We start from the raw sequence: 111,852 nt of genomic DNA, 5'->3' as shown, positions 1-111,852 counted from the left end.
TGTTTCATTAAGAAATATTGCTTTCACATGCATCTGATATAACTCAAGATCATAAAGAGTTATTAATATCATAACGATCCTCAATGAATCCTTTTTCAAAAGAAAATGTCTCGTTATAGGTGATGTTTTCTTTCTGAAAAAAAAACTTTTAATCATAAATTTGACTTTATATCGTTCGATATTACCCTTTGAGTTATGTTTTGTCTTAAAGATCAATTTATAAATGATTCTTTTATAGTTATTAGATAATTTAATGAGTTCACATATATCATTTTAGTTTATTAATTTTAACTTTTTTTTTATTGCATCAAACCATCTATTTGGTGTTTTCTATGACTTATGACATGATAAGAGATCCTTTTTTATTATTATGTCACAATCTAATTCTTTTAGATATATCATATAATCATGAAAAATCTCTTTTACCATTAAGATCATATAAAAAATATTGATTATAGTTATTCTACAATATCAGCGGTGACATCAATATCATGTGATAATTTATCAATATTATTTTATTATTCACCCTTATTAATTCATTCAGTGATTTAAGGAATAATAACCTCTTGAATGAAAATTGATAAAGGAGTATCAACCTTATGTTCTCTATATCAAAATTAATCTTTTGAGATTTTTTCACTCTCATTAATTTTGTCATTTTTTACAAACCATGCATTACCATATTTTACCATTCTCGTACTATAATTATGATAATAAAATATACATCCCTTGAATTTTTTTGTACAACTAATAAAATATCTAGAAATAAATCTTGGATCTAATTATTTCATATGGATTGAAACTTTTATCTTTGTAGGATAACCTCAAATATGTGAATTTCTCAAACTAGATTTTCTATTAATCTATAACCAAAATTGAGTTGATGGAACCAAATTACTAGGAATTCAATTTAAGATATATATAACTGTTCTATGAGCTTCACTTTACATCAACTTAAAGTACAAAGGAATAACTCATCATGCTTCTAATAATGCTTAAAAGAGTACGATCTCATATTTCAACAAGATAATTCTGTTATGATATACTTGATAAGGTATACTGAGCACATATATCATATTTTTCTAAGAATATAGTAAAATGATTATGATTCTAACCTAACTCATCATATTTACAATAAAACTATCATTATTAGATCTGATAATTTTAATTTTTTTATCTAATTATCTTTCGACCTCATTTGTGTATACCTTAAGGGTGTCAATAGCTTAAGATTTTTCATATATTAGATACACATAATCATATATTGATAGGTCATCCATAAATATGATGAAATATTTCTCTCCATTAAGATAAGAAATATTAAGTTGTTTATAGATTTTAGCATAAATAATCTCAAGAAATTCTTTACCTCTTGTGATAACTTTTTTTACTTCCTTAATTTACTTTTTCTTAATGCAATCTATGCAAACATCAAAATTAGGTCTAAACCTTTCAAAATAGCGAACTTTACTAATCTTTCAATTCTCTATTTGAAGATATGATCTAAAAGTCTGTGTCATAATATAAAAGATTTCTTATCATTGAAATTATGTTTCACACAAATATTTAATTGTAAGCCAACTAATGTCTTTATAAATTAATTTTATATAAACTATTATATAAAATTTCAGAAGTAACTTTTATTAAATCATAAAATATAATGAGTTTATCATTACTAAAAGAAAGATAATATCCTAACTAATCAATTCTAGATAAAAAAAAATAAATTTTTAGAAATAGTAAATAATATAATATGTGTCTGCAAGATTTATCAGATAACCCGTCTCTAGGTATAAATGATAAGTTGTCACTACTATCACTTTCACTTTGAAACAATTCCCTATAACGATAAATCTTTTATGTTATTTTAGTTTTCAGTTTTAAGAAAACCTTAAATATTATTAGTAACTGAGTTGAAGAACTAAAATCAATCCACCTTGGAAAGAACCTCTATAATGTTTAATTTAAAATATACGAGCTTATATCTTTCTTATTGAACTAAGTCTTGCATTGAACATAATTAATTTTCATATATTATTTCTTATCACAAATAAACACTTTATCATGAAGGCTCATTTTTGCATTAGTCTACTTAATATTTCTAGACTTCACAATTTATTTTGTGGATGCTATAACTTTTTTTTTATTACCAACTCCTTAAGTCATAGTGAGAAAATTATAAAATCTTTTATGTCTTAACCTTAGTTCTTTTTTACTATACATACATACTAGTCATCTCATTCAAGTCTTATTTATTTATATTTATATTACAGTTAATTTTGGATAAGTCAAACTAAGGAGAAAGAGAATTAAAAATAAATTTCACAAGAAAAGACACGTCCATATTTATGTCTAATATTTTAAGTTTTTAGCTTTATCAGTCATATTGAGGATGTGATCCTTAATCCTTGAAGTGTCATTATATTGAGTTACAGTTGATTCCTTTATAAATATATTAACCAATGACTTATCAACGGATTTAAATATATCTTTAATAGCCTCAAATATTCTTGTACACTAGTTGCAAGTGATAATGAAGTTTTTATGTTACTTGCAATTGTTATTCCTATAACATTAGACAAAGTCTATTAGATATTTTCTAAATATTTATTTTATTAATTTATTTTATAATACTTTTATTACTTAAGTCTACATGTCTTTCAACAAGTAATGCTAGGTCAAAATCTAATACACACAGTATTAACTACACATGTTCTAACCATTCTACATAAATGATAAAATATTTATTATAATTTATATCTCATAAGCCTATCATCCTAGGTCATCTTGGTAGCTACAAGTCAAATAAAACATAGAGATATAAGTTATAAATAATATTCACTAAATATTTTTTTTTATCTAATTTACACATAAATAATTTAATAATAATAATAATAAATTATTGAATATTATTCAACATAAAAGAAAACTCATATTATGATTGTAATCATGATAAAACATAAATTATGTTTTTTTATAAAAAAAAATTATTTTATAATTTTAAATGTATACATATCAATAAAGAAATAAATACCTAAATTAATAATTAGAATTTAAATATCACAAATAATAAAATTTTGCTAATATTTCATATGAAAAATATAAAAGAAAATCATAATTTATATTTTTTTCATTATAGAACTCTAAACTAGACCAGCCAAGCCTATTTAATTAGATAGGCTAAGAATTGGGCTAAACATTAGCCCAATTATGACAATCAAAATTAAAGTTGAACAAAGTAAAATATTAGTAAAAAATTAACTTTTTCTAAATTCGATCAATGAGATTAATCAATTCTAAATCTAGTCATGTAGTTAAAATACTGTCATAATGAAGTTTGATCAAAATATTTGATTAAAGTATGTCAAATTAGTCAATTTTATATTTGATGACATAAGTTGGATATAATTTTATTTTTGAATGATAAAATCATAATTTTGTCGAGACATATATTGAAAATATCAGATTTCTAAATGATAGAATTGTAAGAGGATACTGATTGAAATTAAAAATAATTTAGAAGGGCAAAATAGTCTTTTAATAGTTGAAAACTCGAATTCTTTTTCTTCTCTATTGTCACTACCTACGCAAGGCAAGCGACCGTCACAGTGCATGGTTGTTCTTAGCAATCGATCGATGATATGTCATCGCCACTTGCATTGCCTTTGCTATACACAACCTTCCGTCATCTGTACACCCAATCCTGAACTACCTCTACAACCTACCAGTGACCCATCGATGTCGGTTGCAGCCAATAACACTGTCACAACCTCTTGGAACTATAACGCATCTATTGTGCGACAATTGGTCAAAGGCAATAACGTCGCTACTTGTGACAAGGTCAGTAGTCACTATAGGCTGCCACCCTCCCATTCAGCGTCCACCTTCCTATGCGACCAATAGCAACGACATCAACCCGACTGCAACCCACATCAACACTGCCCGTTGTCATTGATCGCTATCCACCAAATGCCTTTGCTAAGTTCCATTGTCATGGCCATTCTTTCTTGTTGCAATACCCTATCATGACAACTCTTTCCTACTATGACCCCTCGACTCACAAGTGGCCATAACCAACACCACACCGATGCCTATTATCGATCATAGCATATTATCGCCCTATGTAATGTCATAGTCGACAGCAAGCTACTGACTATAACCCATCGATCAAAACCGAGCAATACGATTTCACCCATGTGGGCAAGAAACCTTAGTCACCGATAAGCAAGCGACTAAGGCAGGTAGGTTAAACTAAATAGATCATATCACCGTTTGTAGGCAAAGGGAGATAACATAAAATAGATCTAACACAAAAACAATCTAATGCTTTTATAATGTAGGAAATTTGATTTCAAAATAGGCTTTGATACTAATTGTGAGCATAAAAAATATAATTATATTATTGTTATACGAAAAAATTAAATAACGATATATCAAGATCAAAATTATGTACCTTTCAAAATCAATTAAAAAAATTTTATCAAAAAAATTTTATCTGATTTGTAAATATACTATTATCGAATCTGAAAATTATAACGATATGAATATGCAAGGAGAAGAAGACTCATTTTCTTCTTTTTTTTATCTTTTTCATAAGACCTTTATAAGTGATGAAATAGAGATTTAGGTATATCATGTTTATTTATGGATGAGAACAGGAGATCTAGGATAAGAAAGTATGAGAGTCTCTCATAAGTAATTTCCTAAGAAATTCTAACAAAATAAATTTTCTTTCTAATAATCGATAACTATAATCAAATTTATAATATATTTTATCTAATTAAATAGAAATGTAATTAAAATCAATTATAAAATTTATTTTCGAGCATGTAACAACAAAGAATGTAGAGGACAAGCTTATGCCACGAGTATATTATAGCACCATCCACATAGGTGCTCATTTCAACCTACAACGTAGTTTGTAAAAATCTTACTAACTACGACGTAGTTAGTAATTTTTGTTTAATTACCAAAGGATTAAATTTCCATCAATATTTAATTTAAGAAAAACATATGTTTCTCTCTCTCTCTCTACCCTATGTACTGACCCTAATAGGTGCACAATCTTCCATCAACAAAACTTCAAACGCTTACACTACAGGAAAATATTTTATTAGTCACAAAAAAAATTATCATAAATATTTAAAATTATCACTAAAAAGATAGTTTAGTGATAAGATTATCATCAAAGAGATTTTTTATGATAAAATCATAATTTATCACTAAAAATTAATACTAAATCTAAAAAATTTAAATGTTAGTGATAATATTATTATCATCATTGACAACATAAATTTAATTTGTGATAAAATGGTCATATTATGACACATAACATCTTAGTTGATAATAATTTTGATCATTGTCACTAAATCTTATATTTGTGACAATGTATGTTTTGTCATTAATTTATATATTTATTTTTAAATTATTTTTATAGAAAGTATTTATATTTTCACCATTTCTCAAAAGGTACCATTCTTTTTTTCACTAATTTAAAAATATCTAAAATACCCCTCAAATTTTTTTTACCAGTTTTCAACTGTTACAATATTTTTATTTAGTTTGTTTATGACATTTTTCAATAACATTTATAGTATTTTATTTATGTATTGAAAACATTATAAGAAATATCATATTATGTCTCTTTGATCATCATTTCTTATAAATCATTATCATACCATATTTTTAGATTTATAATTAGTATAGTTGACTTCAAAAATCTATTTAAATAATTTATGATATTTTTATTATGGTGATCAAAACACTGAAATAAGTCAAAAATATTGTAAAGGTAAAAAAAATTTAGAGATAATTTGGGTATATAAAAAATTAAGAGGTACTGTTTAAATAATAATAATAAAATAGCTTATCGATTGGAAAATGCCCCAAAAAAAGGGGTATTTTCTAAGAAATCACCCTTTATATATTAAATTATATAGATTACAATCTACACCGTAGATTATAAAGGATATGCAACTTTTTAAATCCTACGATTAATATTAAATATCTTTAGATCTAAAGCTTAAGGAAGGAATGAAATGGCACTATAAAACATCCCTCCTCCAGCGACGAGCGACTCCCTCCTAAGAAAGGTGATCGGTAGTGGTTGGTGATCGACGATTGGTAATCGACGACCAATGACAAGCAACATCTCCCGACGGTACCCCTCTCTCTATCTCTTCCCTCGTTGTTTGGTTGCTTCTGTATCACTCGTGTCCACATTACTGGTTCCCTCCCTGACTCTTAACCTTTTATCCTCCGTATCGCCACCTCCCTGACTTCTACTTCTTTCGAATCAGCATTTATTTTGTAGCCCCAAGTCCGCACATCCGAGGAAGGAGGGAAACTGAGCAGAGATCGTAGTAAGTGATGATACTTGCTCTATATACATGAATTTATTGCTCCGGGCAGATGATGGAGGCCGAGTTTTCCGAGGGAGGAGTTGATTTGGGTGTACTTGCCTTGTTTACTTTGGTTGGGGGATATTACTGGGTAACTACATATAACCTCTATAGTTAATTATGATTAACATATTGGTCCCTATACTTTAAAAAATAGTATTAGGGTCCTACACTTACGAAAGAGAAATATTTAACCTAAATTCTTCTCACGTCATTAATTTTCTCGACGAAAAAAATTACACATATTGTCACATGCAAAAACGACACAAATGGGGAGGATAAAAATATAATTTTATTTTAAAATTATTAAATATATATTTTTAAAAATATTCTAAATATGTTTTCTCCTCTCCTCTTTCCTACGCTCGACCTGCACTCTCGACCACCGTCGATCCCACACCGCTCGACTACTACCTCTCTTGCACCATTCACCATCATCGCATTGGACCCGCTCGATCATCGTTGCACCTGCATCGCTCACCATCGCCTCTCCTGCACCACTCGTTGTCGTCACTCCTACACCACTCGACCAACACCTCTCCTGCACCGCACCGGACCCACTCGACCACCGTCGCTCTTGCATTCCAATTGTCATAAACCTCTAGGCTGGTACCTTCAAAGTTCAAATTTAGCTTCAACTTTTTCAGTGTCCATGCTGAGCTTCAGGTGGCTTGCAGAACCATCATCCATATAATCTTCTTCTTCAACAATAGCATATCCCTTTTCTTGTTTCACCCTAGCTGCAACTACTTTGAGCATCTCTCTCACAGCTGCTTTAGCATTTTTATGTACAAAGGACATGTATGCTTGGACAGTCACTAAATCATACTGATCAACGAGTTCCTTGATGAGAGCTATGCCTCTCTAGTTTGCTGCTACTTGGGCTCAAAGATTAGAAAGATTATCTTGAAGTGTCCGAGTTCGGGAAATCATTAAAATTTTCATCCCAACCAGGTTTTTGAAGCAGGTTAACAATTCTCTCTTCTTGGAAGATACCTTCTTCCACAAGTTTAAATGCCTTAATTGCGATGGCAACGAACGATACAGGAGAGGTGGCGGTCGAGCGGTGTAAGAGCAATGATGACAAGCAGTGCAGGAGAGGCAGCGGCAAGCGATGCAGGAGCAACATCGGTCAAGCGGGTTCCGCGCGACGATAGTGAGTGGCGCAGGACAGGCGACGGTCGAGAGCATAGGTCAAGCAAAGGCGGTCAAGAGCGAGCATGGAAAAGAATAGAGGAGAAAAACGATTAGCATATTTAATATATTTATATATATAATTATATATATAATTAAAAAATAAAAAATATATTTTTATTTTCTTCGTTCGCCTCTTTTTAATTTTTTTTAATTGAGAAAATTAATGATGAAAGAATAATTGACGTTAAATGTTTCGCCTTCACAAGTGTAAAGATCACAATACTATTTTTTAAAGTATAAAAATCGGGATAGTAATCATAGTTAACTATAAGGGTTATCTGTAATTACTATTTACTTTGTTTTTTGTTATAGATTCCTTGCACAATAATGCTCCGGAGAAAGAAAGGGCTTCCAACTAATGCAGTATCAAATTGGATAGGACACTAAGAGGTTGTTTTCTTTGATTCTTGAATCATAGTCGATTGGTGAGCCTGCTGTTCTTGAACGGTGGATGAGCACCGAAGCACACATTTCTTCATCCATTCGACATCATCTAGTGTGAAACTTCAAAAGTTTGGAACTCAAGTCCAAGACAGTCCCTCGTTGACACCCAAATCATGATTTTGTGCGACTGATGTTTCTTTTTCTTCCTAAAACCTTTCATTTAGGGTTTCAAAAGGTGGTTTTTCCGCCTCTAATCCTTCGTCCTTTTGAGGCTTCGATGGATGCAGGCTGATGCGGCAACAGACGAGGTCCTACCCCCAGCTTTCTCTTCTTGCTGAAGGCGAGTTTAGGCTTCTCGATTTGCCATTTTATAGATATGTAAGACCTTTCTTATCTCTTCTGAACGTGTGAGCTTGATCATGTGTAGTTGATCTCCAATCAAATCATTTTTCTGTTGTCAATTATATTTGCATGCATACTCCTCTTGGTTTTCTTCTTTGAAATTAAAAATGTTGAGCACACACATACTGTGCCTAATATGCTCTTCTTCCTACGACTTGCAAGTATTGAGTGAAAAAAAAGTATAGAAACGCTGGTGCAATCTTGTATAAGCTCATCTCAAAGTTCTAAAGAGTTAGAATAGTTTGAAAGAGGAGTGAATGAGGGTCTAAGGGTTATCTCCTAAACCCGGTAAAAGGAGAATTGAGTTGTAAAAAGTTATTGGCCTTCGCCTATTGAAGGAATGCCTCTAGTGGACACGCCGGTGACCTCGTCGGAGGAGGAAGCCGAAAGTGGATGTAGGTCACGTTGACCGAACCACTCTAAAAATTTGGTTTCATTATTTTGAGCAATTTATCTTTACTGCAAAACTCTTTAATTACAAACTGCCTTCCTTCCTTTATATCAACTATACTTCTGTATGCTTTCAATATAAAGATATTTTCGAAATCGATTTTTTCTCGGAAACGATTTTTAATAATAACAAAGTTTTGAAACCGATATTTTTATCCGCTGCACTAATTCACCCCTACTTTTAGTGCCGACCCTTATCCTAACAATACTATGTGTTATTTATTCTTGTTTTAATTATTTATATTATACTATTATATTGTACTAATATATTAAGTTATCTCAGAGAAAAAATTATTCTAGTTAAATATATTAATTAGTTGATCTAAAAATTTTAAGAATTATATTGAAAATTGAAGAGTCTGAGCTCCTTTTGTATTAAATTCATTCATTTACTATTTAGATATCTTACGAGTCATATTATAGATTTTTAAAAAATATACTAATTCTTTAGAAAATTACTTTTGAGAAATATTAATTATCTTTATTAATTGTACGAAGGCTCCTAAAGCCTATAATAGTGGTTTTTATTAATAAATTAAATATTTCAAATTTGAATGAAAAGAATTATACCTTTTTTTCTCTTACTTTCCTACTTATTCTACATCACCAATACATGCATTTTTAACATGAGAGTTATTGCAGAAGATATTCTTTTGTTTGTATATTCCTTATAGCCAAACTCCATCTCCATCTGTGTTGACTACGTGAATGTGACAATTATATAAAAATTATGATGCCAATGTAATAATTAGAGGAATTTCATGATATCTAAGACTATAATTTTTGTTCAGGAGATTTGCAAGTGTTTTTAGCTTTGCTCACATTTCTGCAAATCCATTTTTTCCTTCTTTTTCTTCTGTGTTGGCAGGTGCTCCATTACTCATCACACAGTTTGTAGTCTGTAGGAACACAATCTTAAGTTCCCTCACCATAAATGTAAAGAGAGAAATCCAAGCAACATAATATTATTATGTGTTGTTCTTGTCTTTTGGAATTCTTATGTGTTGTTACAACTGCAATTTACATAAACATGACATGCTGCTTATCTTCAAACTATGCTAAGATGGAAATACTAGATTTCCATAGTGATAGTTGTTGGGAACTCTTTTTCTGTCCATAGTCTATGCTGCAGCAAATAACTTACAGCCTGTCATCCTGTCACATTACATTATATAAATTTTTATATAATATTTTTTATATTTATGTTATTCACGTAAATTTAAACAAAAAATTTCTCCATAAAAGAGCTCTTAACTTCATATATAATCCATTATTTAGGAGTTAATCAGCAATTCATAAACGCAAGCCATCACATCATTCTCCAATCATGCATGCAGTGGATAACATAACATATACGATCACGTCAGATCAGTGTTTCGATCTGTAACATTATATATGCCGGTGTTGCCTTGACTTTATGTCCACTGTCTACATTCCTAGACATCATGCAATACCTACTCTCGTCTGTTCATATAAGTCAAAGTCTTCATGTCTAAGCTTCCTCATCTCCTTCGTTCTCTCCCAAGAAACCCGCACCGTAGGAGCTGATGGACATCAACTGAATTATCCTCATGATAACGCCGGCGGCGGCGGTGCGGTCGCGCTGGTGAAGCGTGCTGACATGGTCTTCCTCACCGACGCGCGGATCTCCGGGGAAGCCGCCGCTTCCTTCTCCGAGATCTCCGGAATCGAAGCGAGTCGACCGGACTTCCGGTGCGGTGCTCGATCCTTGTGTTCGTGCGACCGAACTTGAACCTTGAGCATGGATGGAACGTGGAGCACCGACCGGAGAAGCCTGTGAACTGATCTGAAGAGCTTGGAGGACTTCTTCCGGGCCTGCGCGGGAGGCGGATGAGAGGTCCCGGACAAGTGCGGCATCGACATGGTCCGGGAGGTGATCGCGGAGTCCAGCTGCTGCATGAAGGACTTGAGCTCGAAAGAGTCGTAGAGAGAGCTGCCACAATCCCACACAAGGCTTTTGTCCTTCTCCATCTTACTGTGTTGAAGAGGAGAAGAAGAAGAAAAAGAGTAAGGACTTATAGAGGAAGAGATGGGGGAAGGTGCTTCACGACAGGGGGATGGACGCAGCCCCAACGCGTCTGTGACGCAAAGGAAGTGTCACATCCCGTGGATCGGTACAGTGCCACCATTTCTACTGGTTGGTCGTTAATGAGATGGCACATCTTAACTACACCAATGGAAGAAAGGTGCAAAATGAAAGCAGCATTTTTCTAACCGGTGATGGAAGCTGAGCTCACATGGAGTTGGAACATCTTGATGAGGGGGGATTGAATGCTTTGGAGACCTCCATGTTGGTCTCGTTCTGACTTGTTTAAAGGGGTCGCCTCTATCCCCCACCGCCCCCGCCCCCCCCCCCCCCCCCCCCCCCCCCCTCTATCCCCCAACAACCAGTCCATATTCTGAGAGTACCAAAAGTCTAATGGAATTGGTTGGACAAACCCAACATGATCATCTGTTTAATGTGGATAAGGACTTATTGCATGAGTATTTGTGGCAGTGAAGTGAAGTTTACTATTCCTGATAAGGCATATTTTGGATTCCAGCTATGTCATCACCCGTACCTCTGCCACATCAGAGGCCATGCCAAGGCACCCCTCGGTACGTCTCGTCCTGGAAAGCTCGGGACAGTGTCACCTGGCGTCATTCCACGCATTCCGGGACGACGACCGCACGAAGGTACCATCTCGCAACTTAGGGATCGACCGTCACGCTAAACCCGCGTACAACTAATTCTCGCATGGTAGTATAAAAGCCCTTGACCGGCATCTGGTTGGGGGGAGGCAAAAAAAAAAGAAAAAAAAGAAAGTCAATCACTAACTTAATCGTTAAGAGGCCAAAGTCGGAAACCCCTGAAGAGGGCCTTCTGTACCGGAGCGTGGCCACACCTGGGAGTGCGATCGCCCCAACCGATAGACGCCCTCCCCGAAGACGACGCCAGAATTCCGACCGAGAGTTGCTTTCACTCAGACGGCTTCGGCATCCCGACGTGTCGTACATCGACGCCTCGCCCCCACCGATCGTGACTCCCGACATTGACCCGTGAATCAGACCGTGTTGACCCACCAGCCACGATGCATCAGTTCCTCAACAATTCCCTTCTTCTTCTGTTTTTTTCTTTGGAGATGGAGAAAATTATAAGGTTGGCTAAATTAATATACCATAAGAAATCATATGCAACTATTTTTGGATTGTTAACATATGATTCAAATTACTTGGTGAAGACAAAATATTCAAGTATGAAAAAAGAAAATCTTTTGTGAATTAGGGTTCTTTGTAATTTTAAGAATGAGAAGAAATAAAATAGTCTTCATCATCACTTTAACTTATTAAGTCTTTAATTAATTAAAATTTTCTGGTCGATTTTTAGAATAACGGGCGAACTGCTGCGAGGTGGAAAGCTTTAATCTTGCAACGCTGCAGGCTTCGCCGGTGATAGTCGACGGTTCATTGTGGGCGGTACGTGTCCTCTTCATCTGATGGAAAATCCCTTCAATGTGAAGGGTAAAAATCACAGGGTAAACTAGAGATAATCCACTATGAGAATAATAAATATACAAATCTCAATCTCTTGCCCTAAAATATAGCAACAATCACAAGAGAATAACAGGAATATAAGGATCACGTCACTGTCCACAATATCTAAAACCTCCCCACGTAATTACAGCAAGAGTCTACTGTAGATTTGATCTCACCTTAGATGAGAACACTGCTAGATGATTGAGAACAGTCTCTCTGCGTTGTCCTTGTTTTCTTCCATTCCTTTCTCTTGTTTTTTTATCTTTTTCTTCTCCTCTTTGCTGCTGCCCTTTTATAATCTTTTTCTGCCTCTAAAACACAGCCACCCATACACTTTAATAAGAATTAGGGTTAGATTAAGTGGGGTTGGGCTATGGGTTGATAAAGCCCAATCTGTGGGCTTCCACCAGCCCAACACCTATTTGGTTGATCCCAAGGTAGGTACTTCCCTCGGTTCCAGGTTTTCTCCAGCCGCTTGTAAGGGTCGAAGGGCGCTAGATACTGCATCACGGTATCTAAAATTACTCGACCGCAATTAGCTGAAGGAGTGTTCATCATTCTTGTTCATTGTAATTGTGAATTGATATATATGGTGTAGTTCTTGCTCGTTCAAACATATTTTCTGTAAGACATGCTAGAGATTGATTATTACAAGAAACGCAAGTCAGCTGGCGGAGATATCAACAAGCCTTGTGTTCATGGATTCATGACCAACAAATACAGTATGGGACATCAAGCATGCATGTGAAGATGTTCTATTTGCTCTTCATGCGACATGTTGAACCAACATTAGATTCATGCTTCGAATGTTCCAAGCCTCTTGGCGCATTCAACACTACCTTCTAATATTTGCTCCACAGAATACTTGTACTTGAACCCCATCTCTTCCAGCTTAGTAGAACTGCATGGAATCCTTGTCCCCTCCCCTTCCACCCTGAAACCAGCCACCAGTAAAACCAATTAACTCGATGCCTATGAAGAAGGAGGAGGAGGAAGAGGAGGAGGAGAAGCAGAAGCTCACTCTCGGATCGGTATGGGAAGTTGAGGATACTTCTCTGCGTAGTGATCGACGATGTCTTGCATTGTTGGGTAGGCGACGGCACACAGAAATCTGCCGGACATTGACTCCCTCTCCATGCAGAACACATGAGCTTCGCAGACATCCTCGATGTGTACGAGTGGTACTGATCCCAGCACTGCTTGCAGATACCTCAGACCCTCGTGGGGCAACTTCTTGCCGGTCACCGGCGACACCATTGCTTCCACGGTCTGTGGTGTGTATGGCAGAATCGCATCGCCTCCTACCAAGGCGCACGTTAGGCTCACCACCTCGAGTCCTCGCTCTGCTTTCTCGTTCTCCATCAGTAATTCTTTCTCGGACAGCGTCTTCGACGTAAGATAAGCCTATGGCCCCGCATCGAAGGCTTAGTGACGATAGGTGTGATATGAGAGAGAGAGAGAGAGAGAGACCTTCAGAAAATCGCCGAAGCGATCGTAGGAGAGGTTGAGAGGAGTCCAACAAGACTCGTCGATGGAATCCTTGAAGCCGGTGTCGTCTTCCTTCAAAGGCGACGCAGCTGTGACAGAACCAGTGTAGATGACGCGCCTCACCGTTCCGGAGAGCTCACACAACCGCAAGATGGTGCGGATCGCTGACACCGCCGCTTCGCTGGTGTCTTTGAACTGTGTCATTTTTACAAAACACACATGGGTGTTGGAATTGGATGCATGCGTCTCTCTCTCTCTCTCTCTCTCTCTCTCTCTCTCTCTCTCTAGAAAGAGATCAAAGTTCCCTAACCTGGGAGTTGGGGCTGTGATGCATGGGGGTAGCGACCAGGAACACGTACTCGCACCCTCGGATCGCAGGCTGGAACGTCTCTGCACTGTAGAGATCGGATTCGAAAAGAGAAAGCCTTGCATCAGCTCCGGGGAGGCTCCTGAGATGCCCAACCTTGGAGTCATCTCCTGCCGTGGATACACATGCTCTGATCAAGTATGAGGAGATGAAGCCAACGTATACTATACTGTAGAGATACCTGAGTTCCTGACTGTAGCATGGACGTGATAGCCTCTCTGCAAGAGCTTCTTGACAAGCCAAGAACCGATGTAGCCTGAACCACCTGTCACACAAACTGTGCTCGTCTTCTCCATTTCAATCAGATATCTCACCCCAACGAAACGCAGGCTACTCCCTTTGTTTATGACATCCAAAGAAGTTGTTTATCTGGAGACCTACACAAGATAAGAAAGTGACGCTTACGCTGCAAACGAGGAACGGAATTTCCAAGCCATGTGTGGCTACGATGAGGTGGTAATCTCAAACTTTATCATTTAAACTTTAAAAAGATAATTATGTTATTATTATATTTAAAAACTTTAATTCTAAAATTTAGAATTAAGTTATATTAAATCAAGATCATCATTGCTTATCTTCGATGTCATTTAGAAAATATTTATATGATTTATAAATATAATATCATATATAAAGAGAACTAGATTTACTTTCTACTCTCTTCTTATTTTTTCATATTATTACTACAATCTATAGAATATGTATTTGGAGAGTTCGAGAATAGATCGTGTGTCGTGTATAGTCTTTTTGAGTTTTTGTCTATTTATAGTGTGTCGTGTATAGTCTTTTTGAGTTTTTGTCTATTTATGGATGACAACGAATCTAAAATGGACTTATTTTTTATTGATTGATAATCATAATTAGAATCTAATTAGATATATAAGATATCTTCTCTAATTAAATAGGGTCATATAATCTTAAATTCTGTCACTTGACCCATTAATTAGTAAGATATAAAAGAAATTTAAAATTAAAATAAATAAAATAAAATTTTATTTATAATAATTTTATCTAATTAGATAATAATTTTATTATATTCAACTATAATATACATAAACATAAATATAAATAGGATCACAAAATAAATAATTTTAATTAAATATATAAAGAAAAATATTTATAATAATATTCACTTAAATATGCATTACTATATCTTTATGAGTTGCTTACAAGTTTTATTTTATGGTTCTTGAATACTTTAGCCAATAAAGCTTTAGTAAATGGATCAACAATAATCAAAATAGTAATTAGATTCTTAATTAACACTTATCATTTTTTTTACTCTTTCTCTAACTATTAAGTGTTTTATCTCGATATGTTTTGAACCATTATAATACTTATCATTCTTAGAGGAGAAAATTACTATGATCATATCACAAGATATCTTCGGTGGCCTAACAACTAAGTCGACCATACTGATATTTTCATACATTTTCATACTGTCCATAGTCTATACTGCAGCAAATAACTTACAGCCTGTCATCCTGTCACATTACATTATATAAATTATTTATATAATATTTTATATTTATGTTATTAACGTAAATTTAAACAAAAAATTTCTCCATAAAAGAGCTCTTAACTTCATATATAATCCATTATTTAGGAGTTAATCAGCAATTCATAAACGCAAGCCATCACATCATTCTCCAATCATGCATGCAGTGGATAACGTAACATATACGATCACGTGAGATCAGTGTTTCGATCTGTAACATTATATATGCCGGTGTTGCCTTGACTTTATGTCCACTGTCTACATTCCTAGACATCATGCAATACCTACTCTCGTCTGTTCATACAAGTCAAAGTCTTCATGTCGAAGCTTCCTCATCTCCATTGTTCTCTCCCAAGAAACCCACACCGTAGGAGCTTCGTGCGGTCGCGCTGGTGAAGCGTGCTGACATGGTCTTCCTCACCGACGCGCGGATCTCCGGGGAAGCCGCCGCTTCCTTCTCCGAGATCTTCGGAATCGGAGCGAGTCGACCGGACTTCTGGTGCGGTGCTCGATCCTTGTGTTCGTGTTGGGTCCAGCCCATATGTGGACTTGGACAATTGGACCTATTAAGCCCAAATCAATAATTAAGAGAGAAAGGGTAAAATTGGGCAGATTGCAGCGTGTGTGTCCGCGCAGTGAGAGAAAGAATAGGTTTCTAAGATTTCTGCTTGACGATCTGTGGCCAAATATTGTCAGTTTTGGCCCAAATTTTATGTGGAGAATCCTTGCAGGAAACTCTACAATCCTAACGGTGTTGATCTGTAGTTTACCCTCTCTAAGGTACTTTCCTATGATATCCACTCTGTGGGACCTAGAATTCTCTTTTGAGGAGATCCATCATACGTGATGAAGATATGCTATCCTTGAGCCAAGATCTATGATCTTGATGTTATTCTGATCCTCTAGTTATTCTAGAGAAGACCTACTGTAAACCTGTTATCATTATTATTGATAGTGGAAGTTTGAGGTGGACTACGGTCCCGTGGTTTTTCCCACATTGGGTTTTTCACGTTAAAAGATTTGGTCTCACTGTGTGATTAATTTTTTGCTCTATTGTTTATGTTGTGTTGGTTGATATTTTCATTTGGATATCAAGTTGGTATTTTGATGAGGAACCTATTTTGATACACAAAGAGGGAAAGAATTATTCCGCTTTAACAGGTTTCTTCCCAACAAGTGGTATCAGAGCATCAGGTTGTTTGGTGTTAGTTTTTCTTGTGTGATTGAAATGGAGCAGTCAGATGGTATGATTAAATTGAACTCATCAAATTATTCCACTTGGAGGCATTTGATGGAAGATTTGCTCTATTGCAAAGATTTGTATAAGCCTATCAAGGTTAAAGATAAACCTTCTACTATGGACGATGAAGAATGGAAAGTTCAATATAGAAAAGCTATTGCCTATATTAGAAGATGGATGGATATAAACTTGCATTAGCATATTTCAGATGAAACCAGAGCTGATTTTGTTTGGCAAAGGTTAGAAAACCTCTTTGCGAAAAAGACAGTGGGAAATAGAATTTCTCTCCTCAGAAGGCTTGTAAATTTGAAATATAAAGATGGTGGTAACATTGTTGAGCATAAGCCTATTTCAGAGTCTTGCAAACAAGTTGGTTGCTATGAAAATGAATATAGATGATGAGATGCAGGGATTATTACTTCTCAGCTCTTTACCAGAAAGTTTGGAAACGTATGTGGTGACTATTTGTAACTCCACGCCAGAGGGGACTCTAACCATAGATATGGTTAAAGACAGTTTGCTAAATGAAGATGCCAGAAGGAAAGAACAGAATGAATCTTCTTCTGGTGCATTTGTTACTGAAAAACAAGAAAGACGTGGAAGAAGTCATAGCAGAAATCCACATGGATATAGAGGGAGATCCAAGTCTAGAAGATATATCAAATGTTTTCACTGTAACAAGTCAGGTCACATGAAGAAAGAGTGTAGGTTTTGGAAGCGAGAACAGAATGAAATGAAGAAAAATGAGAAAGAGACCAATACAATTACTACTGAAGGTAATATCACTATTGTCTGTGATGAAGGTTGTGTTAGCCTTATAGCTCAGGACAGTAATTGGGTAATTGACTCTGGTGCTTCATTTCATGTTACTTCTCATGGAGATTTTCTTTAGATCTTACACTGCTGGTGATTTTGATAATGTCAGAATGGGAAATAGCGGTACATCTAAGATTGTGGGTATTGGAGATATTTGCTTGGAGACCAGTATTGGGAGCAAATTAATACTCAAAGATGTAAGGCATGTTCCAGATATTCGTCTTAACTTGATATCTGCAGGCAGACTTGATGATGAGGGCTTTGCACACTATTTTGGTGAAAGTAAATGGAAACTCACTAAAGGTTCTCTGATTGTGGCAAAAGGAAAGAAGATTAACTCTTTTTATGTCATGGAAGCTAAGCTACATAAAGGAGAGATTAATGCAATTCGAAAAGGTGAAAGTATAGATCTTTGGCATAAGAGGCTTGGACATATCAGCGAGAAGGGACTTCAAACTCTTGCTAGAAAGCAGTTCTTACCAGAGTTGCAAGGTGATAATATTGAGAAGCCAGAAACCTCTGTTTATATTCCTTGGAGTTTGGGTCCAGTTCCTTCACCTATAGTTCATGATGATCATGGGGGAGATGAACAAGAAGATTGTGGTGAGAATACTAGTGATGATGCACCTACAATTGATGATGCTGAACCAACTGAACAGGCACCTCCACCACCAGTTGAGATTCCATTGAGAAGATCCACTAGAGAGCGACAACCCTCTACCAGATATCCTCCACATGAGTATGTTATGCTTACTGACGGGGGAGAGCCAGAAACTTACCAAGAAGCTATTCTACATGAGAATAAGAATGAGTGGGTTAAAGCCATGCAAGAAGAGATGAGATCCTTACTTGAGAACCACACCTATGACTTGGTAAAGTTACCTAAAGAGAAGAAAGCTCTCAAGAATAAATGGGTTTACAAATTAAAGACTGAAAGCAATAGCTCACAACAGAGATACAAGGCACGACTAGTTGTGAAAGGATTCAGTCAGAAGAAAGGTGTTGACTTTGAAGAAATATTTTCTCCGGTTGTGAAAATGTCCTCTATCCGAGTTGTTCTTGGTTTGGCTGCCCGCTTGAATTTAGAAGTTGAGCAACTTGATGTAAAAACAGCATTTCTTCATGGTGACTTAGAAGAAGAAATTTACATGGAGCAACTAGAAGGTTTCAAAGTCAAGGGAAAAGAAAATCTGGTATGTAAGCTTAGGAAAAGCTTATATGGACTCAAACAGGCACCTAGACAGTGGTACAAGAAGTTTGATTCCGTTATGATGAGCCAAGGGTATGATAGAACCACATCTGATCATTGTGTGTTTCTGAAGAAATTTTCAGATGATAATTTTATTATTTTACTGCTATATGTTGATGATATGTTGATTGTTGGCCATGATGTTGAAAAAATTGGAAAGCTTAAAAGAGAGCTAAGTAAGTCTTTTGCCATGAAAGACTTGGGATCGGTGAAACAAATACTTGGCATGAAGATGTTAGGATCGAGAGCACTAAGAGGGGGGGTGAATTAGGGCAGCGGAAATTTTACAGCGATTAAAACCGAAAGCTGCGTTCGTTCGATAGAAACTATTATGATGCAAAAGCTGATTCACAGTTTGAATCTAAGTGCAGTTTGCGTCTAAGCGCAGATTGCGTCTAAGCGCAGTTTGCGTCTAAACACAGTTTGCGTCTAAACACAGTTTGCGTCTAAGCGTAGTTTGCGTCTAAACACAGTTTGCGTCTAAGCGCAGTTTACGTCTAAACGCAGTTTGCGTCTAAACGCAGTTTGCGTCTAAACGCAGTTTGCGTCTAAACGCAGTTTGTGTCTAAGCGCAGTTTACGTCTAAACGCAGTTTGCGTCTAAACGCAGATGACAGTTTGCAGTTCTAAATGAAATCAAGACGTAAACGTAAACTGCACAGAACCTTGTTCGTAAAAGCGCAGAAGACAGTTTGCAGTTGTAAATGAAATCAAGACGTAAACGTAAACTGCACAGAACCTTGTCCGTAAAAAAAAGCACAGAGAGACAGTTTGCAGTTTGTAGATGGAATCAAGACGTAAACGTAAACTGCACAGAATTCATTCGTAAAAGCGCAGAGAGCAGTTTGCAGTTTGTAAATGGAATTAAGACGTGAACGTAAACTGCACAGAACTCGTTCGTAAAAGCGCAGAGAGCAGTAGCTATGTAGGAAGTTTGCAGTAATGATAAAGTGCTCAAAATAAACGCAAACCAGAGATTTAGAGTGGTTCGGTCAGTCTTGACCTACTCCACTTTTGGCTTCCTCCATCGATGAGGTTACCGACGTCAACTAGAGGCCTTCCTTCAATAGGCGAAGGCTAACTACCCTCTTACAGATTCACTCCTTTTGACGGGCTTAGGAGACAACCCTTACAGATGTTTTCTCTCCTCTCTTTACAACTCAAACTTGAAGAACAGAAGGAGGAGGAAAACTAGCAGTTTTGAGCTCTAAGAACCACTGAAAATATCAAGATTTCGGGTAAGTTCTTGCTCTCTCAGTGCTGAATGGGTGGGGTATTTATAGGCCCCAACCCAATTCAAATTTGGAGCTCAAAACGATCAAATCCCGGAATTCCGGGATCAGGTGGTTGCACCTCCTGACTAGAGAGGTTGCACCGCCTGGCAGAGCTCGAAGACTGAGCCCAGGCGGTGCCACCTCTTGACTGAGGCGGTTGCACCTCTCTGCCAGAGCTCGAAGACCGAGCTCAGGCGGTGCCACCTCTCTGTCAGGGAGGTTGCACCGCCCAGTCTTGCTCGAAGACTGAGCTCAGGCGGTGCCACCTCCTGGCTGGGGAGGTTGCACCGCCCAGTCTCGCTGGGAGGCTTAGCCCAGGCGGTGCCAACTCCTGGCCTAGGCGGTTGCACCTCCTGGTGCAATCAGGGTCCGAATGGTTAGCTCTATTCGGCCCAATTTCAGTCTTTCAGGGGCCCAATTGCCCCAAGATTAAGCTAATGGGATCACCTCCCATTTTCCAACTTAATCAACGTGCTAACTACGATTAAATCTAAGACAATTTCTGCAGCTTTGCTTCGGTGCGTCAATCGCTCCTTCCGGCGAACTTCCGTCGATCATCCGATGAACCCTCGGTGATGCTCCTGCGGACTTTCGGCAAACTCCTGGACTTTGCGACGATCCACTTGGCAAGTTCCGACGAGCTTCACTTGGCAAGCTTCTGGACTTCTCGGATCTGTTCTCGCAGAACCTCCGACGACCGTCCGAACTTCCGTCGAACTCTCGAACTCCCAACGTGATCATGAACTTGACTCCGGCGCAACTCCTGCTGCTTGTCTAACTTTCATCGTAGTTAATCCTGCACACTTAAAACAAAACTTCGATCGAGACAATTAATCCTAAGCAATTAACCAAGTTGTCCGGCATGTCATTGGTCCCTCGACGCTTCGTCCGATTCTTCGGCGCATCGTCCTTTCCTGCAGCCTATTGCCCAATCGGCCAGTTGACTCCGCAACTCCGATATCCTTGGCACAATACCCGCTCTTCTTGGCCCGATGCCCGAGTCCACGACCCGAAGCCTTCTGTCGATACGTCGACCGATCCACCGGCCCGACGTCCAATCTTCTGACATGTTCCTCCGGCACAACATGATGTTCCTGCTTTAATCGTCTCATCCTGATCGAAGCACCCTGCGTCACTCAAAACACAGATTAAATCATAAACATATATCAAGGAGTTTCATCATCAAAATACGAGATTCAACAATCTCCCCCTTTTTGATGATGACAACTACTTGATGACGGAGTTAAACTTAACTCCCGGAGTTTAAACAAACTCCCCCTATCAATATACCTTATTGATAGAAACTCTTAGATTCAAAAATCTAAGCAACATGTCATCATAATCGGAGTTAACCTTAACTCCCAGAGTTTAAACAAACTCCCCCTATCAATATGCCATATTGATAGAACCTTGAATTCAAATTCAAGTCATTGCAATATTCATCATGAATACTTGCAACACGTCAACATGAACATATGCATAAACTTATGCATCACATGTCATGTTATCAACATACTTCTCCCCCTTTGTCATCAACAAAAAGGAGAAGTATCACAATCAAGTGTTTGTGATATTGGTTCAACTCATTGCATGAAAAACATATTATCAAGTTTTATCATCATGCAATTTTGCTAGAAAATATAGCAAGTTTTGAATCATGCTTAGAATATTCAAGCTATCAAGTTTTAGATATGCAAGTTTTATAGCATACAAGATAGCACTTGGTATGAAAATTAGAGATGTTCAAGATAGCAAGTTCTACATCATGCAAGCTAGCAAATTAGATATGTTCAAGAAGGCAACTCTTGCTTCTTGAAATATGAAAATTTTGTCCACTTTGCTAGATGCGCAAGTTAGCATGTTTTGCTTCTTGAGATAGGCAAGATAGCACCTTTGCTCCTTTTGAGATAGCAACTTTTCGCTTCTCTTTAGACTACAAGCTAGCAATTTTTTACGATATACAAGTTAGCAAAAACTTCGAAAGCAAATGCAAGATAACTTTCTTGTGTAGGCTCATGATTATTGCTTCCTATTGTAATGTGCAGGTTGCAAGTCTTGCTTCTTGAGATATTCAAGATGGTGATGTTCAAGAAGACAACTTTTGCTTCTTGAAATAAGCAAGTTAGCAATCTTTGCTACTTAAGATAGGTAAGCTAGCAATCAAGTTTTTGCATCTTCTTGACTTGTGCAAGCTAGCTATCTCCCCCTTTGTCATTGTCAAAAAGAAAGGAAGAATACAGTTTTGTAGTTCTTTTTCCTTTTACAACGATTTCAAAATCATGACAAAGGATGAATAATCAAGTTATGAGTGTCAAGACAATTTTTCATCATGAATATTTTATCATTGCATGCATCATTATCATAAGTTGAAGTATTACATGCATAATATCATATCATCATTCATAATTACATTAATGTTTCAATATAGCAATTTCTTCTCAAAATGTGTAACTTAGCACTCATAGCATTTTAAATCATGATTTACATCATATGCAATACATCACATCATAATTAGAAAGCACAAGTATTGCATGCATAAATCATAAATGTTTCATATCATGATGGTATCAATTTTGTCAAATTATATCCTACCATGCATGATCAAAACTTCTCCCCATTTTATCATTGAAAACAAGAAGAAAGTAGAGGGTAGAGCATAAAAGTGTTCAATATTTCAATCATTTCAAGGCATCATAGATCAAGTTATGATTCGTGATTCATCATAAAGCAAGTTAGTTTTCAATCATCACATAAGGCATTTAAGGAATTTTTGAAACATAGGAGAATGATTAATTTAAGCATACAATGTTTCAATCCAATTCAAGTCATGAATATCAATGCTTTCATATTGTGAGTATCAATTCATGAATACCACAGGATATTATTTGTGACTTCAATTTTGCAAGATCAAGATTATGATTTAGATAAAACTTATTCAAATCAAATCATTAACTTGAAATTCATAATCAAGTCATTAAAATTAATTTCGAGATTCACAAAATATCATGAAATCATTAATCTCGATCAGATGGGAAAAGCATTTTTTTAAGAGATTCTTTTTCATCTAATCATGCCTTAGTCTTTATATGCCAAATTAAGATAAGCATGAAAGTTCAAGACAAAAGGCAAAGAAATCTTGTTATTTCTATATTATGAAATATATGATATCAAGGCTCATGATTCATTTGAAAAGATATAGTACAAAGAGCAACTTGAAACATTATTATCAAGATCACATTTTAAAATATTCCAAGTTTTAAGATATTAATATGACACTTCATTGAATTCTAAGAAATCAAAAGACAAGTTGCATTTCATTTGAAGAACTCCTTTTTGATAAGCATAATGAACGATCTTGATTTATAACGAGCTTCATGTTATAATTATCAAGATCATGATTTTAATAATTATTCTCTTTAGCAATGAATCACAAAAGCACTTTATTTTTGCATAAGAAATCTTATTGTATTATGATTTATAAATTCTTTTTCTGCACATGAATCATAGGAGATATGTATGTGAAACAAATCTTTGCAAGCAAAAATACTATCATTCATATTTCAAGATGGAATTTATAAGAAGGAATCATTTCATCAAATCTATTTTAGAAAATTATTTTTCATAAGTGTATGAGTAAATCCGATAGTTAGGATACCACTTGTTAAGTGAATCCGAAAATGAAATTAACACTTTCATATATTCAGACATGATTTTTGCTATAGATTTTGAATTTAAATCATGAAGATCAAAGAAGCTCATGATCATGAATAACTTAAAATCTCATGCATAAAATTGTTAATCATTGTATCATAACCATTTAATATTATTATGCATTACTTTAAATCAAACTTGATTTCATTCAACAATGTTAATCAAACATGATACACATTATTACTTCTTAACCATGATTTCATATTTTCAATCAAATTTTGTTTGTTTATCATAAAATATGCAATATTATCATTTTCGAAATTACTAGCATGATCATAATTTTGTAATATTTTTTTTTTAACATGTAATTTTCAAGAAAATTAATTCTAAACTAAAAAAGAAAACTACATCATGAAAGCATCAAGTAATTTCAAAATAAACCAAAGGCATTACCTCAACATTGTAGGCTGTTACGGCGTAGTTTGCCGCCTCGCTTTTGTTGATTTTTTCTTCGTCTTCGGAGGAGCTCGATTCATCCCAATTTTTGTTCTTCTTCTTGCGTTTAAAGCAAGTAGTTCCATTCTTTTTGCTTTTTAATTTTCGTTTCATTTGTAGTTTAAGTTCACCATCACTTGAGCTTATGCTCGAGTGGTCTTCAAATGTTCTATGTCCCAAATCCTTCCTGTTCTTTGGAAGTTTGTTTTGTTCATCATTGTCCTCATCACTTGAGTCATCGCTCAAGTGGCATTCATTTGTCCAGAGTTCCAAATCCTTTCTGTTCTTTGGAAGGTGATTGTATTCAACATGTTCATCATGTGCATTGTGCACCATTTCATATGTGATCAATGAACCAATTAGTTCTTCAAGTGGAAATTGGTTCAAGTTTTTCGATTCTTGAATAGCAGTTGCTTTTGAATCCCAAGTTTTAGAAAGTGAGCGCAAAACTTTGTTAACGAGTTCAAAATCCGAAAAGCTTTTACCAAGTGATTTTAAACCATTGACGACATCCGTAAAACGGGTGTACATGTCAACAACGGTTTCACTTGGTTTCATATGAAAAAGCTCGAAATCATGCAGTAAAATATTAACTTTCGAGTCTTTGACTCTACTAGTTCCCTCGTGCGTGATTTCAAGAGCGCGCCAAATATCGAAAGCCGTTTCGCACAAAGAAACCCGATTGAACTCATTTTTGTCCAAAGCGTAAAATAAGGCATTCATAGCCTTTGCGTTTAAAGAAAAATACTTCTTCTCTAAATTCGACCATTCGTTCGTCGGTTTAGAGGGAAGTTGAAAACCGTTTTCAACGATATTCCATAAATCCAGATTTAGAGAAATCAAGAAAACTCTCATTCGAGTTTTCCAATAAGTATAGTCCAATCCGTTAAAGAACGGTGGACGAAAGACCGAAAAGCCCTCTTGAAGAGCCATTTCTCTCGGGTGTAAATCCGAAATGAGAAATACCCCGCTCTGATACCAATTGTTAGGATCGAGAGCACTAAGAGGGGGGGGGTGAATTAGTGCAGCGGAAATTTTACAACGATTAAAACCGAAAGCTGCGTTCGTTCGATAGAAACTATTATGATGCAAAAGCTGATTCACAGTTTGTATCTAAGTGCAGTTTGCGTCTAAGCGCAGATTGCGTCTAAGCGCAGTTTGCGTCTAAACACAGTTTGCGTCTAAACACAGTTTGCATCTAAGCGCAGTTTGCGTCTAAACACAGTTTGCGTCTAAGCGCAGATTACGTCTAAACGCAGTTTGCGTCTAAACGCAGTTTGCGTCTAAGCGCAGTTTACGTCTAAACGCAGTTTGCTTCTAAACGCAGTTTGCGTCTAAACGCAGATGACAGTTTGCAGTTCTAAATGAAATCAAGATGTAAACGTAAACTGCACAGAACCTTGTTCGTAAAAGCGCAGAAGACAGTTTGCAGTTGTAAATGAAATCAAGACGTAAACGTAAACTGCACAGAACCTTGTCCGTAAAAAAAAGCGCAGAGAGACAGTTTGCAGTTTGTAGATGGAATCAAGACGTAAACGTAACTGCACAGAATTCGTTCGTAAAAGCGCAGAGAGCAGTTTGTAGTTTGTAAATGGAATTAAGACGTGAACGTAAACTGCACAAAACTCGTTCGTAAAAGCGCAGAGAGCAGTAGCTATGTAGGAGGTTTGCAGTAATGATAAAGTGCTCAAAGTAAACGCAAACCAGAGATTTAGAGTGGTTCGGTCAGTCTTGACCTACTCCACTTTTGGCTTCCTCCACCGATGAGGTTACCGACGTCAACTAGAGGCCTTCCTTCAATAGGCGAAGGCCAACTACCCTCTTACAGATTCACTCCTTTTGACGGGCTTAGGAGACAACCCTTACAGATGTTTTCTCTCCTCTCTTTACAACTCAAACTTGAAGAACAGAAGGAGGAGGAAAACTAGCAGTTTTGAGCTCTAAGAACCACTGAAAAGATCAAGATTTCGGGTAAGTTCTTGCTCTCTCAGTGCTGAATGGGTGGGGTATTTATAGGCCCCAACCCAATTCAAATTTGGAGCTCAAAACGATCAAATCCCGGAATTCCGGGATCAGGCGGTTGCACCTCCTGACTAGAGAGGTTGCACCGCCTGGCAGAGCTCGAAGACTGAGCCCAGGCGGTGCCACCTCTTGACTGAGGCGGTAGCACCTCTCTGCCAGAGCTCGAAGACCGAGCTCAGGCGGTGCCACCTCTCTGTCAGGGAGGTTGCACCGCCCAGTCTTGCTCGAAGACTGAGCTCAGGCGGTGCCACCTCCTGGCTGGGGAGGTTGCACCGCCCAGTCTCGCTGGGAGGCTTAGCCCAGGCAGTGCCACCTCCTGGCCTAGGCGGTTGCACCTCCTGGTGCAATCAGGGTCCGAATGGTTAGCTCCATTCGGCCCAATTTCAGTCTTTCAGGGGCCCAATTGCCCCAAGATTAAGCTAATGGGATCACCTCCCATTTTCCAACTTAATCAACGTGCTAACTACGATTAAATCTAAGACAATTTCTGCAGCTTTGCTTCGGTGCGTCAATCGCTCCTTCCGGCGAGTTTCCGGCGAACTTCCGTCGATCATCCGATGAACCCTCGGTGATGCTCCTGCGGACTTCCGGCAAACTCCTGGACTTTGCGACGATCCACTTGGCAAGTTCCGACGAGCTTCACTTGGCAAGCTTCTGGACTTCTCGGATCTGTTCTCGCAGAACCTCCGACGACCGTCCGAACTTCCGTCGAACTCTCGAACTCCCAACGTGATCATGAACTTGACTCCGGCGCAACTCTTGCTGCTTGTCTAACTTTCATCGTAGTTAATCCTGCACACTTAAAATAAAACTTCGATCGAGACAATTAATCCTAAGCAATTAACCAAGTTGTCCGGCATGTCATTGGTCCCTCGACGCTTCGTCCGATTCTTCGGCGCATCGTCCTTTCCTGCAGCCTATTGCCCAATCGGCCAGTTGACTCCGCAACTCCGATATCCTTGGCACAATACCCGCTCTTCTTGGCCCGATGCCCGAGTCCACGACCCGAAGCCTTCTGTCGATACGTCGACCGATCCACCGGCCCGACGTCCAATCTTCTGACATGTTCCTCCGGCACAACATGATGTTCCTGCTTTAATTGTCTCATCCTGATCGAAGCACCCTGCGTCACTCAAAACGCAGATTAAATCATAAACATATATCAAGGAGTTTCATCATCAAAATACGAGATTCAACAGAAGATTCTTCGTGATAGGAAGAAAAGGAAGATTTGGCTATCTCAGGAGACTTACATTGAAAAGGTTCTTGAAAGATTCAACATGAGTAAAGCCAAAGCAGTTTGTTCCCCACTTGCAGGACATTTCAAGCTAAGTTCGAAACAATGTCCTACAAGTGAGAAAGAAAAAGAAGAAATGTCCAAAGTGCCTTACTCATCTGCAGTAGGCAGTTTGATATATGCTATGGTTTGTACTAGGCCAGATATAGCTCATGCAGTTGGAGTTGTCAGCCGATTTCTCTCTAATCCTAGAAAGGAACATTGGGCAGCAGTGAAATGGATATTAAGATATCTAAGAGGTACTTCCAGGTTGTGTTTATGTTTTGGCAGTGATCAAACTGTGTTAGAAGGCTACACAGATGCAGACATGGCAAGTGATACTGATTCCAGGAAGTCCACTTCGGGATTCTTGATGACATTTGCAGGAGGAGCAGTCTCTTGGCAGTCTAAGTTACAGAAGTGTGTTGCTCTATCAACCACAGAAGCAGAATACATAGCAATTACTGAGGCCTGCAAGGAAGCTTTATGGATGAAAAAGTTTCTACAGGAATTTGGCTTGAAACAGGAAGTATATAATGTTTAATGTGATAGTCAGAGCGTCATTCACCCCTCTAAGAATTCAACATACCATTCTAGATCCAAGCATATTGATGTGAGATATCACTGGATTCGTGATATGCTTGAGCTGAAAGAATTACAGTTGGAAAAGGTGCATACCAATGATAATGGTTCAGATATGTTGACAAAGTCTTTGTCTAAGGAGAAGCTTGAAGCATGTAGGCAAAGAGCGGGCTTGGTACAGCCCACCATATTAGCTGGAGGGGGAGAATTGTTGGGTCCAGCCCATATGTGGACTTGGACAATTGGGCCTATTGAGCCCAAATCAGTAATTAAGAGAGAAAGGGCAAAACAGTGAGATCGCAGCGTGTGTGTGCGCGCACAGTGAGATCGCAGCGTGCAGCGTGCGGCGTGCAGAGGAAAGAGGAGAGAGAAATAGAGAGAGAAAGAATATGTTTCTGAGTTTTCTATTCCGCTTTAACAGGTTTCTTCTCAACAATTCGTACGATCGAACTTGAACCTTGAGCATGGATGGAACGTGGAGCACCGACCGGAGAAGCCTGTGAACTGATCTGAAGAGCTTGGAGGACTTCTTCCGAGCCTGCGCGGGAGGCGGATGAGAGGTCCCGGACAAGTGCGGCATCGACATGGTCCGGGAGGTGATCGCGGAGTCCAGCTGCTGCATGAAGGACTTGAGCTCGAAAGAGTCGTAGAGAGAGCTGCCACAATCCCACACAAGGCTTTTGTCCTTCTCCATCTTACTGTGTTGAAGAGGAGAAGAAGAAGAAAAAGACGAAGGACTTATAGAGGAAGAGATGGGGGAAGGCGCTTCACGACAGGGGGATGGACGCAGCCCCAACGCGTCTGTGACGCAAAGGAAGTGTCACATCCCGTGGATCGGTACAGTGCCACCATTTCTACTGGTTGGTCGTTAATGTGATGGCACATCTTAACTACACCAATGGAAGAAAGGTGCAAAATGAAAGCAGCATTTTTCTTACCGGTGATGGAAGCTGAGCTCACATGGAGTTGGAACATCTTGATGAGGGGGGATTGAATGCTTTGGAGTCTACTCCTCCATGGTGGTCTCGTTCTGACTTGTTTAAAGGGGTCGCCTCTATCCCCCCAACAACCATTCCACAATACAATATTCTGTGAGAACCAAAAGTCAAATGGAATTGGTTGGACAAACCCAAAATGATCATCTTTTTAATGTGGATAAGGACTTATTGCATGAGTAGAATTTTGTGGCAGTGAAGTGAAGTGAAGTTTACAACTTAAGAAGGGTTAATTCGTGATAAGGCATATTTTGGATTCCAGTTACGTCACCACATGCTCCTCTGCCACATCAGCATGAGGAGGAGACTTTCAGGTGCCAAGACTGAGGTCATGCCGAGGCACCCCTCGGTACGTCCCGTCCCGGAAAGCTCGGTACGGCATTGCCTGGCGTCGTTCCGCGCATTCCGGGATGACGATCGCACGAAGGTATCACCTAATCACTTGGGGATCGACCGTCACGCCAAACCCGCGTACAAGCGCTCCTCACGTAATAGTATAAAAGCCCCTGACTGGCATCTGGTTGGGGGGAGGCAAAAAAAAAAAAAAGGAAGCCAATCACTAACTTAATTGTTGAGATGCCAAAGTCGAAAACCCCCGAAGAGGGCCTTCTACTGAAGCGTGGCCACCCCTAGGAGTGCAATAGACACCCTCCCCAAAGACAACGCCAGAATTCCGACCGAGAGTTGCTTTCACTCAGACGACTTCGGTATCCCGACGTGTCGTACATTGACGCCTTGCCCCCATCGATCGTGACTCCCGACATTGACTCGTGAATCAGCCCGTGTTGACCCACCAGCCACGATGCATCAATTCCTCAACAATTCCCTTCTTCTTCTGTTTTTTTCTTTCGAGATGGAGAAAATTATAAGGTTGGCTAAATTAATATACCATAAGAAATCATATGCAACTATTTTTGGATTGTTAACATATGATTCAAATTACTTGGTGAAGACAAAATATTCAAGTATGAAAAAAGAAAATCTTTTGTGAATTAGGGTTCTTCGTAATTTTAAGAATGAGAAGAAATAAAATTGTCTTCATCATCACTTTAACTTATTAAGTCTTTAATTAATTAAAATTTTCTGGTCGATTTTTAGAATAACGGGCGAACTGCTGCGAGGTGGAAAGCTTTAATCTTGCAACGCTGCAGGCTTCGCCGGTGATAGTCGACGGTTCATTGTGGGCGGTACGTGTCCTCTCCATCTCTCTTTCCCGACTCGAGGCATCCCTCCGCAAACAGGCTGGCGACCCCGATGCCTGCGTGACCGATTTCTTCGACATCGCAGCCGGGTCAGGCGCCGGGGGAGTGCTCTCCGCCCTCCTCTTTACACGAGGCCACGACGGTCGGCCCCTGTTCTCCGTCGCTGAAGACCTACGCCTGCTCGCCTAGCCTCTTCGGCTGCCCAGCGGAAGGGAATTCTGGGGGGCCTCCTCTGCCGGTCGAGAGGGCTGCTCCGACGGGTGTTCGCCTGTTCTGGGAGGCGACCCTGCGGGACGCCGTGAAGCCGGTGTTTATCCCGTGCTACGACTGGCGACGGGGGTGCCCTTCCTGTTGTCGCGGGTGGACGCCGAGGGCGACGATACCGCCTCACCTAGAGACGCCGACGACGATGCTGCAGCCGTCGCCTAGGCGGGCACCCGACCGGATGGAGTCGATGTCGGTCGACGAAGCGAAGCCAGCGGAGATGGTGGCGGCGGCGGTGGGTGTGGTGGAGGAAGTTGAGGAGGAGACGAGTGAGCTGCGGCGGCGGTTGTGAAGTCAGGTTCCACATAAGAGAGAGAGAGAGAGAGAGAGGTTATGCAGCGGGTTGAGTGAGTCGGAGCCAGAATTGAGGCCACTCACCAACTCTGCATTCTTTGTCGGAGAGAGAGAGAGAGAGATTATGCAGCAGGTTGGGTGAGTCGGTGCCAGAATTGAGGCCACTCACCAACTCTGCATTCTTTGTCGGACATGGAATCGTGAAAGAGATGGATGCATGATGCAAGGCCCAAGAAAGCTCAAGTTGTTTGGACCTCTGGGGACTGCTGCTTTGTCCTATCCAAAGAAAGGAAGCGGTGGCAATCCAGTCATCGGGGAAGAAGCCAAGCAAACCCACCATCGTAAGGTGGTGGCAAAATATGGTAGGAAAACAAGGATAAGAAGTTTGTCTTTCTCTTATTTTACATCAATCAATTCTAACCATTTTACTCTATCTTTTCACTAGATTTAGAGAGTGCAGATTTACGTCATACACACCCATTTGGTAGCATTTCCTAACTAGCCTTTCAGGATCTTGACATCCTACAAGATAGTGGAGGTTTACAACACCATGTTAATTTAATTTGACTCCAGGAAATGATGTTACCACTTGAATAAAGTCAAAAGGGATCAAAGAAAATACAAAAGACCAGACTTAGATAGATAGGTGTTGCAATCATTCTCAGATTCTGGGGATTAAAATATGCAGTTAAAATTCCTGATTCAACCTGGAGGAGAGATGCAACTATGCCACTGCTTCTATGATCATCATCATCATCATCATCATCACCACTTTGCAGCTATATATGGTTGCTACTCAGGATCAAAGATTTTGTCTGACACAATCTACACATTGGAGTGCAGGGCCATGTCCTTGTGAAATGACAAAAACTTCCAAGGACCACAGAGTGTGACCATGGTCCCTCATCTTCTCCAAGATTTTATCCTTTCTTTTCTTTTCATTTCAGGGATTCTGACATTTTCTAAAAAGAAGAAGAAAAAATTCCTGAGCTTAACAAATTGCACCTACTGAATCATTGCACAACAGAGACTAATTATCTGTGAGACAAAGGCATAACTATAGAAAGTTATGTCACAACCTCAAGTCTCAAAATATCATCCTCTTGTTCCACTTCTTCACATTGAGTTCATCCCACACACAACAATGATTTGTCAGCGACTGCAAGCAACCTGGAGCAAATAGTTCCTTCTGTTTCTTTGATTGTGGATGCTTGTGTGCTACGCTTCCATTGGGCAACCTCTTAAAGATGTATGATTACATCTTTCAGCATTCTGCAGGAGCATTTAAACAAACATCTTCGAGGGAACACACGGCACAGCAATGTATTGAGATTGTTCGAGTTGAAAAGTCTGGGCTCCTTCTTCTTGACCAAGACAGATGGACTCCACATAATCTCACTGGTGGAGTAAGCATGAATAGCTCTGGGGTGCTGCTCCCCCAGTGGAGCAGTCACTGACATCTCATGGGACGATGCATGTCACACCTTCGGGGAATCTGCCATCAATGTCTAGTTTCAATCGGGCTCAAAGATCCAAAGCTACAGCTGGTGTAACTGCTCTGCACCTTGCCTGAACCAATCAGCTGGAGTGGCAAGTCAATGTTGTTCGGTGTGCGAGAAGAAATCTGTGGAAAGAATTGAAAGCACTACTGTTCTGTCCCACCGATGGTTTCAGATGCAGACGAGAAACCCCATGTACCCGAAAGACCCAAAACATACTATAGACCACATGGTACAGAGAACCCCAGCCATGGATTTGTTTTGGAATCTTCCATTTGCCTGTAGTTGGATTGCCTGGAAACAGTGACTTGAATGAGCATTTGGAATGACACTGACGTGGAAAATGGAAGATCTCATGGAGCACAGATGTACAAAAGATGAACAGTGGATGTCATATTTAGGGACTAAACCATGCAGACCGATGAAAACATGCTGACAAATGCTTCCACCACGATGTTAGTTGAGCAAAGATGTGCTTGATCTCATCGGAAAGGAGCATCGATCGACAAACACAAAGAGAAGCTACGTTTTGAAAGAGAGATGAGATGTTTCACAGGCCATGCTTCACTTTTGGCAGCAAAAAACAGAGAGAGAGAGAGAGTGTGTGTGTGTGTGTGTGTGTGTGGTCACCACCCAAAGCCAGCTTTCTGTCCTCGAAACATCCCACTTTAAGTACTCCTTTTAACGTGGCAGCTACAAACTCTCTCATGTACAATATAAATTAGAGAGGAGAAGGAAAATTTCCACAGCGCACGGGATTCCGTTCCGTCGCCGTTAACAGACGGAGACACGTTGGAGGGCAAAACTGCAAATATCGGGATGCGAGAAGGAGGGGGGAAGCCGCGTTCCTTCGGCTGACAGCCACGACGCCAAATTAGAGGGCGGGGAGAGCGTCGATCGGGAATAAGTCGCCGATGTCCTCGAAATAGTCGGCGTTCTGCCACGTGGACGACAAGAAGTCGAGGTCCAGCTTCGGGCCGATGAGGGCGTCGGTCATCTCCTCGGCGAGGTTGCCGATCGGCGCGGAGTCGCCGAAGTAGCTTGGCTCCGAATCCCACGTGTCCAGGAACTCGTCGAATAGCGCCGGTACCTCTTGGAACGGCGGGAAGTCGCCGAGCTCCTTCAGTAAGCTCCTCGTGCCGGCGGAGTCTGGCGCCTTAGGTGGTGTCGGCGTGTCGGTTTCCTCCTTGAAGCAGGTGGCGGAAGGTGAGGAGGAGGACGAGGAGGAGAAGCCGCGGAGGACAGAGGTCGGGGAGGAGAGGTTGCGCGACTCGTCGCTGGAGTCGCACGCGTCCGAGACGGAGGCGAGGTTGTTGTCGGAGCGGTTCTTCTTGGGTGGCGAGGCGGCGGCAGCGGTGGGCCGGGAGAAGTTAGTGGTGGCGCTGGGCCCGCGGAGCTGGATGGCGGCAGAGTCGTACACCTTGGCGGCCTCCTCGGCGGTGTTGAACGTGCCGAGCCACACCCGGACGCGGCGCCAGGGGTCGCGGATCTCCGCCGCGAACTTCCCCCACGGCCGCCGGCGGACGCCGCGGAACCGCTTCACGCTCCCGTCCCCTTCGCCCGCGACCGGGGCCTTCCTCTTCCTCGCGGGGACGGCCTTCGTCCCCTTGTTGCTCCTGCCGGCGGAGGAGGGCCGGGCCTCGAACCGTATCTCCTGGACGTAGCGGCGGACGCGGCGGGACTGGCAAGGCAGCTCGTCATCGTCGCCGGAGGAGTCAGTGGCGTCGAAGTCGTCGCAGAAGAAGCGAACGGTGCGGGGCGCGGGCAGCGACGAGAGGGGCTTCCGGATCACGTCGACGTGCTCCCCGCGCACTACGGGCAAAGAAGGCGTCGCCTCCATCGCTCTCAGCGGCAGAGGAACGAAACCACAAGCTTCACTCCGCTTCACTCCACTGGCCATCTAAATCGGCATGTGCTCTGCTTTCGCCCACCGCCGCGACCCTGTTCCAGAAACCCAACACCTCCCACCATAAAAATCCAACCTTTTTCCACGCCAAAAAGCGATCAGAGAGAGGGAAGAGAGGCAAAACGAACAAATGGGAAGCCACAAAAGGGCGATTCCTCTGATATCCCCCAGGCGAGGCGAATAAAGACTGATCGGATGGCTTGGACATCCAACAACGAGTATACAACGGTAGAAACAGTCAGGGAAGCTGAAGACAATAAAGCAGTGAAATTTCCAGGAAAGTTGCGACCTTTGAGGGACGATCACACCCTTTCACCCCCTACGGGATTCCACCACGCGCAGGAGAGGGGAAGAGAGACGGAAGGGAGAGGTTCAAAGGGCAAACTGAGCTCTTTTTGGTACCTCAAAAGGGAATGGTTTCGGCAGGAGAAGCGTTCCCAGGAGAGCAGGCACAGCTCTGGATTGGGTAGTACTAATTCTGGTAGCTCAGTGCAGTAGCAGCAGCAACAGCAGCAGGGGCTTGTATTGGTGGAGCCTCTGCTTGCTCCGTGTAACGAAACAGCAGCAGTACAAAACACACAGAAGAAGATTGATAGAGAGAGAGAGAGAGATTCGAGTGAGTTCGTTTTGGAGCTGAGAGAGAGAGAGAGAAGGCTACAGAGCAGGCGTCGCCGTGCAGTTTTATAGGATCGGCCAACGGCTCGGCGCTCCACATGGTAATAATTAATTGTAATTCTAATTAGTTTCGGGATGTTTATTTATTTAAATCGGGTCGGGTTTATAAGATTAATTTATTATGCTCATCAACATGTTATCGGGTTCGATTCACTTAAGATCCGAATCCGAAACCATTCTGATACGGACATGTACCTATAAAACAATCAGATTCCGTACCCCGAATCTTAAAGTTTATGTACTACGCGAAATCAAATTGTTCTTTTTTTTTTATGATTATTGAAATCTTTCTCATCCTACTAAAAAAAATATTAATCTTTATATTGGATCCACTAATGGGGTTTTTAAACTCGCTAATTAACTTTCCTTTATTGTTTCATTAAATTCAACACATAGCTTTGGGGTTTTTGACTCGCCAATTAGATGCATTTGGGAATTAATTGGGCACCTTTAATTGCATTTATCTTTGCCTATGGTGCCACAGTGCTACGTTTCCCTTGACCTTCCTACCCCCACGAGGTACTGCCCGACTCGAGCCACGGCTCCCTTGTAGACCAGCCCCTCGTGTCGTGAGTCGTGAATTAACTCAACGCAGTTCGCACTCGGTCCATTTAAACCAAGTGTTGAATGAGGTAAAGGAATAATGACACGCGATTAAGCATGAATTGGTTGGGGATTTTGGTATTAGTCCAAGCGAAGGTCAGTATATAGCAAGAACGAGACAATCGGAATTTCTTCGATCTCAAATTTCTTGATATCATTACTTGCCTTAAACTGAATGATTTGGTCGAGTTGATTGTCTCACATTGAGATTCGAAAAAGATTTCATCATACGATAATTAGATCAATAATCACATGAACTCAAACAATCGAGTCGAATCGAAGGGGTTGTATTATAACTCGTTGTATTATAACTCATTCGATTAAGAATAGGAGGAATTTACATCGCCATTGAGGATGCTTTGAGATTCATGCATGAACTTAATAAATATTATTGAGATTCGTGCAATAACTCCCGTGATGTATTAGATTATTATTATTATTATTATTATCGTCTCCTTATGTTGGATTCAGCAAACAAAAACAACTAAAAATTAAGAAAACTTAAGTTTTGGTAGATTGTATCGATCTCATGTGTGTTTTCATGTATTTTTCAATCAAATAAAATTAATATCATATTTTGTCTCATTTATAATTTATAAATTATAGGAGGTTGACTCCAATGGTCAAGTTGACATATATTTATCATCTAAATAATTTTTTTCCCAATAATTAATATATAAAAAGTATATATATAAATATAAAAATTCCAATAATTACAAGTTAAAATTATATATAAAAAATATATAAAAATTTTCCAATAATTAATATTATATTACAAATATCCTAATATTCAAGATAATGGCTCACTTGTAAGCTTTTTTCCTCTATACTAAATGCCCTATGAATAATTGCCTTTAATATTTGTAATTTGTTGGCAATAGATACATGAGATGGGATGGTAAGATAAAATTTGTTGGCAAATCAAATTTGGCTTCATCAAATTCTTCTCCCTTGTGGTGGTAAGATGGCTAATCTTTCAGATGTCATCAATGGTGCACCTATTTTCATTTATTTTATTTGATCCTTTGAAGAGATATGTGATATTTTAGTTTGAAATGAAATGGTTAAAACTAATTCCGATTTAGTTTTAATTTTTAATCGATTCATCGTTTGTTCAAACCAAACTATCATTCGAAAAACTCAATCATACCAATGGCTTTATAACCCAAAATAAATTAAAAATAATATACTCATTTTACTATTGATGTCAATTCTCAAATAGGTAAAACTTAAGATTTTATCATTGTTATTATAATTATTAATGTCAATCCTTAAATATTATTGCTATTGTATTATTGATGCCAATCAAACTTATAGTCGAGATGTATAAGTTTGGACAATGGGAAGTAAGACACCGAAGAGAGAGAACGGATAGGTTGCTACTTCCTACCACCATAGCTAAGGGATAGAATGCTAATGGTAATAAATGGGTTCACGTGATAGAGAAGGCGTCGCTTTGAGATTCGCGCCCGCCACCCCGACGTGAGCCCGACGGCATTAATTGTCGAATCATTAATGCAACTCATTAATGCACATCACATTTGCATGAGCTCAACATGTGGAAATCGAAGTGGGTCATGATATGATCTCCGAGAGGGTTTTAATCCTAAGTCATGTAGTTGGGAAAAGAAGAAAGAAGAAGAAGAAGAAGAGATGATGGAAAGTGCAGTTGGAAGTGCAATTTTAAGCTGGGGAGAAAATAAATGAAAAGAAAAAAAATGTAACCAAAATAATCCCTCCCTACAAATGGAAATGAATTATGTAGCTTTTCTTTTTGTGGGAATCATTAAGAATTCTATGTTTCAAGATTTGTGTATGTATGTCCAATCTTCATAGTATTAATCATTTTGGTTGCTTTTGAGTTAATTAAACAAAGAAGAAGAAAAAAAGCAGCAGTAGGTTTCCATTCTTTTAATGGCTGCTGGTGATCCAGTTGGGGACAGCAGTGGCATTGACGGGTTGGTGGAGAAGACAGTGGCCTTGGCTGCCTGTGTGCACCAGCTGACATGCCCCGACCATAAATGGGGGAAGCTGTGGACTGAAGGCTCCCTGCAGCCACACTTTTCCGCACACACACCAAAACCTGATGCCAACACTTCTTCTTCTTTTCTTCTTCTTTCTCCACTGGGCAACAACCACCTTCTCTAACTAGTGTACCTTCTCCTAGGATGGATGATCTCATTCTTTCCTCGGCTCCAGTGCTCTCTCTCTCTCTCTCTCTCTCTCTCTCTCAGCTCATTACCCTCTCAGTTCTAGGGAAGCAAAAGAATCTTCCTGTGTTGTTACATGCCAAAACCTTCCAAACCCTCTCTCTGCCTTCTTCTTCCGAGAGTACCATTGCTAATCATTTCAACATCTGAAACTTCCCCCCCCCTCCCTTTTCAGCTTTAACCATCACCGGAGATCTCGAGTACAGACAACCCTCGCATTCTTTCTAGGCATGCCTTCCTGTAATCTTCACCTGATGAAATTGGAAAGCATGGCTTATTATTCATTGGTTTACACAGCAATAAGTCACATAGTACTGTTCCTGAAGAACCTTGACTTTGCAGAGACGAAGCTGGCAAAAGATGTTATGATTTGATGTTCGTTGACCGACACTAAGTCAAGTCTCAAAGAAGAGACTTTTTGGAGGCATGCATTGATCTGATTCTACTGTGAGGGAGATGGACATCTTCTGGATTTCTTTGGTTTCGGTGGATCTAACAAGGAAAAGCTGTAACGAATGCCATGAACAGGTCAACAGGTGATCTCGAGCCTGGGCTCGAAGCAGAAGCCAGTGAAGAGCTGCAGGGGGAACCTCTTCGTCACGGGCGACTTGGCGGACCACCTCCACTGCTTCAGGCTCATGTCGAAGGTGAGCAGAGCCGGGGATCCAAAGCTTTGTATGTAGATGAGGTCGTCGGTGCCGCTGCTGGCGAAGACATCGTCCAACTCACCGAACCCCTGGAAGAACTTGTGGGGCATCCGAGCAACCTCTCGCCATGCCTCCTTGTGAAGCTCCCAGATGCCGATCCCCTTGATGATGCCCGGCCGGTCGTGTTTCCCGATCCCACCGACCATGACCAGCCTCTCCCGGAGGTTCATCAGCCGTCCGCAGGTCAGCGAACATGGGACAGGGATGGCCATGCGCATGAGCGGCGTGCGAGAAGACCTCGTGGAGAGATCATACATAACCAGGCAGTGTCTGGACTCGGCATTTCCCAGAACACCTGTGGGGTAGATCAAGGAGTAGAGGACTCCATCGCAGATCACGCACTCATCCCCTCCCCTCCATCCAACCAGTACTTCTCTGATAGCGGTCACCCATGTCCCAGTCTCCGACTCGTAGATGTGGATCGAGAAGTCCCACTGGTAGTAGTCCTGCGGCACCTGCTTGCACTTTGCCACCGCGACCACGTAGCCGTGAGACCTCCTGTCCACGGACATGGCGAGTGCGGTGTAGTCAGGGAACTCACCACCGGGCGCATCCTGCAGCCTCTTCCAGTCCTTGGTGATCGGGTTGCAGACGAACACCCGGCTCCTGTTCTCGCCATCCATCAGGCAGACCAGCCCGCAGGAGGATGAAGTGGACCAGTTGCTGTTCTCGATGCAGGGGAATCGGAAGCCGTACCACTTCCGGAGGCTGGGCTCGTAGGCGTAGCCACCAACCACGTCGTCGCTGCAGGTGAACATGAAGTACCATGGCCTCTGCGGCGACATGGCAATCCACGAACGTCTCCCGGCATGTACAGCTTCGTGCCATCTTTTGCACACACAGCCCGACCTGATGATGCTGACGATGGGCAAGAAGGAGAAGACCTTCTCCAGTAGGTCATCAGGCAAGACGGCGTCCAGCGAGACTAATGTGCTTCCTTCTCGGCAACCACTAGTGTCCTCAGGAATCGCTCTCAATCCAGCAAGCTCGGTTCGGTGGAAGGAAGCAGGACATGATTCCCGGGATGCCTCACCTTCCATGAAGCAGAACGGAAGAACCTGAGGGAACGATTACCAGAAGAAGAATCAAATCTACATAATCGGCAAACCAGAGATACGGATCCAACTCTGGCAGCTGCACGAGATCGAGATTGGCTTTGGCCACCTCCGAAAGATAGCTCAGATGAGACAAAATCAAACACATTAGCAGACTCAAATCACGAAGAACCAACAACAGGCCTTGGAAATGTGCCAAAGCATTACAGGTAGGCGAATACTCGACAAGCCAATATCCCATGATACTATGAAATGCTGGTCTTGTCACATCTAATCACTGTAATCCGTAAGGACTAATAACAAAAGGAAAACATAAATAAATAGCCTCAGCAATCAAAAAAATGGAGAAATAATAGCAATAATGCAATTGATGACAGTGAAAACAAAATGATGCTAATCATGACCATGATGATACCAAGAAATAATAATAAATAAATAAATAAATGCTGTACCTTATCAGAAGAAGATTAGGCAAGAAGAGACAGCCAGATCCAAAACTTAATGTGCTTGGTTCTTTCTCTTAGTATGAAAGAGACATGTTTGTTGCCCTCTAATATGTATTCTTCTTCAAGATTTGCAGCATCAGAGAGAAGCACCTCTGCCTCCTCAAGGTTGATGGAGTGGAGGGACATGCAAGGAGATAGATATAACAGTAGGCTTGGCTTGCCTTCAACAGGCTACAAGGAGTTAAAAGTAAAGGATGGGTGATGAGGGGAAGCTGGGAATGGTGGAAATAGTGGTGTGGAGGTGTTGGCGATGATGTCTTGTGTGCGCCACTGGATATAAATACCTGCTGAGGGGAGAGAAAGGATTGAAGGCTAAGCTTGTTTGGACTCACTCGAGGAAATGATGGCCACCTTCCTCACCCCCACCACTTTGAGCTTTGGCCCATCATGTCTTTTGTGCCATGTATTCCCCATCCTTTCTTTAGAGTAGGGGAGGATACGGAGAAAGGAGAGGCCCCAAGTGTTTTTTGGCACACAGTGGTGAGGAGATTGGACCTTTCCCCTTTATCCTTACCTTTTACCTCCCCTCACCTCCTATAGAGAGAGAGAGAGAGAGAGAGAGAGAGAGAGGAAAAGGTTGGTGATGGTTCTTGGTTGGATTGGGTTCCTCTTATAGTTGGTGGAGACACCATGGTCCACCTTTACCTAACTCAGAACAACAATGCTGTGCTTGTACTCATTAGATGGTGTTGATTGTCCTTGGCATGGTTCATCAAGACATGAATAGGGATTGCAATGGATCACTTGTTTCAGGTATTGTGTCTGTCCAATCCAACTTATGTTGGATTTAGGCACTCATTTAGAGGATTCTAACTTGAGTATAAATGAAATATATATATCCAGATTCTAACTTGAGTAAATTTTTTTTTTTGTATTTTTATCTATTCGACCTACTTAACATGATGATTGTATTTTGAAAAATTATATTTATATGCGGTTTTAACTTTGGCTACGAATTACAAATTGATATTAGTTACACAAATTCCATATACAAAAGATATTTATATTTTATCAATATTTCTTTCGTAGAAAAAATTCTTATTAAAATTTAAATATAATAATAAAAGGCAACAAAAATGGTAAATAAATTAAATATGAATATTTTGTTATATAAAAAATTCAATACTCATCATGACTCCGATATTTGAATGTAAGCAATTTAATACCTACTTCCTATCGTATATTCCTTAATGAATTAAAATATCTCAGGATACCGATGTCGTATCTAATCAGATTCGATATAGATATACTAAGAAACACTGAACTATGAAAATCCAATCAACATTCACCTCCCGGTTACTGATTTTGATATCAATAATCGAAGATATTTATCTTTGAAAATTAATATATGAGATAATGAATCATCGTCGCTTGTTTAATTTTTTTGATACAAAAATATTATCAAACGAGATTTCAAACCCATAAACATTCGGAAATAAGTTTAGGGAATAAAATTTAGAAATTTGACATCATGTATACAAATCAATCCAACCATTTGTCACCCGAAAATCCTAATTTGATGATAAAAATTCTTGAGTCATATTATTATCATAGGGCACCAAATATTGGTTCCAGAAATTAGGAACTGAAGTATTCTTAAACACACATCATTCCTTCACCCTGTGCTTAACCTTCGATTTGAACAAGTGAATGAGGCACATGTATATGATGGAAGTCATTCCAAAGTGTGTTCTCAGCCCTCCTCCTGCATCTCTTCTCCTTGGAACAGACAGCCAGCACAGGGTGAAACCAAAGGGATGGGATGCAGAGGAGGTCATGAGCTCTGTGACCTTCCCTTGGACTCACCATCATGTTGCCGGACAATGGGGGCAGTGCAGACACAGTTTTAGTGTTCATCAAAGCAAGAACAACTGCTTCTGCCACTAAATCTTGTGGCCAAAGTAAACGTGCTTTCTCATTGGCTCTGTTGTGGCCTCTCACCTTCCAAAGTGGTACTCTTGACACTGTGTTACTACAGGGGAACTCATCAAGTGGTGGCCACACCACTACACCGGTCATGCTTCACTCAGTTCCCGTGGAGAGTTAGGGATGTCTGAAGTGTGTCCTCAGGCCGGGAATAAGAAATATGGATCAGGAAAGACTGTGGCTCTCCTAAAACACGAGGCCATCCATGACTCAGTTTCCAAGATCCAAGTCACACTACAACATCATTGCAGCAATGACTTGCATCAGCTTAGAATACATTAAACTTGTCTGCCAATTACGATCTGAAAGCTCATCAGTTTGGAAAAGCCCAATGCTTTTGGACATGATGCATTTTGCCTTTTGAAACCTACAAAGGCATGCCACAGCCCCAACATAAGTGGGTGCAACGTTCCTCTCAACAAGAGTCATGCTCCCCAACCTGAATCAGCGTAAAGCAGCAGACAACAGTAAGTAAGTATATATATATAAATATATATATCGAATAATGTTCTAATTTATGGAATAATTTTATCAAAATGATGATAACGAGAGGAAAGAGAAAGGCTATGTATCAAAACAATTAATTCAGATGTCAAAAGTAATTTTTGTTATGATTGGTGATGATGTGGCAGATCTAGCTCTATTTTATTGGGTAGTGCCCACGTATTTAAGTATTGTCCCTAAATGATATATATGATGGGATGGGATTAGGGTAGATGAAGGTGGCAGAGGCATGGTAAGGACTCATTATTGAGGTGTCTCTCCGATGGCACTTTGATCGATAGGACCCAATGATCGCTTAGAACATTATAATGTAAAACCAACCTCCGAGGCTGTGTCAGGTTTCAGGTTGGCATGTGGTCCTCTCTCTCTCTCCCTCTCTCTCTCTTGTTGTGCTCTCCGAGAAAGCCCGCCCAATCAACAACGACATTAAACACACATTGGAGATATATCCAAGCCTTTGGGTTCGGTCACTCGACGCGTCATCTCCGGTCACGACCTCAAGCGGGTCGGCGATCCCCGGCCGCACGCCGTCGTGCGGGTCGACGTGACCGGCCGCGAGAGCCCCACCCGGAACCACAGTTTCGTGTTCGTGATCGGAGACATACTCGATCTACAGCCGGTGGTTGCAGTGGCGTTGGATGGGCCGCCTTATCGGGTCATGAGTGGCGATGGTAATGCCTCGGTGGATTCAACCTCGCAGAAGAAGAAGGGAAGAGGAAGAAGAACCGATGGATGGTTGACAACACTGCTTGCAGGCGTGCGTTGCGATCGTTTATATTTAGGTTGAAAGCGAAGCACAAATCGATTGGAGTTGGGTATTGTTGTTCGTCGATCACCAGTTTTGTCGCTGCAGCTCCAGTGTTTGCTTTCTTCCACTTGGGCACCTTTTCCGTGGACGGTCTAAAATTTTGTCCACCACCTATTTGATGCAATGCTCCTCACTTTCTCTCTCCGTCTCACTCCCCATTCAATGCAGTTCCTGAGCAGACCCACCCACCTCCCCCCAAAAAGGCTAACCCTTCCTTCCCCCTTCCCTCCCCTTCCCTCTCCTCTCCTCTCCACAATGCCACTGCCGCTCCTCTCCGCCGCAACATGTCCACTCACGCCTCCCCCGGCGGCGCCGCCTCCTCCTCCTCGTCCTCTTCCCTCTTCACGACCCTCAGTTTCTCCTTCGCTATTGCCGTCTCCCTCGGCCTCCTCTCCGCTCTTCTCGTCGTCTCCTACATCTGCTGCCGCCGACGACCCCAGAACCCCGGTTCCGCCCCGGGCCCGATCCCCGCCGAAGGCGTCCTCCAGCGACACATCATCTTCGTCGCCGAGGACGACGACGGCGAGGACAGCGAGGGCGGCGGCCGGGCATCGGGGCTCGATCAGGCGGCCATCAGCTCGTACCCTAAGTTCCCGTTCTCGGCGGCCAAGGGTGGGGATACCGTCTGCTCGATCTGCCTTTGCGAGTACCGGGAGGGGGAGATGCTCCGGATGATGCCCGACTGCCACCACTACTTCCACCTCCTCTGCATCGATGTCTGGCTCCGGCTCAACGCGTCCTGCCCGGTCTGCCGGACGTCGCCATTGCCCACGCCGGTGTCTACTCCAATCTCAACACCATTGTCAGAGCTCGTCCCGCTCTCCCAGTTCGCAGCTGACCGCAGGAGGAGGAGCTAAAGCTTTTGCAAAATAATCAGTGGGTTAATTAGATTATCTGTCTTTCTTTTTACTTACTTTTCTTCATTCTTACTGTTTGATAGACACAAGATAGCAAAAAAATTAAGTTTTGGACTAGAATCAACGATATATCGAGATTATACACACACACACACACAGCAAGGTCTTTGGGAAATCCAATTTTGTTGCTCAATTTGTTAGTCCCATACCTGAGGTAACATTAATTAATGTAATGTTGAGTTGTCAGGAAAAATGGTTAAATGTTGGATTTTTAGTGTGAGCAGAAAGATCTTTTGAGTGACATTGTGTGGATCTTCATGAACTAAATTCTATGAATTTTCTCCGTCTTTAGGCAGCTATCAAGGAAACATAGTGTAGTTGCAAAGAACTTGTTAAGTTTGCGAAATAATTGATATGAATTCATAGAACGATTATCTTTCTTGCTTTCCAAATGCAAGTAAGTGTGATCGGGTCACTTAAAGTGACATATCATTTTCCATCAAATTTATGGATGGAAAGCTGACCCTTTTTTGATCTATTGCTTCAATTTTTCATAGTATACTGCATTTGCAGATGTATATCCAAAGGTTAGCTTGTGCCATTCAAAATAAGTGTGTAATTTATGTAAATGTACCATAGAGAGCTTAAGAGATTAAATATGTCCAGTTTTACTATAAAAAAAAATGACTTTGCTAGTCAAAATCATCAGTTTGGAAATGGGTTTGCAATGGAGTAGAGGTATGAAAGCAATTATGAACTGGTTTAGAGAAAACAACTTGTCAATGTTAGGAGTATTTTGTTTAGGTTATAGTTAAGCAAGCTTAAATTGTGAGTATAGAATGGGTCTAAAGCATTCCAATTCCTATACACAAGCCTGATAAAAGCTGCTTGGTAACGGACAATATCTAATTTAGGTATACTTGATTTAAGCTAAGCTCAAACATAAGGGAACAACCCCTGTGGTGAATAATTTTGTTCTCTCTACAGGTTTGTACCTTTTTTTATGCTATCAAATAGTGAAAATAGTATGCCATATATGTATACATGTGTGAACTAAATTGTATTTTAAGTGTAATTGACCGAATTCTGAATAAACTATGATATTCAAGGCACAGTTTCAATTTTATTCCATGTCTTGCCTTTCCAAATTTAACTTTTTGAATTTGTCTTTTAGAAGCAGGGACCTCTCCTGAAATTAAAAGGTTCTCAGTATTAAACTTTTGAAGTGTAATATAAGCTGCATTTATGCAACTGCAATTGGTTTTCCTTTGACTCCATGTAATCACTGTAACATCTGACCAAAATTTTTCTTTTAAAAATCTCATGAGGTGACAGGCAGAGGACATATCTAAGAAAGGTCAGTTTGCTCAAAGTTGGTGAAAGTTTATCCTTCAAAACATCAAGATGCCTGGCTGTTTTCCAGTGGGCCTATGCTGCTTAAATTGTATCTGATGGTATATGTGAAATCCAGTATGGGCTTTGTTGAACATCCCAGTGGAAATATGATTTAGAAACATATGGGCAGCCTAAGATGGGCGTTTTATAGGAGATGTTTTCCCACTGCCTATTTTCCCACAAAATTTGGGGCCCCATAATTGCTTTTATGAGATCAATCATACAAAGGTTGCAGAAATAGGGAAATGTGGCTTCCAGTCTCTCTTTATTTTGTCCTATGTGCTTTTTAGAAAACTAAACATATATGGTGGGATATTGCAGGACTCTAGACAACAAATTTCCTCCTTTTGTCCTCTCTGATGGTTAGTCATATATTATGTTCATGCTGTTAGATAATTTTTAGTCATGTATGGCTTTTACCCTCCAGTTTTTCCATTAATAGTAAGTATTTGCTTAATTTTCTGTTAAACTGGTCTTAACTGCAGCATTTTGCTATGGGATAGTGTAGCTGTCTTGTATTTGTATTTTTCATGTGTGAATTTTCCCCTATAACAAAAATATTAAAAATGGTTCACGAAGTTCATTGTATCTGTACATCGCAGAATACTCTACATGGAGCATACATGCTGGAGGTTTGTGGTGGTATAATTCATTAAGCCATCTGTCATCATCAGACTTTTAAGACCTCAGAAGTGTTGAAAACAAGTTTTCAATCCAGGAAAGACACTCTCAGTCTGTTCTTACTCAAATATTGGTAAATTACTCTTTCCCTTAATCATGGGTAGTGGTGCTTTCTAACAAGGCGGAAATAGTTTCCGAATTTTATCAGTATCTAGCATGTCTCTGTTTTTAATGAGAAGCTGGAAGTTTCTGAATTTCTAAGTATATAAGATAGATTTTGATTGTGCAATCAGTATCCAAAATTTTTTGGGTACATGTCCCAAAAATGGTGTACTTCATGGAAGGTGCTTCTTCCTTGGCAAGTGAAATGGTATTCCATGGTTACAGGTGTATGTTACACACCTTTTATTCTAGCCCTAGGAAGACTAGCTACCATTGTACGCTAGGAGAGTATCACTTGAAAAAGCTCTCTGAGAAAACCCAAATCCAGTCTCCCAGGTTTGATTGACCATAACTCTAGTTTGGCACAAGTGTGCTTGAGAGGCTGGGGCTTAACATGAGGAAGCAGTCTTTTTCATCTCTCCTAAAAGTTTGAATTTCCGAGCTTTACTTCATTTCTTCTTGCTTGAATGCTCTGTCGTATTATTTTGCTGCTTTGTCATGTTTTGCGTAGACAAAAATATTGAGGTTGATGCGTGAAGTTGATTGGAAAATAAATGTTTTTAACGACAAACAATTAGATGTGGTTCTCATAGTAGATAAAAGGAGAAAGTTCCCTCGGAGATTTGCAAATGTTATTACTAAACAGGATGAGATAAGTAACATTGTTGTGAGAGAGGAAAAAAGGAGACCAAAAAAAAAAAAATCATCCGATATTGTCAAAAGGTTTAATTGCTCTCAGTACAATCAAATATGTTGTCTTAGACGGATATAGCTGATTCTAAATTATTAGGATATTACCACTTGTTGTTATTTGCCATGTTAATTGATAAGTACAAAATTCTGGATTTCTGTTATAGAGAAGAAAATTTGGGATAGACGTGATGTTGCAGATGTCACTCAACTCTGTGAGCATTTGATCTACTTATTTTAAAGGAGGTAGAACAAATATGTCTCTGGATGTTCCTAGATATGATTGTATTGTTAGGTGATTTGATCTGATGGAAGATGGCATGTGTCGAATGAAAAATGAGATAAACATAGTATAGTGATCAGAAGTTATGCATGTTGAGACATAGCAGACTAGAAGGATGTTATTAGTAGAGGGGTACATTCGTATGCTTTTCTCAACTGTACCTACCTCCACATAAGACTCTTCCATGATTGCCCATGAACAATTATGTATTTGCATGACTAATCCTTATTTATTGTTATTATTTTTTTCTCTATCTGAATCAACATCAAGCTATTTGATTAAAGAATAATTCCGAGAAAAAGAAACAAAAGAGACTTGTGTCATCCCATTTATTTATTTATTTGAAGGTATCAACCTATATATACTCTATTTGTTCTTATATGTTGTGGTCACTGGGTCCTCCTCTCTCACCTAAAACATACATATCCAAACGGATGACCATCCCGGCTATGTGGAGACTCTCTCTCTAGCATAACTTAAGAAGTAGACAACGAAGACAGAATTATAACCCAGCAAGGTCACGGGAAAGCACATTCCACACAGAGGAGGCATCCTTAGCGGGCGTTTGCTACAGTAGACTCGTGACTCATGCATGCATGCATGGTGTAATCACGAGTGTGTGCGGTGTGGCCTCTTTTTGACTTCACGTGCTGACGCCTTATAATTAAGTTGATTTCATGCTCTGAATGATTGCTTGATGTTGGCCTATTCATGCCCGAGTATGTAAATAAATCAGACGTAAATTGTTTTTGTTTGGCTTGCCTCGACTTTTAATTTAATGTTCCGATTCGGTGACTCCAGCTCATAACTTCATCCATGTTTTCGTTTTCTGTTCACGACTTCCGGGTTGAGATTCAGATGACGAAGCAATTTTGTTTCGTTGCTTCGTAATTCTTGGAGTTACGGAAGCGGAATAGGTGTCTGCATGTTACATATATGACCTGACACGTAGCATACGTGGAACACACACGTGTCGAGGTCCATGTAATTAGGAATTCTGAGTCTGAAGCTGACACGTCGTCGTAACGAGGCGTCGACAATCCCATACACAAAGAAGAAGAAGAGGACTGACGGAGCGTGCCGTTTGCATGGGAAGTTATAAAAACAGTGTTGTTTGTTCACATGGTCGTCACTTTTGGTGTTTGATCAAATGCTTTAGCTTTTGGGTATCAAAACCTCCCTCCCTGTCTCTTATTGTTTCTTCTATTCATCCTCTCCCCCATTGCAGGATGGAAGGACAGCCATCTTTCATCCCCTCTGTTAGCAGCACTCCTTCCTCTTCCTTTTCTTCTCCCACCGCTTCCTCCTCCTCCCCCTCGACCACCATTGTCATGGCCGAAACACCACCGTCACCTCCTCAGCGAGAACAGAAGAAGACGAAGACCTTTGAACTGACGGCGCACTCCATATTTTATGTCAAGCCCACCGCCGTGCACGCCTTGAAACTCCTCCTCAACCAATGCCGGCCCTCCCAACCGACGCATTACATCCTCCGCGACGTCTCCCTCACCGCCCGCCCCGGCGAGCTGCTCGCCGTCGTGGGTCCCAGCGGCGCCGGTAAGTCCACCCTCCTAGACATCCTCGCCGCCCGCACCGCCCCGACCGCCGGCTCCCTCCGCCTCAACTCGTCCCCCCTCCACCCGGCCTCCTTCCGCCGCCTCTCCGCCCACGTCCCCCAGCACGATGCTTCCCTCCCACTCCTCACCGTCGCTGAGACCTTCGCCTTCGCCGCCCGCCTCCTCCTCCCCCGCCACGCCTCCGCCTCCGCCTCCGCTGTCATCGCCTCCCTACTCGCCGACCTCCGCCTTTCCCACCTCGCCCACACCCGCCTTTCCGGCAACCTTTCCGGCGGGGAGCGCCGCCGAGTTTCCATCGGCCTCAGCCTGCTGCGCGACCCTGCGGTGCTCCTTCTCGACGAGCCTACATCCGGCCTCGACAGCTCATCGGCGCACCTCGTCCTGCAGTCCCTACGGAGCGTCGCTGCCTCCCGCTCCACCACCATCATCCTTTCCATCCACCAGCCCAGCTCTCGCCTTCTTTCCTCCATCGACTCCCTCCTCCTCCTCTCCAAAGGCTCCGTCATCCACCACGGCTCCCTCTCCTCCCTCGACCGCTTTCTCCTCTCCGCCGGCTTCTCGGTCCCCTCCCAGCTCAACCCCCTCGAGTTCGCCATGGAAGTGCTCCACCAACTCCCCCACCCGACCACCACCCTTAAAGCACAACGAGCTTCCTCCACCAAGTTGATAGAACCGAAGATCCAAGAAGAAGAAGAAGAAGAAGACATCACAGTCCACTATTCCAGTTCTCGAGTTCGAGAAATCCTGACGCTCTACGGCCGCTGCTGGAAGCTCGTGTTCCGCACCAAACAGCTCCTCCTCGCCAACACTATCGAGGCGCTCATCGTCGGCTTCCTCCTGGGCACTATCTACATCAACTTGAGCTTCGACGACGAGGGCATTGGCAAACGGCTCGGCCTGTTCGCCTTCACTCTCACCTTCCTACTCTCCTCCACCACCGAGACGCTCCCCATCTTCGTGGGCGAGCGCCCCATCCTCCTCCGCGATACTTCCTCCGGCCTCTACCGCCTCTCCTCCCACCTGGTCGCTGGCACGCTCGTCTTCGTCCCCTACCTCCTCGCCATCTCCCTCCTCTACGCCACCTCCGTCTACTTCATCACCGGGCTCTGCGCCTCGTGGGCGGCGTTCACCGACTTCGTTCTCATCGTCTGGGCCCTCGTCCTCACTGCCAACTCCTTCGTACTCTTCGTCAGCTCCCTCGCGCCGGACTACATCGCCGGCACGTCGCTGGTCACGGTGTCGCTGGCGGGCTTCTTCCTCTTCTCCGGTTACTTCATAGCAAAGGAGAGCATGCCGGAGTACTGGGTCTTCGTGCACTACTTATCTCCATACAAGTACGGGCTGGACGCGCTGCTGGCCAATGAGTACAGCTGTCAAGCGAACCGGTGCTTCGAGTGGGCCGGCAAGGAGATGGGAGGGGGGTGTTTGGCGACCGGAAGAGATGTGCTGGCGAGGCGAGGCTTGAGGGAGGGAGAAAGGTGGGCAAACTTGCAGGTTCTCTTTGGGTTCTTCGCGTTCTACCGCGTCCTCTACTGGATCGTTCTCCGGAGGAGGGCCTCCATGTCCAAGAAATGATCCAAAGATGGAAGCTTGGCTCCTCATCAAGTTGCAGTAGTAGTGTATGGTATAACCTCAAGTACGTACGTGCATGTGTTCCACTGTCTTCTTCTCACGTTCTTCTTCTTCCATCTGTAACCTAAACCTGCAACTAAGATCTTTAACTATCGTGCTGTCAAGGGTTTGCTTCGTGTTCATAGCTTCATCTTTGGAGGCAAACTAACCCATAGAAACTATTTACTGAACCCTAAGATGGAAGCACCTGACAGCTGCAGAGGCAACCGTGAGCGGGCAACCATGTCGTCTCCCTCCACCACATCACCACATGCTGCTGGGGCCATCCATGGCTCCCACTGCGACCTAATCGAAGGAGAAGGGCGAGGCGACGGTGTCCCGTCCTCTGTTCCCTTCTTGGGATGTGCGCAGACCTCACGGGTTCTTTGGGCGCATCTGCGTCATGTGAACTTTGGCCGTGTCCTCTCTGTCGAGCTCGGTGTCGTGGTTTCCATCTCTGTTCGTGAAGCCGAATCATGCATCCACTGTGGTCTACATCATCGGTTCTTCCGTCTCCCAAAAGAGATGCACTCATTGCAGCGTCCATTCTCGCATGTTTGTGAGAAACGAATTGTCATACGATCACATAAGACTGGTTTTGCTATTTGTTTCGAGGAAGAAAAATGAAAATTTCATTTAATAATTTATTATTACGATTATTAGTTATTTAAGAAATAATAAAGGCAATGCGTAGACAGATGAGACCAGTGGGACTGAACAAAGAGACAGGTGGCGATACGTTACCAACCCAGTCCCGCCTGCTTCGTCTCGCCTTGCAATTCATCGCTCCTTTGCTCGATCAATGCGTCGTGGTTTCGTTAATCTGGCGCTCCGCCCCTGGCGATCGATAGCTCGCGGTTCGAACTACAATGGATGATTTAGGGGTTGAGCTTGTAATCGGCTATTAGAATTGTGGGTGGACGTGGAATTAGGGTTATGGCAAGGGGACATTGAAGGGAACCTTTGGAGCAGCTACTGAGGACCGGGCAGTGTACACTTGCCGGTGCTTCGATCGGAGTGATGCTCTCCGCTTTTGGATTCTCCGACTACACCGATTTCTGGTAATCCCTTGCTTTTCTGAGCGGGTACTTGTCATTTAATGTGCGATTTGGTTGACTTGGCGAGTTCTTGGTGGCTTAATTGATTGATCTTATCAAACCTATGCTTGTGTTCTGGTTCCTAGTGTTTTTCTCGAGTGATTGAAGTTAATAGCCTATGATTAATCTATGCTAGCTACTTGATTGCTTCTATGGGGCTACAAACCTTGTGGAGCTTTGGGCTCTTATGTCTTGATATTTATGATCTGAAGTTTAATATAGATCTGCATAATCTTTGCTAGTAAGCGTGTTCGTGGTTGGTGATTGGGTAAGTATTTTTACGAAATTTGTCATCACCTATATGCATCTGGATGACTTTCCTCTGGTTCTGTAGTCGTACCTTCATCCTTGACGCTATGGTTCTATAGGTCAACGATAATGGCAACAGAATTCAAGTACCATGTTACTGTAGATTACAGAATTTCTTTTTTTTTCTTCCATAGATCTCCATGCCATTTTGCCTCTGCTGAAACTCATTCTCTGGTAGATCGTTAGTTTCACTTTTTTTTTTCACTTCTACTTTTTACGTTAGCTCTTATTTACTACCATCTATGGCTTATCTGCATTGCATATCGATTTGATATTTCTTATGCTGAAATTACGTATATTTATTGGTTTGAAATAATTTGGACACGACTGTAATCTTTCTGACTACTAGAATACTACTTAATTTTAAGGATTTTGGTTATTCTTCACTTCTAGTTAGTTGGCTTCCATTTATCTTGTTTCTAGGTAAATGTGTTGATGTAACTTTTATAAAATTCAACAGCTAATTGGATTAAAACATGAGTATTGTATCATTGCTCTTGTTAAGTTACTAATAGGTCATTTCCCATTTACATATTTATTCTACCAAATTAGTTACTTATATCTTTTCTGATGATTATTAAAATAATTATCACATAGCATTCTGGGAGTTTAAGTAATTGTTTAAGCTATAGAACTAAAAAAAACATTAAACACATGGTAGCTCGACTATTTCATCATTTTGTAGTAGACCATGATAAAACTGTCAAGATTGCTACCTTTTTGCCACTAAAAAGTTGTCAAATAACAATCTTGAACATCATTTTAGAGTATCAGTTGGTAGGATTAAGATCTACAAATGTATGTCACAACATTGTCTTTTGCTTTGGATTTGTTTGGTTCTGTATGTCTGAAGTAAAACTTCTTAACTAATTTATTTGAGGATTTTTAGTAATTCAGCTATTTGTATTTTATAAATTAGCACCATTATATCAACTATCCAATAAATTTAGCCTTGTAGATCAAGTATTGACTACAAACTCTTCTAGTTGGCCTACATTTTGAATCAGTTTGAACAGAATCCAAAACATCTTACAGTTTCAGCACAAAGCAAAGCGGATGTTTTAGTTGTGTGTAGGCTTGCTTGATCTAGTAGAGCATGGGTCAGCATGGTTAACATGGTTATGTAAGTATGTAAAACTCACTGGTGACATGAGATGGCTTAAAATAGATTAATGGTTCGAGGAGATATAAAGGAAGACCAAAAATAATTGTTAGAAACAACAAAAAGAGAAGTAGCAATATTGCCATTAAGACAACTTCATGATGAAGAGGGGTCAAAATTTTGGAACCCAAATGTTCAGGAACCACAGCTTGTATCATTATTGACTCGTGGTTATATGGAAAAACTTACCCTTCTATGCATGCTGAGTTGGAAATTGTCAGTTCATGCAAGCAAGGTTGTGAAAGTGGCCAGGTGGTCCATAAGTAGCAAGGTCCTTAAATGGCTCGGCATCACCTAGGCATTCAAACTGATTTCTTAGTAACTTTAGCTGTCCAATATTTCAAAATTAAAAAAAATGACCAATTAAACAAGAGTACATCTTATCATATTTTCTCAACCGAGATATATAATTGATTGCACAGTAATCCACTAAAGTTCATTAATAGTTTGATATGAAGTAAATGCATATGGCTATCCGACTAACATAGAACCTGAAATCTTTATAATTTTTATTTCAAAATTTTCTTAGTTTTTGCTAGATTTTTTTTTCTTTTCACAGCAATTTGCACAAGACTGGAGATCAGAACTTGTTTGATCATTGATGTTAAACACATTAATACCCAGGAAAATTCCTTGAAATGAATCATGAAAATCAAAGGATTGTCTTACAAATTTTTCACTGGGGGTAAATCAATATGTTTTCGTTTGTTTTGATTGCTGAATTTAGTTTTTGAGGTTGTATCCCAAGTCATTCAGGATTTCAAGCTAGAGAAAAATCCTTATGTAGGTGCCAAAGATGGTTGAGTTGAGCTGAAAGTCACCTATTCAAGGTCTGAATGCCTTCACCATGTGTGACACTCATTAGTTGTAGAATGTATCTGCTGCATCTTGCTTTCAACTCTCCTAAACTTTTCTGTCTGGTGTAGATGTTGCCAAATATAAAGTCTCTGATTTCTCAGCCTTTCTATTGGAGGCATTTGCAGAGTGCACAAAATTGAATTCCTGTCCTGTAAATTCAAACAAGCTGTTTCACCTGATGCAGGTAACAGCGACTCTCTCACTTGCGGCGGCATGCTCTTCAGCAGGTGTGACTGTTTTATTTGTGAAGGATGTGAATTTTTGCTCGAAGTATCATGAGTTTTCATGTGGCAGATACCAAATCTCCACTGCAATGGCTTTTATCACATGTTTGTTACCCGCCAAAACTTCGCTGCTAATGTTTTGGATCCTGGCATCTGTTTGACCATACTTGTACATCCTTCATTGTAACACTAGTTTCTGTAAAACTAAATCAGTCACTAGAGTAGCTTTCCTCCCCTTTTCTAATCCTTTTGTGGGGGCTGAGGGAATGTGAATGAGTTGTAATGTGTTCCTTAAGTAGTTAAGATGATTTGATTGTTCTTCAAGCCAATAAAATTCAAGCCTTTTTGAATTTTTATACAGTATTTCAGCTGTTGTTCTAATTTGTTGTATTCTGTTATATGACACTGCAGTTTCTTTATATACACCCTCTTCCATTTTTCTTTTGAACTTTCCAGTTGACCACTTGCAGCATGATGAACCAACACAATGGTTCCTAGACCTATTGTTCCTCCTTTCTACAGGTTCCTGTTACTGTGCTTTGATGATGATCAACACTCCCTGCCTGGATTGATCACAGCTTCCTTTCTTCTTCAGTATCATTTGTCTGTACCTGAGCATGTTGAGAAACTTGTCAGTGAGTTGAGACACATTATAAGAAGATGGATGTTAAAATTAAGGTTGTTTTTCTCCTAATTCATGGGTCCACATTTTTTAGTAGATAGGTGGAAAGTAATCCATTATATGTTCATCTTTTTGTTGATTTGGAGCCATCTGAAAATTGCTCTTTTTATGTTTTCATCGTATCCTTGAATGATTCCTTTTATCATCTTGCACATGCAACTTCCAGGAGAACAAAATTTCTTATTCCATGGGGAAAGAACATTTGTACCAGCATTTTGCATTCCCTTTATTTTTGTGAGTTCTGTGCCACCATCTAATAATCCTGTATCGTGATTTCTTTTGTATTTGTTAGATTTCATTCCTTACTGATTGAGAATGAGATAATATTACTGAGAACTCTTTGATGATGGTATAGAGTACACTCTTTGCTGAAATCTGCTATAGTAGAAAAAACTAATTATTCCTGACAATTTGGTACATGAAGATAGCATCACAGGATTAAACTTCTTCTGTTGCATCAGTAACTACGAACTTATATTTCTACTGTCATGACATCCAACTATGTTTTAACATTCTTTTACGTTCCTGCATCAAGAAAGAAGTTGCATGTTCTTGACTCTTCCAGTTGCACCAAGACAACCAGGTTGGCCTTGCTCACCTTTGTGATCTTCGGACGAGCTGATGCCAGGTGGTTCGCCAGACTAACTTTGTTGCAGCTGGAGCAGGTGCTGGTGGTGACGTCGAGAAGCCTTTGATACCCGAAGATGACCGGAGTCCGCTGGAATCACTGAGCAGTCGCATGTAATAAGCTGAAGGTGATTCATCAAACCATGAACCTTGTAAAGAATCTTCCCCTCCACTTGCATGCTGAGTTATAGCTCTGTAGATGAATGGAATGATACGTTCCATTGTGCTTGCTTATTAGATACGGATGCTGGGAAGCTTGTGCAATTCTCTTGAAGGGAAAAGAGGGAGAGGGGGTTCGCATAAAAGGAAGAGCTGGTTGAGGCTACATGAGGTACAGTACTGTGTGCCACTGCTCAAGCAGTAAGCCTAGCAACTGTGAAGTCAGGAAAGCGACTTCAAAACAATACAAACATGGTAGAAGGAGAAGTTGATTAGGAAAGGTTTGTTTCTGGCTAATAGCAGTCTCTCAGTTGGCATCTTGCTGAATCCATTGGTAATATCTAAGTTGAGTTTGCTTTCTGATGGCAGATTAATTGGGTTAGTGATCCAGTTTCAACTCTTTCTTCATGGATCACTCGCTACCTCCCTTCAAGAGGCTACCGGCCAATTTTATGATCTCCACAATTTGGTGAGGTGTTCCTCTCAGTGGCATCCTCAGACAACATGGGATACTATAAATGTATAATGGATGACACTGTAAATGTCGATTGGATTAGAGTCTGTTATACAAGTTGAATGGGAGAATTGAATGTGATGTTATAACCATGAAGAGATAAAACTGAAATGGCAAGACTCTTCATGACTGATGTTGTATAATATTTCTGATGTGTTTAGTAGTCAAGTATACGGGATAAAACACCTCTCTGGGTGGGGAAGATTGTTCTGCATGTTGACTATTCTGCATGTTGACCTCAGAATGCTACCTTAGAAATTTGATTAAGTGGCAGATAGAAGTACAAGATAAGATTGTAGTGGTTGTTCTTTCATCTCCCTCTCTATTGAGAATTAACTTTGAAGGATCGAGTATTTGAGACGCATATTGTCTTATGATCGTGAGTTGCAATGTTTTGGTCGGTTACACCTATGTTTTCTAAAACACGGCAAAAACGAAAAACAAAGTCAGTTGCTAGTAAGTAAACGTTAAGGCCATCCGGATTCGGAAAACAAAGGGCGAAGTGCTTTTTTAAGTGTATACTATATTTATGTTTCTTGTTTTAAGAAACACACAGTGGAAACCATGCACTCCCACGCGAGCAAGCAATACACAGCCCGACCCAACAGCAAGAGCGCATAATTGGGCTCGATGCCACGAGATCCCGTCGCCCTGGTGCCGCTCAGCTGTCACTCGAGAACAGGCAACACCACTTTGCCCTATATTATAAAGCCACGCGGGAAAAGGTTGGCTTCTCTTGCCATTGCGAAGGTTGTATGCTGTCTCGGCCAAGACGGGAAAATCCGTCTCACCCTTTCCCCGGTCGATTCGCCCCCAAATCCCTCGTCTCCCTCCTCGGGCTCGCCTCGTCCTCCCCCTTCGACTCATCTCCGTCGATTCGACGCCGCCGAGGTCTTCTAATTCCATATAGGGGGGAGACGGAGAGAGAGAGAGAGAGAGAGGTGGCAATGGCGGAGAACCCTGCGTCCGCTTCCCCCAACAAGCCCCTTACGCAACCAGCACCTGGCGTCAGCGACGCCTCCATAACGCCGTCCAACCCCCAGAACCCGAACCTCCCTTCCCCCCAAATCCCCCCTTCGCCGTCCATGGCCGCCAGCGATCTCGCGCAGATCTCTTCCCCCCAATTGTCCCAACCCCAATCGCAGGCCCTCAACGCCGCCGCAGCCCTAGACTACTCCACCAAGCAGCAGTCCATCCAATCCCAGCAACAGCAACAGCAACAGCAGCAGCAGTTGCAATCTCAGCAGCAGATGCAAAACCAGCAGCAGAATTTGATGTCGCCTTCTTCAAGCTTCCAGATACAGCAGAACCTGCAGCGGTCCGGTTCGATGCCGCGACTGAGTCAGATCCAGCAGCATCTCGGCGCAGCGGCGGCCGCCAGCGCGATGCGGCAGCACGCAGGGATCTACGGTGGACAGATGAATTTCGGTGGCGCCCAGATCCAGCAGCAGCAGCACCTGGCTGCCGCAGCCGCCGCTGCAGGAATGGCACGGTCGGGGATGATTACGCAGGCAGGACAGATATCGATGCTGCCCGGGCAGACTGCTCAACATTTCAATCTGCAGTCTCAGATGCTTGCTCAGGTTAACCAATGCTCTATCAATGTCACTTATTCACATTACCTTGACACATAAACACTTTTATTACGTTTGATTGCAAAGGAGGAACAGAGTAATGTTGAAATGAAGAGACTGCTAAATACCTTTTCTTATTTGCAGCCAAGACAGAAGAGTTTGGTCCAAGGCGGTCAGTTCCATTCAGCTAATTCGTCTGGTCAGGCTGTGCAAGGAATGCAGAATATGGGAATGATGAGTAGCCTTGGTTTCAATCCACAGTTAAGAGCAAATGGCCCTCTACCATATGGTCAACAACGTTTAGTGCATGGGCAGATGAGACAACAGCAGCTGTCGCAACCAACAGCTCTTACATCACCTCAGGTAAATGCCTCTTTGAGTATTGTACATTTTTAGTCTTTTCCGTGGTAACTATTGAGTTGGTGAAAGAGAAGGAATCCCATGTAAGCTACATGTGTATTCTGTCCTTAGTCTTCTAGCTCTCTCTTTTGATTAGAAGAATACACGGGAAAGTAGGTGCTCTCAATCTCACCACCGGAAAGGAGAGGTGGTGGAATTGACGTGCTTTGATGTTATGAATACAACATCAACAACAACAAAGTCGTAAGTCTCAACTATTTAGAGTCGGCTGCATAGGTCTTTTTCCGCCATTGAGATCTTTAAAAAGTCTTATATTTAGTTAAGCTCAGAGTATTTAAATATTTATTTATAGTTTCTATTAAAATTTTTTTTAATCTTCTTCTACCTCTCTTCTTACAACTAATATTAATTATTTCACCTCTTCTGACTATCATTTCCGGAGGTCTCCTCGGTAAATACTCATACCATCTTAAACGATTTTCTTTCATCTTGTTTTTTATCGAAACGATACCTAGTTGTTCATGAATCAAAATATTTTTTTTTATCTTTTTTGGTAACTTCACACATCCATCTCAACATTCTCATCTCGACAACACAATTTTTTTGTGTATGTTTTTTCTCAACTGTCCAACACTCAGATCTATAAAGCATTATTGGTCTTATAACTGTCTTATAAAATTTTTCTTTTAATTTCATAGGTATCCGATGATCACACAAGACTCTTAACGTTCCTCGTCATCTTAACCATCTTGTTTTTACTCTATGAATAATATTTTAATCGATCTCTCAATCTTGTTGAATAATTAATTCAAGATACCTAAGGTTTTTACTTAAAGGGACTTTTTGCTATCTAATTTAACTATATTCTCTTGTTTATTTTTAGAATCACCCTCCGTAGCTTAAGTTTATAATTTATTTCACTTAGACTCTCATCAACTGAGACAATATTATCAGCAAATAACATACACCAAGGAGGTCTATCATGCAAGAGACTAGTAAGTTCATCGATGGAAATACTTTGATGGCATGAATAAACATCTAAATTCTTTGCTCTAATTCATTCAGCTGAAGTATGCAACTTTTATTTCATAACTTTTGGTATATTCTGGTTGGATATAAAGCATTACAATTAGTATGCTTTTAGTCTGAATGCTTAAGAATATATGTAAAGGGCTTCTAAACAAAATAATGTACAAAATGAATGTGCTAGCTAGTTTGGTTGGTAAACACTTTATCATAACATCAGGCTCCCCTGAGATCAAACCTGCATTTACTACTTACCCTTTGCAAAAAAAAAAATAATAATAATAATAATAATCAGCTATATGTCAAGTAATACATGCAGCTGAACTTTTAAGTTGTTCTTTGTGAGTGGGTTTTGCTGACTTGCAACTTAAATTTCACAAACTTTGACCACATAATGATTCTAGATTGTTATGCTTGTATCATCATATGTCTAATGCTTTCATCCTTGATCATGATGCGGGAATATCGTGTTTTAAAATTTTGCAGCATGCAACAATTCCATGACCAGCATGCTCAAAATTAAAAACCTTGGAGTATCTCTTTTGCATCTAGTGAATTAACCTAACACCTTACTTTTTATAAATTTGTGCCTTGCATTTTGATGCTATTGCATGATTGATATTGGTATTAGGATTGGATAAGGATAATATAATTGGCATTAACAGAACTTGTTCAATTAGATTGGTGGATAAGGATCAATCAAGAAAAAAAATATCAGAAGCTAGAAAAAAAAACAAATGATTTTAAAATAAACGAATTATGTGCTATAAAGGATTCTTTAATTTTCAGACTTCATAAGATACCCAGAATGAACATTAAACTTAAATATAAAATATGATAAAAACAATAAACTGATAAAGTACAATAACAATAACAACAGACATCATGCCGCGATGTCCCAACTATTTGAAGCAGCTATATGAATCTTTTGTTGCCATTGAGCTCTATATAAAACAATATCTTCAAAATAATTTATTAAAGTAATTATGATATATTTATTTTTATAATAAATATCAGAGATAATATAGTGCTAAATAACTTTTTTATATATGTCATGCAAAAAGATCTAAAACTTATCAACTTTGAAGATAATGATGAGCACCATGGTGGCTTCAATGCCTTTTTTATCACTGAAGTATTGGACAATGCAAAGTTGATAGGAAAAATAAACCTTTTAAAATATAATGTCCATAGGATTTGAAATTAATCATAAATTTCATGTCATCTATCGCGATTATGTTCACAATTCTATTTTCAAAAGAGTTTAAGGATGATTAACTGTCATCTCCATATTTCTATATTGCCTTTTAATGGTGAATGTTATGATTGTTGTAAATATCAAATGCAATTGTGGCAACATCAGCTCCTTTATTTCACTGTCATAGTCACAATTCATTTTTGTCTTTCCTCTATCTTGGCTTCTCTTCTTCTCCTACTTTGTGTTCCCAGTCCTTTTTCTTCTATTGAGGCTAGCAAATCAGAACATAGTTAAATTCAATGAGTTCTGGCTGCTCACAACCTACTCTCGATATTAGGCTGAAAAATAAAAAAAATTGCTTGATCCTTTAATTAAACACATACAGATCAGGTGTATTTATCCAAATTGGTCAATACCCTGAACTACTGATGTGGGGAATTTGATCTCCTAGTAGTGGAGTTATAATGAATGATTTTCTTTTTGTGTGTGCTTCTTAGTTTCATTAAAGTTCATTAGTGCTGATAAATTTTGGCAACATGTTTTCTGATTTTATTTGTATTTTAATATCTGTTTTAATTTTGAGCATTTGATTTTAGATGTTACTTCTCTCTTGCTGTCCGGCAATCAGAACAAAATTTATGCAGCATTTTGTATTGCTGCCATAGTTACTGGATGCATAAACTTCTGTTGATAGTCATGTGGTAATTTTGTTTTCAAAATTATTGGCAACTGTTTGTGTTTTGGTGGTACTTATTACAATAGGCTAACGGTAGAATACTTGGCTGGTCTGGCAGAAGCTGCCTGGTCAAAGCTTACCCAGGACACCATCAGCTGCTGCACTTAATCCACAAGTATCTGGGTTGACTCAAAACGGACAATCGGCACTTGTACAGACTAATCTTTCTCAACAGCAGCAGCAGTGGCTGAAGCATTTGCAGCCATCATTGCCTTCACCAGGTTCTCCTTCATTTCATCTACAACAGCAGCAAAGGCAGCAGCAGTCGTTCTTGACACAGCAACTAGCTTCATCGCAGCTGCACCAAAAATCCATGGCCCTCACTCAACAGCAAATTGCTCAATTGGTGCAGCAGCCACTACCTAGCCAGCAGCAGCAGCAACATCTGATACAACAACAGCAGCTGCAACAGATCCAGCAGTTGCAGCAGCAGCAGCAGCTACAATCTCCACGGCTACCAGGGTCTGCAATCCAAAAATCTTTAAATTTAACTGGATCACAACCAGAAACACCAGCTTCGGGCACTACCATGACTGGTGGAAGTTCTAGTCAAGGTGCAGAAGCAACTAATCAACTTCTTGGAAAGAGAAAAATACATGATTTAGTTTTACAGGTACCCAACTTACCCAAATTATAGTCAATGACAATTTATCTGTTTTACCATGCATATACTAGTTGTTTGCTTTTGAAATCCATAATGTATGATAACTATTTGACATATCTAACCACAAATGTTGTCAGTATATATGCATAAACTGATACAGAACACTGTTTGGTGTTTATGTAGATGCCTTATAGACTTTGTTGGACAAAATTTGATATTAGGAGAAACAATCTAATTTTTGTTTGTTTGTTTTATAATTTAATTTTCCACAACCTGTACATTTTGGTGGATAGCAGCAAGCATGCTTGTCAATGTTTAGAAGGATAAAGAATCTGCCTGGATAATGTAATGAGTTAAGGATGAGGTTTAGTCTCCTTAAGGAGTTAAAAGTGTGATTTAGTTTGTAGGTGGAGTTCATATTAGATGCATGTGTATTTAATATCCTTGAATATGCATCTACAGTGTCGATTTGTGCAAACTTGATTTATTTAATTTGTGGTCTTTGGTTTATGTGGGTAAATTGGATGATGGAATTCTTTCTTCCATGTCTTGATCGTTTGGCATTGACTTATGATCTTTACTGTTGTTGCAGGTAGATCCCATGGGTAAATTGGATCCTGAAGTTGAAGACCTCCTTTTGGAGATAGCTGATGACTTCATTGACTCAGTAATGTGCATATACCTTATGTCTTTAATTTTCTTAATAGAAGATGAAAGCATAACAGTATCGTTGGCTGTGAATATGAATCTTACTGATTCCTTCTTCTTCTTGTAATTTGTAACACTATCCTGGTATCTTCCTTATTTTAAGAGGTGAATGTATACTGGTGATGCCACTCCCGCTTCTGTTTCTCATGTATTTCGAGTCCACATAGGCCTTGCTTTGAGCAGTCACGATTATCATAATTCGTTCTTGAGTCGCATCTATAACTCTTAAGTTAAATATATGGGAATTTGGCATATTTAGAAGACCATATTCAACCAGCTTTCTGTGACAAAAACTGCCAAGAACTCTCTTGTCAAGCATTAGAATGTTGTTGTTAAGTTTGGCACTAATAGCAACTAATGCATATTAACTAAGAAATATCCCTTGATATTGCTTTTTTGCAACAAAAAAGTTCTCATTTGGTCTACTTGTTTTAGCATATTTAATGCACCAAGAGTTTGAACCATTCCGATAAAAAATTGTTTATGCATTTTCATGCTGGAGCACACATGCAAGTGCAACAAATTTAACCATATGCAAATATGGTGAACTTGAGGGGCATATACACAAAAGTTCAGTTTATTTGAATAATCTAATTAGAAACTAAAGGAGGACAGAGTTTTGCCTATGGACTTACTAGTTCACTGCCAGTAACCGGAATCTAAAATTTTAGACCAAGTGCTAGGCATGCTACATAACAAGTTTCTAGATCTGAAAGTTATTTTTGTGCTGACAAATTAGGATAAACAAACTTTGGTTAAGAATGTTATGTGCATTATGTCTATGTGTTGTATAGTAGTAAACATGTCTATGTTCAGCTGTGAGTGTTTTCCCATATGTGCCACTTCTAAGAACTTAAAATTATTAGACTAGTGTCAGACCTATTTCTGCATTGACCGACTGGAGCTAATCAATGAGCACCTATGGTATATGTGATGCATCCAAAATCCATCAAGATATTCTCTGACATTACCTTTCTTTGTCTGTATTCTAACCATTTGAAGAAGCCATTTGATGTTACAGACTAATGATATATGCAGTAGAATATATGCTTTCTTGTATGTTGCATGTTTGTTGCTTTTCTAATGCACCTTGACCACATTGAATAAATGTCTTCTGACCTTATCATGTTGATGTTGCATAACATTTGAAGCTTGCGTTCTTTCCTGTAGATTTGTCTATCTAAATGATGTGAATGTTGTTTAGTCATCACATGATGAGTTTCTATCTGACCTGTGGCATTCATGCAACTACTTTTCGAAGTGCAGGTTACATCATTTGCTTGCAGTCTAGCGAAGCATCGCAAATCCTCAACTTTGGAGGCTAAGGATGTATTGCTACACCTAGGTTTGCAACTTAGATAACTCCTCTAAATATTTAATTAATTTCATTCAAAGAACTGCTTTAGCCAACATCCTTGTTGCAATTTGTGCTTTTCAATTCACTTTTTTGTATGTTAAAAGTTTATGCCCACCACCATTTCACCACTGGTTGAAATTTCTTGTTCATTTCTTTTTCTCTGTCTATCCACTGTGAAGTAATCAAAATGAAATTAGATCTTTGATATGTGAAAGGCTAAAAACTGTACTACTTCAAATATATATGGGAAAAGACATTATTCTTCTCATTCTTTCGAGTACTTGGCCAGCGATGCAATATGGCCATGGCTTTTATTTCTTTGACATAACTTGAGGTCGATCTTATGCAGAGAAAAACTGGAACTTGGCTGTTCCAGGTTACACAAGGGAGGAAAAGAGTTACCAAAAAGAATCTGTAAGTGTTTCTTTAAGTCTTTTCTTTTTGTCATTTGCTGCATGACCTATATATTGTACCTATTTCAATTCCCGACTTTACTTTCTGAATCAACTTAATGGGATGAATCAAATGAAATTTTATCATCAGAAAATTATCTCTAATCTAATGAATTTGAAGGTAAATCACTGGGTCACAGCCTTTAGGTCAGAATGCTGTGTTTGCATGAACAGGTCGGAGCCATTGTTTTAATTTGTGGTTATTGAGGTAGAAAAGAGTAGAAAGTAATGATTGTGTTCATACCTGTAGATCACTGCTGCTGATGGTTGATAAGCTCATTGTCATTTGTTTTGTTTCACTTCACCATTTTGCTTATTTCGTAATGATGATGGTTTTAATCAAATGAAAGCTGATTGTTGAAGAAACTATGTAATGATGATGGTTTTCGTCAAATGACAAGGTGAATTTGTTGAAGAAACTATGTATCACAATATATGAAGCTAGGGTTTCCATGTTGATCAGCACGTGTTGTCATGGATTAAAACATACCAGTCCAGAAAGGTATGGGGAGGTGTGATGCCAACACATGCCGAAAGTCATGACATATGTTTAGACAATCTTTTGGCATGTGCCAACTATCATGAAGCCTTACCAACTAGCACAATGTGGAGGCCTGCTGTTCTAGGAAGATATTAACAGCTTCTCTGCCAAATAATTCGGTTTATGTCCAAGACTGAGGTGAATTTAGAAGATATTCTCTCTTGACAGCATATCGAGCACTTTAGGTTCATTATTTTAGGTTATGATTCAGACTTAATCACCCAGAATCCTAAGGGTTTATAGAGGTTTAAAGTAAATGTTTAAATGTTTCTTTTAATTTTTCTTTCAATGTTTGACTGCAAGTTGTCGGTAGATTAAGGACATAAAGGATTTCCATGCAACAAATGTGGTTCCAATTGTCTGATTTTGTGTGTTTGAGTTGAACAGTGCTCATATAGAATTTAGTGCCTTACCTCTTATGGAAAGTTGTACCATCTCTAAAGGAGCAATGAAACAAGAAGGCACTTATGGTCGCATGATCTATTAATATAAGTGGCCTTTCTTGGGCCAAATATTTCTTTTAATTGATTGTCATATACCTTTTTCACCAGAGCTTGCGTTGCTCAGGGGCATTGTGCTGTATTTAGGAATTGACCTTGAAATAACACTTGATCATAATTTTTTTTTCAAATCATCCATGGAACCTTCTCAATAATGATTTAATTTCCATAGCAAACCCACTGACGTGAAATGGTATATATTATGAGGAGCCTTTTAGGGGCAGTATTCATGAACATTATAAAAAATTCCTTTGATTTGCTTAGAAGAAAAGCATGAATTGATTTTCACTGCGCCATTGATGTCTAATTTAATACTTATTTGACAAATATCTTAAGTTCATCAAAGATGAATTGTGCAATGACAAGAAAGTTTAGCATTAGGCTTAACCATAAGACAAAGGTAATTAAACCACTGCAATAGGATGTCATTGATGTCTTTGATGTCAGATATTCAAAATTCTTCTACTTAGGATTCATGATAATGTGCAATGCCTCAAGGCTTACACACACGATTTGTACATAAGTCATGATTCACGTACTATTTGTAATTTGAGCATAAGCATTTTGTGCGACATGTTAAGGCATCCTTTCTACAAGTTATTACACAGTCCTTGTGTCATGATTTGGTATCAAAGTAATTCTATGACCCTCCATGTGAACCAGCACGAACCATGATGGGGATTTCCTTGTGCATATCAAGTGTTCCCACATGTTGGTCACAGAATGAATTCTAGACATTGTGATGATTGTAGGCCTTGATTAAGAGACTTTTGAGTAGGCAGGAGCTTTGTGGTACCCCAGTAGTCTGACATTGGGAGATCACGAGTTGATTGGTAAATAAGATTTGATGGCCTCTGGTAGTAAGTTGGGCTTGAGTATTTTAGGTAATGAAGTTAAAGCTTTTCTATTATTGTGGGAAATGAATAACAGTTAGTGTGTGAGTTAGTGTATGCTATAGTGTCATAATTGTATAATAGTTTTAGTGAGTTGATTGCTATGTTTACTATTATGGTGGGAAATGTAGAAATTTAATAAGGTTGCCATGCAATTGATCTCGTGTTAGATCTAGAGTCATCACAAATATTTGTTCCAAAGACAAACATGAGAACCCTTCCCCTATGGTTGCCATCCTGAATTTTAATGCTTTTCTTCGTGTACTTACAAATCCTGTTTTCAAGTTTCTTTGCTTGCTTCCATTCATATCTGTAATTTATAAATATCTTGGAGGGACATGTAACCTTTTTTGTATCTTTATCAATATTTTGTTACTTGATCAGCATGAGCTTCCTCAGATGATTAGAGGAGTTCTAATTTTATTATTCTAAATTGCAGTTGCCTTTGGATATCCATAAACAACGGCTGGAAATGGTAACCTTCTCTCATTTGCTTCTTGGCAAGCTTTTGATGTATTATGTTTTCCTTGTAGACCATCATGTTGAAGATCTCTGCTAAGTACTAATTGAAGTGCAAAATTTATCAGATAAGAGAGTTGGCTGAAACACATCAATCAGATGGAGATATAAGTGGTGCTAAGGTCACAAATAAACAGGCCATAAACAATTCGGGAAGTGATCACTCAATAAAACCTTCACCAAGTTCAGAGCAGTTATCGCTCCCTGCAGTTGGCTCACAACTTATGCACAAATCCCAGCGGTTTTAGATGTTTCTGTGCGTTACAATCTATGACTTCATCTTCCTCCCTGTGATTAACTGCCCTGTAAGTACTCTTGAATCAGTTTAGATTAATATTTGTCTGACAACTTAATGCTGCTTGGTGTCTGGTAACTGTGCTGCAAGAGCAATATATTCACACTTGAACCATTTTTCTGTGGTCTGATATGCTTCAGTAGATGCTAGATAATTCTCTTAAAATGTGTATTCTGTTCAGACAATTGAAAAAATCGAAAACCGTCTTACTAACTAAATAAGCTGGAGAAGAACGATGTAGCATACCCATCACCTTGGAATTAAATATGAAACATCCAGTCCATGTTTTGAAAAATTATGACCCAGATCCAAGGCATCTATATGAGGGTTAAAGTTATTGGCTGAAGCTAGTATGTCTCTCTATGATCTCATAGCTACTGAATCTGATTAGTTTTCCATATGTTAAATAAGTTGCTTTAGCTCTTTTTAGATATATGTTATTTATCAAGTATATTTTTCCCTAGACCTAGAGGCAAACTTCTTTTCACGTGGTAAACATAGCATTAAAATCTGGGTGGGAAGCATGATCATCCTCTAAAAGTTGACAGCATATCTTCTGTGTATCCTGATCTTCATGGCATATATTTCAGTTGTGTTTAGACTCTTCACTCATTGTAGGTGAAACTAAACTGTTTAATAGTTAGCTGGATGAGTTAACTTTTGTCTACTTTTCATGTCTTCCAGGTTAGTGGTTTGCAAATTCAGTACTTGCTTTCACTAGGAGTATGGTGATACCCGACGAACTCATGGCCAGATGGTTGCTAGTGAGTAAAGCATAGATTTCTGGGGACGAATTGTTGTGTGCATAATATGTAGAAGCATGCAGCTATTGCAGGACCTTGAATGGTGAAGACTTAACTGAAAATTAGCATCTAGATTATTAATTTTTTTCCCTTATAATCCACTTTGTTTTCTTCTTAGAAGCTTAATTGGTGATAATTTGAATTTGTTAGTGGGGATGAACAAGAATTATTTGGGTGGTATTGCTCTGACTTGGTGGATCATATTTGTTCATAAATAAACTGGGGAATGAAATGGATTTTAAGGATAAGAAATGCCTGCTTGTTAGATGTTTTAAAATGGAAGTCTATAGTGCCAATTCGGTGCATCATGCTCTTAATTTTGTTGATTCTGATGATCATATGGTTCTTGGCGTTGTAATATGCTTGGAAGTAATCGCAACCTTCTGCATTAAATTTTCTTCGATGTATGAAAACCCAGCTGCCTCCTGCGGGGTCTTGTAGCTTTGATCACTCTTGGCTCTGTAACAAACCTTATAGCTTAATGTTGTCTGTTAATAAAAGGAAAAATTAGATATGAAGTTAGTGTACGTAGTAGTTCTGATACAATCTTTGTTGTTCTTCGAGTTGGAAACTAAGAGTAGAAAATTATTCATGTGCTGATTGATTGATTCCTAATCCATATTATTATCTCCTGCGATGTTCCAAAGAAAACCATTTTTCATTAATAAGAATCATGGGTGGATGAAATCAACGGGTCAAAAATGAACCAACCTAAAGCACGTGATATATAGAATCTTGGGAAAAGAAACTTCAAAACCAATATAAAAAAAAATAAGAAACATTAGAAATTACTACTCTTAAGTTACAAAATAATACTTAATATTGAAGTATGAGATTTATCCATATCTGTAGATTAAAACCCATATTTTTGTATCAGTATCTAAAATTACATTATCCTATAAAATGTTATATATATATATATATATATATATATATATATATTGAAGAAATGGCCATATCCTTTATATCATCATTCTTTAATTTGCCTCCGCCCTCCTGAGTTATTAAATACATTATTTGGATTATTCGTTTTGTTTATTTGATTAACTTAATAAAACAAAGTTGGAGGGAGTCTATTTGACATGAGGTCCGTCTCCTCGTGTGGGTCCCGCAGAGGCCCGGTTGTTGCCTCCAATCACAAGAAGGGAAAGCGAGAGCGTACAGCAAAACAGAAAAGACAAGTATTTTGTGAAGTTTTAAATGCAGTTATTCGCCCGCTTGACGTCCGCCAAAAAGCCACGGAGAAGACACGAAGAGCTCAAAGCTTTTGGTGGTGGAGTGGGGTGGAGGGTGGCTCCGATCCATCGTGCGACCTCGTCATCGCCCTCGCGGGAGCCGCTTTTTCTCACGCCGTGATCGGAGAATCCAAATCGGTAACCTGCTCCACCCTCGATTCTCTCACTTCTTGAGATCGCTGCGGTTCCCTCGTCAACAACCTCTTAAGAACGAGTTCTTGATCGGACAGGGTTCTCTCGCTTGGCTCCCGTCTTCCTGGAAGGGCACGGAATCGCCAAAATCGGTAGTGTATTATGATTTCTTCCTCTGAAGATTTCGTTTCCCTCTCTTAGCTGGGTAGATCGGTAAAAGATTGGTTAGTAGAGTTCGTTCTTGGGGTTTTCTTGAGAGATCTTGCGGTAGAAGAGGGATAAGCGTCAAAAGGTAAGCATGATGATACCTACAATAGCGCTTTCTTGGAATACTTGTGTTAACTCTGCGGTTGATTAGAATGTCCCACATGTAAAGATGATAGAAATCTGTGTTAGCTTTTAGGAGGCAAGAAAGATATCGATTAACTTTGAGATCGAGCATGAGAAAGGTTGGTCAGTGGGAGTACGTTCCTGGATTTTTCCTTGGGAAATCTTATGGAGCGGTCGATAAGATGGTGCCTACATGAAACGATGATACAAATATGTGCTAGCTAGCTGTAAAAATGCTAGAAAGATATCGATTACCTTTGAGATCTCGAGCATGAGAAAGATTGGTCAGTGGGGTATGTTGTTGGTTTTTTATTGGGAATCATGGGGGAGAAAGAGGAAGAAGCATCATAAAGCATAAAGGTTGATTTGTTACTCCTTTCCTTTAATCACTTAACATCTCTCACCATTATATGATAGCTTCATCCTCAATTTTTGATTCATTTAATTCAGCTCATTCGTGATAGCTTTTGACTGTTAATTCTAGCATAGTGCTTTTTCTCATGGTCGACCAAATGTCAAGATATGATGCTGTATACCGATTAAAATGCAACAATGGCAAGGTTCAATCATCTATTGTTAGCTTCCAATGAAATGCACCATGCTCTCTTAACCACTCAAATACCATAGCTAAAGTTCTCAATCAGTCCTTTCGAATTCTTTATCTTTTCCTGATCAAGATCGTGATGGCAGCTATCTTAGCGTCAGAGTGATGACATACAAGGAAATAAAAGAGGAAGTATGCTGGGAAGTCAATTTTGATGGTAGATGGCAAATTTTTTAGCTTTCTTATTGAGTTAGAGCCACACAAAGCATTTGGATTACAACAACAACAAGAACAAAACCAAAAGTCTCAATTATTTAGGATCGGCTACATAGATCTTTTGCTATCATTGAGCTATTTTAAAAGTAATATGCTTAGTTAAGTCTAGAGTACTTAGACCTTTATTTATAGTTTCTATTAAGGTTTAGAATACGCAAAACATTTGGACTAAGTTGGGAAAATGTGATGCCGGTTTCTTGCACATCAATGTCAATAGATGATAGATCCGTCAGTTCAATTATCACCTTCAGAACTGCTGGATCTGAATACGGGGATGATGCATTTGATAATAGCTCTGTGGGGAAGCTTATTGATTTTTCGCTACGAGAGCAAAAGTGAATGTGTGTTTTGGAATTAGGAAGTCTTCTGGTTCCAACGAAGGTCCATGTGTGTATCAAAAGCTGAAGGATTCATGATTTCTCCAACTAGTTCTTAGTCCAAGAGTAGTATTCGAGGTCATTTAATGAAGAAACGATGACGTCATATAGCTAAAAGACACAATGGTAGGAAGATGATGGACATGAACCAAAGAGATACAAATGACAACATCAACACATCGCTAAGGGAATGCACGAGCCTATTCCTAATAAATAAAATGTAACCATTATTGGAGCTAAATGTTCGGTAGTATCACTAGCAGATTTTTTTTTAGTTTAAATCATGTGTTCTAATGACAATTTATCCTATAATACAGTGCAGCAGGGACACAATGTTGGACACAAATGCAGGCCACATGTTCCTGCAAAGTATCTAGTCAGGCTGAAATATCAAAATGATGTACGCAACCAGAGGTAGACTATTCTTCATGGAGCCTTTTTATGATCACGAGCACTGTTATGGGCAATATGTAAATTCATTAATATTACTTATTGTGCACCATTTTAGTACTCCAGCCTGGTTCTCTAGTATCTGAAACTTGCCTTGCCAAATATGTTACTGATATATCACAATGGTAGCATTTTGCACTGATGGATTTTTTTTCTCCCCCCCTAAATTGTTATGGTTCTTGCATTGGTAAACTTAAATTGATCCATTGTGATGGTTTTAAATATGACTGACTAATCGCAATCATGGGAGGTGTTGGCTAACTTAGTTAATAAAGACTTTTATAGGTCATGCCAAGATCCTTTGATCAAATTTCGTCTATGTCACTTCATCCATATCATGAGTTTTACCACTTATGTGACGTGTTCTTCTCGGTGTTTGCAACTTGGAAGTTCCATGTGTTATTATCTGAACAAATGTGTGGATAGTGCAAACTGTATGTTGGTGAATTGTAACAGGTGTCGCTCAAAGCACATTGTTATTGCTTATGAACATACCTATTGGTTTGAGATAGCAGGCAGGTGACATAGAACTTGTCTAAGTAGCCTGTGAATGAATGCACGATATTCATTACATAGTTCATTTTTTTTCTAACTATATATTATCTTTTGTGGTTAGCTATATTTAGTATTTTGGTTCCTACGTTTTAAAAAATTACATTAATATTTCTATAGTTACGAAAATAAAATATCATAGTCTATTTACTCAAATATCGTTGGTTTTATCAATTAAAATACGAAAACAAAGGATAAAAAGATAATTTTAATATTTCAATTGGTGGTGACGGATGATGGTGACATTGAGGGTCACGAGTAATTATCGTGGATGAGAAAAATGACATCGAGATGTGAGGGATGCTCAGTAATTATGGCGACATCGATGTAAATACAAAATGATGTTATTTTGTATTTGCATCGACATTAATGCAAATGTCGAACGATCCTTTCATCGCTCAATAATTATGTCGACGTTGATATCGATGTAATTATGAAGCGACAAAAAGATTGTTGACGTAGATGTAGAACGGTCCTAATCTCTTGTCACTATTCTTGTCGTTCACAACAACCACTTATGGTGTTGTCGTCCATCACCACTGACATCGTCTGCCACCATCAATTAGTACGTCAAAATTATATTTTTTTTGTTATTTGTTTTTATATTTTCGTTGATAAAATTGATAACGTTAACGTAAATAAACCTAAATATTTTACATAATATTTTAAAATATAAAAATTAAAATACTTAGACGTAATATATAATTAATCTCTTTCTTTCTTTTTTATGTATGTTATATGTGTTAAACTATTTTCCACCTCCTTGTGAATGAGATAGCTGTGGCCTGGCTTTTATGAATTGATGATCTTAGGCCTCTGATGCAGCTTTTTTTTTTTCTTTTTTTTTCAGCGAAAGTTACGTGCCAATCACGTTATGATGGATGGGGTTTGCCTTAAATCGCGCGAGTTTCTACCTGGGTTTGCTTGACTAAGTAGTGTCTTTGAACGCCAACAGAAGAAAAATAAATAACAGGTTAAATAATTGTGCAGAAACAATTATTTAACAGGTTAAAACAACAGGATGAATTATTCTCTCCCCTCCCCCCGCCCCCGCGGGAACAAACAAAAAGATGCACTGATGATAACCAAAAAGGAAGCAAAGTTTGAAATAAGCTAATAGAGTTGTATTTAGACACAAGTCAGTCGAACAACCTCATGACACAAATGTACAACAGAATCAGAATGCATGTGTGCGAGGTGGCTTACGCACATCAAAGGTTACATTTGAATTTTGAGAGACCTAACTGCTACATCCGCCTGCGCAATCGCCTCCCCCCGTTCAAATCAACACTGTCCATTGAATTCATCCCCAGGTTGCTGCTACTGCTCCTCTTTCGGCACACCTGACCAGCATCGTTATCCACAACAGCAACAGTTTCCAAAAGTTCTGCAAGCACCGACGGACACGTTCCCTCCAAATAGTTGTATCCTTCAGTCTGCATCACAGCTGCAAGTAGATGATGTAGAAACTTTGGACCATAAGCAACAACAAACAGTGATCATCTCACACTAATAGGCCTTTAAAGAAAACTGATTCTTCACCATTTCTCTAAATTCACCATCAAAAGATATTACTAATACGGCATATTTTAAGACAAAAAATAATAATAATAAAGGCATGCTGCTGGCATTTGGCACAACAGATACGTATGGCTTTTATACCACACCGTCACCACCATGAGCCAGAAAGATACAAAGTAAAATCTGGTTCAGAACACGCAAGACAGCAAATAAAAAGTATAAAAATTGGCCAGATGGGGAGAAATGAGAGTTTGTGATTTGTTGTCAAAAGATAACGTTTTTGTGGTACAACAAACCACCCTATCAGAAACTTTGGGTGACTAACATGGAAGGCTAAAACCCTATGGACCATATCAAACTTCAACAGTCACTCTCGACACATGCTCAGATCCAAGTCTTCTCTTCCATCCATCAAAACTAATGAGAGATCCACGCACAACATATATCTGAAAAAAAATGAACTAAGCAAGGTAACTAAGGGATTTTTTTTTTTTTTTAATAATCTCTTAGATGAAAATTATATGTCAGAGGAGGATTGTAAATTCCAACCATAAGTGGTAAGCAAAGAATTAAAATTGGTCACATTCCCATAAAAACAGAAGTATATTGAGTTTTCGGGAAGAAAAAAGGATAAGAAATATGTATTTTCAAGACTCAACAGAACTACCAACTGCACCCTCAACTTCACTGGACATCCACTTGTTACTCAACCACCTCTTAGGTTTAATCCAACATCCATATCTTTCAATTTGCTTTTGACATTAAACCTATATCGCATTTTGTTCTTCACGTAGCAAATTTAATATTCAAAGAGAAAAGAGGCCACTAGGCCTGATAATTACAAACTACCAATGCCATCAAAGACACACTTATGTCATGCTATGGCTCCAAGACCCACTAAAGCAGATTTTGAGCCTCGCTCGAACAAGTCTCATAGCCTTTACTGACTTCTTTTATTCCAAGAACAATCACCAACGAAGCATGCCTCTATCAATTTGAGATATAATCCATTCTTCATCACTAATGAAAGATTTTTGTGATGCAAGAGATTTATGTTAAATTTACAAATAGAATGGGTAAATCATATTTTCCTTCATTAAAAAAAAGGAGATTGAATAATTGAAATATCAAATTGTCAATCTCATCTATATTCTCCTTTCATTCGACTCTTCTTTCCTTTGTTATCTTCTACTGTTGTTTCCCTCTTCATCTTGTTCTTCATCATCTTTAATCTATTGCTTCTTTTGAGATAATGAAACAAATTGTTTACAGGAAAAACTTAAATAAACTCATTGCATATTTAAGTTACTTTTAGTACTAGTATTGTTGCCTTATCTCAATCCTAGGCTTCAAGAGATGTACTAGTATTGTTGCCTCATCTCAATCCTAGGCTTCAAGAGATGCTGGCACCTCGACGTGCTATATATAAACCACGAAACATAATCTAATCAAGGCTGGTGACTCAAATCTAACTATTTAAATTTCAGATGTCTACGTACAAATTTAAAACCCAACACAAATGGTGAACCCGGTGCAGGAAATTCCACCATTGGATCTAGAGAGGGTCCATGCACACATCCTTATACACAAATTTCTCTGTCATCTTCACTTGCACTATTGCACAATAAACATCCATGTACTATAAGATCTAGAAAAACCATGCATCAATATACATAACTGTAACATGTATGCTAAATATTACCTGCAAGTGGACTGCCTAAGTCATTTACCATCAGGTAACCTACTTGCAAGTGTTTGGCTGCCTATAAGTATGACATTTGCAGCATTCACATATGCAACTAGACCTTTACATGCTACATGTAGGCTTGCAGTTTGAAATTCTAGGTTGCAAATCACAATTGGAATTGAATATCCCCTCCATCCTCTCATCTGTTGCCTCTTCAGACTTCCCACCCTTTTATCCTCTACTGTAGACCCAATAAACACTACCATGTCCTTCATCGTGCATCCTTTTACAAGCACCAGCAGTCATGTACTTAATTGCAACTGCAAGTAGCATACATACATACAAGCTCCCAGACAGCTACACATGTAACTGCTACTTCCAGCATTTACTTTTGACAACAATTGTCACTTGCTTGCATTCCAGGTCTAGGCAACCCAATGCCAAGGAAAGTACATTAGCTGAGCTTAAGCTGTTCTTCATCTGACTCGAAACTTGAACATTCACTTGTACATGTTCTTCTCTTGTATCTTTCTTCTTTATTAACCCTACATACATAAAGCTATGGCCTATACAACTAGTTCAGATCAGATTGCAAACATGGTCCACAGAACATAACCGAGCCAGCATTGTTCCAATATTATCAAAGAAAAGATATCTCTTGCCCATAGTAGATCATACTTGTATACTTCTTGCAATATTTAAGAGACAAGGCATCAGTGAGAGTACATCAAGAACCTCAATAATTTGTTATACCAACACAACTCCAGAACCAAGTACAAAAACAAGACCAAGTATACAATTCCGTTTACATTTTTACCATCCAAAACCGAATACAAGTTTAAGTGTTTTAACAGAAATAAATTATCTATTATTCCTCTTCTTTGTTTCATTTTTTACATAATCTTGACAAATAGGCTAATATCTCATGTTGAATTGATTAAGTACCTTTAAATTCTTCCACTATGCCATCTTCATATCACTTGATATGAATTCTTTTCCCAAATAACTATTTTGTGCACTCTAGAGTTCATACAATAAATCCCAGTAACAAATCAGAATCGATAGGGCCTAAAATATTGACCTTCCAAATGCATCCATCAAAAAATACCATGAGCTTATTTAGCCTACGTTAGTAAAACTTTTGACTAATTTCTACAGTTAACTTAATGGCAGACCGGTAGTCACTCTATGATCTTCATAACCTTTTGACAGTTACATATATATATATATATATATATATATATATATATATATATATATATATATGAAGCATATATTGAATGTCAGTATGATGTGATCGGGTAGAAGCAGATTTCACTTCTGCACTTTAAAATGATTATGCTTGCAAAAACAAAACGAAATGTCCTTGCTATAAACTGGAAAATTAAGTATTTTAATCATAAGAATTAAAACTTACCTCCTAAGTTTTCTCGAACAGCTATGAATTTTAGACACACATTCTTCAGTTGAACACATTGGTGTTGTTCAGCGAGGGCTAAGGTTGTTGCTACTGTGTCAGCAGTGATTCCTTCACATAATTTTGCTTCACACAGCAACCTCAGACGATCCAAACCATATCTATCAGCTGCAGCTAATAAATGTTGTATCATTATTGTAGATGTACACATTGAAATTGAACCAGTCAATTCATGAACATCAGGAAGCTCATCCGAATATATGAAAATGAGCATGGCCTGCAGCAGAGAGAAGTCAAATAACAAATTTGAGCACGAAGAAGTAAAAATTAGCTTTCTACAAATATCATAAATTAACTTTCTAAAAATTTGCAGAAACTATTCTGGAAAAAGAAAAGATTCTAAAATGAACATCCATATCCATAGCAGTACATTTAAAGTGCTTAGTGTCTGATAGTAAGGAATGGCATTAAATTGTCAAACAGAATATAATGCCATATTATAAGAAATTGATGTGAATGCAAATGGTAACTGTAAGATTTATAATCATGTTCTAAGTAAAAATTGTGCCATACTATTTTATCGAAATTTGTTAAATATGGTTCCTTTTTTGTTTTGAAGGTTAACCACAATGTCAGCATGTTCTTCAATCTGGAATAAGTCATTGATTTAGGCAACAGAAATTAAGCTAGGCCATCCATACATCAAGAACAAATCTGCAACATGTGAATGTTAAACAATTGAAAAAAAAAAAAGTAGAGGAAAAAAGATATAGGAAATACAAAAAGAAGTATCTGAAATATGAGCCTCAAAGCATTATGCATGTTTAAAAAGTTCAAGCACCATGAATAAAGCCACTGAGCAGAAGCAAGTCTATTTGACAGAACCAGACAAGAATCACTTAAACCTTTAAACATATCGAGAAAAGGTTCCAAAAGAAAAGAAAGGTAGGGTTCATGACTATCATATGTTCAACCAAAACAGTCCTTATAGGTCAAACAATATACCTGTCAAATTTTCTTTTACCTGTCAATAAATTACTGCAAAACAAATGCCACTTGCCAATGCAAAAAAATAAGGGCCAAGGAGATTAGGACCAACGTAAGTCATAAATTTTTCTTCAATGTGGATAAAGTCCCTAGAAGAAGAGGTGATTTCTCTCTCTGAAAGAGTATCAGATACAAGAATCTTGAGTATGTTGAGAAGTGGTAAAAAATTGGTTGCAATTTCTTTTCTTCTTGACTGGATATATGCTTGCGTTAAGTTGTAAGTTCAATTATTAAAATATCAACTCAAAAGAAAGCCTATATATGTTTATCAGAGAGTAATTACTATCTGAAAGATCCACAATTTCTAAGAGCATAAGAGCCAGCCGCGTATCCCTTTTAATCTTTCCAACAGAGGTGAACGCAAAAGCCGCAGTGCCATTACCTTGAAAACAGGGGGTTCCACATCCTCTACATCTACTCTATCCACATTAGGATTCCCAACGAGGCCATAGAATTGGGCATTAAATACCGGAGAGCGAGCAGCAAGAATCCGCTTGTGAGCTTTAAATGTCTCATCCCCAACATGAAAAACTATGTCAGAACCAATGCCAGATTTCAACAGCTCCTTTAGACACTGACCCAAGTCTGGTGATGGTACACTAACGGAAAACTGTGTTGGTGTTTCGATACGGTTCCTGACAACACCAACCGTACAATGCATAATCAGACAGTCGTCCTTGAGGTAATCCGATGTTTCTAAAGCTGTTCTTCTGTAAAATCTCTTGTAGCCCCTAGCAAAAATGAGAAATACTTTACACCATCATAAAGTTTAACAGTAATGATAAAAAAGAACCTAAAACAATGAATATGATAAGAAACACAGTAAAAAAAGGCAACAGAACTGCCCCAAAAAAGGACTGAACAAATAATTATATACGACATTGGTATTATCACTCTAGAGGATAGGCCCTTGTATCAAGGGAAGGTTATTCTTTTGTAATCTAAATCATCAGTAATCAAGTTACAAAAATGTTCTCTATGACTGCATGGGTAGGATTTGCATACATCGAAGCTCCCCAGACCCCCTGTTCGCAGAAACTCGTACACCGGGACGCCCTTTATAGTGGTATTGCCACCCTAATTGACTGGCTGCAGTCGACAAATCAAGCTTAAAGTGACTCTCTCTGTATCAAACTTTTAATAGTACAATTCTTTTAAATATACCAAAAGTATTGTTTCTTCATATGAGAAAAAGAAAATCTATCTCAAAGTATAGTAGAAAACTCAAGAATTCAGAAACTGCCTATTCTATCAACTAGGAGGTGGATGTCGGCATCCATTCCTAGCCTCAAGTAGTTATCTACTTGTGCACAACCAGAGTCAAATGCGACATGATACGAGATAATAATTCAAAACGATGTGCATATAACTTCGGCATCAGACAACGGGTTAAAGAAATAAGAAGTGGATGCTCTATATGAAAGAAAAAGATCAGGGCTCTGTACGATTAATCAGAATCGTAACACATAAAGATACATCGAGCAAAATGATGTCTCCATCTCGAAAGAGGCCAAGAAACAGGGCTTACCACATGCTCCCTCGGTACTTAAGGGTGTACGGCCCGCCCTCCAACGCCCGCTCGAAGTGACTGTGCACCTTGTGGCGGTCCTTGCCGCTCTGGTCGAGCATGGTCAGCTCGAAGAGTGCCCGCACGTCGGTCCCTTCGCTGGCCAGGGCGATGAACACGGACACATAAAGAGAGTTGTCCTCGGGGTTCTTTCCGTCGGGGTAGAAGTAGATCGCCCACTTGTAGCCCCCCACATCGAAGGTGCCGCTGGACATGTACTTCCCCAGCCCCATCCCCTTGGCCAGCGAGAACCCCTGGATGGTGTACCGGTGCGACCCATTCACGGTCTCGCACACCGACTTCGACTGCGACACGTTGATGCCGCCCCTATCGCCATGGACGACCTTCTCCATCTCATTCCAGAGATCCGGCTTCGTAGAACCCCCTCCCCTCCCCAGGAACCTCGAACCCTAACCCTAATCGAAATCCTCCCCAATTCCCCGACAATTTGCGACGGGGAGGCCAAATGGGGGGCGGACCGCGGGGGTCTGAGATCGAAATTGGGGGATTCGAGGGAAAGATTTGTTTCGAATCGAAGAAGGGAGAGGGTTTGACGTCTATCGAAGAGAGATGTCTGGAAGAATGGGAGGGGTAAAGAGGCGAATTAGGTTGGAAAGGGCTAAATGGCGAAAGCGAAGAATGAAAGAAGGGTTTAGAATTTATAGAGACAGACAGAGGAAGAAATAAAACAGGAAACCGACGTGTGTGATATGTAAGGCGTGCAAATGACCGCATATTAAATGTCTCTGCGGTAACACTTGGGTTCCATGGATCTCGATATGTCGATCAAATCGAACGGCATTCTCAAAGCAGCGCCGAAGCCGATTAACGGGTTGGATTGGAATGGATGAATTATATAACAGATTATGTTATATATATATATATATATATATATAATCGAAGGAAAAATAATCAAGTGATTTGGGCATTCATGATTATTGTTATATTTCGATGGAAAATGAGGACTAAGGTACAAATGAATAATATTAAGATATGAGTAAATCACATCCAATGTGCATTCAAATTATACTAAATTATCAAAAATAGTTCACCAAGTTAGAAACTTTTATGCTAGCATTGCCATATCGATTTTTTTTTTTAATGCACGTGATGAACATAAAATTCAATCATAATATTTTACTATTAATAATTAAGATCTTCATCGGGTAAGCATGATATGCCTAAAATTTTGGCATCGACTAAAGAGAGAGAAAAAAATTGGCTAAATTAGTGAATTCTTGAAATAGAAACATAATTTTTGTACCAAAAATTACTTATTAGTATATATAATTAGAGTCTCCTGATTTAAAGCATGAATTATTGTTATACTTTCAGATGTAGATATTGGGGAATAAATGCCCTCTAACGTATCTGACCATGGAAGCTTGACTTGTGATGTCACAATCATTGATGACTAATAGAAGGCACTTATAAGATTATTAACTTATAGTGATTTGATGAGCTGTGTTACCTAAGGACAGATGCATTTGATTTGACTTACAGAATTACTCTTGGCATTTGATTACAGCTATAAAAATTATATATGTCAAATTTTAATATCAAAATCTGAAATCAAATAATAATATATTTGAATTTACGATGCACATATTCTTAAATAAAATTATCTAATTTACAAACATACCATCGTTGAAGCTGAAGATTATAATAATATTAATACGTAACGAGAATTTGATTTATCATCTAATTACTGATGGATCCGTATAATCTGTAATTTCTCAGTAATATCGAGTCTCTATCATTTCAAAACTCTATCATACTTACATTTTTTTAATTGTTTGATAATTATAATTTAATTATATTAATAATATATCTTACTTAATTAAATAATACTACACAATCTAATATTGATATCGTAATTTAATTTATTTTTTAATATATTTTTCTTAAAAAATATTTTTTATATTATATATTTTTAATTAAAAAAATAACGATTCAAACCGAACCTAATCAGGCAAGCAGTACTCTTCTGTAGTGGCAATGGTTTGCCTATTCAACCATTGGGTCCCATCAACCCTTTCCAATGTTCGGCTGACACCGAGTCAATTAAACTAAAGCTGAGACCCTCCACTCTACAACCAACTAAGCGAGACCTGTAAAGAAGAAGCGAAAACAAATGATGAGTCGTGGGGCTTCACTAACGTGCCTCCATGTCGGATCCGATAATTCAAAGTCCGGATCCGCAACTCAACAACGGTCCTCGTGTTATCAAATTCGGATATGGATCACAAGCGGGCACGATCCGAATCCGATCCAGCGATCATAATCAAAGCAAAGCACGTCGTGCGAGGGGCGGTCACCACACATCACCCCCCGCCCCCCACGAAAGAAAAATCATGTCCGGCTTCCACGTGTCGGAGCCGCAATGGTTCTTGGGTTTTCGTTGAATGAAGGAACGAGTAGGATTGCCGGGTTTGTGGCGTCGCGGACGCTTGCGTCTAAACAGGTAAACCTCCAAAAACACCACCACGGGGGGTGACAGACTGTCGATCTATTTGATTTGTGGTGTGCCTCCGCCTTCGCTTCCGCCTCCACCTCTTCTTATTCGCCTTCCATCTCGCTTCGACGTCGCCAGCGATCGCGCCCTGCTCCGCCATGGCCTCTCCGCTCGAATCGTGCTGGCTGGTACTCTCCCTCTCTCCCCCTAATGTCGTGCTTCGGATCAGTTTCGAAACGGAGGCCGAGAGCGGATTCGTTTGTTCGAGCGCCTGTTATCTTTGAACTTCGAGCTAACCACGAGGACTCGTTGGTTGAGTAGGTTGTGATCACGATCTAGTTCGTCGTTGTGGTTCTTTCACCTCTGGATTGTGCTTTGGCGTCGCTCAACATGCCGATCGAGGCATTGTGTAGGTAAATGGTCATGTGTCACATTGGCGTGAGGCTTGACGTGATAATAAGCACGAGAACACGTTTTTCCAGCCCAATTTCTTTTTCCTTTGCGAACTTCATTTCGTCACCTTGTCAGATGATCTGTTGGGGATTTGTCGTGGGGGATTTTTAGCCATTGGTTCGGGGGTTACGGCTTTCCAGCTTGAAATGTGACCCAAATGCATACCGTTTTGGAGTTAAGTTTTCAAAGCGGTTCTTCCTGATAGGGATTTGACCCGTCACTCCAAGAATACGATGCTCCTCTGGTCTTGTTATGAATTCACTTTGCTCATCGTAGGCTTCGCTTGAAATCTTATGATCGATTTGAACGTGGGCCACTAGTTCTTGCGATAAAATATAACGTTTTCAGCATAGTGATGTTCTCTGTTTATAGTCTATTATTAGGGATCGAAAATGAAGCTAGCAGGATGATGCGAACACTTGCTTGTTAGTTAAAACCAGAATGATTGGTGATCATTATGGTTCCATCTAACATACATGATGTAGAAGCTATATGGACTTGTTCTAGTGAGACCCTTTGAATTCTCTGCTTAACTTTTGATGTTGAGGGATCATTATGTTCTGGCTCTTACAGCTACCATGTCGGTGATTTAATGTAAAATATGATTCAGCCACAGAACAATTTGATGTTGCATGTTCATGGAATGATGATTGATGATCAGAAAAGGCTGGCAAGACTGAGGAGCAATATATATGCTCAAACATTTAGATCCTTTTACTTGCGAATTGTAGCCCTTTTCATTAAGGAACTGCACAAATTAACCAATCTACAACTTTTTTTTCTTATCTTGCCCTAAGCTTTAGTGCGGCGTCTTAAGTAGAGTTGTCGTTTCAAGTATGCCGTGTTGGGTTGCCAACAACACCTTTATGCTTTCCTGCTCCAGCTATTTGCTAGAAGCTGTTCTGCGGAGCTTTGTTGCTAACACTCAGGAAGAGGATGCCACTACTGTTGCATGATGACCATCATCTTATAGTTGTTGGAATGTCAAAAGCCCAAGAGAAAATTGAAATTATTGGAATTATACTTAACTTCATCATTGTTGGCTAGAAAAAACAAACACCTTTGTTTTGGATGCATTGATGAGAAACTAACAAGCAATTATTGGTCAATTTTCTTGAAATCTATTAATAATTAAGAAATCTTTTTGGATTCTAGAACACAAAGCTAAATACCGAATAAATGGTACTATGTCACTCTCACTATTATCTGTGCATTACCTTGAGGTGGGTTTATTTGCTTTGTTGTTGTTAAATTTGAATAATTTCTTTTTTGATCTCTTTCCCGGAACTCAATTAATTAGATTTTGATACTTTCATCTACAAAACTCTAAAGTAATAGCGCTTGAGAAAAGTGAGATTCATGTGCTTTACCTGCAGGCATGCTTTGAGGAACTAATATGTCCTCTAGTGCTTTATTTGCAAGAATGCAATCCTTACAGCATTAGCATAAAAACTTAATATTCATAATTGTGATAAGTTGTTGGTGCTCTGTTCTACTTATAACTACTGTAATCCTCAAAACTTGTAAGAGCTTTTGTATGTAATTTGATGAAACAAGAGCTTAATCTGAATAATTACTGGAGCTGTCAGAATTCTTTAATGTCAGTAACAGGTAAAACTTGCTATTTTATAAGCATATACAATTTAAATAATTCAGGGCTTTAACTCATAGTTGATATTTTGACACCCACAGATCATTTAGTTCTTATGAATTTAAGACATGACCTGTACAAGTTGTTTAAAGTAATTGATGAGGTGCTTTTAAAATTAGTTGTCTTAGAAACTCTTCAGGCAAAACACATACTAATAAGAAGTATGTCAACCTTTGTGAATGTGGCATTTGAGTTTGCATTATTGCTTATAATACTATGCTGCTTGGATTTAATTATCTTCTTTCATATTTGTCACGTCGACAGTTAACATGTCCATATTGAATTTGTTTGCCAGTAGTAACAAGTGAATTATGACATCATCTTCCATAAATTGGCTGGCTAGCGTGTGAGCACATAGGTTTGGCCTTTTTTAATATAAAGAGGGTATTTTCCCTTTTCACTGATGAAAATAGAGAATCTCTAGCTTTCATTTCAGAATCTCAACTATTGCTCTTTGACTTGTGTAGTCTATATTTAATGAGTCTTGTTCTCTGTTATGCAGTATCTCATCACTCATTTCAGCGAGTTCCAGTTAGCAACTGTCGGCACTTTCTTAATTCATGAAAGTGTCTTTTTCTTATCTGGACTTCCATCTATATACTTTGAGAGGTCAGGGCTTTTCAGCAAATATAAAATTCAGGTTGGTCAGCCTAAAATATAGAGATGTATTTCGTTCTTTTAATTTTTGGCTTTGCTGCCTTCCATTTGTGCAAATTCACATTTATGAATTCATGTTCAGCCTACTTGTGACATCCTCATTTGGCACTGGGCCTTCTTAATTGTCAGCATTGATAAATGTGTATGGTTTTACCAAGCCTTTCTTTTTAAATTACTTGATCATCGTTGCTTCTGTGTGAAGTAGTGATTTAAAAAGCGTTAGGCGCCAAAAGGCGTTAAGGTCCAAAAATGCCCGAGGCGCTAGGCGCTTGCCCGAGCGAAGTGAGACGCTAAAATATAAAAATATATAATATAATTAATAAATATAATTATTTAAATTTTTAAATAAAAATATACTATTAAATTAATCTAATAAATACTATTACTAGTATACAGTATACTGTTAACTATATATTGTCGAAAGAGGAGAAGAGTGTAAGGGAAGAGTCCGAAGACCGAGGGTGTTGACTGAGAAGAGCGGGAGCGGCAACTGCGAGCAACGATAGTAGCAGCGGCAACAGCGACAACGAGAGTGGCAAGCGACAACAGTGGCACCGACAGTAGCGAGTAGCGGGAGCGGGAGCGGAAGCGGTGAGCGGAGATAGTGGCAACGGTAGTAGCGAGCAGCGGCGAGCAGAGACAGTGGCAACGGTAGTAGCGAGCAGCGGCGAGCGGAGACAGTGGCAACAGTAGCAGTGAGCAGCGGCAGCGACAGCTAGAGCGACGAGTAGCGACAACAACAGCGGCAGCGACGACAGTAGCGTGAACGACAAGTAGGGTTAGGGTTGGGGAAGCCACGTTGATATCGATGCTTTAGTTGGTTTGATTGAACCAACTAAAGTATCGGAGACCGAACCGGACCTCAATCGCTGGTTCAGTCGCCTGGTTTAACCCAAGCACTCGCCTGAAGCACCCGACGCCTGGGCTCGGGCGAGCGCCCAGGCGATGCCTCTTTGAAGCGCACCGCCTGGAAATGAAGTGAGGCGCTTGGGCCTCGCTTCGCCTCGCCTCGCCTCGCCCGAGCGCCTTTTTAAATCACTGGTATGAAGTATCCTTATTTTAGTGACAATGAAATTTTAGATATAACCAAGGCCTACATTGATGTCCGTGACTAAATAATTATGCTTTATATTCTGGTAGTATCATGTTCTATAAGACTTGTATTTATGCGACTAAAAAGCAACTGTGAGTTATATGCAATTCATGGACTTGTTTCATGGTTCCTCAGATATGCTCTTACCTGAATTGTACCAGTTTTCTTCTGATTTACCAGCACTAAAATATACATGCCATAAATGTAAATGTTCCACATGCTTTGATCTCTCCAAGTTTTGTTGCCATTATAAGATATATTCAAGAAAAGAATATTTTGTTTCTATCAGTTAGCCATTGCCTTTTTGCTTGAACGCCACATCTTGGTGAGCTACTTGCCTTACGTTTTCAGAAAAAGAACAATACTCCAGAAGGGCGAGAGAAATGTATTGTGCGTCTTATCCTGTACCATGTATGTGTCAACTTACCAGTTATGCTCATCTCTTATCCTACATTCAGATTCATGGGGCTGAGAAGCAGTCTTCCGTTGCCTCACTGGTATATTGTTATCTTCTCCTTAAAATGCTTTGGAATAATATTTGAATGTTAAAGCTACAATTGCAACCCAGCTTCACACACTTACATATGTTAGATAGGAGTACAAGTTTAAAAATATTAATTCAAACTAAAAGTTTGACTGATGGAACATGGTCAATATAATATATCTAGCTTTCGTGCTTTCCTGTCTGAAGCTTTTGCTTGTAACTCTTTTTTTTTTTTTTTCTGTAGGACTGTCATCGTATCTCAAATTATTTTTTACTTCATCTTGGAGGATTTTGTCTTCTACTGGGGACACAGGATTCTGCACACCAAATGGCTATACAAGCATGTTCATAGTGTCCATCATGAGTAAGCATGATGGCTTCTGTAGATATTTGTTTATGATTTCTTTCATTTATCAATGATTTTATTTTTGTAGATATGCTACACCTTTTGGACTAACTTCTGAGTACGCCCATCCTGCTGAAATCCTTTTCCTTGGATTTGCCACAATTATTGGTCCAGCTTTAACTGGTCCTCACCTCTTTACTCTTTGGTTATGGATGATATTGAGAGTCTTGGAGACGGTAGAGGCTCACAGTGGGTACCATTTCCCATGGAGCCCCTCAAACTTTTTGCCTTTATATGGAGGGTGAGTTACATCACGTTATCAGTGTGCTTGCAATAATACCATCTTGTGTCGTGCGATGTTAATTTACTGATTGTTGATTGCTTATTGCAGTTCTGATTTTCATGACTTCCATCACCGTGTGCTTTATACAAAGTCAGGCAATTATGCATCGACTTTCGTTTACATGGACTGGTGAGTGATATCTTCTTTCTATGTACATGTTCATTGCCTCAATTGAAGCAAATTAGGCAGCTCTACAACAACTAAACTTGCCATATCAAAATAATTCATAACAATCATATCATGGGTGAATTAGTAATACGTGGCAGCGCATCAGAGATGTCTTCTTATTAGCCTCTCTTAATTGATAACCATCTGGATTTTTTTTATCTCCACGTTTAAAAGATTTTATCACTTTTGGTCTATTAAACCTGTGGTTACTGTTTTCAGCTGACACAGCATATTTTCAGATTAATGTGGTTATTATTAGTTATGGAATCATCACCCTGATATCTAACATTTCCACGTTATCCGTCAGGTTGTTTGGCACTGATCAAGGTTATCGGAAGCTGAAGGCCCTCGAGGAAGTAGAAGGAAAGAAATACTAAGCACCAAGAAATATCTATTCTGACATCCTAAGCCTATCTGAAGCATCATCTGAAGTTTGGTGTCTCCTCTTCTATGTCTGGATGGCACAGAGATGATCTTCCAATTGTAGTAAGGACTTGTAAACCTCGTGCCTTTTCCACCCCAAAAGGATGAATCCTCTTGTGGGCATCCTCTCTTTGATCACTGAAGTTAGCCGAGTAGAGGTTGGGTTGTGAAACAGCTTCTATTTGAATGGTTATATTCAAAGTACTTGGAAGTGTCATATGAGACATCAGTTTGACATTTGCATTAATCAGGCATGTAACAATGGGTCAAAATTCAGTTTAAGGTATATATTGTTATTTCCTTTTCATCCATCAGTGATCAGAGTCAAATATATTCTAAAATGGTGATGTTTTGAAAGATCTTTTTTGTTAAGTTCTACATGTAGTATGAATCCAATGATGAACACCTAATTCAACTTCAACTTTTTAACTGATCTATTACAGAACATTTGAAACACAGCCAACAATAATTCAACACTAACATAAATTGCATTATTTATGGTTTAATAGAAAGCATTTGGCAAAGTCATCCATTTTGGCCTGACATGAGCCATGTGGTCACAGCGGATAGCAACTTTCGCAGAATCCAATATACAAATCGATTCAATTTGTTCTTGTAGGGTACAATTGAAAAGTACAAGTGGCCAGATTTTAAGGACTGCAAAGAAGAGTCAAGTTTTTTGCATGATGATGAACTCAAATCATGCTCGTTCATCCCCTGTCCCACCACTTTCTTGGTGCCGACCTTTTCCCCTCATCAAGTACAACATTTTCTTTCAACATGGATGCATGTACATGAATACTCCACCGCCGGCACACCATTTCGAGGCCCGTCCACATGTATAGCCCTCTGTGAGCGGTACGATCCTTCGTTCGCAGCTACGTAGCTCTCTGTGGCACGAAATTTGAGGTGGAGCTCTGTCACTGCGAGTGGAGAACAAACGTATATGCCGGTCAACTTCTATAAGAAAGCCATGCAAACAGCGACGCCACGCGTGGCATAGGGGGTACCCAACTCGCCTAACCGTCCTGTTATCCGAGGGACCGATGGACCAGAAAGCGGGTCCCGCATGGGCCCTCACAGCTGTCGTATGTGTACGAATGCTTGGTGTGTAGACGGAGAGCGTGACGAGGCACCGCCGTAGGCCCACCGCTGCCTGAGATAAGAAGACTGTGAGGCGAGTGGGTAACCCGTCGAGGGTGGGTGGGAACGCTGTTGTCGATGTAAGCCTAACAGCAGCGCGGGCAGGTTTTGACCGGCCCGGTCCAAATTGGCAGACCGCGATGAATTGATTAGAAGCTGCTTGGTCCAGCCAAATTGGCCGTCAAATCGCTCGGCCCGGTCGTGGAGAGCAGACTCCTCGAGGGATATATATATATATATATATATATATATATATATATATATATATAGCGAGGAAGGACACGACAGATGTCTTATCTCCGACGCCATGATTACGGGATGGGCGCGCAACACGTACTGCTCTCCTGGCTTAAGAAACGGTGATTGAGGTTTTTGTCCGACACCACCAGCCGCTGTAGAGGAGGTGGAAGTCTCCCTCTCCCTCTCTCTCTCTCTCTCTCTGACCTTTGGGTACAGGATACTGTGTCGAGACTGGAGACATTGACGTGCTCCCACTCTCCTCCCACTTTCTCATGCGCACGTTATTACCCCACACGAACCCATGGATCACCTCTCTCACCCTCGAACCCGACGGCCAATCCTTCCTCGTCGACTAAGTGATGTCGCAGAGCAACCGGTGAGCCGATATAGCGCAAAGAAGAAGCTAGAGGAAGAAGGAGGGATAACCGTGCTGCACGTCTCTCTTCTTTCTCTAATGGGGCAAGATAACGACAGCTAATCGAGCAGCTACAGCAGCATAAGGAGTCTCTTTCTGGTGAGATGGGTTATCCTGTATTGCAACAGGGCTACTTTAACGTGGGCAAGGAGACCTGAGACCACCACCTGTATCTGAAGCCTGTCGAGCCGCCCTTCTTGAACCTGTGGATCATCTGGCTCCTCTTTGGGAACCTTCATTACCGCAACTGGTTTAGTTCTTTATGTTGTAGGTGGCGATCTTGCAGTTGTTTGTGAGGAGTTTCTACGTTCTTATTCTTGGTCGCCGTCATGTCACCAGATCCGATTGAAGCAACCAAACGAGGAAGGATGGAAGCAAAGAGAACAAAGCGCTGATTGATCTGCATGATTATTATAAGGAGAGATCTGTAAAGGGTGGGTGTAATGATGGAGGAATCTTTATGATATGAATAACCACCCGAGTTCGTCTCTACACACTCTCCTTCTTCTTCTTGTGATGCAGACTGCACTTGGCGGCAGAGCTGGCGAACCGTTGGTGGACCGGAGCTGTGGAGATGGGCAGGGTCGACCCTGGGGTCACGTCCGCGACCTCGGTCCCTCCCGTCCATCTCCGCAACCTCAACCGCGCCGACGACATCCCCAGTCACCACTTCAACAGAAGAGACCGAGAGGCCGGCGCCGCTGCCACGACTACCACCATCAGCAGCGGCAGCAACAACCACCCCAACGACGACGAAGGCAATGCCGACGACTCCGCCGGTGGCCTCGAGATGGTCGAGGCCGGATCTGCCGGCGCGCCGACGGGTACCGCCTGTCGCCGCCCCCGTGGCCGTCCGCCTGGGTCCAAGAACAAACCGAAGCCACCCGTGATCATCACGCGGGAGAACCCCAACGCGCTCCGCTCGCACGTCCTCGAGATCTCGAGCGGGGCCGACGTCATGGACGCCATGGCCACCTTCGCCCGCCGGAGGCAGCGTGGCGTGTTCATCCTGAGCGGCAGCGGGGTCGTCACCGACGTCACGCTCCGCCAGCCCGGGGCGCCGCCGGGGGTCATCACCCTCCCCGGCCGCTTCGACATCCTCTCTCTTTCCGGGGCGTTCCTTCCGGCGTCGTCGCCACCAGGGGCCACGGGCCTAACAGTCTACCTATCCGGCGGCCAAGGGCAGGTGGTGGGCGGCAATGTCATCGGCGAATTAGTCGCGTCAGGGCCGGTGATGGTGATCGCAGCCACCTTCTCGAACGCAACATATGAGAGGTTACCGCTCGACGACGAAGAGCCAGCGGCGGCAGGCGCTATGCCTGGCACAGAGGGAATTCAGCTTCAGCAGAGCCCGGGAGTAAGTGAAGGCGGCGGTCGGACGTCCTCGCGGCAGCCACATGCAGCGTTGGATCCGTCGTCGATGCCGCTGTACAATCTGCCGCCGGATCTTCCACCAAATGGCCAGACGCCCCACGAGGTTTTCGGCGCCTGGGCCTCTGCTGCAGCTCCTCGGCCGCCATCATCCTACTAAGTCTCCTCCCTTCTACTTCTGCTCCTGCCGTTTCGTGCGACGGTGATGTGCTCGTTCATCATCCTCATGTTCTCCTTCCTCTGTAAACATATTTAGTAGTTGCAGGTCGATCGATTTCTTTTCTTTGTCAGTACAAATCACTGCCAAACACAGACTAAAATGTGGAAATCATAGGTCCAGCAGATTGCTTCGGTCTCAGGTTTCGGGAGAAGTCAGTGGGTATGGAAATCATAGTCATTCATGATGACTATGGGCCATGGCGAAACCAAACCAGTACCATTTAGTCCCTCCCATCTCTTTCTGCCCATCTGTCATGGAAGATGCTATTTGTCTTCCATGAGCTGACTCCTTGAATTCAAGGAAAGTTTCAGATGGCCTGTTAATTGCATGACATCCATCCAACTCGTTGCAGTCAGTCATTCATGATGGTCGCTGCTGGACACAGGGTCCCAACCTGAGGCCCGCAGGGCCGGCCTCTCTCTGTAGGAGGCCCACAAATCCGGCCCGTGGAGCACTACTTAGTATCTTTTATCTCCTTGTGGCTATCAGAGACGGTCTTTTTGCTCCACAACTCGACAACATTATCATTAAAGCTAATCAACATCACGTGGTCTTCACTTATTGTGGCCGTCTCATCCTCTCTTTAAATAAAGCACACATCTTCATCAAGTCAACGTCAGGAAATTTATCCCTCTTGTGTTTTAGCTTCATTCTTCTTATTTCTTTCAGTCATATATATAGACTCCTCAACCATGGTCTTTTCCAATGCCCTCCCTCGCCTCCATGGACTTACGCAGAGGACACAGATATTGTGGTCGTTGGCAGTTGGAATGACGTCTCCTCGTTACCGTGCTCACCCGGACATCGTGTCTCACGCACATCGACACAGCTCACCTCCCCGGTGAAAAAGCTCCCACACGTACTCACCAAAAACCCACTGTGGGTCCCACGCAACATAACGCAGGGACCCATCTACGGACTCCACAATAAATACTGTCTCCACAATGAATACGAGTCCGGAGCAGGTCAACGTCGGCGACTCTCGTCGACCTCACATGTTAAAGATGGGTCGCCATATCTACCGCGGGACTTCATGTCGCTTTCTGCAGTAAAGATCTCTGCAAGTTGGGGAGTTGAAAACGTCGCTTTGCAGTTACTTTCCATGACCATATCCTGTCAATACAGGATACGAAGAGAGGAGAGGACACAAGGCGAGTAACTTGGTCTTCACTCTGCTCCTGTTGCAGGTCCGGCACCAGCCATGCTTCTTCCCGGGATCCTCACTGTTATCCTTCTCGCCGAGCTCGCGGCGTCCTCCGATGGTAACTTCACCTTCAACGGATTCAGCGGCGCGAACCTGACCCTCAACGGCTTCGCGGCGATCACCTCCGAAGGCCTCCTGTGTCTGACGAACGACACGCAGCAAGTGATCGGCCACGCTTTCTACCCCTTCCGACTCCGCTTCGGTAAGCCTCCGTCCTTCTCGAGCACCTTCGTGTTCGCCATCAAACCCACTTTCCCCCACACGAGCGGCCATGGAATTGCTTTTGCCCTCTCCCCCTCGAAGGAGCTCCGTGGGTCTCTGCCCAGCCAACATCTCGGCCTCTTCGCGGACACCGGCAGCGCCAGAGACCATATCGTCGCTGTGGAGCTCGACACGGTCGAGAACGTGGAGTTTAAGGACATCAACAACAACCATGTCGGGATCGATGTTAACAGCTTGGTATCGGTGAACTCGACGCCGGCGGCTTACTTTGACACCAAGGAAGGCGTGGTCAAGGGGCTCCAGCTGATCAGTGGAGAGCCGATGCAGGTTTGGGTTGATTTCAGTGGCGAGGACATGCGATTCGATGTTGCAGTGGCTCCTCTCCGTGAATCCAAACCCAAGGCTCCACTTGTGTCCTCGAGGTTTAATCTCTCGTCGGTCATCTCGGATACGATGTACGTGGGCTTCTCTGCGTCCACAGGTGCGGCTACCGGATCCCATTACATTCTGGGATGGAGCTTTAGCCTCGACGGAGACGCTTCACCACTTGATCTCTCTGCTCTTCCTCGACTCCCTGGTTCGCCAAAGAAGAAATCGGTAGTCTTGGTCATTTCGTTGCCTGTAGCCGCAGTGCTTCTGCTGGTAGTCGCCATGGTCATCGTCGTCTTGTACCTCAGGAGAAGGAAGAAATTTGCAGAGGTCCTCGAGGATTGGGAGCATGAATTCGGACCTCATAGGTTTCACTACAAGGATCTGTACCGAGCGACCAAAGGGTTCGACGACGAGAACCTGCTTGGCGCGGGAGGCTTCGGTCGGGTTTACCGCGGCGTGCTGTCGAAATCCAAGATCGAGATTGCTGTCAAGAAGATCTCCCATGAGTCGAAGCAGGGAATGCGGGAGTTCATCTCGGAGATCGTGAGCGTGGGCCGGCTACGGCACCGGAACCTTGTGCAGCTGCTGGGATACTGCCGGCGCCACGGCGAGCTGCTCCTGGTGTACGATTACATGGCAAACGGCAGCCTGGATCGGTTCCTCTTCGACGGGAATCAGACACCGCTGAATTGGTCTCAGAGGTTTCACATCATCAAAGGAGTGGCGGCAGGGCTCCTATACCTGCACGAAGGATGGGAGCAAGTAGTGATTCATCGAGACATCAAGGCCGGCAACATTCTCCTCGACAGCGAGCTCAACGGGAAGTTGGGAGACTTCGGGCTAGCGAGACTGTACGATCACGGGACGAATTCGCAGACCACCCACATCGTCGGCACATTGGGTTATCTTGCTCCGGAGCTCAGCAGGACGGGGAAGGCCACCACACAGACCGACGTGTACGCCTTTGGCGCCTTCCTGATGGAGGTCGCCTGCGGGAAAAGGCCGCTGCAGCTGGACGCGCCAGGGCTGGTGGATTTCGTGCTCGAGTGCTGGAAGATGAGTACGATACTGGAGGCGAGAGACCCGAAGATGGGGGACGACTACGCGGCGAAGGAGATGGAGCTGGTGCTGCAGCTTGGGCTGCTCTGCTCACACCCGGACCCCATGTCCAGGCCGAGCATGAAGCAGGTGGTGCAGATCTTGGAAGGCGACGCTCCCTTGACTGTGTCACCGGACGGCATGATCAGCAGCCTCTCCGCGCGACAGTACGATGAATCGTTCGATCATCTCGTCTTGTCGTATCCGTCGAGTTCGGCTGCTACGCATGTGTTACACTCATCGCCGTTGTTCTCTGCTACTCGCTGATGGTTCATTATGGTTCTTGCTGATGAAGCCTTGTAGATTTGGTATTTAGATGTCCTTTTAGAATTGGATGGAAGAGGGTGTTCATCTTTTGTTTCGACTTGCTGCAGTGGATTGCCGTAGACACAGAAGCACAGTGGAATCTGTTTCCTTCATAGTTCATAGCTTCCAATTCTGATCTAGGAGTTTGCTGGTGCCACTCTCTCTCTCTCTCTCTCTCTCGCTCTCGCTCTCTCTCCATGTGATGGTATTTCTGGACAACTGGCTTTCCTTTGTTTCCTACCTTTATCTTGTGTTGGACAGACAATGAGCTGGAATTATCATACCTGCAGTATATTTTATCCCCCATGGAATGATAGATCTGGTTGTGTCTTATGAGACAACTTTCTTGGCTCTATGATGTTGAAATTGATATTTGGAGCTCATGTATTAACAATGGCATCTCAGATTTCACCATATCATTTCAATCAAGCCCAAAGAGATCTCAATTTTCATGAGGATCATAATTGACAAGTCCTGCAGAATCTCAAGAACCATTCAAAGGGTAGCAGCTCATGCTGTTGTTTTTCTGATATGATAACTGTGTCATTGATTACAGAGAGAGTGTCAAAGTTTACAGGAGAGGAGAAAGAGGATGAATCGATTGCATTTGAAAATTGTACATCATCACATACAATCCCATAATCAAATAAAAGAAGAAACAGAAGTAAAGAGAGAAACATTGAGCAGACTTTTCTTCCTTTGTGGGGCAGTATTCTTATTTCCAACCCAGCAGCTTGCACATACCTAAATAGATCAAGAGGGACTCAAAATTAGCATCGGTTAGCTATACAGTTTCAGGTTCATCCCCGTGCCGGTACAAGGGATTCACCTCTCTGCAGAAGAAAACAACATTGCAAACTTGTTTCGATAGGTCAAAATGAAAAGAAAATTGTGAAATTTTAAGAAGCTCCTGCATGTCTAAAAAGAATCACCTATGTCCTGTGCATGTCTAATATTTGTGCTGAGAAGGCATAGCTTTCTTGAAAGCAAAACCTTTCGAGAATCCGTCGGAAGCCATTCCAGTTACAGTATGAAATATATGAATTGAAAGAAACAATAAAGGAAATCAATGCACTAACCTCCAGCTACAATGAGTTCTCCACATGGATCTTTATTTGCAAGCCGATCAGCTCTCGTTGCTGAACATCCTGAGTCTCTAATACTTTCTGTGCAATGTAGTTAGCAAACTGGTCTTTCATCATAGACCGCCACCACCCATGAAGAGAAATAAAGGACAAAGAATGCAAGTCAATTAGACTGTCTTGTAGCTACTCAACTCGATTATCAACCAAAAAACGAAGTACCAAGAAAGAGATACTGCCCTCGGAATGTCTAACAATGAATTCAGGTTTTGAAGATCATTCAGATTCAAACTTGGAGCTTTCTACTAATGATGCACTTATATGTCAAGTGTTAGAGGAATATGTTATATCCTCTACAAACAGAAGATATCAGACATAGGTACAACAAGTAACAATATCCAGCATGTTCGGAGCACAAATATGGCAAACATATTAAAGTATCCATATTCCATAGATATAAAGGTTTTTCAGCCCAAAATACAAATTTGCATCCGACAGCTTTCTGAGAAGTTTATCAAAAGGTCTCTTGTGATAATAAAGGTATTTCAGTCCAAAATACAAATTTGCATCCGACAGCTTTCTGAGAAGTTTATCAAAAGGTCTCTTGGTTTATCACATGTATTTGGTTCATGGGGTTTGATGCAGGGCAGCCGTGCAGCAGATATCAGAAGAAACATAATGTGAATGGAAGAATGATGGTCTTTTATATGGACAAAAAAATTCAAGGATTACAGAAACATTTCCAGTGGCATGCAATTTGAATTTTTCTTATTGGCATAGGCTACCGATAAGAACAATATGTTTACCTTGTTGATTTCTGACAGGAACAATATGGAACCTACAAAGCATCCATGAGCTGTCATAGACCGCATCCATGTGTCACAGTCACCATCATTTATGTGTCTGCACATCATTTATATAAACATGGGTTAAGGATGTCATCTTTCAGACTCTCTGCTCTCTCGTCTAACTTATATTACCATCTTCATAAATTGCCTTAGCTTGTGGTCCTTGGTAATGATCCAGACAGGCTCTGAATGCTAGATCAAATCCTCCATGTTTTGCAGCAACAATTTTCATATCATTTTTCAAGCACATGACTAGATAAAAATATGCTCACTTACCAGGCATTGACAATCTCTTTCAATACATGAGATTTGCTGTTCACTAATTGGACTAATTATCAAAGAAGCAACTTGTCATCTAGAATCAAGTTTCAAGCCAAGCATCATTTTCGAATTCTAGCAAGATGCTTAAGGTGACATTTTCCATGTTTCATATAACTATACCCCAAAAATATCGCCAAAAATCGAGTAGCATGCAACTCGAAACATTTTCGTAGAAACAAATATAAAAACCGCATCCTTCATTCTTTAGATTTTGTGCATGGGTGCTAATTTTCGGTTTGATCTGACCAACCAACCTTGTCCAACCACAAAAAAGAGTTCGACACATTTGACTGAACTGCGTCTAACATTAGATTTATATTTACAAATTTCAATCAGACACGGGTTCGCGTGTTCGAACAACCCTATGAGATAGGTAGTTCTAAACTATTCTTTTTATGAGAACCTGGACTGGCTTGACATGTTTTATAACTTTGATTAAGATATCTGGTCAAAATTGACAGGGATTTAATCGATCAAAAACACAGATCTATGCAAGTTGTCTCAACATGACATATCTGGATATTGATCGAGGTAGGTCATGAAGGGAAACCAAGTTCAGGTTCGAACAAGCAATAATGTAGATACCTGAGCTAGATCTAGCACTTCACATTACATCTTAATTCTGTTTGACACCGGACTAATCTTTTGCCACAGCTACTTGTAAGTCTCCAACTTAATTAGTCATGCAGATAGGACGATGCCGAATCGAATAACAAACGATACCAAAGCCACACTCCAGAATAATTTGCACACTTCATCTGAGGATCTCTGTCTGTTCAAGAAAGGAGAACTTTACAAAGAGATAGGACAGCAAGTTGAGCTATCACTGTGCAATTATAGCATAAGTAGAACATTTAGGCTAAAGTATCATCTGTAAACTAAATGCATATTACAAACAGGTTATTGCTTTGGATTGAGGATTACCTGAACAACGTCAACAAAGCTCCTCTTCCTCCTCGCAGTTGGTTTTCTTTGAATCCTCGATCCCTGCCCATAACGGAAATCCCCACCTGAAGCCTCTGCGTGGATCTCCAGTCCTCCTTGGAGAGCACCGGTGGCGGCAGCCGAGAGTTGAGATTCACGTGCTAGTGGTGGTAGGAGACACATGCCGGATTGGATAGGAGTTCCTGCCCTGTTGAAAACCCATTTCCGTTCTTTACCGCCGGAAAATCTGAAATGCCGGACGCGACCTGGCGCCCAGATATCCCTCCCATGGCGGTGAGAGAGCCCTCGACCGTGGGTGGAGCGGAGCCATTGCGGAAAATACTGAGCTCCCTCTCTCGATCCCTCCCCTTTTGCCTCCTGCTGCCGGTCATGGTGGGCTCCCGGTGACCATTCCAAGGACACAAAAGGAAGATAAAACATGAAAAAGGAAGAGCAAGAAAGCGCAACTTTGGCAGCTCCGAACCTCAAGAACTACAAAATAGCGAGGTTTCCGCCAAAAAGATCGAATCTTTCAACATTAAAGGGAGTGCAGTCACATCATTCCCCGACCGAGGACCCAAAATTCCTAGCTCGAACGCAGAAAACACGAACACATTTTCTCCGCTAATCCGAGAAATGATAGCAAAAAGATGCGATCATTGCAGCTCCGCCGATCCTTCCTTCATTTCTCGTCGGGAAACCCGTTCTCGTGACTCCGACCTGCCACCGGTAACTGCAATGGACAGAGCAGGGGAACGAATTAGAACAAGAGAAACGATATGGACCGTCGGATGAGCTCACGGACGGCGTAGATCGTTCGATGCTCCTTGAGCCCTCGGTGGTTTTATTACATAGCATTAAATAATTGGAGGATTGGAATATTCTCGCGCATCTATTAATATCTTAAACATTAGTATATCAGATCCATTAATTTGATGATGATGATGATGACCATATATCTTATGGTGGCATACATCGCATCCATTTATCAAAAACGATATATTTGGATTAATATCTTAAAAATATTTTTATATAATTTTATCAAACATATTGCATTCACATTAAAAAAATATTACTTCTTTATCTTTGTGTGGGAGAGAAATATACATTTCATGGGAAACAAAATGATTTGTTCTCTCTCTGTCCATCCCCCGGCCGATCTCTATCTCTATCTCTATCTCTGTCTCTATCTCCTTCAAATATAGAGTAACAAAAAGAATAAAAATGCTGTGGACAAGGAAGCTGTTTCTCTCTCATCCTCTCTGTCTCTGCCTCTTCCTCCTCGGACGACAGTGAAGGCCGACTCCAAGACAGAAGACGACGTGGGCATGCGCCGTCACGGGTAGTCCCTCCAGCAGATGAGCATGGTGACGCAGCGGCGCATGATGTAGAACCTCGCCCGCTGCTCCTTCACTAGGCTCGCGCACCGGCTGGAGAACGACTGCCCAGCCCTCGCCGCCGCGCTGCTGCTGCTGCTGTTCCCCCGCCCCTCCCGCATGCTCGCTGACCCCTTCCACGAGAGGCCGCCGCCCTCTCTCCTGCTCCCCTTCTTGGACAGCTTCCACTTCTCATCCATGTACAGCTCCATCTCCAGATCTCACCACCACCAAACTTTGCCTTCTCCCTCTCAGGCTTTATATAGAAGGGCCGAAGAGAACGAAGAGAGAGAATGAAGCAGAATGGAGAGAAGAAAAGATGCAGCGAGAAGCCAAGCTGGTTGGGAAAGTGGGATTAGTCTGATATATATTTATAGAGGAGAGGAAGAAGGGGGTGTAACTTCGGGTCCTTCATGTCTCCACCCACAGACCCACACCTCCACCCACAGACCTTACCATTTGGTCCACCGATGGTGGAATCTAATGTTTTCCTTAAAGGAATCTGTTCCCGAGGCCAGCATCGGCGCTGCCTCCTCCTCATCCTAGTTTACTCCTCCGCCGAATCTCAGTCGGCTCTTTACTCAGTCTGAGGAGCTGCCGAGGCTAGAAAAGCCACACTTTTCGAGAAGACCGTGCTCCAATCTTCCTCATTATTTCCTTCTGCTGCTGCTGCTGCTGCTGCAGCAGCTGCATTACTGTGCTGAATCGCTATCGAGTTCGAATCTCAGATATTAGTTTTTCTTTCTTCCACAGAGCTCATGCATCACCACCGCCCACAGATCAGTGGCTGTGGTGCAGTCAAAGCAAGCAGAGGAAAAGGCTCTGCGTGTGCTGCTGCCCGAGGGGGCACCACTCTCAAGCTTGAGCTTGAGGGTGTTTGAACTCACTGATAGTTTGCATTAAAACCAGTGCTCGTTCTCGGTGCGTCTGCAGTGGAAGCAAACGTCACGGCCTGGAAGCTACAGTAGAAGCGGTGGCGGTGCCTGACAGGCCGGGGAGGATCCAAAACGTTTCACTGCGAGCCTCGGTTGCATCAACAGTCGGTACTCCTACATGGCGTGATCAACTCGTTCTGTAATGGATGGATTTTGTACTTGGTGACCACCATTTCTATATGCATCATGTCCTTCATGCTCTCGATTTCTTCTTCCTCGCGATGGCAGCCATTCATGTGCAGTCAAAGACATTTTATTGATCTGAGACAAAGAGTTAGGTCGGAGAAAAAGAGATGATAACAAGTCAGGTGTTACTTGAAGATGATCATGTAAATTATTGCTGAGATAGTGACGATTTAGATCGATCATTTTATTGATTTGAGAGGAGAATCTTAATGTCCTCGTTTGCCAGGTGTGGTCTCTGTCCTCGTCCGTTGGTCCCACATTGCCGGTCAACGGTCAAAGCAGATCCAGCCACCGTTCTCTGGAACAGTAGCTCATGTGGACGCAGGTCACGTGCATGGAGATGGAAAACATGCAGATGAGTCACTTCCATGTCTGTTCTTATCTAACACCGTCTTCCTCTTTCCTCGCCATACCATAATCTATCCATAAACATGGAGGAGAAGGACGTGAGTCACATGGACAACAGTTCATGTGCACCAGACACCACCATGCATGCTTTGTGCTCGACGGAATGCGGCAGTCAAAGATTTGTATGTGAACCGTTAATGACCCATACATACACCGTGGACGATGATGGGTTCAGGTTTACGCTGCACAGAACAAGTTGGGTAGATTAGATGGAGCAGGAAGAGTTGAGCAGTAGAAGTACTTTCGGGAGCATGTGATCACATGTCTTTTCATTTATTGGGCGAGCACAGCAGCAAACGACGAGCCTTTGACCGCTTGTTTCTTCGTCCTCATCTGCCTTGGAACGGCAGCGATGCATGTGGGTGGCGGAGACACGGCGCCGCCATGGAAGTCCGGTGGCTGTTTGCGCTCCACATGACTCCATGTGATCCTCGTGCACCAACCTACACTTCATCCCCGACGTCATCCTCCTCCTCTCTGGCTGGACCAAAGCTTTTTGATGAGCCAAATAAGAGAGAGAATGGAGCTCTGATTCTTTCACTATTGTAGTACATCAACCTTAGGAAAGGACATGCTAATTAACTTTGTTTATGAGGATGCTCGAGTTCCCCAACTTCAAGAAGCTCTTTAAGATAAACACATGATGCTCTTATTAGTACGATAGCAATATCAAATGTTTGTCTACTTTATCAGATGGTAAATATTGGCACCAACACAGTCCCAAAATCATTATATTAGTACAATGACAATGAAACATTTGTCTACTTCATCAAGTGACAAGTGCTCAAGCGGTCACTCTCAGACTATCAGAACATTGGATGCCTCTTTAGTCTATTTCATTTTTCTTCTTTGGATATGACCTCATAAAAGATCTTGATAGTGTCATTGAGATCCAAGGCAGACATCGTTATCCCTGTGCTTCGATCTCCGTGTGCTATAATGAGTTCTTCGCCATCGTTTGCAGTCCAAGAACATCAATGGCAATGTATAAGCCTCGGAATTACTAGTATTACAAAGAGAGGAGCATTCTTGAATATAGATACAGAGGAACAGAGGACCTAACACTGAGCAAGCATCATATAGAGTACAACAGCAACATCTGCTATCTACAAGACGCCACCTTTGCCCCACCGGTGTCAAGCGCAGGCCTCCCTCCTGGGCGCCAGGGCAAAGAGGGCCTCGAGATCGGGCGGGTGGAAGTAGCCGTTCTTGGGTGGGTCTCTCCTCTTGCCGAATGCCACGGCGGGGGACTTCTTCCTGGGCGGCGGGGGGCACCGGGTCGCCGCGGGGATCCTACACTCCGCCCTCCTGGGCGTCTCCCACCCTCCTGTCTCCCGTTCCTCCGACGCCTCATCCCGCCGCTCTATCTTTATCTTCCGCAACCCCAGAATCGCCACCTCCATGTCGCTCGCCTGCTTCGAGGAGAGAGGATTTCAAACGAGGATTGGGAGGGAAGAGTTTGTGAGGGTTTTGGGGATATATATATATATAAGAAATAAAAGAAAGGTGAGGTTTGTGTGGGATAAGAGCGGCGGGAATTGGGCGGCGACATGGCGGGAAAACCCACCGCTTATTCGCGGGTTTTTTTTTTTCTTTTCTTTTTCTTCTTCTTATAAGAAATGCTTTTCCTAGCCACTCGGAAACACACACACGTCTACCCGCGCCACTTGTCCGGACGCATAACGGGACCCACGCAAATCATGAGAGAGGTGGGATTCGGCGGGTGGTATTATCTTATTTCGAATTTTTCGTAAAAGGAAAAAAAAAAAAAAGAGCAAGGAAATCTCGGGAGATTTCGTAGCGTGGCGTTGTCCGACTCATTTTTGATTCGGTGAGTGCGGTGACGGCGCCGGGTCGGTGGCGGGGGACAGGTACGGGTGAGGGGGGATGAATCTGGTGCGGCCCGCCGGACTGCTACGGGCCACTTGCGGTGAGGAACGTCGGGTGGCGTTTTCACCGCGTCGGCTTTGGATTCTCCCTGACCATCCCATGTTCTTGACGCCCGTTGTAAATGCGGACCCACTAGAATGAAGACGTGGAATCGGGAGAAGGTATCCAATTGGTGGGAAGTTGCTGACACGGATTGGCGAACTTCTACGGCTACATCTCTTTCTAAATAAATCCAACGGCTCACAGTGTCCGGAGAAGGCCGCGGGAAATAGATCAAACGGGCCGAGTCTCATCATTTCTTGATGAAATCTCTTGCATGACACATGAATTATTTATAATTACATTTAAATTATACAATAGAAAACATTGATAAATCAAATTAGGTATTTGCGCATGCAGTCTGCACATATTCCACGAGAAATCACAACAAGAAGAGAAGTAGTGTGAAATTACACTCAATAGATATACATCCTAAAATAACGTCACCTGAAGACAATGTCTACATCCTATAATAATGAGATACACATCATGGTTAAATTTGATGCATTGCCGAGTGATAAGAAGCCACCTGAAATTTCAGTAAGAACAGATGTTAGTTTAGCCTCGATAAACAATGCCTTAGTACTAATATATTAGTTGGGCAGGATTAAACAAGTTGCAAGCTAAATTTCCGCAAAAAGTGCAGGTCATCCATGTCCATGAGTTAATAGTTCAGAGTTAATGTCATGGAAATCATTGGACCAACGTAAAATGCAGTTTATTGCTCATCCAAACGGTCGCCCATATTCATCTCTTCCAACCTTTTGCCTGCAAATACATACACTATCAATCACCTGGAATGTATTTGACAATCAAAAGGATTTTGAGTTCATCAGCCGAATAGTATCGCAAATCTGATCCAAATGGTGAATCTTGATACAAGTGGGGAATTTTTACCTGCCTCGAGTCCCTCGAGTCATAGATATAGACAAAATAGAGTCCTTCAGCAAGGATGTTTCAAGATTCCCACAGTTCAAAATCATGGAAGGAAAGAAAAGAATCCTTTTCTATTTTTCGTTATTGTTATCAAATTATAAGTTTCAACGACAATAGGCTCTTTCACCAATTTGTTGGTTTGGTGTGGCAAATGTATAATTCAAGAAATAGTGTCATAGATATAGACAAAATAGAGTCCTTTAGCGAGGATGTTATTCCACCTCAAGATTCCCGCAGTTAAAAATCATGGAAAGAAAGAAAAGAATACTTTTGTATTTTTCCTTATTATTATCAAATTATAAGTGTCAGACGACAAGAGGCTCTTTCACTGATTTGTTGGTTTGGTGTGGCAAATGTATAATTCAGGAAAGGCAGTCTCGGCAGTCTATTATACCAATGTAGTTTTAAGAATAAATCAAATGATAGAAAGAAGGGGAAGGAGTCTGTTATTAGCTAATCTTCTATATTATATGCATCTGCTTCAAAACACACACATTGTAATATTAAAATGCATCATTAAATATTTTTTACTAACGCATGTCAAATATTCAAAAGTTCTCTAATTAGCGTTAGGGAATAAAAGGTTGAGACTTTCAGTCTTTTTATGATGACACCTCACATGATGCTTACTGCAGAGGTGGCAGAATGAGCTATTTAGATTAAATAAGATGGATGATTGATGCAAGGCCTTGAGATTTCATATCTTGTTTGGAACAATAACTCCACTGGCGTCTTTCAAATTATTCAAACTCTTATTCCAATTTATTTAATTACTCGGAGCAATTTGGGCTAAAATTAGCCTATTTCTTATTTAGGAATGGTGGTGGTGGTACAAGTCACAATATAATCATAGGTTTAGTATCTTCATTTCCCAAGCATATTCACGATGTGCCCCTGCACATCATGCGTCCATGACTGTGCTTCATAACATTTCTCTATCGGTGATTAGGCTTTGTGCACTCTCACATCCCCATTCATTGATATACGGAGTTCAATCAGGAATACCTTTTCAGCAATATCGATTCAAACATAATTTGGTCATGGCAAATTGTGACATAGTTATCTCTTAAAAAATGAAAGTTGATGCATGGTGTAGTTTTCTTGCTAGAAAGTCTCTAGTGAGGATCAACACTCCACTCTAATTCAAATGACTGACCAAAACTGAACCAGAGCAGAAAAATAAAACCGCAAAAGATTTAAGGGATAACTGGTAAAAAAGAAGGATAACAACAAAGAAAGACCAGGAGTCTCTCCGTCTTCTCGACATAATAACAACTTCTAATATCACTGAATCCCAAATTTGGGCCCATATATGATTTTCTAACCTAGTCCCCAGTTCCGAATCTTATAACATAGAAACGACACCATGCCCAACTTGAACCAAACACAACAACTACCCAATGTACGCCGCGAGAACATTTTCTATGCAGAGTAGAATAACAAAACCAAGCCAGAACCAAGAAATTAAAGATGACATGAAACAAACATAAACAAATAATACAAAGTAGATTTAGCCTAGTACTCAAATTGCATTTATGCAGGTGGAAGAAGCAAAATTCTTTTCATTAATTACCTTAGTGCTCTTCAAATGACTCTTCTTCACCAAACCACCTGGGGGGATCAAATCCGGTGCCACCTGCATATCACATTGAAGTATCAGTCCAGTGACTATTGCTTCCTAAACAGCAACCATGTCACCGTTGGAATTACCATGGAGGAGCAGTCAGAAGATTGATGTAGATGAAACAGATTGGAACATTGAATGCATCATTATAAGACACCAATTATGTAGATGAATTAGGGTTACATCACAAAGTAACATACCAAGAGGATTGCAACGGCAGAGACGCCAAGCTGTCAAGATTGTACCCTTAACCACACCATACTTTTTGTATGCCACCATCGAATACTCGCTGCAAGTTGGTACAAACCGACAGCTCGACAGCATCAGCGGCGATATTTCTCCTACCCAAAGATAAAACCTAGTACCATCATCAAGTAGCCAAACCCCAAAGACTGCATCAAGATAAAGCCCACAAACCCGCTTACTCTTGTAGAACTTGAGCATGGATAATGCCACTCTGACGCCCAAATCTTTGACCTCCTCATCTGGTATCAAAAGGCGAAAAGGAGGAGTAAATGGCGATCACGCATTCCGCCCAAGATTAGATCCTGAGAGAGCAGAGGGTCGAGCCGAAACGCGTACCTTGCAGCGCCTTCCCGTTCGGGTCTTTCTCGGGTCCGTTCGCGGGGGACGATCGGACGCGGGAACAGGGTTTCGTCTGCAGGACAGAGTTATATAGAGAAGGAATCGAGCTCCGGGGAGGGGAGATCACGACAGACCGATGAGGAGAGGGAAGGCGGCGAAGAGTTCCGAGAGAGGGGCGCGGCGGTTGCGCACGGAAACGAGGGTGAGATGACGCCATGGGAAAGAGGCAATAAGAATGAGAGGTCCTCTTATTTTATCACGTGGATTAAAACGCTACGTATTCTTGTAACGGTAATCACAACCGTTTTGGGCGGTCTCCGATCGGCCCACTCGGCAACGATCGAACCCGGTCTGGCCCAAAACTTAGGAGCCCAACGATCGAACCATCTCCCTCCCTCTCGTATTTATTTTAAGCTTTCGATCCAAAGATTAGGCAAAGCAAATGTGTTGTGTTCCTCATCGAAGTGATAAATCGGGCACATCACTATGTATTGGAGCATTATACATTAAGATGATTGCCGTGTCTTAGGTTACGGCTTGCCTCAAGTCTTTTATGTCAACGAGTCACAACATTCTTTGCTCGGACCTCAGTGTGTTCATTATGCTATTGAGAAGCTCAAATTGAATAGGAGATTGTTGCTTGCAGAACATTTAGCGTCAGTTTGTTCCTTAGACACGAACTGCGAGTTTTTGAGAACTTGTAGGGAAATTTGGAAATAAAACAAATGTTTGAAACTTTTAAGATTTTAAATGCTTGTGAAAATTGCCAATATTGACATATTTTGTTCATACTGCAGATGATGAACGAGAGGGTGCAGCAGTTAAAGAGGCACAAAAAAATAAGCATAAGAATTGAAAATTCTATCGCGAAACAAAATAAGCAAAAGGATAACATTACTCACTCAAATAATATATATTTACACAAGTTTACTAATCAGTCAAAAGTATCAACGTGAGAACTAAGTAGTTGACGTTTGACAACTTGACCTTTAACAAAATAGAAATCGATGATAATATGTTTAATGCATGAGTGGAATATCGAGTTGGCGCATAGGCAGATAGCATCGATATTATCATAATATATTGTATGAGTGGATTGTGAGATGATGCAAGTTCATATAGTAGATTGGTGATCAAATTAAGTTTTACAACAGTGGTGGTGATAGCTCATATTCAGCTTCATTTTTAAATAGTGGATCTCAGCAATTATATTTTGTTTCTTAGAACTCCAACTAATCAAATTATCTCCAAGAAAGATAACGAAGGCTGATGTAAATATTCTATGATAAGTGTTACCTACACAATAAGCAATGACGAATGCATAAAGACAAAAGTGACAAGTCCCTTTAAGATATTATAATATACGTTTTAGAGTAGACTAATGCCTAGTGGAACCAAAGATGAATTATGATAATTTATTAAATATAAATGAAATGTCTAAACGTGTGAGAGATAAATACTACAAGGAACTAAATATTTATTTGTATTGTACAAGATCTGTAGCAGGGCTACCATAATATAATTTAAATAACTCAATGGTAGAGAGTGGGGTAGCGTCTTCTTTGGCATTCTGAATATTCATCTTTGATAATAAATCTCAAATATACTTCTTTTATGATAGAAAAAAATATAAAAGATATGAATGTTACTTCTACTCCAAGAAAATAACTTAAAGTTCTTATATCTTCGATGGAGAATTAATATACTAATTGTTTGTGGAATTACTTCATCTCACTAAAATTGTTACCTATGATGATAATATAATCGATATAGACCGATAGATATATTATATATCCCTTATATTATCGTAGAAAATAGACTTAGAGTTGATGAAGTTGGTTGACATAAACTAATAAGCCAAGTTTGGTATATCAAGCTACTGGAGAGAGGCAAAGTCCATAAATAGTTTTTCATAATTTACTAATAATGTTTAGATATTGAGAATGGATGAAACATAGAGTTGTTGCACAAACAAATCTTTAGTTAATGTCCTAACATAAGAGAGCATTATTAACATCCCATTTGCACACATACTAGCCATGAGTAATAATCAAACTCAAGATGAGTCGAATTAACATTGGTTTAATAATTGGACTAAAGGTCTTTGTGAAATCAACAATTATTCATTGGTGAAACCGTTTAGCTAATAGACGTGCTTTGTATCTAGCAATAGATCAATTTGAGTTTCGCTTAAGTCGAAAGATTCACTTATACCCGATGATATTTTATATGAGGAAAGATGGTATAAAGGTCCATATGATATTATGAAATAAGGCATCATATTTCTTATTCATAGTTTTAAGCCAATGTGAAGATTTTTAGGCTTGGATGATGGTTGTGGGTTTAGTAGGTTTAAGTGGAGAGCTTATAGTAGTATGGAGATTAAAAATTTAACATGGTCTGAAGATGTCATTTTTAGAGTAGGTTGTCATGTTCAAGCTTAGTGGTATTATTGAATTGTGTTGAAGGTGTAAAAATTGGTAAAAAGTTAATAATACGTACCTGATTAGGCTAATGCACCTTAGTATCACTTAGTCGAGAATAAGACAAAGGCATCTTTTAATGCTGAGGGTGTTGCTTCATTGGGGCATTGCAAAGTGAGTTTATAGAGAAGTAGATGGAGAAGTTACAGAGGGGGTAAGGTGCTGCTAAACTGAAGTAATAATAGACTATAGATTTAGATAAGAACTACTGTTTAATACAATGAGAGGTACACTTGAGGGAGTTTGAGATTTACTCATATAAACCTAGTGATGGATTATTGTTGTAGTGACTCGCATTGTTGAAAGAGCAAAATTTTAGAAGAAAAAGGTAGACTCAAAAAAAATAATATGACATGATACAAATACTTTTTGAGTTTAAGGATTATAGCATTAAAAAGCATCATATTTAAAAGAGTACTCAATAAAGATGCAAAGCTTAGATTTTGATGTTAAATTATGTAAAGCAAAGAGACATAACTAGGGATAATATAAACAATCAAATAATTTAAGTTTTTTAAGATTTAAGATTTTATAAAATAATTTTTTAAATAATGATTGATGTTGTAGGATTGTGATAAGCATATAATTACTGAGATAGACTATAGTTTGAAAGACTGTTAACCAAATAGTCAATGACATATTGGCTTAGTATAGGAGGGTGAGATCATTTTTTAATTATGTGTCAATGCTTATATTTGACATAGCCAAATAGTTGAGATGTTCCAAATTTATATTTAAGAGGATATAGCTATATATATTTAGTGAAGTAATATATGAAAATAATATAAAATCTAAAATTATCAAAAGAAGTGGTTGAGATAGGTCCTCACACATCAATGTAAATAATTTCAAGTGGATTGAAGGAGGGCCAAGACATCATTATAAATAGTTTCTAAGTGATTTGGAGTAGAATACCTTCTAAAAGGTAATTGATGACTTTTATTATTAAAGCAAACATCATAAATGAATTATAATTATGCATGATTTAGAAGTTCGAAAATAGTAATAAGAAATTAGTTATTGTTGAATGGATAGTGACGAATAACCAAGGTAGCGATATTATACATCAATTGAAGCAATAACTTAAGTAAAATTGATTAGCTGAATGATTTGTGAATCTAACAATTATTGTTATTTTTCTTATAGTCTTAGAACCACAAATATGCCCACATGTTTATAAGAAGTTAGAAAAAAAACTCAATAGTAGTGTTATTTTATTTCTAGAATTAAGAGACAGAAAGAAAATTTTTTTTTATATGAGGTGCACATAAAATATTAAGTGTAAACTTGTTTCTATGAATTAAGTATTGTGAAACCTATTGAGTGATATGGATCTCATTACTATCACTAATGATGGTGTCTTCATTGTCTCCATAATTAGTATAGATGAATGAATTCTATAATTTAGATATCATGATGAGAAGCACTAGAGTCAATAATCTAGATCAGAATTGATAGATGATTTTTTTACCAATTGTTATTATTGAGATGTCAAAACTGCTGATAGTGTAGTTGAAGTTATTTTCTGAGTTGTTTAGATTAAGGTTACCACCTTGATTAGAGAATTAATAGTATAACAGAGGATGATAGTTGTGTTACTCTAGGTGGCATTTTGTTTGACCATTTATTGAAGTTCTTGTTTGATTGTCTTTTCCTTTGAATTTTTGATTGAATAAAGTTGTGATAGTTGGTATTGTCTTCATCTCTTTTTATTTCAGATATGTTTCATGATATATAGTTCTTCAAATGACATTGGTGAATCACGTTGTCTTAATTGTTACTATCATTTCCTTATATTCATATTTTAGGCCATTGAGAATATGAACACTCATTTCTTAATCACTTGGGGATGTCTTATTGAAGCAAAAGCATCTAATAATAACTTTTAGATTTTATATATAATTAATAATAATACTTTCCTTTAATGTTATTTTCATCAGACTAGATAAAAGTCTTGGCTTGTGAGTGCAAGATCGATCGGCAAGGATGACTTGTAATTTGGACTATGCTTTTACTGTAATACTATATGAAGAAATTAATAATAGTATGGAGGTAACAACTAAGGCCTTGTAGTATAAGTCGATCTGGTCGTAGTCATAATTTATGAACTGAATTTGTCATAGGGATGAATTCTCTTGATATGTGAATCTTTTATGGTATATAACTAAGAGAATAATTGATGTAGCCTAATAAATAATATCCAAAAAAGAGATTAGTGAATTATGTTTGCCAAGTTGTATCGTTCTTACCATTGGAGAGCTTGAAGGGGATTTGTGTTTTTGTATTGATAGATATGATTCTTTTAGGTAAAGATGAATTATTATTTTATAAAAAATAATAATTGGAGTGTCAAATATAGAGGAGGAAGATATGCTGAGAAAAAGTTTGATCTAATAGGGGAAATCTAGAATCAACTGATGATCTAATTTGGATCCGGTAGATATCTAATTTGTCGGAGGAGATCCGATTTGAGAAGTGCATAGGGGAGGACTTGCAACGGAGGAGATTGCAAATGATAAGAGTATAAAGGCGGATATGATCTTAGATGTGTAGAGAAGGATAATCTCTTCCTTTCTCTCTAGAGTCCTTTTGATCACGAGTGCTGATGGTGCGATCAAGAGGATGATGAAAGACAGTGGACTATCAACGAAAGATCGATTGTGAATCCAAGACAATGAATTTGATGGTTGATAAGAAGGGGATGAGGACGTTAGTGAAGATGCTGGATGATAGGTGTCGATGTATAAGAAAAGGGAACACCCGTCAAGTAAAACTGAACAATAATGGAGGATCATCAGAGATTGATTAGATTAGCAAAATGAAATAGATATGTTGCCGAGCAAATTATACCAATAGAGAATAGTCATACGTAACGGAGAAGAGAAAGCCTTGCTCGAAGCTAATACCATGAAGAATTAAAAAATGTATTGTCAAATAGATGATATCATGTAATATATATTTAGAGAGATTTTCTCAATTATATTTCTAGTGGCAAGAACAAAAAAAAAAAAAAAAAAAAAAAAGGGGTCAAGCAGCATGAAGGTGGAAAATGAAAAAAGCGGAGGAATCCAAAGGATCACACATACCATCTGCCTTCTGCTACCGTCAAATGCTACAAACCAACATGCATTCTGTCAGTTCGCATCCAAAGGAGGAGCCTGGGAAGCTGTGCGGAGTAGTCAGTACACGGTGGTCAGTTCGCATCTCCCTAAAGCCCCTCCTCTCAGAGGGCGGAAACCGCCAATGCCTACTCCCTTGGAGTCTCTGGCCAGTGAATCCCTGGACTCGGATACACCTGCTCTGTTGACTTCAGTACAGGCTACAAACCCTAGGTTCCACTCCCCAAGCCTTAGAGGGAGGCAATTTGTCAACACTGTCAGTCAACATGTAAGTGTTCTCTGACTAGTTTATGCCTCCTGTGCCAGAACTCAAATCTCAAGTGTACGTGTATCTTTCTGTAGACATCCACCGGAACCAGTCTGTAAGTGTTCTTAATTCCGAAGCTCTCAACGATAAGCTCAGTGGAGATGAGCCAGGCGTAAATTGGACGTCTCTCATGTCCTCCACTCTTACAAACGATCTATGCTCGCTAGTTCATCGAGGTTGGGCCGAGGAAGACGAATGGTTGTGAAACTGGGTCAAGTGTCGGGAGGCCGAAAAGAATGCTGCAACGAGACGCAGCAGAAGTCGGAGAACACGGCGCCATTCGGCGGTCGCCTCTTCCTCCGCACGGGAAGAAGAGTAAAATACAAGGAAAGAGGCGTGTGAAAGACTCGACGCACGAATTTTGGAGCGAGTGGTGCGGCGTACCACTGCGTGGGTGGCACAGAACACGCTCGCCTCATGCCGTACGCCACCAGCCGGTGATATGCCAAATAAAAGTAATAAATGGTAACTTTGTAATTAGTGGCATTGGATGGGGGATAAAATGGTCTGTTGCGACCACGTTATGCCATTTGTTTCCACGGGCAGTAGTGGTGCGTCAGGTTGATGTGCACGACTCCCCCATGGCATCCATCGTCCATCATACCACGAGGCCACAGGCACGGATCTCGAGGCCCCACGCCGCGAATCAAAGCTCGCTTTACACCGGATTAAATGGGACGACACTATCGATCGGTTTTCCTGTCCTGTGATTGGGGGAAAGGGCGGTGTACGGCGCAGCAGGTGAGTCAGCACGGGTTAATGACACCGATCTGGCCGCCGTGTGAAACCAAACCCTCTTTTCCTCCGCTTCGCTTCCCCACGACGACCACCCGTCCCAATTGACCCCACCCCACCGCACTCAAGCCACGTGGTCTGGCCCCACACGACAGCGACGCCCGAGCGGCGCGTCCCAATCACGCAGCGGCCCGCGCTTTCCCTTTTTCTCCGATGCCCCCACGTGTCCCTTGTCGCCCACCCGCCCAGTTACTGGAGATGCCTCGGGACCCACTCCTTTTGCTTCAATGCCAAGCCGCCTGGGTGTGACCCACGACGTGTCGGTAAACCTGTTGATGGGTCCCTTTTCTTTCTTCGGCCCGTCCACCTTTACAACGAACCG

General features: G+C 40.6%; 12 protein-coding genes and 1 long non-coding RNA gene across 48 annotated transcripts; 7 read left to right on the top strand and 6 right to left on the bottom strand.

Annotated features, from left to right (window-relative positions):
- Positions 1-10,403: 10,403 nt before the first annotated feature.
- Positions 10,404-10,826, bottom strand: LOC135643764 (uncharacterized). Its single transcript, XM_065161102.1, has one exon. It carries the CDS (start codon positions 10,824-10,826, stop codon positions 10,404-10,406), a length of 423 nt encoding a protein of 140 aa, XP_065017174.1.
- A 2,223-nt stretch (positions 10,827-13,049) lies between these two features.
- LOC135643701 (NADPH HC-toxin reductase 1-like) lies at positions 13,050-14,569 on the bottom strand. The gene is made up of 5 exons (XM_065161009.1): positions 14,408-14,569; positions 14,170-14,336; positions 13,842-14,054; positions 13,393-13,775; positions 13,050-13,305 (listed from the first exon to the last, which is right to left on the bottom strand). Exons 1-5 carry the CDS (start codon positions 14,520-14,522, stop codon positions 13,167-13,169), a joined length of 1,017 nt encoding a protein of 338 aa, XP_065017081.1. The 5' UTR covers positions 14,523-14,569; the 3' UTR covers positions 13,050-13,166.
- Positions 14,570-33,197: 18,628 nt separating this feature from the next.
- Positions 33,198-35,121, bottom strand: LOC135643112 (ethylene-responsive transcription factor CRF2-like). 2 transcript variants are annotated; one of them, XM_065159708.1, is made up of 2 exons: positions 34,775-35,121; positions 33,198-34,520 (listed from the first exon to the last, which is right to left on the bottom strand). In XM_065159708.1, exon 2 carries the CDS (start codon positions 34,477-34,479, stop codon positions 33,454-33,456), a length of 1,026 nt encoding a protein of 341 aa, XP_065015780.1. In that variant the 5' UTR covers positions 34,480-34,520; positions 34,775-35,121; the 3' UTR covers positions 33,198-33,453. The 2 variants fall into 2 exon arrangements, with proteins under 2 accessions (XP_065015780.1, XP_065015779.1); XM_065159707.1 differs by having other exon boundaries at positions 33,199-34,520; positions 34,888-35,121.
- Positions 35,122-38,282: 3,161 nt separating this feature from the next.
- LOC103991345 (F-box/kelch-repeat protein At3g61590-like) lies at positions 38,283-40,476 on the bottom strand. The gene is made up of 2 exons (XM_009410764.3): positions 40,188-40,476; positions 38,283-39,738 (listed from the first exon to the last, which is right to left on the bottom strand). The coding sequence occupies exon 2, from the start codon at positions 39,718-39,720 to the stop codon at positions 38,503-38,505; it is 1,218 nt and encodes a 405-aa protein (XP_009409039.1). The 5' UTR covers positions 39,721-39,738; positions 40,188-40,476; the 3' UTR covers positions 38,283-38,502.
- Positions 40,477-43,000: 2,524 nt separating this feature from the next.
- On the top strand, positions 43,001-46,606 carry LOC135583037 (RING-H2 finger protein ATL67-like). 2 transcript variants are annotated; one of them, XM_065159129.1, is made up of 2 exons: positions 43,001-44,355; positions 45,672-46,299. In XM_065159129.1, exon 1 carries the CDS (start codon positions 43,764-43,766, stop codon positions 44,334-44,336), a length of 573 nt encoding a protein of 190 aa, XP_065015201.1. In that variant the 5' UTR covers positions 43,001-43,763; the 3' UTR covers positions 44,337-44,355; positions 45,672-46,299. The 2 variants fall into 2 exon arrangements, with proteins under 2 accessions (XP_065015201.1, XP_065015200.1); XM_065159128.1 differs by lacking the exon at positions 45,672-46,299 and adding an exon at positions 46,334-46,606 and having other exon boundaries at positions 43,002-44,355.
- A 2,009-nt stretch (positions 46,607-48,615) lies between these two features.
- On the top strand, positions 48,616-56,521 carry LOC135642071 (ABC transporter G family member 4-like). Of its 27 annotated transcripts, none has more exons than XM_065157885.1 (7): positions 48,616-51,736; positions 54,286-54,328; positions 54,848-55,003; positions 55,573-55,590; positions 55,673-55,762; positions 55,873-56,074; positions 56,163-56,521. In XM_065157885.1, exon 1 carries the CDS (start codon positions 48,717-48,719, stop codon positions 50,637-50,639), a length of 1,923 nt encoding a protein of 640 aa, XP_065013957.1. In that variant the 5' UTR covers positions 48,616-48,716; the 3' UTR covers positions 50,640-51,736; positions 54,286-54,328; positions 54,848-55,003; positions 55,573-55,590; positions 55,673-55,762; positions 55,873-56,074; positions 56,163-56,521. The 27 variants fall into 27 exon arrangements, with proteins under 27 accessions (XP_065013957.1, XP_065013951.1, XP_065013949.1 ...); XM_065157879.1 differs by having other exon boundaries at positions 55,664-55,762; XM_065157877.1 differs by having other exon boundaries at positions 55,547-55,590.
- Positions 56,522-57,055: 534 nt separating this feature from the next.
- On the top strand, positions 57,056-68,199 carry LOC135583032 (transcription initiation factor TFIID subunit 12b-like). The gene is made up of 9 exons (XM_065160658.1): positions 57,056-57,890; positions 58,026-58,244; positions 61,260-61,814; positions 62,398-62,472; positions 63,780-63,858; positions 64,220-64,284; positions 66,696-66,731; positions 66,844-67,080; positions 67,755-68,199. Exons 1-8 carry the CDS (start codon positions 57,063-57,065, stop codon positions 67,021-67,023), a joined length of 2,037 nt encoding a protein of 678 aa, XP_065016730.1. The 5' UTR covers positions 57,056-57,062; the 3' UTR covers positions 67,024-67,080; positions 67,755-68,199.
- An 896-nt stretch (positions 68,200-69,095) lies between these two features.
- On the top strand, positions 69,096-71,373 carry LOC103991341 (uncharacterized). 2 transcript variants are annotated; one of them, XR_010497899.1, is made up of 3 exons: positions 69,096-69,246; positions 69,339-69,392; positions 71,085-71,373. It is a non-coding gene; the product is annotated as an uncharacterized LOC103991341 (long non-coding RNA). The 2 variants fall into 2 exon arrangements; XR_010497900.1 differs by lacking the exon at positions 69,339-69,392.
- A 1,478-nt stretch (positions 71,374-72,851) lies between these two features.
- Positions 72,852-79,665, bottom strand: LOC135643471 (BTB/POZ and MATH domain-containing protein 3-like). Of its 2 annotated transcripts, none has more exons than XM_065160473.1 (4): positions 78,970-79,665; positions 77,824-78,172; positions 76,395-76,671; positions 72,852-73,216 (listed from the first exon to the last, which is right to left on the bottom strand). In XM_065160473.1, exons 1-4 carry the CDS (start codon positions 79,359-79,361, stop codon positions 73,017-73,019), a joined length of 1,218 nt encoding a protein of 405 aa, XP_065016545.1. In that variant the 5' UTR covers positions 79,362-79,665; the 3' UTR covers positions 72,852-73,016. The 2 variants fall into 2 exon arrangements, with proteins under 2 accessions (XP_065016545.1, XP_065016546.1); XM_065160474.1 differs by having other exon boundaries at positions 73,066-73,205.
- A 1,822-nt stretch (positions 79,666-81,487) lies between these two features.
- LOC135642470 (very-long-chain aldehyde decarbonylase GL1-11) lies at positions 81,488-87,388 on the top strand. Of its 3 annotated transcripts, XM_065158650.1 has the most exons (8): positions 81,613-81,651; positions 83,863-83,951; positions 84,070-84,207; positions 85,669-85,814; positions 86,046-86,165; positions 86,236-86,448; positions 86,539-86,619; positions 86,966-87,388. In XM_065158650.1, exons 4-8 carry the CDS (start codon positions 85,750-85,752, stop codon positions 87,033-87,035), a joined length of 549 nt encoding a protein of 182 aa, XP_065014722.1. In that variant the 5' UTR covers positions 81,613-81,651; positions 83,863-83,951; positions 84,070-84,207; positions 85,669-85,749; the 3' UTR covers positions 87,036-87,388. The 3 variants fall into 3 exon arrangements, with proteins under 3 accessions (XP_065014721.1, XP_065014720.1, XP_065014722.1); XM_065158649.1 differs by lacking the exon at positions 83,863-83,951 and having other exon boundaries at positions 81,488-81,651; positions 86,046-86,141; XM_065158648.1 differs by lacking the exon at positions 83,863-83,951 and having other exon boundaries at positions 81,494-81,651.
- A 1,170-nt stretch (positions 87,389-88,558) lies between these two features.
- On the top strand, positions 88,559-90,533 carry LOC135583025 (AT-hook motif nuclear-localized protein 20-like). 3 transcript variants are annotated; one of them, XM_065160378.1, is made up of 3 exons: positions 88,559-88,978; positions 89,219-89,313; positions 89,402-90,533. In XM_065160378.1, exon 3 carries the CDS (start codon positions 89,454-89,456, stop codon positions 90,408-90,410), a length of 957 nt encoding a protein of 318 aa, XP_065016450.1. In that variant the 5' UTR covers positions 88,559-88,978; positions 89,219-89,313; positions 89,402-89,453; the 3' UTR covers positions 90,411-90,533. The 3 variants fall into 3 exon arrangements, with proteins under 3 accessions (XP_065016450.1, XP_065016449.1, XP_065016448.1); XM_065160377.1 differs by having other exon boundaries at positions 88,559-89,129; XM_065160376.1 differs by having other exon boundaries at positions 88,559-89,146.
- A 1,043-nt stretch (positions 90,534-91,576) lies between these two features.
- Positions 91,577-94,013, top strand: LOC103991335 (L-type lectin-domain containing receptor kinase SIT2-like). The gene has a single exon (XM_009410748.3). The coding sequence runs from the start codon at positions 91,672-91,674 to the stop codon at positions 93,631-93,633; it is 1,962 nt and encodes a 653-aa protein (XP_009409023.2). The 5' UTR covers positions 91,577-91,671; the 3' UTR covers positions 93,634-94,013.
- A 7,978-nt stretch (positions 94,014-101,991) lies between these two features.
- Positions 101,992-105,071, bottom strand: LOC103991333 (UPF0161 protein At3g09310). 2 transcript variants are annotated; one of them, XM_009410746.3, is made up of 5 exons: positions 104,824-105,071; positions 104,667-104,726; positions 104,442-104,582; positions 104,191-104,253; positions 101,992-102,449 (listed from the first exon to the last, which is right to left on the bottom strand). In XM_009410746.3, the coding sequence occupies exons 1-4, from the start codon at positions 105,041-105,043 to the stop codon at positions 104,192-104,194; spliced, it is 483 nt and encodes a 160-aa protein (XP_009409021.2). In that variant the 5' UTR covers positions 105,044-105,071; the 3' UTR covers positions 101,992-102,449; position 104,191. The 2 variants fall into 2 exon arrangements, with proteins under 2 accessions (XP_009409021.2, XP_009409020.2); XM_009410745.3 differs by having other exon boundaries at positions 101,992-102,210.
- Between the last annotated feature and the right edge of the window lie 6,781 nt (positions 105,072-111,852).

Source organism: Musa acuminata, chromosome BXJ3-7, assembly GCF_036884655.1.
Source record: "Musa acuminata AAA Group cultivar baxijiao chromosome BXJ3-7, Cavendish_Baxijiao_AAA, whole genome shotgun sequence".
NCBI lineage: Eukaryota > Viridiplantae > Streptophyta > Magnoliopsida > Zingiberales > Musaceae > Musa > Musa acuminata.
This window is presented reverse-complemented; position numbering and strand designations above follow the sequence as displayed.

What these genes read in the sequence shown, in the direction of transcription:
- LOC135643701 (XM_065161009.1), bottom strand. Translation starts at nt 14,522, where the DNA reads ATGGAGAAGACGAGCACAGTTTGTGTGACAGGTGGTTCAGGCTACATC. An exon ending in TGCTACAGTCAGGAACTCAG is followed by an intron (nt 14,337 to 14,407) that starts GTATCTCTACAG and finishes TATCCACGGCAG; the next exon opens with GAGATGACTCCAAGGTTGGG. An exon ending in ATCACAGCCCCAACTCCCAG is followed by an intron (nt 14,055 to 14,169) that starts GTTAGGGAACTT and finishes AAAATGACACAG; the next exon opens with TTCAAAGACACCAGCGAAGC.
- LOC103991333 (XM_009410746.3), bottom strand. Translation starts at nt 105,043, where the DNA reads ATGGCGTCATCTCACCCTCGTTTCCGTGCGCAACCGCCGCGCCCCTCT. An exon ending in CATGCTCAAGTTCTACAAGA is followed by an intron (nt 104,583 to 104,666) that starts GTAAGCGGGTTT and finishes ATCTTTGGGTAG; the next exon opens with GAGAAATATCGCCGCTGATG. An exon ending in CTGCCGTTGCAATCCTCTTG is followed by an intron (nt 104,254 to 104,441) that starts GTATGTTACTTT and finishes TGTGATATGCAG; the next exon opens with GTGGCACCGGATTTGATCCC.
- LOC135643764 (XM_065161102.1), bottom strand. Translation starts at nt 10,826, where the DNA reads ATGGAGAAGGACAAAAGCCTTGTGTGGGATTGTGGCAGCTCTCTCTAC.
- LOC135583032 (XM_065160658.1), top strand. Translation starts at nt 57,063, where the DNA reads ATGCTGTCTCGGCCAAGACGGGAAAATCCGTCTCACCCTTTCCCCGGT. An exon ending in CAGCTCTTACATCACCTCAG is followed by an intron (nt 58,245 to 61,259) that starts GTAAATGCCTCT and finishes CTGGTCTGGCAG; the next exon opens with AAGCTGCCTGGTCAAAGCTT. An exon ending in CTGATGACTTCATTGACTCA is followed by an intron (nt 62,473 to 63,779) that starts GTAATGTGCATA and finishes TTCGAAGTGCAG; the next exon opens with GTTACATCATTTGCTTGCAG.
- LOC135583025 (XM_065160378.1), top strand. Translation starts at nt 89,454, where the DNA reads ATGGGCAGGGTCGACCCTGGGGTCACGTCCGCGACCTCGGTCCCTCCC.
- LOC103991345 (XM_009410764.3), bottom strand. Translation starts at nt 39,720, where the DNA reads ATGGAAGGTGAGGCATCCCGGGAATCATGTCCTGCTTCCTTCCACCGA.
- LOC135642071 (XM_065157880.1), top strand. Translation starts at nt 48,717, where the DNA reads ATGGAAGGACAGCCATCTTTCATCCCCTCTGTTAGCAGCACTCCTTCC.
- LOC135643471 (XM_065160473.1), bottom strand. Translation starts at nt 79,361, where the DNA reads ATGGAGAAGGTCGTCCATGGCGATAGGGGCGGCATCAACGTGTCGCAG. An exon ending in TGGAACCCCCTGTTTTCAAG is followed by an intron (nt 76,672 to 77,823) that starts GTAATGGCACTG and finishes TCTCTGCTGCAG; the next exon opens with GCCATGCTCATTTTCATATA. An exon ending in TGTTCGAGAAAACTTAGGAG is followed by an intron (nt 73,217 to 76,394) that starts GTAAGTTTTAAT and finishes ATCTACTTGCAG; the next exon opens with CTGTGATGCAGACTGAAGGA.
- LOC135643112 (XM_065159708.1), bottom strand. Translation starts at nt 34,479, where the DNA reads ATGGCCAGTGGAGTGAAGCGGAGTGAAGCTTGTGGTTTCGTTCCTCTG.
- LOC135642470 (XM_065158648.1), top strand. Translation starts at nt 81,622, where the DNA reads ATGGCCTCTCCGCTCGAATCGTGCTGGCTG. An exon ending in TCAGCAAATATAAAATTCAG is followed by an intron (nt 84,208 to 85,668) that starts GTTGGTCAGCCT and finishes TTACGTTTTCAG; the next exon opens with AAAAAGAACAATACTCCAGA. An exon ending in ACTTTCGTTTACATGGACTG is followed by an intron (nt 86,620 to 86,965) that starts GTGAGTGATATC and finishes GTTATCCGTCAG; the next exon opens with GTTGTTTGGCACTGATCAAG.
- LOC135583037 (XM_065159128.1), top strand. Translation starts at nt 43,764, where the DNA reads ATGTCCACTCACGCCTCCCCCGGCGGCGCCGCCTCCTCCTCCTCGTCC.
- LOC103991335 (XM_009410748.3), top strand. Translation starts at nt 91,672, where the DNA reads ATGCTTCTTCCCGGGATCCTCACTGTTATCCTTCTCGCCGAGCTCGCG.